General features: G+C 44.0%; 1 protein-coding gene and 1 pseudogene across 11 annotated transcripts; both read left to right on the top strand.

The window, feature by feature from the left end:
* The first annotated feature begins 436 nt into the window (after nucleotides 1-436).
* On the top strand, nucleotides 437-103,795 carry LOC132870983 (uncharacterized). Of its 11 annotated transcripts, XM_060905051.1 has the most exons (20): nucleotides 40,737-40,782; nucleotides 41,816-41,961; nucleotides 55,595-55,754; nucleotides 57,024-57,295; nucleotides 88,948-89,015; nucleotides 89,184-89,362; nucleotides 93,104-93,191; nucleotides 98,715-98,834; nucleotides 98,962-99,052; nucleotides 99,207-99,735; nucleotides 100,046-100,220; nucleotides 100,434-100,657; nucleotides 100,864-100,935; nucleotides 101,043-101,206; nucleotides 101,367-101,618; nucleotides 101,707-102,204; nucleotides 102,427-102,600; nucleotides 102,715-102,793; nucleotides 102,903-102,929; nucleotides 103,030-103,795. In XM_060905051.1, exons 3-20 carry the CDS (start codon nucleotides 55,727-55,729, stop codon nucleotides 103,224-103,226), a joined length of 3,237 nt encoding a protein of 1,078 aa, XP_060761034.1. In that variant the 5' UTR covers nucleotides 40,737-40,782; nucleotides 41,816-41,961; nucleotides 55,595-55,726; the 3' UTR covers nucleotides 103,227-103,795. The 11 variants fall into 11 exon arrangements, with proteins under 11 accessions (XP_060761033.1, XP_060761030.1, XP_060761037.1 ...); XM_060905050.1 differs by lacking the exons at nucleotides 40,737-40,782; nucleotides 41,816-41,961 and adding an exon at nucleotides 437-552; XM_060905047.1 differs by lacking the exons at nucleotides 41,816-41,961; nucleotides 55,595-55,754 and adding an exon at nucleotides 437-552 and having other exon boundaries at nucleotides 40,611-40,782.
* Nucleotides 103,796-107,673: 3,878 nt separating this feature from the next.
* On the top strand, nucleotides 107,674-109,626 carry LOC132871012 (zinc finger protein 420-like; annotated as a pseudogene).
* The last annotated feature ends 12,270 nt before the right edge of the window (nucleotides 109,627-121,896 follow it).

The raw sequence follows: 121,896 nt of genomic DNA, 5'->3' as shown, positions 1-121,896 counted from the left end.
AGGGGGTGTCAACTGCAAGGAACACTAGTCAAATGTCTTTGAGCTCATACATATGGAAGTAGGTAGACAGCAGGTGTGTTATGCTGTATGATAAGCAGTTCAAATAGATTCAGTCTGCTGGCTTTATGTACCTCAAAAGAGTCTTCTTTGTTATTCTGCCCACTTTGTGCGATGCACCAGTTCTACTGGAAGCAAACCAGTCCCAGAGAATTTTAGCTTTGAGCAGCCAAAAAAACAAACAAAACAAAAAACCAGCACAGACATGTTCAGAACAATCAAATGGGTCCAGGCATTTAACATTGCACTTTTAAAATGACATTATAATTGTTATTAGTAGAAGTGTGTGAGGGTTGGGTTGGGATAGGCGTCCTCCACCCTGAAACTCCACTCCAGTCCAGGTGGTGGCGGTGACGCGTCCAGTAGCTGCTTCTCCAACCGCCAGTAAACACTGGAGAAGAAAAAGCTGATGCTCGTCTGAACCGCTTTAGCCCCTCGATTTATAAAAATAAAAGCACATTATTGTGTCTGGCTCTGAGGATTTAAACCCCTGAGGTGAGTTAAACTGAAGGTGTGCGGTCGAATCCCAAACACATGTCCACTTTACTGTTTTAGTGAACTACGGTCAGTCTGAAAAAATGCCGTGTGCACTCTAGATAGTGCACTATTTATCCACTCAGGAGAGAGTTGTAGTTTGGCTAACCTTTTTAATTGTATGTTTAAAGTATTTAAATCTTCATTTCAAGTTAATTTCCACCGATTTATTTATTTATTTATTTATTTATTGCTAATTTGCGACTTCCTCGCAATTCCAACTTTTTATTTCTCGGAATTCCGGCTTCATTTCTCACAGACTTTTTTCTCCTCTGTGTGTGTGTTTGTTTATTAAGCCAGTCAGGCAGCGTTACCCCCTCTGCAGTATGTTAAGCCGAAAGCTTGAAACATTGAGAATGAAAATGAGTGAAATCTGAGGGGAGTATTTTAATCATGGTTTCCCGAACCGGGAGATCTTGTTACTGGAAGAACTTTTTTTTTTTTTTTAATCTTTATTAAAAATAACAGCAACAAAATACAAATACAGTTATTAATACACACACAAACAACAAAGCAAGAGCCAGGGGGAGTTTTCAAATCAAAACATTAAATAATCAGCACAAATGAGAATTTAGCAGCTTTGTTTTTAGAGTTGGAGATGATTTTGATATACTGTTCAGTTTCCTTTTCGAAGGCTATAAATGAAGGTTTTGAGCGACTAAACTTGGCTTTATGAATATGGTATTTTCCTCAAATGATCAACAAATTTATTATATATAATTCTTTCTGGGTTTTTTATTTAGTTGTTATGGAAACCAAACAGTACATATTTCCAACACAGAGAAAAATCAGAGTCAAGCTTGGCTGTAATGTACCGGGTTATTTCTGTCCAGAATGCGATGGTAAAGGGACGTTGCCAGAACAGGTGTGTTATTGTTTCCGGGTCCATCTCACACAATGAACAGTCCTCACAAATGTCTCTCTTTTAAGCATATAATGCTTGGCAGGATAGTATCTATGAATCAGTTTGAAAGACACCTCCCTTACTTTGTTTGTAAAGAAGTATCTGTATGGGAGGTTCCACACACTGCTCCAGTTCAGGTCACCAACAAGACCAGTCCAGTACTGAACCACATAGGGGATAGTGATGATATCTGTCTGGAATAATGCGTGGATATTGCAATTATTGTTCTTGGATGTGACAGAGAAGCATACATGATCCACTGAGGTCAATATGGGGTCCAGAGATGGTAAGCAAACTGTTTTTTCAGCCCCTCTTAGAAGGGTTAGGATACCGGAGGGAATGGCATCCATTATTGTTACTAGAAGAATCGCATGGTGTAGACCGCTACCGTGTGACGTCAGGGGTCACGTGATTTATGTTTGCACCGCCATATTGGACGACCAGAATGAGAGACGCACACAAACACTTCACAGGGCCTCTGGTGTTGACTGAATACTGGAAGTTGTAGTCAGTACAAATTGTACTTCAAAATATTCCACACATTTTTAAGGTTTTTATATTAGTATAATGTAAAAAGAAAGTGTTCATTATTAGCTGTGTGGAATATATTTTCACACAAGCCACAGTACTTGAAACTCTATTTTCAAATTATGTTAAAATTTAAACAGAGAAAATTAACGATATAGAATCAGCAACAACTTTATTTATAATAATATAGCAAATAATAAAGGCCTATTTTTGTTGAGCATTCTCATGCTGCTGCTGATAAAAATAATTTAATCTAGTTCCTATGGGAAATTTATTTTATCTATTCATTACTAATATAATGTATGTAGCCTTGAAAAATAAGTCGACTCAGTTAATTCCGTTACTTATTATTTACAGGCCCCCGGGGCCATATTCAGAGTTTCTTTCTGAATTTGCAGATTTTATCTCAGACCTGGTTATTTCCTTAGACAGAACTTTAGTTGTTGGAGATTTTAATATTCACTGCAATAACCCAGAAGACTCTTTGAAAACAGCGTTTGTTTCCATTTTGGTTTCAGTAGGGCTTAATCAGTGTCATAGGACCGACCCATAATGGTGGTCACACTCTCGATCTTATACTAACATTTGGGTTAAACATAGAAAATATAGGTCACACTTCCACAGTCTGAAGTTATTTCCAATCATTATCTCATCTCATTCAAAATATGTCCATGGTAGCTGCGGGGTCTTTAAAAGTCTTAAATTTAATATTCCAAAATTAAGGCTTTAAAAAGTCTTAAATTGCTTTGCCCAAGTCTTAATTTTTTAAACAAAGGTCTTAAATTTACTCATACTATTCTACAATGTGAAAATGTGGGTTTTGTGTAACAGTGAACTTCTTGGAGTATGCGCAAAGAAAGAAACAATATTGATACATTTTCGCGCCGGCACAATCGTCGGAGTCCGTGGTGGAGAGGAGACTCCACGAATCACAGCATGGGGAAGTGTCGTTTTAATCAGCAGTGGCTTTCAGATGAAGGATATCGTGATTGGGTGAGGGAGGTTCCTGGAAGCGACATTGAAGCAAGATGCTGTGTTTGTCAAAAGACCTTCAAGTTGTCCATTATAGGTCATTTCGCTTTAGAGTCTCACATGAAGAGCTCAAAGCACATTGCATCTGCCCTCCACCGCCACCAGCCCATCCCTCAGTTCTGCATAGTTCAACCTCCGAATGCACCTGGAGTTGGCACTAGCACCACTGTCGAACGTCAGCAGCATCAGCCAAGCCAGACGACATTGGCAAGGCTAGCAACAACACAAGGGCCAAGCAGTGGCATGATGGGTGTCAGTGGAATCCCGACACTTCGGGCAGAGGTGCTCTGGATTTTAAAAACAATTACGGAACACCACTTGTACAGCTCGAATGAGGGCATAAGCAAACTCTTTAAGGCTATGTTCCCAGACTCGGAAGTCGCTACAACATTCTCTTGTGGAAAAAACAAAACGTCTTGCATAACAAAATTCGGTCTTGCTCCTTATATGACGGAGTTGGTCAAAGATGTTAACGAGGTAAGTGGTGGATTCATCATAATGTTCGACAAAAGTCTTAACAAGATGACGAAAAGTAAACAAATGGACATCCACCTCCGGTACTGGAGTGGCGACCGTGTGAACTCCAGATATCTTGGCTCCCAGTTTATGGGTCACGCAAAAGCTGAAGACCTACTGAAACATTTTAAAGTCTGTATACCTCTTTCCTATCTATTTATCTCATTGTGTCTCTTATCTATCCACCTCCACATCTATGCCTTCCCTCCCTCCCTTGTTTACTAGGAGTATTTACATTTCTTTTTATTCTTCAAAATGTAAAATGGTTGAAGCAAGTTGAATGCTGGGAAACTAAAGCTGTGTTCACATATATACTGGTACGATAGTGGTATAACTGGATCGATACAAAGTATACTGGTACAGTTTAGTGCATCTGTTCACACTAGCCAGAAATGTTTGCGGTTTTCTTTCACGGTAGTTGAAATGCGCGTGCGCGAAATGTTTCCGTGGTTACCGAGTAACTTCCTTCTGAGAACATGGCGGATGAAACAACGTGTGTGCGCTTTTTGTCAATGTACAGTCTGTATTTCTGGTGGTCATTTATTCAGTCTAATCGTATAAAAGCGCGCGAGGTAGTTGAGAACGAAACAAAGAAAACGAATCTCCGTTCTTCACTATTTTATTCAGCGAAGACATTGAGGCGTGTGACTTTGCGCATGCGCGTTATATTTGTATCGACACAGAACCGCTTCATCTTTCCACACTACAGCGAAGCGCTACAGTACGGATACTGTACCGGTACGAAACCCATACATTTGTGGGTTTCGTACCGATACCGTTATACCGCTACAGTACCGGTATAGTTGCTAGTGTGGACAGGTGTTGCGGTACGAAAGTAGTATCGTATTGGTACAAAATCCCTAGTGTGGACAGGGTATGAGACAGAGTTTGTCTGTTTATCATCTCTGGGTGCATGGTCATAATTAGTTTATGGCCCTTTTCCACTACCCTTTTTCAGCTCGCTTCAGCTCACTTCAGCCCGACATGGCTCGCGTTTCGACTTCCAAAAAACAGCACGACTCAGCTCGTGTCAGCTCTGCTTAGCCCCTAAACTCGCATGGTTTTGGAGTAAGGCTGAAGCGAGCCAAAGCGAGCTGAGTGAGGCTGGGGGCGTGAGCAGACACTCCCCTGTGCACTGATTGGTGAGGAGGAGTGTCCTCACATGCCCACACACGCCCCGCGAGCACGCTGGGATCTGTAAACACCGCAAACCCGGAAGGAGAAGAATTACGAGAATTTCTGAAGCCTTATGCGCCTTGTCTCATCTATACGCTCTTGCCAGTATCTGTTGGCGTTGTCGGTGACAACAAGCCACAGAACCAAGACCAGCAACACTAACGACTCCATGTCCTCCATGTTTGTTTACTATTCGGGTCGTGAGACTACCGCTTAAAAGCTCACTGATGTCACTGTTTGCGCTGCTTAACGACATCACCTGACGTCCACCCACTTTCGCTAACTCCACCCAATGTGTCCACCCACTTCCAGCCAGCATGGTTCAGCGCAGTTGTAGTCGAAATGCAACTCCAACAGCCCAACTCAGCACGGCACGGCTCAGCCGCGTTTGTAGTGGAAAAGCGGCAATAGAGACAGTTCTTTAGGCCTTGAGTTGGGCCCTCAGTTTGGCTTTTTGACTGGTGAGCGCACACCATTGTACCAATGTATTGGTATGCCAATTGCATTTTTGTGCACCTTTAAGAGACTTTAGGCTTGCCTCTTTATCTATCTATCTATCTATCTATCTATCTATCTATCTATCTATCTATCTATCTATCTATCTATCTATCTATCTATCTATCTATCTATCTATCTATCCCCCTCGTCTCTTATCTATCTATGCCCCTCTGTATCTCTCTCCCTCTCTCGTTTACAAGGGTACAAAATGTAAAATGGTTGAAGCAAGTGCTGGGAAACTAAGACAAAGAGTTTGTCTGTTTAGAGTGTTGTGTATGTTTTGATATTTTAAAAAAATACACCCACATCACTTTTAAGTATCATCTCTGGGTGCATGGTCATAATTAGTTCAGAGACAGTTCTTTAGGCCTCGAGTTAGGCCCTCAGTTTGGCTTTTTGACTGGTGAGTGCACACCTTTTGGCATTAATGTGCTGGTATGCCTATTGCATTTTTGTGTACCTTTTAAGGCCATGACTTGGACCCTACGTTGTGCTCCTTTCTTCCAGGTTTAGACTTGGTTTTTTTGTCTTGAATGTGAAGATTTGACCAGCAATGCACATAATGACTTAAGTATATAACTTTTATAATAAAAGTAATTTTACTTGAAACATTTGTCATTATTGGGAATATAATCTGGTGTTCTACGACCACATAATGGGTGCGATGTGGGTCTTAATTCTCATTTAAGTGGTCTTAAAAAGGTCTTAAATTTATGGTAGTCAAACCTGGGGAAACACTGATGTCTGAGTAATAATATATGCACCTCACCACACTACTGTATTAAACGTACATTCACATCAACTACTGCACAGAGCTTTATAAATGATCTCCCAGAGTTATAAACTTTGATTGGGTCACTGTCAGCCCCTGCAGAACTTGATTAGGCAACTGAATGCTTAGAGGCAACATTCCGCCATACTTTAATGTAGCTCCTCTTAAAATAAAATAATTCAAGAGAAAAAGCTAGCACCCTGGTATCACGATGGCACTTGTACTTTAAACCTGACCACTTGAAAATTGGAAAGTAAATGGCATCAAACAAAATTGGTAGCATTCAAATTAGCTTATAAGGAGAGCTTCCTGCAGTATAGAAAAGCTCTTAGTGCTGCTAGATCAACATATCTCTTCTCCCAAATAGAAGATGATGATGATGATAATCCTAGATTCCTATTTAATACTGTAGCAAAATTAACCAGGAGTAAGACCACTATAGACACATGCACACCTGCAGTAGCAACGACTTCATGAATTTTTTTTTTTCAAGGACAAAATTGAAACTATCCGACAAAAAATTGAAACTACGAATTTAAGGTCAGACAACTGAAGTGACACTTTAAGTAACCCTGTAGTTAACAATATAACTATCAGATCAGCAATTAGAATGTTTTACTCCCCTTAGAGAAATCGAACTACTTTCATTAATATCATCAAAATCCTCAACTTGTGTACTAGATCCCTTACCTACACAACTATTCAAACAGATAATACCTGAAGTAATTGAACCACTTTTAAAAATAATAAATTCTTCTCTTAGGATTAGCTATGTACCCAAATCCTTTAAACTTTCAGTTATCAAACCCCTGATTAAAAAAACCTGACCTTAATCCATGTCAGCTGTTCAATTATCGGCCAATATCAAACCTCCCCTTTATCTCCGAGATCCTTGAAAAAGCTGTGGCACAGCAGTTATGCTCCTATTTACAAAGGAATAACATCCATGAAATGTATCAGTCAGGATTTAGACCTCATCATAGCACAGAGACAGCTCTGGTTAAAGTAGTAAACGACCTACTGTTGGCGTCTGATCAGGGCTGTGTCTCGTTGCTTGACCTTAGTGCAGCATTTGATACCATTGATCATTCCATTCTTCTGGATAGACTAGAAAATGTTGTGGGTGTTAAGGGAACGGCCCTCTCCTGGCTCAGCTCTTATTTAATTGATCATCAGTATGTTGATGTAAATAGTGATTTTTCTAGACATACTGAGGTAAAGTTTGATGTTCCACAAGATTCTGTCTCAGGCCCACTGTGTTTTTTTTTTTTTTTTTTTTTTTTTTTTTTTTTAAATGTAACCTCTGGGTGATTATTCATAAGCATGGTATTAGTTTCCACTGTTATGCTGATGACACACAGTTGTATGTTTTTGCATAACCAGATATGAGACACCATCTCAATCGAATTGAGGAATGTATAAAGGACAGACACTGGATGCTTATTAACTTCCTTCTGCTTAACTCGGACAAGACTGAAGTACTTGTACTAAGACCACATGCAGCAAGAAGTGGGTTTTCTGATCACACAGTAACTCTGGATGGCCTTTCTGTTTCTTCATGTGCAGCAGTAAAAGACCTCGGGGTGATTATTGATGCCAGTCTTTCATTTGAAACTCGTATCGATCACATTACCCGGATAGCTTTCTTTCATCTCGGAAATATTGCTAAGATAAGAAATTTAATGTCACGAGACAGAAAAACCACTTCATGCTTTTGTTACCTCCAGGTTGGATTGTTGTAATGCCTTACAGTCTGGATGTTCCAATAAGTGCATAAACAAGCTCCAGTTAGTTCAAAATGCAACAGCAAGAGTCCTTACTAGAGCTAGAAAATATGACCACCCCTGTCTTATCCTCACTGCATTGGCTCCCAGTCAGATTTTGTTTTATTTATAAAATACTGCAATTGACCTTGAAAGCACTGAGTGGTCTCGTACCTGAGCGAACTTCTGGTCCTTTATGACCTGCCACATCTACTTAGATCGAAAGGTGCAGGCTATCTGCTGGTACCTTGTATAGTGAAAGCTACATCGGGGGCAGAGCCTTTTCTTACAAAGCCCCACAATTATGGAACAGCCTTCCAAGTAGTGTTCGGGAATCAGACACAGTTTCAGAGTTTAAATCTAGGCTGAAAACATGCCTTTTGTTAATAGTGTTTATTAGGTAAAGGAGTAGATCTGGAGGGTCCTCAGGCATAGTGTTTGTTTGGTAAACTGGGATGTATGGATGCTGTCAGTCTCCCACTCGAGTTTGTTGACCGTGTAGTGGCTGGCTGCTTTATGTCCCGGGGTGCCCTCATGCCTCTGTTACCTTCTGGCTCTCCCTTTTAGTTATGCTGTCAGTTTTGCTGGAGTCCCTGCTTGCGCTCAGTGCAAAATGTATATGTGGCAGTTCTTGCGTATGGGCGGAGCACAGAAGACGGCAGGACAGAGCTCAGGTTCGTAAACCGTTTTTATCACACTTTTCAGTGGTCACTTCGTAAATTAAACACAGACACACGCAACCGGCGTCTGGTTTGGGGAAGAGCTCCCTCTGCTCTCGCTCTCCCTCCTTAAATAGGGCGCGGTCACTGGGGAAGACACACAAACACATTAACATCAGGTGCAGTGATTCTGCCACTTACCTTGCCTGACTCCCCTCCAGTCACAGACCGATGCTTGACCACGCCCCCGCTGCCACATACCCCCACCGCCCGACTCAGGCTGGGCGACTGTCCGGCCTGCAGCTGACTCCCCCCCCCGGATGGGAGAGGAAGTCCGCCACGACCATCTGCGCCCCCGGCCTGTGGATCACCTTGAAGTTAAAGGGCTGGAGTGCCAGATACCAACGGGTGATCTGCGCGTTGGCATCCTTCATGCGGTGGATCCACTGGAGGGGCGTGTGGTCCGAACAGAGGGTGAAAGGGCGTCCCAGCAGGTAGTAACGGAGGGCGAGGACCACCCACTTGTTTGCCAAGCACTCTTTTTCAATGGTGCTGTAGCGCCCGTCACACACCGACAGCTTTCTACTGATGTACAAGACTTGGCGGTCCTCCAACTCCTGGGACAAAACAGCCCCCAGCCCTCTGTCCAACGCATCTGTCTGTAACATAAAGGGGAGAGAAAAGTCAGGGGAGTGTAAAAGTGGCCCCCCACACAGTGCAGCCTTTACCTCAGAAAAAGCCCGCTGGCATTGCTCTGTCCACTGGACTGGATCTGGTGCCCCCTTTTTAGTCAGATCAGTCAGTGGGCTGGTGACGTCCGAATAATTAGGTATAAACCTACGATAATAGCCAGCCAGCCCCAGGAACTGTCTCATCCCCTTTGTGGTCTTTGGCCTGGGGCAGGCTGCAATTGCTGCGGTCTTGTTAATTTGGGGACGCACCTGCCCGGTGCCCAAGTGGAAGCCCAGATACCATACTTCCACCCGCCCAATCGCACACTTCTTCGGGATGGCTGTGAGACCCGCTCGCCTCAGTGACCTAACGACGGCCCTCAGATGTTGGAGGTGCCTCAGCCAGTCATTACTATAGAGAATGATGTCGTCGAGGTAGGCGGCCGCATAGGTGGGATAAGGGGATCTGCCAATAACCCTTTGTTAAATCCAGTGTCGAATAAAAGCGAGCCGTGCCTAGTCGATCGAGCAACTCAATACGAGGCATTGGGTATGCGTTGAATTTAGACACCGCGTTGACTTTTCTATAGTATACACAGAACCGGACCGACCCGTCGGCCTTGGGTACCAAGACCAGCGGGCTACTCCAATCACTGTGGGATTCCTCGACGATGCCCATTTCGAGCATGGCCTCAAGTTCTTCCCGAACCACTTTTTTTTTTTTTTCTTGTGTTCGGGTAGCCTGTAAGGGTGGCTACGCACTACCACCCCCGGGTGTGTCTGAATGTGGTGCTCTATGAGGTTGGTGCGGCTGGGCAGGGGCGAGAACATGTCCGAAAACTCAGTCTGCAACTGGGCAACCTCCGTGAGTTGGGTTGGGGAGAGGTGGTCTCCACAGGGGACTGGAGAGGTACGTGATGCCAATGTTCCTTTTTGAACCTCTGGTCCCAGCTCCGCCTTCTCCGGAACCACCGACACCAACGCCACAGGGACCTCCTCGTTCCAGAGTTTGAGCAGATTGAGGTGGTAAATCCATAGCGCCCCATCCCTGTCCATTCGCCTCACCTCATAGTCAACGTCCCCGACTCGCCGTGTGACCTCAAAGGGTCCTTGCCACTTGGCGACTAATTTGGAGCTCGATGTGGGCAACAGTACGAGTACTTTATCTCCCGGTGCGAAGTCTCTAAGGCACGTACCCTTGTCGTACAGGTGGGTTTGTCGTTCTTGGGTTTGTCGTTCTTGGGCCTGCCGCAAATTCTCCTGGGTTAGGTGGGTGTGTGGAGTTTTGCGCGCAGGTCAATAACGTATTGGATTTCATTTTTACTTGGTGAAGGTCCCTCCTCCCAATTTTCCTACAGCACATCTAGAATGCCGCGCGGCTTACGCCCGTATAATAATTCGAATGGGGAGAACCCCGTCGAGGCTTGGGGGACCTTTCGCACTGCAAACAAGGGTTTGAGCCATTTATCCCAATTACGTGCATCCTCACTTATGAATTTTTTAATTATATTTTTGAGGGTGCGATTGAACTGTTCAACTAAACCGTCCATTTGTGGGTGATACACGCTGGTGCAGATCGGCTTAATACCCAACAACCCATACAGTTCGCTCAGTGTACGTGACATAAACGAGGTGCCTTGGTCAGTCAGAATCTTTCGGGATTCCAACTCTGGAGATAACGTGGAAGAGTGCTTCCGCAATACTGCGTGCTGAGATATTGCAAAGAGGCATCACTTCTAGGTATTGCGTTGCATAGTCTACCAGAACTAATATAAAGCGGTACCCTCGTGTTGACCGATCTAGTGGCCCGACGAGATCCATCCCAATTCTTTCGAACGGGGTCTTGATTAATGGTAGAGGGCGCAAAGGCACTTTTGGAATGGCCGCTGGATTTACTAACTGGCATTCGTGGCACGCCGTACACCACCTACGAACATCGCCGCGAATCCCTGGCCAATAGAACCGGGCCATTATTCGGGCTGGTTATTTGGGCTATCTTGCCCTAAGTGTCCAGCCATGGGATTAAAGTGAGCCGTCTGGAATACCAATTCCCGGCGGCTCTTGGGAATCAAAAGGTGCGTGACTCGCTCTTTAAGGCCAATTTATGCTGACAACGCAGTCCTCACAGATGGCGTTGCAGATGGCGTCTGCGTAGCCCCCCCCTTCGCAAACGCTCTGTGCGCACCTCCCAAAAATTGTGACCACCGCAGAAGCCTCGCAGACAGCGTCGCAGACAAGAGGGCTCTGATTGGTCCACTCTACATCCGCTGTACATGCACTTCCGCTTCCCTACTTTCCCGGTTTTTGTTTTCACAACCGCCATTTTTAAAAACATGAGCGAAGATGGAGCAGCACGAAGAGCGGTTGATCGAGGAAGTGAGGAAGTATGTACATCTATACGTCTCCAGTTCTAGTCATTATAAGTAACTGGAGGATAAACACTCCACTAACCACACCCACCAACTACTCCTAGCGATTTCGCGACTTCACGCCCCCTTGCATTGTGGCGGAGAATAACATCGCGCACGCCTATTACTCCCCGCTCAACGATAATTTACAACTGTCTGCGAAAAGCTATCTGCGAAAGCTTTGTCGCAAGAGCATGCAGAGGCCCTTAGTCTGAGTGTCCTGCATCACTCAGTATAATCTATCCTTCATAATTGCGAAGTAAGGGAAGGACGGGGTGGCGTTTGGCTGGAGCATTTGCCCATTGATTACTCTCACTTGGTCAAACGCATGCTGCAGAGTCTCGTCTCGCGACTGCTCTAATGGAAAATCCACGAGGGATTCCCCAATAGAGAGAGGAGGAGCTGGCGGCTCCTCACTCTGACGCGGAGATGACGTAGACGGCTCTGTGACAGCTGCTCTCGCCAATGCGACACCGGGACCTCCCCCTATTAAACTACGGCAGGACCCACTCTTCACTAGATGACTCATTAATTCCCCAAATCCCGGCCAATCCGTCTCCAAAATTATCGAGTGGGTAAGGCAAGGATTAACCGCCGCCTTTACTATAAATTTTTCCCCTCGAAAAAAATGTGGACCGACACTAAAGGGTAGTTGTAAACATCCCCGTGTGCATACAACACTTTTACCAATTGTGCTCCCCCCAGTGCCCCATCTTGCACCAGGTTTTGGTGGATTGAGGTCTGATTACAACCAGAATCCACCAACGCCTGATCTGTATCCCCTTGAATACTCACCGGTATGCGATACGCTCCAGCCCGATCGAGGGCGGCTCCTGGCGCGTCAGGGATCCGAACCACCGCGCCCACCTCCATTACCGAGCACTGCTGGTGGAGGTGGCCCGGCTCCCTGCAGCGCCAGCAAACCAGTCCGGGCTTCCTCTCCGCACTGGTGTGCTGGGGCTCGCTCACCTGAGGGGGGGGAAGAGACAGACACAGAAGGGAGAAACGGGAGGGCACCGCGGGTGCGGCGGGCCGGCTGGGGTGGCGGCGGGCCGGCTGGGGTGGCGCCGGCCCCCGCGGTGGGGTATGGGGCGAGGATGAGACACAGGAGGAGAGGGAGAGGAGAGGAGAGAAGAGGTTGTCTGCTGTCCTGCTGTCGGGACAGCCACCAAATGGTCCTCCGCCAGCTCGATTGTCTGATCCAGCGACGCTGGGCGGTGGCACTGGACCCACTCTGTGGTTCCGGCTGGTAAGCGCGCGATGAATTGTTCCAGTACCACCTGGTCGATGATCCCCTTGGCGTCGCGGTTGTCGGCCCTCAACCACCACCAGCAGGCGTCCCGGAGTTGCTGGCCAAACGCGAACGGCGGGCCGACTTCCTCCAAGCGTAAAGCGCGGAAGTCCTGCCGTTGCTGCTCGGGGGTGCACCCCACACGCTGGATTACGGCGCGGCGAAGGTCCGTGTAGGCCAGCCGGCGGTTGGCGGGGAGCTGTAGCGCGGCCAGCTGGGCCTCTCCCGTTAGCAGGGGGAGGAGGCGCGCCGTGCGCTTTTCCACTGGCCACCCCGAGGTCTCTGCTACTTGCTCAAAGAGCATGAGGAATGCCTCGGGGTTGTCCTGCGGGCCCGTCTTCGTTAGGGTGAGGGGGGGACGGGCCCGCGGTGGTGGAGTTGGTGGACCCCGCCGACGCGAGGAGGTGCCGGAACGCCTGACGATCTTCCTGCTGAGCCAACACCAGGGCCTTGAACCGCTGTTCCTGCTCCTTCCGGAGGGTGACTAGCGCCTGGTGCTGGCTTTGCTGGGCCGTGGCGAGGGCGTGGACCAGGTCGGCGAACGGGGAGGACTCCATGGGGCTGTTCTGCTTTTGCATTCCAAATTCTCCCAGGTTTCAGCACCACTGTGGCAGTTCTTACGTATGGGCGGAGCACAGAAGATGGCAGGACAGAGCTCAGGTTGGTAAATCGTTTTTATCATCACACTTTTCAGTGGTCACTTACAACCCCAATTCCAAAAAAGTTGGGACAAAGTACAAATTGTAAATAAAAACAGAATGCAATGATGTGGAAGTTTCCAAATTCCATATTTTATTCAGAATAGAACATAGATGACATATCAAATGTTTAAACTGAGAAAATGTATCATTTAAAGAGAAATTAGGTGATTTTAAATTTCATGACAACACATCTCAAAGTTGGGACAAGGCCATGTTTCCCACTGTGAGACATCCCCTTTTCTCTTTACAACAGTCTGGGGACTGAGGAGACAAGTTGCTCAAGTTTAGGGATAGGAATGTTAACCCATTCTTGTCTAATGTAGGATTCTAGTTGCTCAACTGTCTTAGGTCTTTTTTGTCGTATCTTCCGTTTTATGATGCGCCAAATGTTTTCTATGAGTGAAAGATCTGGACTGCAGGCTGGCCAGTTCAGTACCCGGACCCTTCTACGCAGCCATGATGCTGTAATTGATGCAGTATGTGGTTTGGCATTGTCGTGTTGGAAAATGCAAGGTCTTCCTTGAAAGAGATGTCGTCTGGATGGGAGCATATGTTGCTCTAGAACCTGGATATACCTTTCAGCATTGATGGTGTCTTTCCAGATGTGTAAGCTGCCCATGCCACACGCACTAATGCAACCCCATACCATCAGAGATGCAGGCTTCTGAACTGAGCACTGATAACAACTTGGGTCGTCCTTCTCCTCTTTCATACGAATGACATGGTGTCCCTGATTTCCATAAAGAACTTCAAATGTTGATTCGTCTGACCACATAACAGTTTTCCACTTTGCTGCAGGCCATTTAAAATGAGCCTTGGCCCAGAGAAAATGTCTGCGCTTCTGGATCATGTTTAGATATGGCTTCTTTGAACTATAGAGTTTTAGCTGGCAACGGCAGATGGCACAGTGAATTGTGTTCACAGATAATGTTCTCTGGAAATATTCCTGAGCCCGTTTTGTGATTTCCAATACAGAAGCATGCCTGTATGTGATGCAGTACCGTCTAAGGGCCCGAAGATCACGGGCACCCAGTATGGTTTTCCGGCCTTGACCCTTATGCACAGAGATTTTTCCAGATTCTCTGAATCTTTTGATGATATTATGCACTGTAGATGATGATGATATGTTCAAACTCTTTGCAATTTTACACTGTCGAACTCCTTTCTGATATTGCTCCACTATTTGTCAGTGCAGAATTAGGGGGATTGGTGATCCTCTTCCCATCTTTACTTCTGAGAGCCACTGCCACTCCAAGATGCTCTTTTTATACCCAGTCATGTTAATGACCTATTGCCAATTGACCTAATGAGTGCAATTTGGTCCTCCAGCTGTTCCTTTTTTGTACCTTTAACTTTTCCAGCCTCTTATTGCCCCTGTCCCAACTTTTTTGAGATGTGTTGCTGTGATGAAATTTCAAATGAGCCAATATTTGGCATGAAATTTCAAAATGTCTCACTTTTGACATTTGATATGTTGTCCATGTTCTATTGTGAATCCAATATCAGTTTTTGAGATTTGTAAATTATTGCATTCCGTTTTTATTTACAATTTGTACTTTGTCCCAACTTTTTTGGAATCGGGGTTGTAGTAAATTAAAAACACACACACCCACACACACACAACCGGCATCTGGTTCGGGGAAGAGCTCCCTCTGCTCTCGCTCTCCCTCCTTAAATAGGGCGCGGTCACTGGGGAAGACACACAAACACATTAATTAACATCAGGTGCAGTGATTCTGCCACTTACCTTCCTTGACTCCGCGTTACAGACCGATGCTTGACCACGCCCCCGCTGCCACAGTATACTGTTCTTACTCATGAGGTGACATTGGGCATACCAAACAACTCGTGTTTTCTCTCTCTTCTCCCCCTCGTCTGTCCCTCTGAGTTACACATGTCAATTCTGAGATTGAGCTGCTGACTCCTCGCCCTGCCTGATCCATCCTGATGCCCCATGTCTGGTTGGAGTCTCATCACATCAATCCTGTGATGGACGGCACCATATGGACAGTTGAAAGTCACACTTGGAAGATGCTCTGGACACTTGTAGTAATGCTTTTATGGCTGAGGACTACAGTTGACTTGCTAACTTGAGGACTGCAGTTGTCATGAACAGTTTTGCACTCAAGTTTCCATCAGTGAAGAGTTGAACAGACTTCCTGTTAAAACTGTTAAAACTGTTATGTTGTCTATTATCACCCAAATGAGGATGGGTTCCCTTTTGAGTCTGGTTCCTCTCGGGGTTTCTTGCTCATGTCGTCTGAGGGAGTTTTTTCTTGTTGCTGTCATCACAGACTTGCTCATTGGGGATAGGTTAGGGACAAAATTAGCTCATGTTTAGAGTCATTAAAATTCTGTAAAACTGCTTTGTGACAATGATTATTGTTAAAAGTGCTATACAAATAAACTTTATTTTACTTTTTACTGATATTAATCTGAATAAAACATGAGAAAATTACCTTGCATTTTACAACATGATTTTTTTTTTCTTCATCATGACAGACGACGGACCCAACCACACACAAACTGATTATAAGCATCCAGGCTTTTGTAGGCTTTTAGACTGTGCATGGTGTAGGCACTTGGCGAGAGTGCCAGATAATTTACTATGTCTGGATAGGTCACATCTGGCAGGATGTCAGCATCTTGCTCCCACTCAGCCCCAGCATCACTGGAAGGGTCAAAACCATCTATCGGTCAGTTTTTCTACATATTGCTTCCTTTTAGCAGGCTTCAGGGTTTTGAAATAATCTGCCATGTCTCCAGACGAGCCACTGTATCGCTTCCCCCCCCCCCCCCAAAAAAAAATCTCTCACAGGTTTCTTTCAAGTCAACTGTTGTCAATAAATCATAAATAAAACACCTCAGATTTGTTTAAGTCGTTTGTCATTTCACTTAATTCCCGTGGGTTCCCTCCCCCCCAAACCATAAGTTTGTTGTATTTCCGATATGGCAAAGAGTGCTATTACTTCTGGTAGTGGTGACGTCAGTGGTAGTGGTCTATTGAGCTCCAAGCCTCTGATCCCTGGAGAGGGAGAACTCTGTCTAGCAATTAGCTCTGGCAGTAACGAAGCCGGTTACTTTAACTCAAGGCTAAAGGCCCAACTCGCAAAGCTCTGCATCCTGTTTTCGTTCTGGTTTTATTCTTAAAGTTGTGACCAGAAGTGATTTGTATCCCCACTGCTTTGATGCTTCTTTCAGGATGCTATTCTCGCTGCTATTCTTCATCCGTCATGCTGTGTACAAAGTACAACTGTGTATCCAGGAAATTCATTCTAGTTTTCATATGAAGTCTGTTTTGTTGAAGTTAGCAGCTGTTCACTGATGGAGACTTGAGTGTAAAACTATTCAGAACAACTGCAGTCTTAAAGTTATCATGATGATTGTAGTCCTTATCCATTAAAGAAGATGGCTCTGGACACTTACAGTTTTGCCAAGTGTGTCTCTTGACAGTCCATACAGGGTCATCCTCCACAAGGGCAATGCAATGAGCATCCAACCAGATGTAGGGCATCAGGATGGATCAGGCAGGTCTGAGGAGCAGGAGGAATACAGGCCATTTTGTCCAACGACCATTTCGTCCAATGCCTTTTCCTCCAATAGCTAAGACGTTTCGTCCAAAGCCTTTTTCATATGCACTATTATTTTATATTTCTTGTACTTGTTTGAAAAAAGGAGGAATTCTCAATGGAATTTGACCGATGCAAAACACATTTTTGCAGCGTGTAGTTTAACCATCTGCCACTCACCAACTGCGAGTTGTGAAATCTAAGGGCAAGTCAAGAGCATCCTAGGCTCGCCTTTCTTGGCAAGTGTGGTCAAAATGATGGGTTCTTATCTAGTATTCATGTAAAATCCAAGAAATATTTGACAAAAACTCTTTCCTTGTGTATGTTAGGGGCCACCATTGCAAAATGAAAAAAAACAGAAATGATGGGAATCAACGAGTGTCAACTTTGGGCATGTTCACCACATATAAAATAATCGATAGTGTGTATGAAAAAGGCTTTGGACAAAATGTCTCAACTATTGGATAAAATGGCATTGGATGAAATGTTCATTGGACCAAGGTGTCCTGATCCTGGCAGGAGAGGTCAGCATCTTAATGGTGTCTGAGGAGAGAGCAAGAGAGAGATCAGGTTGTTGGGTATGCCTGGTGTCACCTAATGAGTCGCAGTATACATTTTGCACTGAGTGCAAGCCGGGATCCTGGCAAGACTGACAGCATAATTAAAAGGGAGCCCTGGGACATAAAGCAGCCAGCCACTCCACCGTCAACAAACCTGAGTGAATGTGCGAGAGTGGGGGGTGACAGCATCCATACATCCCAGTTTACCAAAACACTCTATGCCTGAGGACCCTCCAGATCTACTCCTTTACCTCATAAAAAAACTTAACAAAAGGCTTGACTAAACAGAGATGTTTTCGGTGGAGACTTAAACACTGACACTGTGTCTGAGTCCTGAACGCTACTTGGAAGGCTGTTCCATATCTGTGGGGTTTTGTAAGAAAAATTTCTACCCCCTGATGTAGCCTTCACTATATGAGGTACCAGCAGATAGCTTGCACCTTTTGATCTAAGTAGGCATGGCGGGTCAAAAAGCACCAGAAGTTTGTTCAGGTACTGTGGTGTGAAACTATTCAGTGCTTTTAAAGATGAATAGTAGTATTTTATAAACAATACAAAATTTGATTGGTAGCCAATGCAGTTTGGATAAGACAGGGGTGATGGGGTCATATCTTCTAGTTCTAGTAAGGACTCTTTCTGCTGCATTTTGAACTGACTGGAGCCTGTTTTATGCACTTATTGGAATATCCAGACAGTAAGGCATTACAATAATCCAACCGAGAGGTAACAAAAGCATGAACTAGTTTTACTGCATCATGCAGTGATATTTCTTGACTTGGCAATATTTCTGAGATGAAAGAAAGCTAACATAATGTTATCAGAATGAGTTTCAAACAAAAGACTGGAGTCAATGATCACACCGAGGTCTTTTACTGCTGCATGTGAAGAAACAGAAAGGCCATTGAGAGTTACCCTGTAATCAGAAAACCGAGTTGTAGCTGCATGTGGTCCTCGTACAGGTACTTCCGTCTTGTCCGAGTTAATTAGAAGGAAATTCATAAGCATCCAGTGTCTGTCCTTTACACATTTCTCTATTTGATTAAGCTATTGTCTCATCTGGCTTTGCAGAGACATACAATTGTGTGTCATCGCATAACAGTAGAAGCTGATATCATGCTTACGAATAATCTCACCGATAGGTAGCAGGTATAAAGGGAAAAAAAAAGCAGTGGGCCTAAGACAGAACCTTGTGGAACATCAAACTTGACCATAGTATGCACAGAAAAATCACTATTTACATCAACAAACTGAGAATGATTGGTTTAAAGTGCTGATGACACGTTTTTGACATCTTTGGCGATGTTTTATAACATAAGTAATTCCCGATGATCCATATATTAATTCACGAAGGCGCCTATTTTACAAGTTATGATAAACGCGGCTATTTGGGCAAATTTGATGGGGCTGCAGCACCCAGGAGACGAAAGAGGAGGAGGAGCTATATGACGTCAGCGAAAGAACCTTCCTCCTAACTTACCCGTTTGTTGTTGATGCGACAGGTGTTCAGTTTGTCATTATTAGTATTCTTATACATTTTTTATATATAGCTGGATAGTACAGTGGTAATGCTCACTGACTATGATGTGGGAGATCGGGGTTCGAATCCTGGTCAGGGCAAAACATCATCCAGTAAGGGGCAAGACCCCTCATGATATATCAGCCTACCTCAGGAATGAGTGAAGACATAACTGATAGTCATACCGGCTCAGACGTCGCCCGGGTCAACAAGGTCTGTGTCAGTTGCTAGGGAACCAGGGCAAACTGATGAGAAATGGGCTACTGGAACAAGACATCGATGGACGAGGACAGAAAATACGGATTTGCTGGAATGCTACTATACAAGCAATCCCAGAGAGAGGGGATACTTCGAAACCCACAATCAAGGCTAACAAATAAACAGCTATTAGCCCAGTGTTGCAACATCCGTAATCAAAATCTACTCTCACAACTAGAGATTAATGATACAATACAACAACGATGCTAGGGCAAGGGGGAGCCAGGAAGACAGGTCAGCGGGGAGATATCATCATCCCCACAACCAGAGATTGGGTACAAAGCCCCAACAGCTAACAGCCTCAACACAAGAGCTGCTGACCTGAGAAGGAAGATCGTGACCCAACTGGAAACCTGGAGCCCCCGACGAATACCGAAGCTGAGTTGCCAAGTACCTTCAGAAGATCTACTAGTAGATGTGAATGCTGCTCTGAAGACAATCTCCACAAGAACAATCACTGAGACCAACAAGCTGATACACAGTACAGCAACAGTAATCATGGAGATGCTTGGACACAAGGTGGGCTCGGGACATAAACAGCGACTAACAGCTCTGGCCACCCGGTTGAAGAGATACACCAAGGAGGGAGAGGCCAGGAGAATAAACAAGCTGTTCTCCACTGAACCAGCCAAGGTGTACTGTCAGTGGCAGGGGAACAACAACCGGTCAGACCCACCAAGAGCTGAGGTGGAAAAATACTGGAAAGACATATGGTAAAGAAAGGCATCACACAACACCGATGCCCAATGGTTAGTGGACCTAAGAGCTGACCACAGCAACCTCCCAGAACAAGAACCAGTAACCATCTCCATGGCAGACGTCCAAGAAAGAGTGTCAAAGATGAAGAGCTGGACAGCACCAGGCCCCGATATGATCCATACGTACTGGCTGAAGAAGCTAATTGCACTCCATGAATGCCTAGCAGCACAGATGAACCAGCTGCTGAGGGATGAGACCCACCCAGAATGGCTAACCCAAGGCAGGACAGTCCTAATCATGAAGGACCCCCAGAAGGGACCCATCCCATCCAACTACCGGCCAATTACCTGCCTCTGCACAACATGGAAGGCCCCGTCAGGCATCAATGCGGCAAAAATGAGTAAGCATGTGGCTCAATACATGAGCGAGGCACAGAAAGGAATTGGTAGTAACACCAGAGGAGCCAAGCACCAGCTAATGGTCGATAGAACAGTCGCCCGAGACTGTAAGAAGAGACAGGCCAACCTGTGCACTGCCTGGATTGACTACAAGAAAGCCTACGACTCAATGCCACACACATGGATACTGGAATGTCTGGAACTGTATAAGATCAACAGGAACCTAAGGACCTTCATCCAGAACTCAATGGAAATGTGGAAGACAACCCTAGAGGCCAACTCAAAACCCATTGCCCAAGTCAACATCAAGTGCGGCATATACCAAGGAGATGCGCTATCACCACTGCTTTTCTGCATAGGCCTGAACCCCCTCAGTCAGATCATCACGAAGAGCGGCTACGGGTACCGATTCCGTAGTGGGGCAACAATCAGCCACCTGCTCTACATGGATGACATCAAGCTGTATGCCAGGAACGAGCAAGAAATAGACTCGCTGATCCACACCACCCGGATCTACAGCGATGACATAGGGATGTCATTCGGATTGGACAAGTGTGGCCGGATGGTCTCAAAGAGAGGCAAGATGGTCCGGACTGAGGGGATTGACCTACCAGAGGGCAACATAGGTGATATCCAAGACAGCTACAAGTACCTTGGCATCCCACAGGCTAATGGAAACTATGAAGAGGCCACAAGGAAGTCAACCACAGCCAAATACCTCCAGAGAGTAAGGCAGGTCCTGAAAAGCCAGCTGAATGGTAAGAACAAGGTCCGAGCCATCAACATGTACGCACTATCAGTCATCAGATACCCCGCTGGTATCATAAACTGGCCAAAGGAGGAGATAGAAGCCACAGATATCAAGACTAGAAAGCTCCTCACCATGCATGGAGGGTTCCACCCCAAGTCCAGTACCCAGAGACTATACACTAAGCGGAAAGAGGGAGGCCGAGGGCTAGTGAGCGTCAAGACCACGGTCCAGGATGAAACATCGAAAATCCGAGAATACATCAGAAAGATGGCCCCAAAGAATGAACTGTTAAGGGAATGTCTCAGGCAGCAGAACCCTGATGAGAGCGCAGAGGAGGAGGAGGAACAGACAACCTGGAGGGACAAACCCCTACATGGCATGTACCACCATCAGATAGAGGAAGTGGCTGATATCAAGAAATCCTACCAGTGGCTGGATAATGCAGGACTGACACACAGCACAGAGGCACTAATCATGGCAGCACAAGAACAGGCCATAAGCACAAGAGCCATAGAGGCCAGGATCTACCAGAGTAGATCAGACCCAAGATGCAGACTGTGCAAAGAAACCCCTGAAACAGTCCAGTACATAGTAGCAGGGTGTAAGATGCTAGCTGGATCAGCGTACATGGAGAGGCACAACCAAGTGGCTGGGATAGTATACAGGAACATCTGCAACCAGTAAGGAATAGAAGTACCCAAGTCCCAATGGGCCATACCACAGAAGGTGGCTGAGAACAACAGGGCCAAGGTTCTGTGGGACTTCAGCTTCCAGACTGACAAACAGATCCTGGCTAACCAACCGGACATAGTGGTGGTGGACAAAGAGCAGAAGAGGGTGGTGGTGATAGATGTGGTGATCCCAGCTGACGCCAACATCAGGAAGAAAGAACATGAGAAACTTGAGAAGTATCAAAGGTTGAAAGAGCAGCTGGAACGGATGTGGAAGGTCGAGGGCTGCGTGGTCCCCGTGGTAGTGGGGGCACTTGGGGCAGTAACCCCCAAACTGGGAGAGTGGCTCCAGCAAATCCCAGGAACAACATCTGAAGCCTCAGTCCAGAAGAGCGCAGTCCTAGGAACATCGAAGATACTGCGCAGAACCCTGAAACTCCCAGGCCTCTGGTAGAGGACCCGAGCTTGAGGATGACATGGATACCACCCCCCCCCCCCCCCCCCCCCCCCCCCCCCCCCGCCGGGGGTGAGAAGGATTTTATATATATATATATATATATATATATATATATAATTTTATTTATATTAGTTATTATGCCTTCGCGTTGTGTTGCCGGCTTTTGCTCCAAAACCTACAAGGATGGGGTAAGTTTATTCAAGTTTCTCAGAGATCCCGAGCTGCATGCGAAGTGGGTGAAGCAAGTCGGGCGCACTCGTGACAAGTGGGAGCCCTCACCAACATCCGTCCTGTGCTCTGAACACTTCGATTTGGATTGTTTTGACACCCTTCCCAGCTTAAAAGAATCTCTTGGGTTTTCAGTTCAGCACAAACGTCTGTTGCTACCATCAGCAGTGCCTACACAGTATTGCCAGATTGGGAGGTTTCCCATCCAGTTGAGTGGTTTCAAGTGCATTTTGGTGGGTTTTGAACATATTTTGGGCTGGATAACGTCAGCAATATCTGTTGCCAGATACTGCTGAAGTTTTCCAGCCCAAAATGTGTTCAAAACCCACCAAAATGCACTTGAAACCGCCCATTCTGGGCGGGATTCCTCCCAATCTGGCAACACTGCCAGTATTCCGGAGGGGTCTACTAGTAGCTATGCCGGATCCAAAGACAGTCCTCCTGTCAGAACATGTTGTGAAACGACATAAGATAAAGGTATGTAGAGCTATAGATTCTACATGATAATCATAAATGTAATCATGAAGTCGGCGTGATATCAGTCATGTATTTGCTTGTGAAAGCTTGCGGCTTTCATGTAACTGCCGCCTAGCAACGAGAGGCAAAGGGTAAAGAGGGTAGGCTATCATAGATTCTATTCGGAAGAGCTCAACACAATTCTAGACTCCCAGAAGAGGAAGAGCTAGCACTAGAGAGTTCACCGGTATTTTCATGCGCCATTTCCATTGAGTAGAACCAGAGTAGAACAGCCAGTGAACCGCAGCGTGTTCTCCCACTGACGTCACAACATGGCCGCGAGCCACGGACCCAGTTTTCTTGCGCTGTGCAATTAAAAGTTGGATATTCGCATAACAGCTTTTCACGTAATTATAACAGAAATCTAACATGTTTGCCATGTTGTATAGTTTATTTAAGAAATTGCATAGTCATGTTCGTGTCATCAGCCCTTTAATAAGAGCTGAGCCAGGAGAGGGCCGTTCCCTTAACTCCCACAACGTTTTCTAATCTATCCAGGAGAATGGAATGATCAGTGGTGTCAAAGGCTGCACTAAGGTCAAGCAATACAAGCAGGGAGACACAGCCCTGATCAGACGCCAACAGTCCAGGACTCAATGTTAACTTTTGACACCTTTTGCCCTGCAGGGAAAATTGCCTCAAAAAACTTTTGCCCACCTTGAATTTCCTTTTGCACTAAAATTTTGTGGTATTTGGGCAAGTTTTCAAGTACATGGTTCAAGGCAATACTGATATGTTTTCTAGGGGTATAACTGAGTTATTTTGACAAAAGTACATGTTTAAAGAAACTTTTTTACACACATTTATTTCTGCAACAGAAGAGTAAGACAAGCCCTGAAAACATGACGCATAAATGAATATCAAATATGTAAGACTTGTGTACTGTACTCTAGTACGCAATACCTCTTTTTATATAGGGTTTAGGACACAAAGCATACTTTGTTTTGCCTATAACAATAACTAGCAGTATTGCAAAGATGAATTATAAAACTAAAAACATGATAAAACAGGAGTCTGCACTGCAGTACTGTCTTATCATTCAGGTTCCCATTGCATTTAGGAGGCAATTAAACAACCTGCCCTCATCTTCACCTGCATGATGGGCCAATGTCAAATGATAAATGGGGTAAGATGTATTTATTTATGGGATAATTCACTATATAAATGTTATGCATTTTACTATTTGAGACACAAAGGCATGTCTTTCCATTCATTAAATGTATTTGCCACTATCTTTTTCACATTTTATTTATATATATATATATATATATATATATATATATATATGCATGCATGCATGCCTGCCTCTGGGCCAAGGCTCATTTAAAATGGGCTGTGGCAAAGTGGAAAACTGTTCTGTGGTCAGACGAATCAAAATTTGAAGTTCTTTATTGAAATCAGGGATGCCGTGTCATTCGGACTAAAGAGGAGCCGCGGGATGGCAGAAAGTGACAGGGAAAGAACGGAACCGAGGTACAACGAACCGAGCGAGAGGAAAACTACAAAACTATAAGTGGAAACTGTAAAGAGTGTTTTGCTTAAGAAAAGAGGTAACACCGAGGGTCAGAGAGAATACAGGTATGGACAAAGTACTAAGATAGGACAGAGGAAAAGATGTGAGGAAAACCCTTAATCACAGCAAACATTATTTGAATACATCTCTGCACATTGAACGGGACTTTGTCCACAGTGTGGGTTGAAATGACTGATTCAAAGACTTGCTTAATTTTAGTTAAGAACCGACTGGGAGAAGTCAGGTAATTTTAAGTTGGGCTTGTCTAGACACTAGGGACACCACAAGTTGGGTTAGCTCTGGGCCTAGGAAGGAGCCCTCTCCTAGAGATGAGGATTTCCTCTTCACCCACCAATGGGGACTTGGGGAGGGAGGAACATTCCCCCCCCCCACCACCACCACCTCTGGAAGTTCTCTTGTTTTCTGTTTCATGTTATGTTAAATGTTCACAGAATTGGGGGCATCGTGGCTCAGTTGGATAAAGCGCCATACCATAAATCCGGGGACCCGGGTTCGATTCCAACCTGAGGTCGTTTCCCGATCCCTCCCCGTCTCTCTCTCCCGCTCATTTCCTGTCTCGACACTGTCTTGTACAATAAAGGTGAAAAAAAGCCCCCAAAAATATCTTAAAAAAATGTTCAGAGAATTTAGTTCAGAGTTGTCTGGGAGCACATTTTCTGAAAATAACAAAACAGAATGATGGCTAATATTGTCAAATTCATGTCGCTGAAAGTCTCATCTCATTATCTCTAGCTGCTTTATCCTGTTCTACAGGGTCACAGGCAAGCTGGAGCCTATCCCAGCTGACTACGGGTGAAAGGCAGGGTACACCCTGGACAAGTCGCCAGGTCATCACAGGGCTGACACATAGACACGGACAACCATTCACACTCACATTCACACCTACGCTCAATTTAGAGTCACCAGTTAACCTAACCTGCATGTCTTTGGACTGTGGGAGAAACCGGAGCACCCGGAGGAAACCCACGCGCAGCGCTCGAAACTAACGGTGTCCCGATGTCCCGGGGACCATAAAAAATGTCATCGGGACACAAAATTATCATATCTGGGACAATCCCGGGACAATGGAAAAAAAATAGATCTAGAAAAAAAGTTCTACATTAAAGGTGCAGTACAAGATTTTGGAATAACGGTTCCCGCAAGCCATATTTTGAAAAGAAACACTCCCACCCCCCGCGTCTCCACCCCTCCTCCCCCTCCTAAAGCCTGAGAAAGTCCGGCTTTATAATGGGTGTCTATTGCGTTACACACTAGTGGAGCTCGTTAAGTTAGAGTGTAAAGAGCTTGGAAAAATAGCTCAAACTTTCTCATTTAAACTGTGTTTTCAGCCCCAATTTTCACTCCACACACATAATTTTCTCAAAAGTAGTAGCCACACTTGTCCTGATTCACACAATGTGTCTACCTGAGCGATAGGATTTACTGTTTTTGAATGAGAAGCCTGAAAGTAACGAGAGCACAGCCGCGCAGCCCCATAGACTCCCATTATAAACGTGGCAGAAAAGTCACTCGTTTTTAACTCGCTCTAGTGACCTCATTTTTTACACTACAGACAAAAAAAATTACATCCGTGTGTTCAGGAGAGCCTTGTGGCGCTCACTGTGAAAGAATTTTGTGAATATCTCCTTCCGTTTTCGTGTAAATCCCCGTTGTTTGGAAGGAGCGCACTGAGAGAATCCTGCGCTCTGTGTGACACTCTGCTCGCTCTCTCACACACACACAGAAGGGACGGGCTGGTCGCGGGCTTCAGTCTGATTGACGTGTCAGTATCCAATCATTTTGAGGTGGTACCTCGATATGATTGGATGGCGTTTTTCCTTTATTTTACACTGTAGACTGGATTAAAATATTTCGTTTTTTGGGTCAAACCTTCTATTGTACTGCTTGCAACATGGGTGTGCATTTCATCCATTGATGGTATGGCTGATGGCTTTCAAAACATCTCTGAATGGGGCAACAGGTATATTACATAAAAATGGATAACGGTAATGGTGAAAATGATAAGTTGGCCTTATATATGCCAACAGATATTCAAGGTATAAGTAGATGAAACAAACATAAAAGGGGTCTTATTTTCAGCTAGTGTACTGCAGATGTAGTGAGTTGAAACATTTTCTGAATGAGCTAGTTGGCCCCTTTTAAATAAACGGGTATCTATTCATACAGTGAGATCACCAAAGTTTAATAAACTGAAAATGCAATAACTGTAATTTTGAAGTAGATGATGTATTGGACATGTGTCACTTGTGTTTTGTGACTTATTGTAAAAATGATATAGAGGGTTCAAAATCGTATAGTTACAAATATAATAGAAACTTCATATGATAATATTAACCACTGGTTATTTCAGAGAGGAAAAAAATGAGGACACTATTGCTTCCATTCGGGACAATACAACACAGAATTCGGGACCACTGGGGGACACAAAGAAAAAAAGTTAATTTCGAGCCCTGCCCACGCGGACACGGGGAGAAGATGCAACCTCTGCACAGAAAGGCCCTCGCTGGCCACGGGGCTCGAACCCGGACCTTCTTGCTGTGAGGCAACAGCGCTAACCACTACACCACCGTGCCACCCGTCGCTGAACGTAAATGGTCTCAATATGCCAATGAAAAGAGAAAGGGTTATGACGAAACTGAAGAAAGAAAAAAGCACATCATATTCCTGCAAGAGACCCATTTATCCCAGTCAGAGCATGATAAATTAAAAAGATGGGCAATTCCATGTAAATGTCAACCTCACCATGCAAAAATAAAGCAACATGTAATACATCAAAACCACTCCCAGAGATATCACCTAGGCCTGTATTTTACAGATGTGAATAAGTTGAACCAATTTGTAACCAACCTAATGTCACTGTCAGTCTTTCTTTCTTATAATGTAAAACCCAAGCTAAAATCAACTTTGATCATGTACAATTCTATATTATTCCCAGAAGCCACAGAAATGTATGCTAAAATCCACAAAACAGCAAAACAATAGCCATCCTAAATATTATTTAAGAACTTTGATAGTTTTAGCTGATATTTAGAGAGTTTTTCAAAGGGTTATGGTGGTTAAATTGCTGATTTTCTAAACATATGCCATGTCTATTTCAGACGCGTCACATCCATAACGGAATTTCGTCACATCCATAACGCTGACTTTTCCTTCCGAAACTCTGCATGAAATACAAAATATTTTAAACAAAGATTTTTTTTAATATTCACCTTGGATCCCTCTATCAAATGGATATCTCAATTTCGACATTAGGTTTACAATTTCACAGTGTTTGATAAAAATGTACAGTCACCCAAGAAAAGTGATACTTTTTCTGTCACATCCATAACGCATCTTTTATTGGCATTTTCTGGCATGCCCTAGATGTACTATGGGAATTGTTCTTGTTCTATCACTTCTCCAGTATGGTACAGCCTTAAAATATGCAACACCTGTTTAAATACTGGGAGACAATAAAACATGCACTGGGTCATTTGTTGCCATTTTGAGTTCGTCACGTCCATAACGCTGGAATTGCTCAGATACGGCTATAGGAACTTGTATTACAGTGCATATTTTAAGAGGGACACAGAAGGGGAGTTCTAACATTAATATCAAATGCAATACAACTTGACTATGAAAAAGAACTCAAAGATAGAGAAGGGTCATTCCACGTCAATTTAACCGGGGCCCGCGCACTTGGTGCTCAAAAAATTCTGAAAAAAATCACCAGATGTACCCATGTTACCTAGGAGAAACACTGTAAATTTATTTGAATGTAAGATGTATACTTTCCATGTTACAGCCAGTTTTACTGGGGGAGGGGGGTGTCAATTTTGTTCACTTTTTTTTTTTTTTTTTTTTGTCAAAGTTCACAAGCCCATAGCTCAAGAACTAAACCATGTAGGAGGCTCAAATTTTGCATGCTGGTACAAAAATAGGAATAGTATGTAGCAAAACTGTCATTTTGGGTCTGGATGATCCTGCATGGTCATGGCACTCCCTCAAAGATGATCAAAATTTTATTGGAGTTTTTGGCTGTGCTCTGTTTAGGTCTTCAGAAGACATATTTTTACCCGACATAGGCTCTTGATTTTTTTCCCTTATTGAGATAAGTAGAAACACTCTCAAAGCAAGAAACAGAAAGGAAACTCTATCAGTGTTTGAACAGAAGACCTCACAAGTCTGACAAATCATTTTGGATGTCATTTTCAGAGCACCGTAACACCTTGTGGGAATGTGTGCAGATTCTTAAAATATTTTTTCTTTATTCTCCATGATCCCTTCTTTTTAAAAACACCAATTTGGCTTGTCTTACTCGAATCTTTCTTTTTTTTATTTTCCACCCTGAACATGGGCAAAATGCACCATTGAGAGCAATATGTTTTCTATAACATTAATGTAGAGTAAATAACCAAAGGCCAATTTTGCCCTGACATGATCACCTGAGAGTGCCTGTGCAGGGGTGGAGGGATCCTTTTCAATTTCAATGATTCAGTAATTTTAGGGGCACCTGTGGTAGAGTACTTGGAAGATGAATATTGAGAGTAACCACAGGTGCTCCTAAAATCACTGAATCACTGAAATTGAAAAGGATACCTTTTACGAGGCAATAATTACAGTCATTCACAAACAAGGGAAAGATAAAGAGAACTGTGAGAATTATAGACCTATCTCATTACTAAATGTAGATTATAAAATATATACAACAATCATCTCAAAACGATTGAACTCCTTCATAACAGAAATTATAGAGGAAGACCAAACAGGGTTTATAAAAGGGTGACAAGTGGAGGATAACGTCAAAAGAACCTTGCATATTATAGCTCAAGCTCAACATAAACAAAGCACTGTATTAGTAAGCATAGACGCTGAGAAAGCATTCGACTGTGTAAATTGGAAATACTTGTATCAAGTGTAAGAACGATTGGGATTTAATAGTAAATCAGTACAATGTATAAAGACACTATACCAACTGCCCACCGCTAGAATCAAGATAAATGGAAATCTGACTAACAAAATTAATTTACAGAGGTCAACCAGACAGGGATGTTGCCCGTCACCCACTTTATTCGCCGTTTCCATGGAACCTTTGGCACAGGCAGTCCGCCAGAATACAGAACTAGTGGGAGTTATGGTAAATGGAACAGAACATAAAATAGGACTTTTTGCTGACGACGTCATCACCGCCTTAGAGCAACCAACTAAATCACTCCCAGTACTGATGAAACTTTTAGAAATCTATAGACACCTCTCGGGATATAAAATTAATATCTCAAAAACACAAGTGTTATCGCTTAACTACACGCCACCGAGAGAGATACAGGAATCTTTTGATCTTAATTGGAATTTAAAGAAAATTAAATATCTGGGGGTCTCCATTACTAAAGGATTATCAAAACTATATAAAGAAAACTATGACAAAATATCACAAGAGATACAAAAAGATATTCAAAAATGGTCCACTCTGACACTAGATCTCAGTTCGAGGATTGAAATAATTAAAATTAATGTACTACCCAAGCTCTTTATCTGTTTCATTCTTTACCTATAGAGATCCCGCAAACCCAATTTGAGACCTGGGACAGGATGATATCAAGGTTTATATGGGCAGGCAAGAAACCCAGAATTAAGTATGGGACTCTCCAGCTGCCAAAAGACAGAGGGGGAATGGGTCTCCCAAAACTCAGGGAATATTTCTATGCAGCCCAGCTTAGATATTTGATATGCTGGTGTCAACCAGACGACACAGCTAAGTGGAAAGACATGGAAAAAGAGTTCAGAGGACACCCAATTCAGAATGTGATTGGAGATAAAGAAGTATACAACAAAATAAAGAAACAACTTGATCCAATTACATTGTTTACTTTGGAATTATGGTTTAGAATCGTTAAAAAACATGGGATAAAGAAGGATAGTAATCTGTTAAGGTGGGTTGCATTTGATAGTAACTTTAAACTGGCCACATACGACAAGGGATTTAAACAGTAGGAAACTAAAGGAATTACAGCATGGTGTACTCTAGAGAGAGATGGGGAGATGGAGAGTTTCCAGAATATGAGCGACAAATATGATCTGGGTAAACATGAATTCTATAGGTACTTACAAATAAGAGATTACTACAGGAAGGAAATCAGGACGGGTCCCTCCATGGTAGTGAATGGTGTGATACAAATCATAATCAATACGTATAAAGGCACAAAAGTCAGAATAATATCTTCACTGTACCAAAATTGACAATAAGCAAAAATTCAACTAATTATATAAAAGAAAAATGGGAATTGGAGCTCAACACAAAAATCTCAGACGATGAGTGGCAGAATATGGGGAAAATACATTAAACATTCCACCAATTCATGGATATGGAGGGAATTCTCCTGGAAAAATCTAATTAGATATTTTTTATCACACCCAAGGTCAAGAGTAAATATCTGAATGTAAACTTACCATGTTGGAGAGAATGTGGAATATTAAATGCAGACCATGCACATGTATTTTGGAAATGCCATGAGATACAGGTGTTTTGGAGAATTGTACATGTAACTCTGCAAGAGATACTGAGGTATGGCATTCCCATAAGCTGCACGGTACTCTATCTGTGTAATTTCACAGAGGGCAATGTACATGCAGGAGATAAGTACCTTACAAAAATACTGTTAATAGCTAGTAAAAAGGCAATAAGGAAATGTGGCAAAGTAGATCTTCTGACCAGGCAGGGCTCTACACTAACTTTTTTTTTTTTTTTTTTCAGGAGCACACGTGCTCCTAAGTTAAAAATTTTAGGAGCACAGGGGAAAAAATGGGGGCACAAGTAGGTTTTCAGTTTAAAGGTTTATTGCAGCGCAAACCTTAGACACACCAACACACAAAACGCAAAATTCAATTGAGAATGAATGAGCAAACAAATGAATAACGAACAACTGAATGAATGAACAAACAGTAGCTAAACAGAGAGCAGAGCTCAGCAGAGCTAACAACATCAAGGACAGCTTCCACCCTGACTCTGAGTTCTTTGACTTGCTGCCCTCAGGCAGGCGTTACAGGTGCATCAAAGCAAGGACCAACAGACTCAAAAGCAGTTTTTTTCCCCCACAGGCCATAACCACCTTGAACAATTAGCCTTTTTCACATTATGTCACTTGCAGGGGAACTCGTATCCGTTTTCAGCCTTTTGAGTGGAAGAAGAGGTATACGGCGGCAACATATGTTAACAAAACTGTGTCATTCACAGATAAGATTATTGATAATATTGCGCATTGTTGTTTATCATTACGTATTGTTAGCGACCATTCCAGTCACCTATCTGCCTTGTTTTGGAAAGGAAGTTTACTGACTTTCTATGGTTGCTACTTGTTAGCCAGCAGATTAGCATGCCACCTCTTCCATTCAGAAGGCTGAAAACAGATGTGAGGTTCTTCTGCAAGTGACGTAATGTGAAAAAGGCCAATTACATGCACTGACTGATGCCACTTCTGGCAGGTGCAACAATGCACCAACAAGGACCTAAAAGGACAGTAGTCTCACACTTGCCTGATACAGTGCAACCTCACAGAGCAACTTTTTAGTTTTTATAGCTTTTGTATATTTTATATTTATATTTCTACACTTTTACATCCATAGCCAATACAATGCAATACCAAATACAGTGCAATATCCTGAGTTTTGTAGCTGAACTGAGTTTCTATAACTAATGTGCAATTAACATCTGCAACTCAACACGCCCAGTTGTATATATGTGACGCCTCACCAAATCCAGGGACACATGTCGGCCGAAACGAATCTGAGATAATCGCAAAAGAAGCTTTTTTTTTTTCGAAATTTGTGATTTTCGTTTTTTTCCATCATGTGCAAGTTGAGATCTTGAAGAATGCAATCAGTATTTCAGATTATAGATTTTGTTGGAAAAGCATACATTTTTTGTTGCAAATTGTCTCGTTTTTGTCAGGACTGTAGCCTGCTGGGGGGTGTGGGTAAATTACCATATTGGCCATTCACATGATGATTTAAGTCTTTTTTTTTTTTCGCGAATCAGCTGTATGATATGAACTGAGCTCGTGGCTACTTAACCTGCATACAGGCATGTAATTTCACTATGGAATGAGCAAGTTAAACAGAGCGCAGAGGAGCTGAAACACCGCGAAGCAAACAGACACACAGTATTTACATCGGAGATAACCATTTCTAGCAAAAAAAACGCAACCAAAAGGAAGCTAGGATTACATTCCATCGGAGGCATTGGTGTGTGCAAGGCGCCGATTCTCTTTCTGATGGGGTAAGTTTATTAATCTAAGGCTGTGTGGTTATTTTTGCATGTAACGGAGTGTGTTGTGGTTTGGTTAAGCCTAGGTCACAACCGGACGTACGATTTTTTTGGCCGTGTGATTTTTGGCGTTTCCCAAATCACTGCGTTTTTTTTTTTGTTTTGTTTTTTTTTTGTTCACGGAGAAAGACGCACGTTGGCTGTAAGTTTGTCTTGCAACCTGAAAAAAAAAACGTAAGTGCCCGTAGAGTTTGTTTGACATGACAAAGAACCTCTGCGGCCGGTCTGCGGCTCGAAAATCAGCACATCACACGCGCGCTCTCGTGCGTTTCATGCGCGCTCTCGTGCGTTTCTTGCGTTTTTTGCATGTAGACCGGCCGTAGGAGCACGTACGGCCGGTTGTGACCAAGGCTTTACATGAAACTAGTGTTGTGTTAGTTGTGTTATGATCGTGCTTTCTTTCTTACGGTGTGAGTAATTTTTCAACCACAAAACGTTAAAGTATACTTCAGGACTTATTTTTGTACTTCATAATTGTTTTGGGCATACTTTGCATGGAAGGAAAATTGACGTGGTGATCTTTGTTTACATGAAGGTAGTATCGTGCTAGCTCATAGGGGGTAGGGCTTTCCTTAATGTCATGCAGATGAGCACCATTATGTGCCCGCCCTGCACCCAGAGTAGCTGAGATGGAAAACTTTGAGGGTGATTTTCTCCCTTTTCTGTTTTAAGAAGTATACACTTTCAAAAGGCCACACATTCTTCAAATATTGTCAGATCTCCACATGGAAGGCATCATTGGAAAGCTTAGAAACTGTACTTTCTGAATCTGTCAATAACTCAAAATGGCAGACACGTGTCCCTGGATTCTGGATTTGGGCACATATATTCTTTGTTTTTCTGCTGTGTTGTGACATGCACCATTTGTATATACTGTATATTATTTGTTTTTTCTGCTGTGTTGTATGTTCCCATCTAAATGTTTGCACTGGGGTGTGTGCTTTCCATCTCATTATATAATTTTCCCGCACCTTCTCCTGTCGTTCTAGCTTTCTTCACTACACTTTCTTCCTCGTCCGTTCTTTTATTCTTGTTTCCACCATCCTTGCTTTTAAAAACGCCGTTATTCTCTGCATAGCGAATATATTTCTCAGCTCGGTCTGAACCAGCTCTCAGTTCTCTCAGTTGAATGATCTGATGAATCCCTAAAAAGCACTTTTGCCACTAATGCCACACCCACAACATACAACCGTGGGAAAGAGGGGCAATCACAGAAAGTTGAGTAGAAAACGGGAAATGTTACGGGTGATATTTATTGTGATAGTAGGCTATTGTAGCGTCAGCACAAAAGCACCAGACTCAACTTTAACTGAAAGTGTTATTCAGTAGCCTAAACTTATTCAAGCTACAGACCGAGAATAATAAAAATGCTGAAATCTCATGTCCCGGTAAAACGCACTAGCATGGCAGAACGGCAAAAAAAATGTAACTTTTTCACTCCCCCCGGCTACCATGGGAACCACCGCAGTGCAAGACAGAGGCAATGCACGCAACTACAGACAGGGAGCAAGGCGCAGGCAGAACACGCACATACACAACACTGAACACACACACTTGCAACAATACAGGCCGTTACTCTGTTAGGTAGGCTATCCAGCGCTGGATTTACATACTTTTCAGTTTAACGTTTGATACATTTTAGAATGTTAAACTCGTCGCGTCTGTGCTCAGTGCTTTCCTAAATTGTCGGCCGCAAGAAGCCCTCGCACGAAAGCGCGTTTTTTTTTTTTTTTTGTCGTTCGCATGCCGAAAAATTCGCTCGCAAATGCGAGTGAAATGTGCGCACTGTAGAGCCCTGTGACCAGGAAACAATGGATAGAAATAATAGAGGAAATCTATACAATGGAAAAACTGACACACCGTCTGAGATTGCAAGAAACAGAGCTAGAAGACAAGTGGCTGAAGTGGACTAATTGGAGGACCTTGGATAGCGACAGACAAATGAAAAGACAATTGATATAGAGGACAAAACTGCGAGAATTGATGGATAAAGAAGAATGTAGCTCCCAACAGGACAATTAGTATTACTACTTTATTTTATTATTATTATATCCTTTTGTTGTTGATGCTCCTTGTTGGTCTGTTGTAAATGTTAAAATTGAATAAAAACTAAAGTGAAAAAAAAAAGTAACTAGCCAAACAGAAAATCAACTAGCCAAAATTTGTGCATGTATGAATTTTACTTCTGTCAAAAATAACACAAAAGAGAGTAGTTACCATTGTTCATGACCTAATGTGCATTTATTTCAAGACCCGAGTATTTTGATACTGTTGTTAAATACATAAATGAGAACAACACAGAGCACCATAATATAATCCAAAAAAATGCCGGATGACTGACCTCTTACTAGTTCTTTTAGGAACCAATTTGTCCGCTTCCATTTTTAATTTGTCGCTGAAATTGACAGAGCTTACACGGTAGCCTATGCAACACCAGCGATTGCACGAACTGAGTCAGCGCTGACTAGAAACCAGAAACCGAAACTAGAAAATCTTCCCGCAAGTACCTTTCAGCACCGAGATGTCACCCGGGATTGGTTGGCGAGTGCGTGATGTTATTGGGGTTTTTTTACCCTTAGGCAGCCTCTCACATTACTGCCTGAGGGACAGAGTGAAAACCACCGCAAAAGGTTTTAAACAAACGCAACAAACACGAAACAAACGCAAGTCGGCAGATGACCATAAATACTCGATAGTTACAATACAATAATTTTATGTATCTCGCACAGAATTTTTGGAGATGTATTGAGTATATTCGATATATCGCACAGCCCTAGTCTGAATCTTCGCTTCATTATATATTTTTATTTTCAACTAGCCGGCCGGGCTGGCTAGTGACAGGAATTACCCGCCAAATGACAAATTAAGTCGCCTCGGGCGACCGGACCACTGCGAATTTCGAGCCCTGAGTTGCATTTGGTCCTCCAGCTGTTCCTTTTTTGTACCTTTAACTTTTCCAGCCTCTGATTGCCCCTGTCCCAACTTTGAGATGTGTTGCTGTCATGAAATTTCAAATGAGCCAATATTTGGCATGAAATTTCAAATGTCTCACTTTCAACATTTGACATGTTGTCTATGTTCTATTGTGACTACAATATCAGTTTTTGAGATTTGTAAATTATTGCATTCCGTTTTTATTTTCAATTTCTACTTTGTCCCAACTTTTTTGGAATCAGGTTGTACTGGTGTATTTCGAGATGACTCTGCATCGTAAAACTCTTTCCCCACTGTGAGCAATGATGGATGTTGGAGCCAGTATTAACCCTTTGTGTTAGTGTGTGCGCACCCTCTACAGGCCTGGAGGATACTGTGTCCAGGGGGATGATACATACCTGGCCAAGAAAAGCTAGTATCTCACTGGGCTGCGACAGCTTGCGACAAATTGCAAACGTCATTTGCGAGAGAGCTTCAAAAGTGTCTTGAACATTTGCGGGGCTTCTCAGTTTCCTCGCATAAGTTGCAAAGTGTCACTCCTTCGTCGCTGAAATTTTGAACGTGTTCAAAAAATTCATGTGACAAAATTTCTCTCAAGATATGCGAATATCAATTCAGTGTGATTCCAAGTGAAAATTGTCGCTAATTCTCATATTTTATCGCAATTGTTGTGTCTCCAACTAGTTGCGGGCTGTCGCAGCCCAGTGAGATACTACCCAAAGGACTAGGAGCCTCATTTATAAACGATGCATACGCACAAAAGAATGCGTATGCCACGTTCTACGCAAGCTTCGGTATTTATAAAAAGTGAACTTGACGGTAAAATGTGCACACCTCCACGCAAGCTCTGATCCATGCGTACGCACAAAAAAAAAGGGAAACGCTGAAAGTGCGACCTCAGGAGGAAAAGGGGAGAACGACCAAAATTGGTTCAATATCGAAGTTTAACACAAACATAACATCGCGCGTCAAAGACGTGATTGACTGACTTAACATTTATAATCCTTAATTTTGTGCACTTGTCAAAAATAACATCTTATTTAAGGCAATAAAGACAAATTGATAGGCTATACATTGTATGTTTTTGCAACATAAGCAGTAGGCTAAGTTTTGTTAATTATCCACTTATGGCTTTCATGCATGTTGTCATTTTTCAATATTGATCATTAGGCTATCACACACGTTGCTTGTTAGGTTGCCTACTCTGTAAATAGTATATAAGAGGGATTTGCCGTGGTAGGTCTTATGATGCACTATGGTGTATTTGGCATTGCTGGAGGATGTGGCAAATGGAAGAATTAGGAGAGGGCGAGTCTTCAGAGACCAACAAGATTTGTTGGCCAATGACGATGAGTGGCTCATGAGCCGATTCAGATTGCCACGAGCTGTCCTTTTACACCTGATAGCCGAGTTGGGCCCAGCGTTGGAGAGAGGTACCCGCCGGAATCATGCCATTCCAGTCTCGCTGCAAGTGCTGACTTGCATCGGCTTTGCATCGGCCATTCTGGCACTTTTCAGCGAGAACTGGCTGACCGGTCTGGGATATCGCACAGCGAGAACTGGCTGACCGGTCTGGGATATCGCAGCCAACCTTCAGCTGCATTTTGCCAGAAGTGTTAGGAGGTGGAATTGGTTTATCACCAAACTACATCAAGTTTCCTTACACAGTGGGTGAACAGGCAAATAAAAAAGCGCAATTTGCAGCAAAGTCCGATTTCCCAAATGTGATCGGTGCTATTGACTGCACTCATATTGCTATAAGGGCACCGAGTGAAAATTAATTTGCCTTTGTTAACAGGAAGCATTTTCATTCCCTCAGTGTCCAAGTTATATGTGACGCGGACATGGTCCTCACAAATGTTGTCACCCGGTGGCCTGGTTCAACCCATGATTCATTTATATTGAGACATAGCAACGTTGGGCAGAGACTGGATGCTGGAGCTGTGCGCGATGGTTGGCTTCTGGGTGCGGGTGATTTTAATGCGTAAATCCTGAAAGTATTTGTAACCATTCTTAGACCATTTCTAAATATTCAACCCTTTACTCATTCAGTTATGTTGTATGTGACAGTGGGTATCCGCTGAAACGGTGGCTGCTCACGCCATTTATGAGCCCCCAAACGCCTGAGGAGACCACTTACAACCTGCGCCACAGCCAGGCGTGCGCTGTTGTGGAGCGCACCATCGGGCTCCTGAAGGGCAGATAGCATTGTCTGGATGCCACGGGGGGAGCGCTATGTTACAGACCCGAAAAGGTCTGTTGGATTGTTAGGGGCTGTGCTGTACAATTTGGCACAGCTACAAGACGTGCCTTTGCAAGCTGAAGAGGTCAACCTTGACCTCAACCCTGATCCCTATCCCCAGGCATTCCACCCAAACGCAGGAGCCATGCGCTAGCGCGAGGAGGTGATGCGCCGCTTGTAAATAATTAGGTATGGAAACAAATGATTACTTTTTTAAGAAATTCTTTAATGCTGGCATTTAATGCAGACAACTCATTTTTTATTTCTTTTAACTCCCGGACGACCTCGCGGACGGCATCCACATGTTCCCGCTGCACCTGCAGCACTGAATCTGTTAGGATACAGGCGCTGGTGGCGGCATGAATGCACATGTATCGGAGGCTGTGGATGTCCTTGGGACCTCCGCTGCTGCAGCTGACACACTGCTGGCCTCACTGGCACACCCAGCAAATGCAAGGGATTTTTTTTGTTAAATACTTTTTCTGGATGAAGACTCATTTCAATTAATTTCACACCCATTTTAATCAAGGGGGGCACATGTGCAATGTGAGGTGGTTCCTTGATGCACAACCAAAAAAAAAAATTACATACCCGAGTCCTCGGCTGGTTCATGTGGCCCAGCATTGGTGTCACCCTCCTCCTCACGCACAACTCCACTCAGGAGGGTTTCCCATATGCCAGCCAGTTTTTGATCCAGTGGGGTGAGCTCCGGCTCCTCCTTCCCCCCGCCCATTGCACGGACGCTTTGGAGGTGTGCCGCGATCCTCTTCTTGGCGTACACCTTTGTCAGACCATTTTTTTTTTTTTTTTAACCTCTGACATAGTACGGCCTTGTGAAGCTACGGAATTGACTGCATCAGCCACATGCTGCCATTCACATGTTTTTTTTTTTTTTTTCGCATTTGTAACTCCCGTACTATGGCCTCCAAACAAAGCAGCTCGACGCTGCTCCACTTCATCTACTAGCACTTCAACTTCACAGTCAGTGAAGTTGCGCTTCTTTGTCTTTCCTTCTGTTTTGGGCATGTTGTCCACAGATATCAATATTCATTAAGGGCGTTTCGCTGAATATTTATAGGCAATTGTGGGTGTGTCTTGAGGTACGCACAGGTGCCGCAAATTTAGAGTGGATTGTGATTTATAAAGGGAAATTGGCGTGGAACGTGCGTGCGCACGGTTTTATAAATCAGAATATTTCTGTGCGCACGCACATTCTGAGTTTCGTGCGCACGCCATCTTCTGGTGTAAATCCTGTGCAAAGTTTTATAAATGAGGCCCCAGGTGTGGCTGATTGGTGATAACAGCTTCTTATGTCTGCCTCTTGCTGTGAAAAGAAAAAGAAGAAAGAAAGCACAACTTTATTCATCACACAGTTGTAAAATTCCTCTCTGCATTTAACCCATCTGAAGCAGTGAACACACACCTGCACACACGTGAGTAATGAGCACACGCACATACCCAGAGCAGTGGGCAGCCATGCTAACAGCCCCCGGGGAGCAGTTGGGAGTTGGGTGCCTCGCTCAAGGGCACCTCAGCCCAAGGCTGTCCCATATTAACCTCTCCGCATGTCTTTGAACTGTGGGGGAAACCGGAGCACCCGGAGGAAACCCACCAGACACGGGGAGAACATGCAAACTCCGCACAGAAAGGCCGCCGCTGGACTCTAACCCAGAACCTTCTTGCTGTGAGACAGTGCTCACCACTTACACCACCGTGCTGCCCAATCTGTACTCCAGTTTACCATCTTGTAGGGGTGTGATGGTACACACATTTGTACCGGACGATTTGCGGTATGATGCAGATGTGTACCAAATGCAATCTTTAAACAGTAATTAAATTAATTTAACTGTAATACATAACATGAATTCAATATGTTTTGAAGTTCTTCATACTAACTGTCCAGATTGTTGTGTTATGCCGAGATAATCATTATAAATAACCGCGACACCGCCTCTTTTGCCAGTTAGGTGAGGGTGGTGTATATAGTAACTGTAACCAGGAGGACTAGTTTCATTTAATGCATGGTTTAATCCATGTTTCTCTTAAACACAGTACATTAAACTTCTGATCAGTAATAAGTTCATTAACAATTAGTGCTTTAAACGCAAGAGATCTCATATTTGGTAGTCCTACCTTTAGATCAAAGGTGCTGGCAGTGGCTGTACAGTCAGTATGATGCAATTTTATATTATCTAGATTACTAGAACAACCTCTGAGTATTACTACTAGTTTTTCGTTTAGCTTGGGAAACACAGTCTCTATATAGTGGACCCTGAGTGATGACTCTGTGCAGCTAGCAGACAGTCAGTTTAGCCTGTTCGTCTACTCCCTGGCCTTGGCTCTGGATTGTCACAGATTAACTAGGCCTCTACTGAGAATATGAGCTACGCTGTGAGAAATGAGAACAGCACCTTCCCGAGTGGGATGAATACCGTCCCGCCCTAACAGATTTGTTGTTTGATTTTTAGCTGTGTGAGGACATGAAAACCGAGATATCCACAGATGGAGGGACGTCAGAAATCCATGTGAAGAAAGAGGAGACACTGGAGCTGAAAATCTACAACCATGGAGATGACCTCGATAATCCACCTGAAGGTCTCTCTGTTAAAGTGGAAGATCCTGACAATAAAGACTACCTCTGTAAGACATCAGGCCACTCTGGTGCTCAGTAACACTCACTGTTTATTCTACCCTCCACACTATCTGGTGCACTAAAAGTGCAATACAGTACATTTGGGATGTAGCTTCAGTCTCTGATCATCAACAAATTGAACTTGATATTTTTATTGATAAAGTATGAACTTTGTAAAATATGGTAGCAAGGAATGAGAGAAACTAAACATTTTATTTGTTTGTTTATTTTATTTAGAATAGAATGCCTTTGTCACTGCACAAATGTACAACAAAATTTAGTTCGTCATAGGAGAGCAAAGCCACTGCGTACATGCGTGCCACCACTCTTGGGCACTTCAGCCCAAGGCCATCCCATGTTAACCTAACTGCATGTCTTTGAACCGTGAGGGAAGCCGGAGCACCTGGAGGAAACCCACGCAGACACGGGAGAACATACAAACTCCACACAGAAAGGTCCCCCGCCAGCCGCTGGGCTTGATCCCAGAACCTTCTTGCTGTGAGGTGACGGTGCTAACCACTACATCACCGTGCTGCCCATTTGTTTCCTTAAAATACATTAGTCATTATAAACCAATGATGTTAACCTGAACCAAATAAGTATGGAATATCACATGATGGGTCATGCTGTTAGATAAAAATCTATGCCGGGTGATTTATTTTCATATAACAGCACAGCCCAAAGCCCAAAGTATTCACCTCATACTGCACTGATTTGTCTACGATTATCATTTTTAATTTATTAATGAATGACACATTGCATGTTTTATTTGTTTCTGTTTACATTTAATGTTACAGAATGTCTGCCATTCTCTCCAGCCACTCGTGTGTTTTCTTCTGAGACAAAAAAAAAATGCAAGTGGTTGTGTGACTGAGAAACCAGAAAGCACAAACTCTTCTGTCCTGAAGACTTTCCCATCATGGGGAAATTTAATGACTGATAGCTGGATCTCCTTCCATAAACGTTAAATAAACATGTCCTTATGTCTTCACCACATTAGATTATAGTTGTTTTTTTTCTTCCACCCATTTTTCTCTCCAGTGTGGTCACCTGCTAGTATCCACCTATTTGCCAAGTCTCTCTAACCATGTGAGTGAAGGCTAACACGTGATTCCTCCAAGACATGTAAAGCCATCAAATGCCTTGTAACAAGTCCATGATGTGGATTGAGTACAGAAGCACGGCAGGTGGGAGATGATATTTACACACGTTTATTTTGGCTTTTCAGCTTCCCACTCACTCGATTTTAGGACACAGACATGTGTGCACACAGTTGTGTTCTGGTCCAGGGAGCTCTCTTCTCTTTGCTCTCGTCCTCCTTTTCTATCCTCCACTGTCACTGCAACACACACACAACATTAATCGACAATAGGTGTAATGACTTTGCCACTGACCTTCATCGGCCCCGCCCTCCATTCACAAACTGACACTTGGCCATGCCCTCACTGCCACATATCCCCGCCCAACTCACTGGAACCGTCCAGACTGCAGCGTACTCCCCCCCCCCCCCCCCCCCCCCCCCCCCCCCATGGGACAGGAATTCCGGCACCACCATCTGCGCCCCCGGCCTGTGGACCACCTCAAATTTAAACGGCTGGAGGGCGAGATACCGACAGGTGATCTGCGCATTGGCATCCTTCATATGGTGGAGCCACTGGAGGGGTATGTGGTCCGAACAGAGGGTGAGAGGGTGCCTCAGCAGGTAGTATCGGAGACTGAGGACCGCACACTTGATGGCCAAGCACTACTTTTCAATGGTGCTGGACTTAATTTCATGCATTGAGATTTTGCGGCTGATGTACAGCACGGGATGTTCCTCGCTCTCCACCTTCTGGGACAAAACGGCCCCCAGCCCTCTGTCCGACGCATCCATCTGTAAAATAAAGGGGAGAGAGAAGTTAGGGGAGTGTAGAAATGCCCCCCCCCTTTCCAAATACACACTGTGCAGCTTTTACCTTTAGTGAAAACCTGTTGACTGCTCTGTCCACTGGACTGGATCTGGTGCTCCATTTTTAGTGAGGTCAGTCAGCGGGCTGGTGACATCCGAATAATTAGGTATGAACTGACGATAGTAGCCAGCCATCCCCGGAACTGTCTCACCCCCTTTTTGGTCTTTGGGTTTCGGGCAGGCTGCAGTCTTGTCAATTTGGGGACGACTCTGCCCATGACCCAAGTGGAAACCCAGATACTGTACTTCCACCCACCCAATTACACACTTCTTTTTTTTTTTTTTTGGGTTAGCTGTGAGATCTGCACGCCTCAGTAACTCTCGGACGGCCCTAAGGTGTTTTGAGGTGCCACAGCCAATCGTTGCTATAAATATTGAGGTCACTGAGGGAAGCTGAAGTAGAGGGACCGTGGGAGCAGAGGATCTTGTCCATGAGTTGCTGGAATGTAGGGAGTGCCCCAAATAACCCAAAAGGAAACGTGACAAATTGGTGTAATCCAGACAGTGTAGAAAAGGCCGTTTTCTCTCAGGATAGAGGAGTCAAGTGGGTCTGCCAATATCCCTTTGTTAAATCCATCGGTGCAAGTTTTCTGGCATGTGCCGGAAGCTCCGTTTTTTTCGGTTCTGAAAGTCATTTTTCCAAATCGTGTAAATCCGTTAAGATTTTTGGAGGGGGGTGGTCCTCTCACTGTCTCGCTCTCATAGGGCCAATGATTTTCCGCGATCGCGGAAAACGGACAGAAATTACGGAATTTTTATCGTGAAGCATTGCTCGCGTGTCAGAGTGTAACTGCCGCTAACGGCCAAGGAGACATGCCTTTCCAGTCGAGGCAGCTTTGTCGTTGATTGTGATTGGCTTGTGGCACACTTAGCCAGCCAACGAGCTGCTTGTTTACAGATTCACTCCCCGCGTCGCAACCAGAATGGCGACCGCTAAAAAGAAACGAATGCATCTGGTGGCCAAGGACACCATATGGTTACCAGTGGCGAGTGTGGATGTTGAGCGCTCCTTTTCCATGTATAAACCTCTTCTAAATGACGGAAGATTCAGTCTCACGGAGACCAACACTAAACAACTTATGATGCTCTATCATAATGGCGATATCGAGCAGCGTTTCTAGGTACTCAGAGTGCTCAATGATTGCATAGCTGCCAACTACTACGAATAAATTTGTATTTATTACGATTTGTCGTTTTGATTACGAAAATACAAATTTACTACAATAAAATACGATTTTGCCAATTTTCATAGTCTATCACCGGTGGGATTCATATTTGAACCCGACAGTGACTGTGACGTAGTCAGAGCGACAGAAAGCAGTGGGGGAGGGTAAACCATAGACATAGATGCCGCATTCTGCATAGAATCATACGTCATCCTCGCCGCCATATTGGATGTGGCAAAGTGGAGATTCTTCAACCGTCTCTGGTATAGCGTCTAGACAGTAACCGAGAGAGTGCTCCAAGATGATGCTAAAAATAGTAACACTGCGGTCTGCGAGGCCATCTTGGAAGTCACTCGTTCCAGAGCGCTCATAGAGTACACATCAGCTATTTACATTCACAGATTCGTTTCCGCGTTAGAGGGCTTAGAAGCTTGGATTTTTTAAGAATTTAGACATCTGAAGTGATGGAGCACTATTGTGATAGTTTAGATAAGCAGGCACGGGAGCGTTATGCTGAGAAGTTACGTTTCATTGGGAATGTAGATCCATACACTGTTAGTGAGAAGGAATGGAAAGCTGACCCCAGCTGGTTGCCACATGTGACATACATCGATCTTGTGAACTATCTAGTGTTTCACCCAAGTCCATTTTGTGAACTAAAGGATTTCCAGAACTACAAGAGTATGGAAGCATACGATAGATTTTAATGCCATTTGATGCAACAATGCACTGCAGTAGACATAAGCTACCTAATGTGACACATATCCATTAATCATTGCTGAAAGTACATAGAAAAGATAATAGTTTGTATCACATTTATTTTAGTAACTATGAAATTCAAGACAATATTAACCTACCTGTCACAAAGTGATCAGAACAAATCCGGATACAGTCAAGTTGTCCTAAATTTGATCGGTTGATGGCAGCCAGCCACTGTCGTCTCCTCTGTTCGCTTTTCTCTTGTGCTGCAATTCCCTGGTTAGTCACGACTTTAGGGAGTCTGTAGAAGCTTTTGCCACCCTTTTCCCCCCGGCTACTACAGCCAACAATGACACACGTATTCGGCATTGTCACCCCTTTTTGCTTCGCTGAACAACAACAATGCACTGACACAACCTGACCCAGGTGACCTTTGACTTCCAATATGGCCGCTGCTGGGTTTGCGCTGACCTCGAAGCACTCTGTAAAGATGCCTCATTCATGTGCTGCGTTTAACTGTACCAACAGGTTTACCGTCCAAACGAGATCACATTAGGGCTGGGCGATATGAGAAATTATATCACGATATATTTTTTCAAAAATTTCGATAACGATATATATATCACGATATAAATCAAATCACCATTTTTGTATTTTCTTTAATTTTCTGCTCAAAATATGAACATTACAAATTAGTAGTTCCTTCCTAATTAACAAAAATAGCTTAACAAGCCTTCAAGTTTCACAGAACCAAAACAAACTGGATGCACTTTTTTTTTTTTAGATTTTTTTTTGGGCTTTTTGCACCTTTATTGGATAGGACAGTGTAGAGACAGGAAACGAGCAGGAGAGAGAGACGGGGAAGGGACCGAGAAACGACCTCAGGCCGGAATCGAACCTGGGTCCCCGGACCCATGGCACGGCGCCTTATCCACCCGAGCCACGACGCCCCTGGATGCACATTCTTTTGTTCTTTTTGTTCAAATGAATAAACTGAAACTGAAAAATAAAAACTATATACCATTGTTAATCATTTGTGCAAATTCTAGCAGCTTTCAAATAAACATAAAAGACATATTGACATGTAAACCTTATGCTGCAAGGAGAAAAAAAGTGCAATCCTGTACGTCAGTGTTTAAGGTTTTGTGTAACACTTTGTTGTATGTCCGATTTAAAATATCCAAAATACCTCCACACAACCAAAGATCTCTGGCCCTTCTTTTCAACGATGTCCTTCAGGGCAGTGCTCTGACTTTCCTGTTCAGAACTCCGGTCAGTCGGCTTCTCGCTCATTTTTATAATCACTTTGTTTCACGCGCTCCTGCAAACTTCACCACAGCCATGCTGTGCGTTGCTGCTACACGTGTGTGTTTGTGTGTGCACGCAACCTAACTTGACGTGGCTCTCTTCCAACTGATTGGTTACGTGCGGTACTGTTTAATTATGATTGGCTATTCGCGTGTCTGTCAAAACTTCGGATGAAGTAATTTTATTGAAAGCGTAGGCTTATCGTAGGCATATCGTACGTGTCTAATTTCTAATCGTAGAGATTTTATATCATGAATAACATCGTAATCGTAAAATCGCCCAGCCCTAGATCACATGGGATTACTTTTCACAGGTGAGACTGGAAAAATACTGATCCTTCAGTCTTCAGTTTCCCAGCTGATCTCCACCGGGGAGGTGTATAGTTATAAGCAGTGAGAATTAGATAATACAGTGCCACACTATGATGAACGTTTTTGAACGCATGATGAATGTTTTTAACCTTTCTGAATGTGAAGGAATCAGTGATTTGTTTTGGTGTGACGTTAGAACCTGGCCGAACTCAGTTTGGCGGTCATTCAGCTCACTTTATTCAGTGAGAGCAGGTCTGTGTGGTGACTCAATAAATAAAACAGTACATTTTTATTTTCATTCACTATTTCCAGTTTTTCCACTATTTCCATCATTTATCATATTCAGTCTTGTAGGTTGGTTATTGTGGCCTCAGGTTTTGGTAGCTTGCTACGGTATGCTGACTGATTAGCTTACCTGAGCTATCTATCGCGTATCTGTCGCTAGTTTGCAGTGTACAGGGTATTTCGTACACTATTTATAACCATCACATTAAAAGTTATATGTGTTGTTTTGATGCCTGTTTGTTTCCCAAATATATACGTGTGTGTCTTAATGGGTGAATAAAAGGCATTGAGTTAAATATTATTGTAGAAAGGGGCTTTATGAAGTTCAGTCCATTTACTTGCATTGGTTTACGGGGAAGATTTGCCACATCAAATGTGGCGGACACTCTGACGTATCCCAGCAACGGGGCCACCAGCTCAATGCGGCGTCTATGTTTATATGTCTATGGGGTAAACAAACAGCATGTGGAGAGGGACACCATTGGAGCGTCGAGTGTTTTGGTGAAGATTCAGTGATCATGGAATGAGCGGAGAGCCTCTTCCTGCTCATGTTTCAACGAAATCTCCTAATTCTTCTAAAACTGATTCCAAAGCGGAGTCAAACGAGCGCTGTTCAATAGCGCTTTCTCCAGCGTCGCGCAGCCTTGTCATCACTCCTGCAAAAGCCCGCCCAAAGAATCCAAACAAAAACCTTGCGTTGTGATTGGCGGGCACGATTTGATTCCTGGGGTGTGTTGTTGATTCTGTTCTGTTTGATTTGTAGTCATGTGAAGAAGCAAGTTGAAATTGACACTTTTTTGAGCTGTTTCACTTTGTGCCAAGCATGTTTTGAGACATTTTTATGTTTGGTGTTGATTACAAGAGGTTCCTTTTATGTTTGATCTGTGCCAAATTGTTTTGATGATATATGTATTCTAGTTCCAGGTAAATTTGTTTCCATTGTTGAAAAGAACTTTGCAAATTAATGTAAGATGATAGTTTAGTTTGTAGAATAAATTTTGTCAAACTATTTTGTTTTGGTGTGATTTTTCAGGGTAGTTTTGCTAGAAAGCTTTGGCGGCGGGGGGGTGGCCCCCCACCAAGACTCGGTACCCAACCTTGTATTACTATTTACAATTTCAGAATGTTGGCAGCTATGTGATTGATCTGCAAGGAATATTCAGGACTGTCATTACTATCAAAGTTAAACTATTCTAGTCTGTTTGAGAGTGTGTTCTGTTAGGAAACATTGTTTCATGAGTTTGTGGTGTACTAAAAAAGATGGGTATAGAGTATTTTTAAACAGGCAGTTATGAGTATTGTCCTTACAGGCTCAGTAAGTATTACTGAATATGAATTTATCCCTATTAATTTATCAGTACTCTCAATATTATATTGAGATATTATATATGCTATTATATTGCATATATATGAGATGGGTTTTTAGTTAACGGTGATCCTTGTTTCTTGATTTATGTTATCAGTATGTCAAGTAAAATATTTTGTCTCAATCTGTGATCCCACTTTAATTTTTTTTATTAATGCAATTTATCAGTTTACTGTCAGTGTAATTGTTTTATATATTTTTTTTCATGAATGACTTCATCATGCAAAGGACCATTTGTGTCTAGAGATGCAATACTTTGAAACCCAAGTAAAATTATGCCAGCCAGAATTACTAAATTGGAGCCAAACAGAACAATTTTGAACTGAAATTGTGAAACGGAATTGAAAAGGAATTTTTCATTGTCTGAAACGGAAATAGCCAGATTTTGAAACAGAAAATCATTGGCTCTACTCTCAGTGTATTATTGGGTTATCGCGGTACAGTCTCTGCAGGAGACAAATCTTTTCATCTCGTCTTTGCCACAAACCTCATTCAATTTATACGCCGCTCACCGATGAGCGGTCCTGACTAGCCCGTTGTTTCACGGTGTTATACATGTGTGATATGTTTCACGCATGTAGCACGTTGTTCGACCAAATCAACACAGCTATTCCAGTGTATATATTGTAAAAAAGGTATCACAGCAAAAGCATGTTAAAAATGGTTGTTTCAACATTTAAATTAGTAGTTGCGAGATGTTCTGAAATATCAAGCCTTGTACTTGAAAGATTATTTCAGATGAATTGATGAAATGTATTAAACAGTCCCCCCAGGATTTCGTGGGCCTTTTTTGTGATTGTTGTGGGCTAAAGTGTCTGATGTTGCGGGGGGGTCTCGTCTTGTCGTCTTCCACTTATCCGGGACCGGGTCGCGGAGGCAGCAGTCTAAGCATGGAAGCCCAAACTTCCCTTTCCCCAGACACCTCGGCCAGCTCCTCGGGAAGAACATCGAGGCGTTCCCAGGCCAGCCGAGAGACATAGTCCCTCCAGCGTGTCCTGGGTCTTCCCTGGGGCCTCCTCCCGGGGGGACATGCCTGGAACACCTCCCCAGGGAGGCGTCCAGGAGGCATCCGAAAAAGATGCCCGAGCCACCTCAGCTGATTCCTCTTGATGTGGAGGAGCAGCGGCTCTACTCCGAGCTCCTCCCGAGTGACTGTGCTTCTCACCCTATCTCTAAGGGAGCGCCCAGCCACCCTGCGAAGGAAACTCATTTTGGCCGCTTGTATCCGCGATCTTGTTCTTTCAGTCATTACCCAAAGCTCATGACCATAGGTGAGAGTCGGAACGTAGATCGACCAGTAAATTGAGAGCTTCGCCTTTTGGCTCAGCTCCTTCTTCACCACGACGGACCAGTAAAGCGACCGCATCACTGCGGAGGCTGCACCGATCCGCCTGTCGATCTCGCGCTCCATCCTTCCCTCACTCGTGAACAAGATCCCGAGATACTTAAACTCCTCCACTTGAGGCAGGACTTCTCCACCAACCTGGAGAGGGCAAGCCACCCTTTTCCGGTCGAGAACCCTGGCCTCGGACTTGGAGGTGCTGATTCTCATCCCAGCCGCTTCACACTTGACTGCAAACTGCCCCAGTGCATGCTGAAGGTCCTGGTTTGAAGAAGCCAACAGGACATCATCATCCGCAAAAAGCAGAGATGAAATCCTGTGGTTCCCAAACAGGATTCCTTCCGGCCCCGGCTGCGCCTAGAAATTCTGTCCATAAAAATTATGAACAGAACCGGTGACAAAGGGCAGCCCTGTCTGAGTCCAACATGCACTGGGAACAGGTCTGACTTACTGCCGGCAATGCGAACCAGACTCCTGCTCCGTTTGTACATGGACTGGACAGCCCTTAGCAAAGAGCCCCCAACCCCATACTCCCGAAGCACCCCCCACAGAATACCATGGGGGACACGGTCGAATGCCTTCTCCAGATCCACAAAGCACATGTGGACTGGTTGGGCAAACTCCCATGAACCCTCGAGCACCCTGTGAAGGGTATAGAGCTGGTCCAGTGTTCCACGACCAGGATGAAAACCGCATTGTTCCTCCTGGATCCGAGGTTCGACTATTGGTCGAATTCTCCTCTCCAGTACCCTGGAGTAAACCTTCCCTGGGAGGCTGAGAAGTGTGATTCCCCTATAATTGGAGCACATTCTCCGGTCCCCTTTCTTAAAAAGAGGGACCACCACCCCAGTCTGCCACTCCAGAGGCACTGTCCCCGACCGCCACACGATGTTGCAGAGGCGTGTCAACCAAGACAGCCCCACAACATCCAGAGACTTGAGATACCGGGGGTGGATGAGATCCACCCTGAGTGCCTTGCCACCGAGGAGCTTGCAAACCACCTCAGTGACTTTGGCTTGGGTAATGGATGAGTCCACCTCTGAGTCATCAGCCTCAGTCTCCTCAGTGGAAGACATGACGGTGGGATTGAGGAGATTCTCAAAGTATTCCTTCCACCGCCTGACAATGTCCTCAGTCGAGGTCAACAGCTCCCCACCTGCACTGTAAACAGTGTTGGCAGAGTACTGCTTCCCCCTCCTGAGGCGCCGGACGGTTTGCCAGAATTTCTTCGAGGCCGACCGATAGTCCTTCTCCATGGCCTCCTCGAACTCCTCCCAGTTCCGAGTTTTTGCCTCCGCAACTGCCCGAGCTGCAGCACACCTGGCCTGCCGATACCCGTCAGCTGCGTCAGGAGTCCCGGAGGTCAACATGGCCCAATAGGACTCCTTCAGCTTGATGGCATCCCTTACTTCCGGTGTCCACCACTGGGTTCGGAGATTGCCACCACGACAGGCACCGGAGACCTTGCAGCCACAGCTCCGAACAGCTGCGTCCACAATGGAGGTAGAGAACATGGTCCACTCAGACTCAATATCCCCTGCCTCCCTCGGAAGCTGGGAAAAGCTCTCCCGGAGGTGGGAGTTAAAGACCTCCCCAACAGAGTGCTCGGCCAGATGTTCCCAGCAGACCCTCACCATACGTTTGGGCCTGCCAGGTCTGTCCAGCTTCCTCCTCTGCCAGCAGATCCAACTCACCACCAGGTGGTGATCAGTTGACAGCTCAGCCCCTCTCTTCACCCGAGTGTCCAAGACATAGGGCCGGAGATCAGATGAAATGACTACAAAGTCGATTATCGACCTCCGACCTAAGGTGTCCTGGTGCCACGTGCACTTATGGACACCCCTATGCTCGAACATGGTGTTTGTTATGGACAAACCGCGACTAGCACAGAAGTCCAATAACAAAACACCAACCAGGTTCAGATCGGGGAGGCCGTTCCTCCCAACCACGCCCCTCCAGGTGTCACTGTCGTCGCCCACGTGAGCATTGAAGTCCCCCAGTAGCACAATGGAGTCCCCAGTCTGAGCACCCCTCAGTACCTCTCCCAGGGACTCCAAGAAGGCCGGATACTCTATACTGCTATTTGGCCCGTAGGCACAAACGGCAAGAGCCCTCTCCCCAATCCGAAGGCGCAGAGAGGCGACCCTCTCGTTCACTGGGGTAAACTCCAACACATGGTGGCTGAGCTGGGGAGCTATAAGTAAGCCCACACCAACCTGCCGCCGCTCACCACGGGCAGCTCCAGAGAAGTGGAGAGTCCAGCCCCTCTCGAGGAGCTGGGTTCCAGAGCCCAAGCTGTGCGTGGAGATGAGCCTGACTATCTCTAGCCGGTACCTCTCAACCTCCCTCACAAGCTCAGGCTCTTTCCCCCCCAGCGAAGTGACATTCCATGTCCCAACAGCCAGCCGCTGTGTCCGGGGATCAGGTCGTCGAGGCCCCTGCCTTCGACTGCCACCCAATTCACACTGCACCAATCCCCTACTGCTTCCTCTGTGGGTGGTGAACCCACAGGAGGTCGGGCCCACATCACCTCTTCGGGCTGAGCCCGGCCGGGCCCCATGGGCAAAGGCCCAGCCACCAAGCGCTCGCATACGAGCCCCAACCCCGGGCCTGGCTCCAGGGTGGGGCCCCGGCTGCGTCATACCGGGCGACGTCACGGTCCTTGATTTTTTTTTTTTTCCTCCATAGGGGTTTTGTGGGGGGGTTCCAAAAAAATTGCAATGAAAGTTGCGGTGTTTTTTAGGTTTTTGTTGCAATTACATTGCGGGAGGAAGTGAAAGTTGCGAGAAATTGTTGCGATTTTCTCTTTTTGTGATTAAAATTGAGTATGTTAAATATTAAGCTATTACTGAAAAACTATTGATTTAAAAGCAAAGACACTGAGAAATGGTCCTATAAACAACTTTACCAATATAAAAGATAACCAGGACTACAAAAATGTAGAAAAATAGGCTTTACTTATCCAAATGCACCTGTTGGTTCAAAAGTTAAAGTGCATAGAACCTCACAGCACAACATGAAGTTACCTTAAAATATAAATGCCTCAGCTTTCATGTAAGAAAAAAAAAACTATTAATACTAGTACTGTGTGCAGGCAGTCTCTCCTGAAGACTAAATTAAACAATAATTATAAACTAATAAAATAAATGGCTCAGGCTTCATCGAGGGGGGGAAAAAAACAATTTGAACATAGTATGATGCTGAAGCTGCCTAAACAATGGAAAATAAAATACCATTTTGGCAAAAATGTTGGCATCCATTAATTTCTTGTATTAAGTAAAAAAAAAATAATGTAAAGTGCACGCAGTCCTTCACTGTAAACATAACGCACTTTCAGTAACATAATTTAAGCCTATATAAACACTGACTCGCACATGCTGCTTCTCTTGAACATGTACACGGAAGTAAGGCGAAAGGTAGTTTGTCGACGTCACCTCAAGACGACGCCAACGATTGGTCAAATTTGTGGGAAAGTTGCGGTGATTGGATATAATTGCAACACCGCCCTGAATTCACAGGAATTGGTTGAATTTGCAAATCGCAACATCGCGAAATCCTGGAGGGTCTGATTAAACATTTGATGTGAATATGCAAATCATACAACTATTAATATTATAAATGTTTGTATGAGATTGCATGAGAGACAACCATTTTAACTTGTAATTTAAATTTTTTTTTCGAGCCCTAAGGGGGGCTCCCTTTGCTCACCTTTCTTCTGTGCTTTTCTCCCCTAAATAGAATGTGGACGGACACTAATGAGTAGTTGTGAATATCACTATCTGTACTCACTCTAGGACCCAAATTGTTTTAGCAAAAAGTGCTAAAGACTCCAAATTTTTCTTTAGCAATTTGCAATTTCGCTTAGCAAGAAATGCTAAAAGAAGAATTTTTTCTTTTTAGCAAAGTAATTTTTTTTTAGCAAGATATGTTATACTTCTAAATGTTTCTTGCACTGACGTAATATTGAAAAATGAATTGCTATTGTAGTTTGTTGGTGTTTCAATGGTTTTTGTAAGCTTGTTTCCTGCCTTTGTCTTTCCATGTTCTTGATTTATGTTCATAGCATTCTTATTTATTCTTGAATCCTCTTATTTTGATCATTTCATCAACTATATATGTAATGAAATTGTGTGTTTAATTTAACCCGCTTAATCTGGTTTACGGAGTCCATATTTTTCATTATAATTATATCTAACATCTGGTGTGATGTGCTTTGCTTTCTTTGCTATCTATACACCTTTTAGCCCTTAGTCACCCTCTGTAGTATGCTGTCTGGCTGTGTAACATAACTGCATGGTGAGTGGCTTCCAACTCTATCAGGGATTTATCACATTTCATATTAACTGCTCATACAAACTTAAGCTTCATCTGCCATGGTTTGGGAGTTAGAGGCCATTTAGAGGTCCATGGTAACCCAAGGTCATGTATAAATTTGAACTGGCCAAGTTGGCCTGGCCAACATCAGTGGCTGGCCTTGCTAATATATAAATTTTAATTTTTTTTTTCAAAATTCTATTTTAACATCTCAACCACAGGTATTGCCTCGTGTGTGTGTTTTCATTATTGAGATGTGTGTATGTGTGTGGTTGGGATTGTGTGTGTGTGTGTATAATTGGGATTGTGTGTGTGTTCATGATTGAGATGTGTGACTGGGATTGTGTGGGTATGTGTGTGTGTATATAATTGGGATCCGTGTGTGTGTTTAGGGGTAGGGGGGTGTCTTTATGGGTAGGATGAAGGGAGCTTAGGGAGTTAAAATCAATGGTTGTTTCTTATAAATTAATCTCATAACCCAAATATAATGATATTCACCATTAATTTCTCAAATGAAACACTTGCAGTCAAAACTTTGAACCATGTACGTCAAAACGCTCTGAAAACAAGGTACACTTGGTTGATGTATCCTGGTTCATCTGTGAGTTCTTCCAAAGTTCTGTCAGGGTTGATATTATGTAGAAAATACGTCTTTAGAATGGTTATATCGTGTTTTTATCCCTAACTGAGAAAGCTAACAGAATATTCTAATATGTTATCTCACTTTTTAGATAAGTTTTTGTCATACGTAAAGTTGGATAATTTATTTTAAACAAACCTCGCTATAATCTTGTTCACTAATGAGTGAGAATTGCTGACATTATCAGTGCAACTCGGAAATTGATCATTTTATATGTAAGGTCCGATGCTATTGGAAGACGTAATTTGCGGTCAACCAATAAGAAGCTTCAAAACTCGGGGCCTTGGTTATAAATGAAAACATCGAAGATGGACACGAAAGGTACTGTTTATCTTGAAAAATTGCAATTGTTTGATGGCTTTTGCTTAAACTTTAAATGACTTTTGCATAAAATGTGAATACAGATGATTTTCTTTTCGCAAATTGAAATAAGACTTCGCAATTTGCGGACGTGCGAGCGGCTAGCGTGAGCCCAGCCTGTGCACACAGAAACTTCACCACTTGCCCAATGCCTCACCTTGCATCAGCCTTTGTTTGATTGAGGTCTGATTACTGTCGGAATCCACCTACGTGTGATATGTACTGTATCCCCTTGAACACTTGCCGGTATACGATGTGCTCCAGCCCGATGGTGTCTGGCGTGTCGGGGATCCGGACCACAGCTCCCACCTCCATTGTGGAACACTGACTCTGGAGATGTCTGGGCTCCCCGCAGTGCCAGCACACTAGTCCAGGCTTCCCCTCTGCACCGGCGTGATAGGCATCACTCACTTTGGGGGGGGGGATCCGACATAAGGGGAAGATGGGCCTCCACCTCCTTGTTGGGGGAAGGGGAGAGGAGAGAGAAAAAGGGAAGAGGTGACTCATCCGCCTGCCGTCGGAACTGCCTCCAGATGGTCCTTCGCCAGCTTGATGGCTTGATCCAGCAACGCCGGGTGATGACACTGGACCCACTCCGCCATTCCTTTCAGAAGTTGCACAATGAACTGTTCCAGTGTCACCAGATCGATGATCCCCTCCGCGTTGCAGTCGTCTGCCCTCTGCCATCACCGGCAGGCATCCCGGAGCTGTTGGCCAAATGCAAATGGCTGGCCGACCTCCTCCCATGTCAGTGTCCGGAAGCACTGGCAATGTTCCGGGGAGCGGCCAACATACCGCATGTTGGCTTATACGAGTAGGCTGTCAGTGCCGAGCTGTGCCTCTCCAATCAGTAGCAGCAGTAGGCACGCCGTGCGCTACTTGACCGGCCACCCTCATGCTTTGGCCGCTTGCTCAAAGAGTGCTATAAAGGCTTCCAGATTGTCGTGAGCGTGATGTAGGTAGGGTCTGCTGTGGTGGCGGTCGAGGACCCCGCCGATGCGAGCAAGTGCCAGAACGTCTGGCGATCTTCCTGCTGGGTCAGCATCAAGACTTTGAAGCATTGTTCTTGCTTTTTCCGTAGAGCGATCACTGCTTGATGCTTGTTCTGTTGGGCAGTAGCGAGGGCATGGATGAGATCTTTGAATGGTGAGGACTCCATGTGGTGGTTCCCTTCCATACTCCTGGGTTTCAGCACCACTGTAACAAGTCCCTGATGTGGGTGGAGGACAGAAACACGGCAGGTGGGAGATATACACACACATTTATTTTTGGCTTTTTTGCTTCATACTCGCTCAATTTTAGGACACACACACACACACACACACACACACACACACACACACACACAGTTGTGTTCTGGTCCAGGGAGCTTTCTTCTCTTTGCTCTTCCCCTCCTTTTCTATCCTCCATCATCACTGCAGCACGCACGCGCACACACAGAAAACATTATTTGACAACAGGTATATTGACTTTGCCACAAACCTTCCCCAGCCCCGCCCTCCATTCACAAACTGACACTTGGCCACACCCCCACTGCCATACTCCTCTTTTCCAAATGCAGCCCATGCTGCATCACAGGATAGCAAAACACACCTGGAGGAAAGTGCTATGTGCTCTCTTCCCCACATGCATGAGCTCGCAGAAGACCCCAACCAGCTGTGATTTAATAGGGGCCAAAGAGTATGCCCTTCAGCATGACCCTGGAATGGGATGTTCAATAAGCACGTATGGGTGTGAGAGACAGGAGTCCAGATATTTGTATATGGATTTAGGGGCGTCAGTGGCTCAACTCCAGGGTCTTGGATTCAATTCTAAGCTCAGGTTGCTGTCTGTGTGAAGTTTTACAAGTTCTCACCCATGCTGACGGGAGTTCCTCTGGGTCCACTGGTTTCTTCTTCAGCAAATAGGTTATGCTTAAATTGCCATCAAGTGATTTTTTTTTTTTTTCTTTTAATTAAATCTGAATCCGAGATGTATGGCATTGGGGAAAAATGCCTAGATCGAGAACTGCCAAAATTGTTAGCAAGCTCAAATAGAGAGGTGCGTTGGACTACTTACTTACTGTGTGGACAGTTAATTTTGTTTGTACCTGCATGTGATTTCATAACAAATTTGGGATATTCTGTTTCCCAGAAGATAAGCAAACAAGTAACCGAATTTAAAATGAGCATGAGCCTGACCAGGCAAGTCTTAAGAATACTGCAAATACATCATACAGTGCCACAGTCATGTAAATGAACATTGTTTGTTTTATTTTGCCCTGCAAGCTTCATACCTGACCTCTTGTTTACTCCCACAAGGAAGTAAAAAAAAAAATTCGTACTCGTGTACCTTGTTATCCTGTGTGATCTCAGTCCTGATGGACACCTCTCATCTCAACTGTTCAGTAAACCTTACTGGCAAGCTTTCTTTGAATAATCTTTATACAGTACTAACATACTGTATATGGTCTTAGATATACACACACATTTGGGTCTCATTTCTTCCTGTTGTTTTTTCTCTACTCCCAGACTGCGAAGTTTGCAAATCCTTCTTCCTCAACAAATGTGAGATTCATGGACCGCCCCTCTTCATCCCAGATACTCTTGTTCCCATGGGAGTCCCTGACCGAGCCAGACAAACTCTTCCTCCTGGGCTAGAAATCCAGAAGTCTAGTATCCCTGATGCAGGCCTGGGAGTGTTTAATAAGGGAGGTACTGTTCCAGTAGGTGCACACTTCGGACCCTACCAGGGAGAGTTGGTAAATGGAGAGGAAGCCGGGAACAGTGGAGACTCCTTGGTTGTGAGTTTGTCATCAATTTATTATAAAGATTGTATATATTTAAGTAAAAAAATATGATGACTAGATGAAGGTATCTCCAATTAATATCAGTTTCTTTTTGTCAGTGATATGTGGAATAGTGGTGTAAATCACAAATTTGATCACAATGTGATCCTACATCAGTTCTTTTAGCCAGTGTGGTGGAAATTCACCTGTTAATAATAGAAATACTAGTAACACCTGAATAATGGTCAAGCAAATATTTCTTTATTGTATAATTTATCTCTCTGGGGTTGAGAGCTTCGTCGGCAAAGCTCCACAGGTTTAGAATGACTAGGTCATGTATTTAGATAAATATTTTAGAATTTTTTTATCATACAAGCATGACAAACAGATTGACAGACTTGTTAAGTATAAAGAAGAAAAGTGACAAACTTGCATCAAAAAAACCTCGAGGCTCACCTTCAAGCAATCCACATGGACAGCTGGCATTGCGAACAGATCATCCCCCCACCCGACATGCCACCAGTACCTTCCCCTAGACATCAGCCCTCCCAAGTGGAGTGAGATAGTAACAACTGTACGTCGGTCAAGAGCTGCATCGTCCCCTGGGCCCAACGGAGTACTATACAGGCTTTACAAGAATGCTCCAAGATGTTTTAGGGTCATTCCGTGCCAACTCACCTAAGGGTCCCCACATCACCGTCTCAGATTTTGCTCAAAAAATTCTATAATCAAGAATCATATGTTTGTACCACACATGCAAAATATTAGCTCCCAATTCATTGTAGTTTTGGAACTACTGGCCTTTGAAATTTTGATGTCAAAATACCACATGACGAAATGGCTCTTTCCCCAACTTCAGAGACCCATAACTTTTTATTGCAGCTATCTAGACAGTTGTGTTTGCAGATTCTTACTGAATGATACCCACGCTTTTCAAATCTGTTGTCAGAAAGCCTCTGAAGGACATACGTTTTGCATAATGGGAAGCCAAAAATGACGTTTTGGCCAAAATCACATAAAATTCATTAAAACTCTAGGGGGCATAGTAGAAATATGAAGCTAGTTAGATTTTTTTCCTCACTACATAGTATTTGTAGGGTTGTTATCTGTTCACAGAAACATATTTTGCCATGAAATTTCAATTCCTGAATTTACAAAAAAAATTTTAACATCTTATGTCCTTTCCGAGGGGGCTAAAATAGGGCATTTTCGCCATCTTATTTGGTCATGTGGCTAGGGGTTTAGGATCTTCAAATTTTTTGTGAAGATGCTCTCATATAAGATGTAACTACTCCCTGATTTTTTTTAACAAACGCCCCTTGCTTCATATTTTAATAATTTTTTTTGTACATGGACAGTCATCATTTTTCACTTTTTTCCACATTCAGAACTCTGTAACTCTAAATTGGAAGATTCCTACTAGCAGCTATTTCAGATTTACATACACTGACACACAAATTTTCATATTTTAGTAGTAGTATGCCCAAGAAATTCATATTTTTCTTTCTATTGGGACCTAAAAACAGCTATTTGGCCAAAAATGACAAAAACGCTGGGCAGCTTTTAATAAACAAGGGAATAATAAAGGGGTGTTTTGCACACAAATTAAGGCTTATAAGAACCTAATCTAGGCATACACATTTCCTGAACAACTTTTTCTGTATTGTATATTATTTTTTGCAATTAGAAAATTTTAGGTATAATTGCAATTTTTGTTGAATATCCTTGGAAAATATAGAAAAATAACAACAAAATTCTGGAGTAGTATTTTTTATATACTTCAAGGTTGTGTAAGCACAAAACATTTAGCAATGAGGTTTTATTTACATATTAACACATTCAATGATCCATGATCATGATGTTGAAAAACATCACAAGATTTGTACATAATTTAAAGTCAAATATGGGCATCCGTGATAATGGGTAATTCATTCACAGGCAGTACAGTTTCATGTGATGTGCTAAGACACTCATAAACTGTCATCTAGTAGTACATAAGTTAAAACTTAAGTCTTTCACAAGTTTGAAGTCATCCTCTGTTAGTTGGTAATGGCGTCCCCCACTTTTTATGTTTGGGGCCTCTACCACACAAAGGACATGAAGCAAAGGCACCCAACATTCATCTTTCCTGCTTTGTGGTGCCCATGAGAATGTGTTGCCTCGTCCTTGTCTCATGAAATTGACATACACATCATTTTCTTCTTCATTTCTGGTGACAATATTTCCAATGTACCATTTTCTGTCATAAACACAGGCAATATATTTGCCTGGCTGGTACATATTTGGTGCAGATTGGGACATTTGGCTTGGGGCCTGTAACTGGGACTGTAAAACTGGTGTGGTTTCAGGTCCTATGTCCACTACCGATGATGGTACCACATCAGAAGAAACCCTTCTCATCTCCAGCTGAGTGGGTGCAATTGGGCAGAAGCTGTGATGAGATCTTGTTCCAGGATAGAAAAAGTCACCACATCTTTAATTTATGAGGAAAATAGCCCATTCCCTCCAGAACTTGAAAAATATCGAGTCAACATTTTTGTCATTTTTGGCCAAATAGCTGTTTTTAGGTCCCAATAGAAAGAAAAATATGAATTTCTTGGGCAGACTACTACTAAAATATGAAAATTTGTATGTCAGTGTATGTAAATCTGAAATAGCTGCTAGTAGGAATTTTCCAATGTAGAGTTACAGAGTTCTGAATGTGGAAAAAAGTGAAAAATGATGAAACTGTCCATGTACAAAAAAAATTATTAAAATATGAAGCAAGGGGCGTTTGTTAAAAAAAATCAGGGAGTAGTTACATCTTATATGAGAGCATCTTCACAAAAAACTAGAAGATCCTAAACCCCTAGCCACATTAACAAATAAGATGGCAAAAATGCCCTATTTTAGCCCCCTCGGAAAGGACGTAAGATGTTAAAAAAAATTTTAAAAATTCAGGAATATAATTTTCATCGCAAAATATGTTTCTGTGAACAGATAACAACCCTACAATTACTATGTAATGAGGAAAAAAATCTAACTAGTTTCATATTTCTACTAGGCCCCTTTGAGTTTTAATGAATTTTAAGCGATTTTGGCCAAAATGCCATTTTTGGCTTCCTATTATGCAAAAAGTATGTCCTTCAGAGGCTTTCTGGCAACAGATTTGAAAAGAGTGGGTATCATTCAGTAAGAATCTGCACACACAACTTTCTAGATAGCTGCAATAAAAAGTTATGGGTCTCTGAAGTTGGGGAAAGAGCCAATTTCGACGTGGTGTTTTGACATCAATATTTCAAAGGCCTGTAGTTCCAAAACTACAACATAATTGGGGGCTAATATTTTGCATGTGTGGTACAAACATATGATTCTTGATTAGAGAATTTTTTGAGTAAAATCTGAGACAGTGATGTGGGGGAGTTCCTGAAATTTAGGTGAGTTGGCACGGAATGACCCTTTATGGTTCCTGTAGAGACTGATGACGGTGGTTGTGGCAGAAACGAGCAATACCCACAGCCTGGAGGAGGGCAGGGGGTGTCCTAATTCCAAAGCAAAAGGATTCTGCTATTATCAACCAGTTTTGCCACATCAGTCTTTTGAACATTTGAAGGGAAGGTTTTCTTCAGCATTTTGGCTCACAGGCTGACAGCCTACCTCGAGAAGAACTACTACATTGACATGTCTGTTTAGAAGGTGGGGATCCCAGGCTTCTCTGGGTGTTTTGGAGCATGCAAACATGATCTGGCATCAAATCCAAGCCGCCAAAAAAGATGGAAGAGACCTCCATGTTGTATTCTTGGACCTCATCACTGCCTTAGGCTTAGTCCCTCACAATCTCCTTTTGTCTGCTTTCAGTTACTTCAGTGTCCCAGAGCCCATCACAGCCCTAGTCAAATCCTATTTCCAGGACATACAGCTTTGCCTTACAACTGATGAATTTACTACAGCATGGCAGTGTCTGGAAATTGGCCTCATGGCAGGATGCACCATCTCCTTGCTAGCTTTCACCGTGGCCATGGAGGTCATCATCCGGGCCTCCCGGTGGGTGGTAGGAGGAGAGCAGCTCAAACCTGGTCTCCGACTCCCTCCTATCAGGGCATACATGGATGATATGACCATACTTACAACAAGCAAGCCCTGCACTAGGCGACTACTGAAGAAGCTCCAAGAGAACATTGAGTGGGCTAGAATGAAAATAAATCCAAGCAAGTCCAGGAGCATATCGGTCGTCAGAGGGAAGCTGTTCGAGCAACGCTTTTACATTGGTGAGGAGCCCATACCAACGTCTTGGAGTCTTGGACACTGGTACAATGCAACCTTCAAAGATATAGATCAAGCAGACTAGATTAGGAAGGATACCATCAGTGGCCTGGAGAGCACTGACGGGTCCTTCCTACTGGGCAGGTTGAAGCTCTGGTGCTTTCAGTTCTGTCTCCTCACCTGGCTGTTGTGGCCCTTGACCATCTATGAGATCCCACTCTCCAAGGTTGAAAAACTGGAGAGGCTGGTTAGTTCATTTGCGAAAAAATGGCTTGGTCTCCCTAGGTGCATTACCAGTACAGGCCTGTATGGGAAAGGTATTCTAGAACTTCCAGTATCCACTCTAACAGAGGAATACAAGTGCTCCAAAGTTAGGCTGGAAATGACAGACAGAATCCCACGATCCTTATGTTGTCTGAACAGCTCCCATTCTGGAAACTGGAAGAAAGTGGACCCCTTCACTAGCTACGCAGCAGGCAAAGTCATCCCTTAAGCATCAGGACATCATTGTTCATGTGCAGCAAGGGAGAGGAGGCCTTGAGCTTGGAGAAAGTAATGTATTCTGGCACAAAGCAACACCATCACAGCACCGAGGTCTTGTAGTTGAGGAGGTATGCTACCAAGAACAGGCAATGAGGTGCGCAAAGGCCGCTTCTCAAGCAACGCAGGGGCAGTGGATGCGATGGGAGGGGTTGAGAAAAGAAAATTCTCTTGGAGGGATCTGTGGAACATGGAAGCACATCAAAGCAGCTTCGTCATACAAGCCACCTATGATGTCTTGCCATCTCCAATCAACCTCAACCAGTGATACGGAGAAGACCCTACATGCCTCCTCTGTCAGTCTCCGGCCAACCTGAAGCACATCCTGGTGTGATGCAAAACAAGCCTGAAACAAGGCCGTTACACCTGGTGACACGACCAGGTGCTGAAGTGCCTTGCTTCAATGCTGGAGACCAGGCGGACATCCATCAATGCCCTACCTCCTCCTTCATCAGCCTATCGCTTATCTGCGATTAAAATTTGTCAGTGCAGAAGCAAAACATGACGAAGCCCATACATCCAAGCCACACATTGGCCAGTCATGTGTGGCCGATGTGTGGCTTTTTAACTTTGTTTTGATCCAGCCAAAAATCAACTGGAGTAAGTGTAAATATTTCTTCCATTTCTGATGAGCAGATCGGTTGATATGCATGTGCTGTAGTGCATACACAGGAAAAATGATGGAGTTATTTTTCCAGAGTCAAAAGGATTTTCCTCAGTAATAGTTAATTTTGCTCTATTTTTAGTTTAGAAAGTAAAATTTGGAGCTAGAGTGGGAGCAAAATTACAGAGTAATTGTATAACATAGTAACAGAGTTGTTTGTGGTTCTGAACTGAGTAAATTAGCACAAGAGCTAATTTCAAGACGTACTAGTCAAATACCAAAATAAAGGCAAATAACCAATAAATGAAGCTGTTGTAAAAAACAGTTTTAGAACTGTGTTGGAATGTGTGAAAAAACATTGCCTTACCCATTGTGATTTAACCTGATGGGATTAAGAGTTGCTCTAATGGGATTAAGAATTGGCAGTGGGAGGGTTTTTCACTCTTCTCATTGAATGGAATGGAAATTTTTACACTACTCATTGAATACCTCTCCCACTATCAACTCGTTATCCCCAAACAATAAGACGTATACATTTTTTGATGGCCAGTTAATTGCCCAAATCAATGGAGCAGATTTAATTTTTTGTGCTTGATACTGTACATTCCTGAGACTCAACAGAATCACCTCAAGTGACCAAAATAGTTTGTCACAATGGGTAGGTTTTTTTTCCACACAGTTCAACACAGTTCTAAAACTACTTTTTACAACAGTCTCATTTATCAAAATGAAATAAGGGCAAATAACTGATAAATTAAACTGTTGTAAAAAGTAGTTTTAGAACTGTATTGACCTGTGTGTGTGTGTGGGGGGGGAAACTACCCATTGTGACAAACTATTTTAGTCACTTGAGGTGATTCTGTTGAGTCTTAGGAATGTACCAAGCACAAAAACTTAAATCTGCTCCATTGATTTGGGCAATTAACTGGCCATCAAAAAAATGAAGTCTTATTGTTTTGGGACTCCTGCAGTAATTGATCACCTCTGGCCAGTATTGCTGATGGGCATTCATCTTGGAGTAAAATAAAACATCTCCTCGAACCGTGTTATGTACAAGACCATAGGGTATCACATGAGAAGTCAACCAGTCCCTGTCCCAGTCCACCATCCCACCCTGCCTGACGTCCTCTCCCATAGTTGCACCGCTAAAAAAAGACCAGCAGCAGCAACCTGAATGACCACTGTCCAGTGGCACTTACTCCTGTCATCATGAAGTGCTTTGAAAAACTGGTCCGGACTCGCGTCATCACAAACCTCCCACCCATGTTAGACAGACACCAGTATGCTTACAGAGCTAACAGGTCCAGAGGGTGCCATAGCCACAACTCTCCACACTGCCCTCACTCACCTTGAGAAGCAGGTGAGCTATGCTTGGCTGCTCTTTGTGAATTTTAGTTCAGCATTCAACACCATTCTCCCTCACAGACTGGTGTCCAAGCTGACAAACCTAGGACTGTCTCAATCTATCTGCCTCTGGATAATGGACTTCCTGTCTGATCGCTCCCAGAGGGTGAGAGTAGGGCCCCCCACATCTCCTCAGCCTCAGCACTGGCTCCCCACAGGGCTGTGTGCTGAGCCCCCTACCTCCCTACTCTTCACCCTCTACACTTACGACTGCACCCCACCCACTCCAGTAATGGCATCATCAAATTTGTTGATGACACTACCATAGTGGGGCTCACCTCTGGGGTGAATGAGTCCAATTATCGGGAGAAGATAGAGCAGCTGTCTGGTGGTGCAGAGACAATAACCTGGTCCTCAACACCACCAAAACCAAGGAGGTGATCATAGACTTCAGGAAAAAGAAAACCGACATTCAGCCTATTCTCATCAGCGGGGAATGTGTGGAGAGGGTCTCATACTTCCAGTTCCTGAGGATGACCTGACCTGGAACACTAACACCACACAAGTGATAAAGAAGGCACAACAGAGACTTTACTTCCTGAGGATCCTCTGGAAGGGCCACCTCACTAAAAAACTGCTTGTGTCCTTCTACTGTTACTCCACAGAGAGCATACTTGCATACTGCATCAGTGTGTGGTTTTGCCAGCTGCATAGCAGCAGAGAGGAAAGTGCTTCAGAGGGTCGTCACCACTGCCCAGATCATCATCGGATGCCTTCTGTCCTCTGGAAGAGCCTTACAGTTCCTGCTGCCTCAAAAGACCCCAGGGTATATTAAAATATCCAGCCCACCCCAGACATTCTCTGAACTGCTGTCCTTGGGCAGACAGTGCAGGTCAATTAAGAGATGGGTAAATAGACTCCTTGCAGTTAACACTACCTTTTGTTTTTGGTTGTTCAAATCATGAAAATAAAGAAATAGATAAGTATTACCATCTATCCGCCATCAACAAAACTGTTAACAAAGAGAAGCAAATGCTTCAAGAACAACAAAGAAATGCGTGGTTAAAGAGAATACGAAAAGAGGCGCTAAGCCTGAGAACTCTAGAGAAATTCGTGATTGAATTTAAAATGTATTTTAAAAAGGTAGAAAGTCGGAAGTGAGTATGGAAGAGTTTGCTTCAGAATCTCGTTTTATTTTTTTCTGCTCGCATTTGATTTAGCTTTTTCATGAAAGTGTCTGATTTATCAATAATAAGTATCAATGTATAAATTATGGAGTGCAGATAGCTCTGTAACTAGATGTCCTTGGGGTTGTTGAGACATGGAGGGCCAGGAATATCATCTAGCCCACAGTTCAGGGAGGAGTCCACTGAGAGTCAATACTTTGGCTTTTGCAACATTCTGTTCCCAAAAGCTGATGTCGGAAAAACTTTCTTTTCACAAAGGTGGTTTTCTTGCTTTTGTAGTTATTTTAACTGTTCTTGCATGTCGGGACTCTTTGTGGGGGAAAAGGAAGTATGATCCAACATGTAGCTAATGCTAGGCTACAAATCTACACAGTCACTCCAGTTGTTTCGAGGAATTTTATATGGATCATACCGACTAATAAACTCTAATTTCCATAGATATCAATCCTTTGCTTCTTTCTGACCAAGATTATCTAAGTAATTTGGTAGTAGAGCTTTTTAGCTGTAGTTTTCTTTGGACAACAGCAACAGATGCCAGACATCTTTGCTTGGCTTTAGTATGTGAACAGTATGTAAACAAAATTCGATTGTCCCCCAGGTATAGGGTAGCGATGGTTGCTAGCGTAAATGTGACATCAGTGCAAGGGGGGACATCTGTAGACTGAAAAACAGCTTCTACCCAAGAGCCAGAACTGCACTAAATGCTTCTTGTTTTAAAGGGACTGTGCAATGCAGGGAGTATGAAGGTCTTGTTTGTGTGTATGTCTTTTTAAAGTTTGAGTTCTTATCTAATATAAGCAGATATTGCACTGGTTGGTAGGATGGCATCCAATTTCATTGTACAATGTGCAGTGACAAATATATATTCATATTCAAAAGTGGAGATCTCAGTCTCATGATTCCTCCTTCCACAAACACTCGCTACATTAGTTCACTACCCATCAACATGCTCCTAGGATATGTCGCACAGTCACCTACTTTTACATTTTGAGTTGAGAGGGATTTCTTTCATAGCTACCCTAACTTGCAAAAGAACAGGTAGATGTTCCACTGAAAGTCTCATCTCATTATCTCTAAGCCGCTTTATCCTGTTCTACAGGGTCGCAGGCAAGCTGGAGCCTATCCCAGCTGACTACGGGCGAAAGGTGGGGTACACCCTGGACAAGTCGCCAGGTCATCACAGGGCTGACACATGGACACAGACAACCATTCACACTCATATTCACACCTACGGTCAGTTTGGAGTCGCCAGTTAACCTAACCTGCATGTCTTTGGACTATGGGAGAAACCGGAGCACCCGGAGGAAACCCACACGGACACGGGGAGAACATGTGAACTCCGCATAGAAAGGCCCTCACTGGCCATGGGGCTCGAACCCGGATCTTCTTGCTGTGAGGCGACAGTGCTAACCACTACACCACCGTGCCACCCCTACACTGAAAGTATTTATAAAAAAAAGACAGTTATACAGTGTTTCCCTCAGGATTTTGTGAAACTATGGTCTGTGGCCCTCGCTCTGGGGGCTATGCTCCCCTGAGAGACAATTTTGTTTATTTTAAAGTTAAATGTATCAAACTGGTGCACTTTGAGAGCAAAATTAAGAGGTTAGATCTATAAAGAACTTGCTCAAAACAATTTTGTGCTTTAGTAATTTAAGCATCAACACACTGGTTGTATCGGTATGAATGGTGATGCCTCAGCAAAAAGGTCACACCTGCAATGCATAGGGCCAATGATTTTCCGCAATCGCGGAAAATGGATAGAAATTTTGGAATTTTTATAGTGAAACGGATTTTTGACTGCCAAACGGAATTTTTGGAAATAATGGTTTTTTAGTACATCTGCGCTTGTATTCATTTTTTCAGCATTGCTCGCATGTCAAAGTGTAACTGCTGCAGAAGGCTTCTGCGTAACTGCTGCTAACACCCAAGCAGATGTGCCCTTCCGGTCAAGGCAGCTTTGTCGCTGATTGTGATTGGCTTGTGGCACACCTAGCCAGCTAATGAGCTCCTCGTTTATGGATTCGCTCCCCGCATCGCAACCAGAATGGCGACCACGAAAAAGAAACAAATGCATCTTATCAGTCGAGTTACGGCTTCTGAGTGTGGGAAGCAATTTCCAGATGATTTCTACGCTGGCAGTGACATTTTATTTTGTCAGTTTTGTGACCACAGCATTGATTTCGTCAGGGTTGACACGTGCAAGAACCACCTGAAATCCAAAAAACACATGCTTCATAAACATCATCTAAATGATGGAAGATTCAGTCTCACGGAGACCAACACTTATGATGCTCTATCATAATGGTGATATTGAGCAGCGTTTCGAGGTACTCTGAGAGTGCTCAATGATGAATCTGCAAGGAATGTTCAGGACTGTCATTGCAATCAAAGTTGGGCTATTCTACTCTTTTTGAGAGTGTGTTGTGTTTTGTTAGGAAACATTGTTTCATGAGTTTATGGTGTACTAAAAAAGATGGATATAGAGTAATATTTTTAAGCAGTCAGTTATGAGTATTGTCATTACAGGCTCAGTAAGTATTACTGAATATTAATTTATCCCTATTAATCTATCAGTACTCTCAATATTTTTGAGATAATATTATATTGTATTATATACAATATAATACTATTGTATTGCATATATTATATATGAGACGGGTTTTTAGTTAACTGTGATCCTAGTTTCTTGATTTGTTATCAGTATGTCAAGTATTTTGAGTTCTCAATCTGTGATCCCACTTTAATTTTTTTAATGTAATTTATCAGCCTACTGTCAGTGTGATTGTTTTATTTTATATATATATATATATATATATATATATATATATATATATATATATATATAAATAATTTTTTTTTTTTTTTTAAATGAATGACTTCATCATGCAAAGGACCATTTGTGTCTAGAGATGCAATACTTTGAAACCCAAGTAAAATTATGCCAGCCAGAATTACTCAATTGGAGTCAAACGGAACAATTTTGAGCTGAAATTGTGAAACGGAATTTTTCATTGTCTGAAACGGAAAAAGCCAGATTTTGAAACGGAAAATCATTGGCTCTAAATGCATGGTTAAAGCCTCGGTCACAACCGGCCATACGTGCTCCTACGGCCGGTCTACGTGCAAGAAACGCACGGAGGGCGCGCGTGTGCCGTGCTGATTTTCGAGCCGTAGACTGGCCGCAGACCGGCCGCAGAGGTTCTTTGTCATGTCAAACAAACTCTACGGGCACTTATGTTTTTTTCAGGTTGCAAGACAAACTTACGGCCAACATGCGTCTTTCTCCATTAACAAAAAAACCCGCAGCTATTTGGGAAACGCCAAAAATTGCACGGCCAAAAAAATCGTACGTCCGGTTGTGACCTAGGCTTAAGGAGTTTAACAGTTCAACTGTTTAAAAAAAAAGACTAAGAGCATACATTTCAGCCCTCAAAGAAATGAAGCAGAAGTGGTTACCTGTGCTCAAATGGTTCATATTTTTTTTTATAAAATATTAGAGAACATGCAGAATAATTTCATTTTAGCCAAAAATATACCTATTTTGAACTCTGGTTAGAGCATGTGCTTGTATTTTGAATGACTGATACATGCTACTGGATGTGTTAGCAGCTTTTCTGATTCAAACAAGCTAAAACTCTACAAATTCAACAGCGCACTGTTTTAAAGCAAGGAGTTAGTTGGACACGCTGATGTTAATGTTCCCTAACTAAGCTAAAAAAAAGTTCAAAATGGCGGCACGTACACATGCAGGGGCTCCTCTCCATCCCGACAGAATGGTGTTTTCGTGTTTTTTGTGTTTTAAAACAGTGTGTATCTGTTTGTTTTTGTCGCGTCCATCAGTCTTAAGGCGCACATACTCCCGTGAGTTTCTGCTTGACATCCGCAGAACCATATTCACGGATATAAAACCAGCGGATGCAGAAGTGCTATGTGACTACGGTTTGCTCCGGAGGCCTGCTCAACCACCGACCCCCACTCCTGCATCCAGCCCACAGTGGAGGCACCAGAGGCGGAACATGCGGAAGCAGAAGAGGGGCAAGCACGGAGGTATCCAGGCTAGGCTAGCGGCTAGCCTTCACCGGCCGGCTATCCTTACCATCACTCTGGCCAACGTATGCTCACTGGACAACAAGCTGGATTATGTCCGCCTACGCCGCTCATCTTCTAAGTCTGTGAGTAAGCGTTGCGTCCTTGTGTTTGTGGAAACATGCCTTAACAGCTTCCTGGACTGTGCCATTCAGCCAGCCTGGCTAACATGCTACCGGTCAGACAGAGCACTAGTCGAGGGGGGGAAGACTCGCGGCAGAGGACTGTGTTTACATCAGTGATGCCTGGTGCCGTGATGCTGTTGTGGTCTGCAAACACTGCTCACCACTGGTGGAGTTTATAATTATTAAGTGCTGGCCATTCTATCTGCCGAGGGAATTTACAGCCATATTGCTAGTAGCAATATACATCCTTCCCGGCTCCAATAACAACAGGAGTGAAACGCTGAATGAACTCTATCAGCTCATCGGTGAGCAGCAGACAGCCCACCCAGATGCTTTCCTCATCCTGGCTGGGGATTTCAACCATGCAAACCCCAAGAGCGTGTTTCCAAAACTCTATGGACATGTCAACTTTCCCCACACGTGGAAACAATACTCTGGACAATGTTTACACCATGCATAAAGGCCCCTACAAAGCCCTCCCCCACCTTGGGGCCTCAGATCACTCCACTGTTATGGCCCTTTTCCACTACCCTTTTTCAGCTCACTTCAGCCCGACACAGCTCGCGTTTCGACTATCTACGAACAGCACGACTCAGCTCGCTTCAGCCCTGCTCAGCCCCCAAAACTCGCACGGTTTTGGAGTAGGGCTGAAGCGAGCCAAACCGAGCCGAGTGGGGCTGGGGCGTGAGGAGACACTCCCCTGTGCACTGATTGGTGAGGAGGAGTGTCCTCACATGCCCACACACGGCCCGCGAGCACGCTGGGATCTGTAAACACCGTAAACCCGGAAGAAGAATAATTACAAATTATGAGAATTTCTGAAGCCTTATGCGCCTCGCCTCATCTATACGCTCTTGCCAGTATCTGTTGGCGTTGTCGGTGACAACAAGCCACAGCACCAAGACCAGCAACACTAACGACTCCATGTCCTCCATGTTTATTGTTTACTATCCGGGTTGGGAGACTACCGCTTAAAAGGTCACTGATGTCACTGTTTGCGCCGCCTAACGACATCACGTAACGTCCACCCACTTTTGCTAACTCCACCCAATGTGTCCACCCACTTCCAGCCAGCATGGTTCAGCGCGGTTGTAGTCGAAATGCAACTCCAACAGCCCCGCTCAGCTCGACTCAGCACGGCACGGCTCAGCCGCGTTGGTAGTGGAAAAGCGGCATTATGCTAATGCTAGCATACAGGCTGCTTGTTAAAGTCACCAAACCAGCTAAAAAGCAGGTACATGTGTGGCCAGAGGGGTCCTCAGAGGCACTCCAGGACTGTTTTTCCACCACTGACTGGAGCATGTTCAGACAGGCGGCCACCTACAACACAGATCTCCAGGAGTACACGAAGACCAATAAATATATTACGTTCATTATGTCTTCTTAAATCAAAATAATTAGTTTTCTTTTGTTTCAGACATGTAAAAGCTTTTTACCTTTACCTGACATGTTTCGACGGTGTAACTTCCGTCTTCATCAGAGGGTCACCCGGATGTTGGTGTGTGACGTGCCTTTATAATCAGCTGATGTTATGGAGGTGTGACCTCCCTGTCAATATTGACAGTTCGGTCACACCTCCCGCTGTCAGTGTTGCCCCCTCAGGACGGCGCTCCAGGTGTGGGAGAGCATGTATGCCCCCTCATTCCTGTTTATTGTTCTTGGGCTACGCTTTCTGATTTCTATTGACTCCTTGATCCAACAGTGGTATCTGTTGTTCTCTTGCTGTATGATCTGAGCATTGTCCCAGTCCATTATATGATTTTCCCTTCTGCAATGGTCCGTTATTGCTGATTTCAGGTTCTCTTGCATAGCTTTTTCTTTTATTGCTCTTGTTTGTCTCTGTTCTGTTTCTTTTTCACATTCCTATTTATGTTCCTTTTTTGTGTACTAAAACTCCTTCCTGTCTCCCCAATGTAGGTTTTATTGCATGACAGGCATCTGGTATGGAGAGTGAGTTTGGGCTTGTTCAGCTTGTTGGTCTCAGTGATGGTTCTTGTGGAGATTGTCTTCAGACAATCACAGCATTCTGTCCTCGTCCATCGATGTCTTGTTCCAGTAGCCCATTTCTCATCAGTTTGCCCTGGTTCCCTAGCAACTGACGCAGACCTTGTTGACCCAGGCGACGTCTGAGCCGGTATGACTCTATCAGTTATGTTTTCACTCATTCCTGAGGTAGGCTGATATATCATGAGGGGTTTTGCCTAAGGACCCTTACTGGATGATGTTTTGCCCCGACCGGGATTCGAACCCCAATCTCCTGCGTCGTAGTCAGTGAGCGTTACCACTGTACTATCCAGCTGATATATATATATATATATATACACACGACATTTTATATACACACTATATATGTATGTGTATATAAAATGTCGTGTGTGTGTAATATATATATATATATATATATATATATATATATATATATATATATATATATATAAAAATAAATGCATGTGTATATTTATATACACACACACTTTATATATGTATGTGTGTATATAAAATGTCGTGTGTGTGTATATATATAATATATATTAATTATATATATTAATTATATATACGTGTGTGTGTGTAAAAAAATCTCCTTCTCACCCCCGGTGGGGGGGTGGTATCCATGTCATCCTCAAGCTCGGGTCCTCTACTAGAGTATCTGCGCAGTATCTTCGATGTTCCTAGGACTGCGCTCTTCTGGACTGAGGCTTCAGATGTTGTTCCTGGGATTTGCTGGAGCCACTCTCCCAGTTTGGGGGTTACTGCCCCAAGTGCCCCCACTACCACGGGGACCACGCAACCCTTGACCTTCCACATCTGTTCCAGCTGCTCTTTCAACCTTTGATACTTCTCAAGTTTCTCATGTTCCTTCGTCCTGATGTTGGCGTCAGCTGGGATCGCCACATCTATCACCACCACCCTCTTCTGCTCTTTGTCCACCACCACTATGTCCGGTTGGTTAGCCAGGATCTGTTTGTCAGTCTGGAAGCTGAAGTCCCACAGAACCTTGGCCCTGTTGTTCTCAGCCACCTTCTGTGGTATGGCCCATTGGGACTTGGGTACTTCTATTCCATACTGGTTGCAGATGTTCCTGTATACTATCCCAGCCACTTGGTTGTGCCTCTCCATGTACGCTGATCCAGCTAGCATCTTACACCCTGCTACTATGTGCTTGACTGTTTCAGGGGCTTCTTTGCACAGTCTGCATCTTGGGTCTGATCTACTCTGGTAGATCCTGGCCTCTATGGCTCTTGTGCTTATGGCCTGTTCTTGTGCTGCCATGATTAGTGCCTCTGTGCTGTGTGTCAGTCCTGCATTATCCAGCCACTGGTAGGATTTCTTGATATCAGCCACTTCCTCTATCTGATGGTGGTACATGCCATGTAGGGGTTTGTCCCTCCAGGTTGTCTGTTCCTCCTCCTCCTCTGCGCTCTCATCAGGGTTCTGCTGCCTGAGACATTCCCTTAACAGTTCATCCTTTGGGGCCATCTTTCTGATGTATTCTCGGATTTTTGATGTTTCATCCTGGACCGTGGTCTTGACGCTCACTAGCCCTCGGCCTCCCTCTTTCCGCTTAGTGTATAGTCTCAGGGTGCTGGACTTGGGGTGGAACCCTCCATGCATGGTGAGGAGCTTTCTAGTCTTGATATCTGTGGCTTCTATCTCCTCCTTTGGCCAGTTTATGATACCAGCGGGGTATCTGATGACTGGTAGTGCGTACATGTTGATGGCTCGGACCTTGTTCTTACCATTCAGCTGACTTTTCAGGACCTGCCTTACTCTCTGGAAGTATTTGGCTGTGGTTGACTTCCTTGTGGCCTCTTCATGGTTTCCATTAGCCTGTGGGATGCCAAGGTATTTGTACCTGTCTTGGATATCACCTATGTTGCCCTCTGGTAGGTCAGTGCCCTCATTCCGGATCATCTTGCCTCTCTTTGAGACCATCCGGCCACACTTGTCCAATCCGAATGACATCCCTATGTCATCGCTGTAGATCCGGGTGGTGTGGATCAGCGAATCTATTTCTTGCTCGTTCCTGGCATACAGCTTGATGTCATCCATTTAGAGCAGGTGGCTGATTGTTGCCCCACTACGGAATCGGTACCCATAGCCGCTCTTCGTGATGATCCGACTGAGGGGGTTCAGGCCTATGCAGAACAGCAGTGGTGATAGCACATCTCCTTGGTATATGCAGCAATGGGTTTTGAGTTGGCCTCTAGGGTTGTCTTCCACATTTCCATTGAGTTCTGGATGAAGGTCCTTAGGTTCCTGTTGATCTTATACAGTTCCAGACATTCCAGTATCCATGTGTGTGGCATTGAGTCGTAGGCTTTCTTGTAGTCAATCCAGGCAGTGCACAGGTTGGCCTGTCTCTTCTTACAGTCTCGGGCGACTGTTCTATCGACCAGTAGCTGGTGCTTGGCTCCTCTGGTGTTACTGCCAATTCCTTTCTGTGCCTCGCTCATGTATTGAGCCACATGCTTACTCATTTTTGCCGCAATGATGCCTGACCGGGCCTTCCATGTTGTGCAGAGACAGGTAATTGGCCGGTAGTTGGATGGGATGGGTCCCTTCTGGGGGTCCTTCATGATTAGGACTGGTCCTGCCTTGGGTTAGCCATTCTGGGTGGGTCCCATCCCTCAGCAGCTGGTTCATCTGTGCGTCCCATCCCTCAGCAGCTGGTTCATCTGTGCTGCTAGGCGTTCATGGAGTGCAGTTAGCTTCTTCAGCCAGTATGTATGGATCATATCGGGGCCTGGTGCTGTCCAGCTCTTCATCTTTGACACTCTTTTTTGGACGTCTGCCATTGAGATGGTTACTGGTTCTTGTTCTGGGAGGTTGCTGTGGTCAGCTCTTAGGTCCACTAACCATTGGGCATCGGTGTTGTGTGATGCCTTTCTTTCCCATATGTCTTTCCAGTATTTTTCCACCTCAGCTCTTGGTGGGTCTGACCGGTTGTTGTTTCCCTGCCACTGACAGTACACCTTGGCTGGTTCAGTGGAGAACAGCTTGTTTGTTCTCCTGGCCTCTCCCTCCTTGGTGTATCTCTTCAACCGGGTGGCCAGAGCTGTTAGTCGCTGTTTGGCAGTTTCGAGTGCCTCTGGTATGGAAGAGTGTGTGTGTGTGTGTGTGTGTGTGTGTGTATATATATATATATATATATATATATATATATATATATATATCATGGGCGATTGCTCTAAGACAACGAGGGAGGCTGCCTCCTCTAACATCGTGTAGGATGAATTGCGCTCGGCTTATGTTATAGCCGACCTTATAACATTGCTATTTCAGATCCAGAATCATAGAAATATATGTGCTCAACCCACTACTGTGCGAAATCATTCCGTTATAACTTTCCCCAGTTCACCTAATGTGTGCGTGAGTTTTTCCCCCTCGTGACAGCGCGATGCAGTCCAGCCTCAGTGGATTGGGAGCTATGTGCTTGTCAATCTCAAAATGCAAGACGATTATTGGACAAATACTGCGAAAATGCCCGCCCACAGACTCCGAGCCTCACATGGGAGGGACATGGCAGTTTCCGCAAGGAGACTGGTGATTGGTGAAAGCCGCCGGATATTTTCTTTGATTGACAGCTCGTTTCAACTATAGACAGGCAGCGGTACAGTGTTGCCAGATTGAGCGGTTTTAAGTGCATTTTGGCGGGTTTTGAACATATTTTGGGCTGGATAACGTCAGCAGTATCTGGCAACATCAGTTCAGTCCCATGCGGATTCGCAAGTGCTGTGGTGTATTGTAAGAGATCAGCTTACATTTCGGTTTCATTCATTAAATGCGGTTTCTACCAGCTTTTTTTAGTTTGTATATATTTTCATTGTAAATAAAGTGTAAATATAGTGTTGTCAAGTTTGCTATCTTAGTTCCAGAAATTTCGTTTATTTGAGTGACTGAACTTGAACTTGAGGGGGCTAGTCAGCTAGCAAGAAAGCTGCGCACGGATGCCAAGCATTGCTGATTTAATTTTGGCGAAGCCATTTGCCAGTCTTCTTTTCGAGGAAAAAAATTAAAATTAAAGAGGAGGGTAGAGCAACACCTCAAATTGACTTGGTGAAAAAGGTAGGGAATAATACTCGTTCCTTTCAGCTCTCCTGGTACGAGAAAGTGAATTGGCTAACAGCAAGTGACCCACATCAACAACGGTAAATAGGCTACTTTAGTAATATGTCATGGATGGACCAAAAATATAGAATCTATTTAAAATGTTTATGCTGAGTATATTATATTGGAATATATATTTTTCTGGATATGAATTAAACACAGCTACAATTTGGAAAACATTTTTAAACGAAAACACAGCCGAGGTCAATTTTTAAACAACATGCCACAATTTTAAAATATAAAATGTTAAAATATACCCCCCCCAACACCACCATCATGTATATTGGACAGTAGGCTAATGGGCCAAAAGAACCTGTTATTTCACAGTTTGTATCCCTGCCAACAATCAGCCAGATCAGAGACAAGAGTATGGACAAAACTGATGTTTTTTTTCTTTTAAAATCTGGAAATATCGTAACCGACCAGCCTCCCCTGTTTGAAAGACTGTGTGTGTGTGTGTATATATATATATATATATATATATATATATATGTGTGTGTGTGTATATATATAAAAAAAAAATCTCCTTCTCACCCCCGGCGGGGGGGTGGTATCCATGTCATCCTCAAGCTCGGGTCCTCTACCAGAGGCCTGGGAGTTTGAGGGTTCTGCGCAGTATCTTCGATGTTCCTAGTACTGCACTCTTCTGGACTGAGGCTTCAGATGTTGTTCCTGGGATTTGCTGGAGCCACTCTCCCAGTTTGGGGGTTACTGCCCCAAGTGCCCCCACTACCACGGGGACTACGCAACCCTTGACCTTCCACATCCGTTCCAGCTGTTCTTTCAACCCTTGATACTTCTCAAGTTTCTCATGTTCCTTCTTCTTGATGTTGGCGTCAGCTGGGATCGCCACATCTATCACCACCACCCTCTTCTGCTCTTTGTCCACCACCACTATGTCCGGTTGGTTAGCCAGGATCTGTTTGTCAGTCTGGAAGCTGAAGTCCCACAGAACCTTGGCCCTGTTGTTCTCAGCCACCTTCTGTGGTATGGCCCATTGGGACTTGGGTACTTCTATTCCATACTGGTTGCAGATGTTCCTGTATACTATCCCAGCCACTTGGTTGTGCCTCTCCATGTACGCTGATCCAGCTAGCATCTTACACCCTGCTACTATGTGCTGGACTGTTTCAGGGGCTTCTTTGCACAGTCTGCATCTTGGGTCTGATCTACTCTGGTAGATCCTGGCCTCTATGGCTCTTGTGCTTATGGCCTGTTCTTGTGCTGCCATGATTAGTGCCTCTGTGCTGTCTGTCAGTCCTGCATTATCCAGCCACTGGTAGGATTTCTTGATATCAGCCACTTCCTCTATCTGACGGTGGTACATGCCATGTAGGGGTTTGTCTCTCCAGGTTGTCTGTTCCTCCTCCTCCTCTGCACTCTCATCAGGGTTCTGCTGCCTGAGACATTCACTTAGCAGTTCATCCTTTGGGGCCATCTTTCTGATGTATTCTCGGATTTTCGATGTTTCATCCTGGACCGTGGTCTTGACGCTCACTAGCCCTCGGCCTCCCTCTTTCCGCTTAGTGTATAGTCTCAGGGTGCTGGACTTGGGGTGGAACCCTCCATGCATGGTGAGGAGCTTTCTAGTCTTGATATCTGTGGCTTCTATCTCCTCCTTTGGCCAGTTTATGATACCAGCGGGGTATCTGATGACTGGTAGTGCGTACATGTTGATGGCTCGGACCTTGTTCTTACCATTCAGCTGACTTTTCAGGACCTGCCTTACTCTCTGGAGGTATTTGGCTGTGGTTGACTTCCTTGTGGCCTCTTCATGGTTTCCATTAGCCTGTGGAATGCCAAGGTACTTGTAGCTGTCTTGGATATCACCTATGTTGCCCTCTGGTAGGTCAGTCCCCTCAGTCCGGATGATCTTGCCTCTCTTTGAGACCATCCGGCCACACTTGTCCAATCCGAATGACATCCCTATGTCATCGCTGTAGATCCGGGTGGTGTGGATCAGCGAGTCTATTTCTCGCTCGTTCCTGGCATACAGCTTGATGTCATCCATGTAGAGCAGGTGGCTGATTGTTGTCCCACTACGGAATCGGTACCCGTAGCCGCTCTTCGTGATGATCTGACTGAGGGGGTTCAGGCCTATGCAGAACAGCAGTGGTGATAGCGCATCTCCTTGGTATATGCCGCACTTGATGTTGACTTGGGCAATGGGTTTTGAGTTGGCCTCTAGGGTTGTCTTCCACATTTCCATTGAGTTCTGGATGAAGGTCCTTAGGTTCCTGTTGATCTTATACAGTTCCAGACATTCCAGTATCCATGTGTGTGGCATTGAGTCGTAGGCTTTCTTGTAGTCAATCCAGGCAGTGCACAGGTTGGTCTGTCTCTTCTTACAGTCTCGGGCGACTGTTCTATCGACCAGTAGCTGGTGCTTGGCTCCTCTGGTGTTACTGCCAATTCCTTTCTGTACCTCGCTCATGTATTGAGCCACATGCTTACTCATTTTTGCTGCAATGATGCCTGACAGGCCCTTCCATGTTGTGCAGAGACAGGTAATTGGCCGGTAGTTGGATGGGATGGGTCCCTTCTGGGGGTCCTTCATGATTAGGACTGTCCTGCCTTGGGTTAGCCATTCTGGGTGGGTCCCATCCCTCAGCAGCTGGTTCATCTGTGCTGCTAGGCGTTCATGGAGTGCAGTTAGCTTCTTCAGCCAGTACGTATGGATCATATCGGGGCCTGGTGCTGTCCAGCTCTTCATCTTTGACACTCTTTCTTGGACGTCTGCCATTGAGATGGTTACTGGTTCTTGTTCTGGGAGGTTGCTGTGGTCAGCTCTTAGGTCCACTAACCATTGGGCATCGGTGTTGTGTGATGCCTTTCTTTCCCATATGTCTCTCCAGTATTTTTCCACCTCAGCTCTTGGTGGGTCTGACTGGTTGTTGTTCCCCTGCCACTGAGAGTACACCTTGGCTGGTTCAGTGGAGAACAGCTTGTTTATTCTCCTGGCCTCTCCCTCCTTGGTGTATCTCTTCAACCGGGTGGCCAGAGCTGTTAGTCGCTGTTTGGCAGTTTCGAGTGCCTCTGGTATGGAGAGTGAGTTGTACTTCCTGGGTGCCCCTTTATTCACCATGTTCCCTTTCTGTAGTTCAGCTAGCTGGCTAACTTCTCTCCGTGCTGCCTTTATCTTGGCCTCTAATCGTCTCTTCCATGGTGGATACTGTTTGTTATGTCCCAAGCCCACCTTGTGTCCAAGCATCTCCATGATTACTGTTGCTGTACTGTGTATCAGCTTGTTGGTCTCAGTGATGGTTCTTGTGGAGATTGTCTTCAGAGCAGCATTCACATCTACTAGTAGATCTTCTGAAGGTACTTGGCAACTCAGCTTCGGTATTCGTCGGGGGCTCCAGGTTTCCAGTTGGGTCACGATCTTCCTTCTCAGGTCAGCAGCTGTTGTGTTGAGGCTGTTAGTTTTTGGGGCTTGGTACCCAATCTCTGGTTGTGGGGATGATGACATCTCCCCGCTGACCTGTCTTCCTGGCTCCCCCTTGCCGTAGCATCGTTGTTGTATTTCATTAATCTCTAGTTGTGATAGTAGATTTCGATTACGGATGTTGGAACACTGGGCTAATAGCTGTTTCTTTGTTAGCCTTGATTGTGGGTTTCGAAGTATCCAATGGTCCCACATTCTCTGCATGTATCCCCTCTCTCTGGGATTGCTTGTATAGTAGCATTCCAGCAAATCCGTATTTTCTGTCCTCGTCCATCGATGTCTTGTTCCAGTAGCCCATTTCTCATCAGTTTGCCCTGGTTCCCTAGCAACTGACGCAGACCTTGTTGACCCGGGCGACGTCTGAGCCGGTATGACTCTATCAGTTATGTCTTCACTCATTCCTGAGGTAGGCTGATATATCATGAGGGGTTTTTGCCTAAGAACCCTTACTGGATGATGTTTTGCCCCGACCGGGATTCGAACCCCGATCTCCTGCGTCGTAGTCAGTGAGTGTTACCACTGTACTATCCAGCTGACAATATATATATATATATATATATATATATATATTAGGGCTGGGAATATTAACGCGTTAATCGCGATTAGATTAATGTAAATTGTGATCGCAAATATTTTTTTTAATCGCGATCAGAGTTTACCAGCATTTTCCGCACTTCTACCATCCACATGCAGCTCCTCTGGTTGTATTAATTAAACTCATTTTCGGTTAAACGCGCTATTTTGAGTTTGCTAGTCTTTTGTTCCTTCTACGCATCCGTAGGCAACTCGAGCGGAAGCGTGTGGTTTCCATCGAGTCGTTGGCATTGGCATGGAAGGACACGCTGTTGTCTTCAGTTTAGTCCTCTTTTGTGATGGATAAGCAACGGTTTTGTGGACCTCTGAATGGTTTGTTTGAATTTAAAAAACATCCAGACGGACAAGTCGACAAGACGAGAGTAAAATGCACCCTGTGTCAAGCAGAGTTTCAATACCACAGGAGCACTTCTAGTCTGAGCTACCATGTCCAGGCTAAACACCCAGGTGCATCGACTGGTCACATTATCCAAAAGAAGAGAGCAGCCCTGTCCACTGATAACGTCACTAGATTGGTCTGTGTTAGTAATTGGCTCAAAGAAAAGAAGTAGGGCCTTGTCCTTGGCAGTCCACCCCCCCCCCCCCCCCCCCCCGCCAAAAAAAAAAAAAAGGAGTGTAAACTTCACAGTCAGGCAGTTCTGAAAAAAAAAATCCAATGACAATTACATTTGTTACGACTTTGGACAGAATTAGTTTGTTTGACAGTAATTTTAAGTTATGAAGTGCTTTGTATGGTTATTTATTTTTTTATGGTGACATTTTATTTTTGAAGAAGAGAGTGGCCTGACATTACATTGTTCATAGTCAAATCTGAAGTAGAGACAAGTGGGTCTACATGGCACTTTTTCTGATTTTTTTCTTGTGTTCATTTATTTACAATTTCTCCAAAGTAGCCAGTCATTCATTCTTAATACTTGTTTTTCCTTTCTCTACACTCTTTTTGAAATAAAAAAGGCCAAAAGATAAATTCTGCTTTTGTCTCTGTCTTCATTTTATTCCAATTTAAGACACAATGGTCAGAAATACTTTGCATTGTGGGTTTAACTTTAGATTCGAACGGTCTTACTGCAAAATATCAATTTTACACATGCAAAGTAAATCAAGATTAATCGCGATTAACTATGAAATTTCTGAGATTAGTTGCGATCAAGAAAATTAATCTTTTGACAGCCCTAAAAAAAAAAAAAATATATATATATATATATATATATATATATATATACACACACACACACACACACACACACTTTTATTTATTTTATATATATATATATATATATATATATATATATATATATATATATAGTAGTATATACAGGTTTAGGTGGTATTCCCTGCTTGGCATTTTGCCTGTCGCACCTCCTCCAGTGCACTTTGGGTCAGATGCAGGATCGTCAGCTGGTGCCACCCTTCTCTGATGTTTCGCCCCGTAACCAGTACATCTCCAGGTGGGGGGGCAAGTGGCATCTTGGGACGTCTCCCTACCACTCCCTGCATCTGACCCTACTGGGGTGTCTGACCCCATCTACTGTCCTTCCTCCTTAACCACAACCAGTAGCTTGCTTTTTCCGCCTCTTCTGCTAGCTCCTTGATTGCTCACTGCAATCTTGCCCCTGTTGTTCCTAGAGTGCGGAGAAGCTGGATCGCCGACCTGGCAACGAAACCCCTGCACCCGACCTCCGCTGGGTGGATGGATGCTGCCCACCCTGCCTCTTTGCACTCTGCTGCCAGCTCGGTGTACTTGAGCCGCTTGATCTCGTGTGCAGATGGTATTCCCTCTTCCTACGGCACGGTTAACTCGATGATGAGGACACGCTTGACAGCCGTTGACCACATCACGATGTCTGGTCTTAGGATTGATTGCACAATCTCACTCGGGAAGGTGAGCTGCCTGTCCAGGTCGACACGCATCTCCCACGCCTTCCCAGGGGTTAGCAATGATCTTGCCTGACTGCCTTGTGGCTTTTTCTGGATCTCCCCTGGTCGTACAAAGGAGATGCTAGTCTTTTGGCTGCTTGCTGAGGAGTTAGCAGCTGTTCTTCTCATCTCCAGGTACTCAGCCAACTTTCTAAGCACTTGATTGTGCCACCATCTAAGATGTCCTTGTGACAGTGCCACTCTGCATGATGCCAGGATGTGTTGAAGGCCTGCTTTGTCACTTTCACACAGAGGGCATCTGTCCTCACTTCCGAGCCATGTGGAGAGGTTCTGAGGGCACGGGAGGGTGTCATACGTTGCCCTAACCATGAAGCTGAGCCGTGCCTGTGGGGCTTTCCAGATGTCCTGCCAGGTTACGACCCTGTGGATAATATCCTCCCACCGGGTCCACGCCCCTTGCTTGCCCTGGGACACAGCTTTGCTGAAGTACTGCTCTTGCTCCACACGGGCCACTTCTTCCACGATCATGGCCTTTCTCTGCTGTCTTGAGGCTTTTGACCAGAATCTTACTGGTTCCCCGAAGCCGACTCCAGCCCGGCCTTCCTGCACTCTCCCGGTGATCTCTCTGTGCTGCAGCCTACTGACAGCCTGATTCACTTCTGATTGGGCCCTCCATTGCGCCCCGTTCTAACGGCTACTGCCACGGCTCTTACTGCAGGGTCCCTGGACTCCTTGATTTCAAACACCAGGCGGGCCTTTTCCTGTTTGTACCCCAGACACACTGACTTCAGTGGAAGCTGAAGTGCATTTCTTCCAAAGAGTCCTGCATTGGAGAAGCAGCACGGGAGACCCAACCATTTCCTTATGAAGGTGTTTGCAATGCTGTCTAGCCTGCTGACCGTGGTGTATGGAATTTCACAGACTTTAAGTGGCCACATCACGCGCTGGAATAATGTGAACTGGTAGCACCACAATTTAAACTTCCCAGGGAGTTGGCTGCTATCAATCCTGGCCAGGCCACGCCCCAGCTGTTGTTGCACCAGCTTGCCCACCTGCCTGTCAGAGAGATCAGCGGTGTATTCTCTTCCAAGGCTTCTAATAGGCTGTTCTGACAGCAGGGGTATCCTCTCCCCCCCTGCCCTGAACACCGTCCCATCAGACCTTACTCCTCTCCTGATTGACAGGCTCCGGGACTTAGCTGGCTTTATCCTCATTCTTGCCCATTGCGTAAGCTCATCCAGGCATTTGAGGACCCTTGCTGTACACGGAGCAGTCTGTAAAATACTCGTCACATCATCCATGTACCCTCTCAGGGCTGGAAGTCTTTCTCCAGACGGCAGCCTCATGCCTCCAACCACTTGTCTTGCTCAATGGTCAATGTCAACATACTGCCCTGTTACTTAAATTATTTCTTAGATCATACTTGTTTATTTTAAAAATACAGATTTTTGGTAAATTACTAGAATGTGCCAAGTGCGGTCATGCTATTAGCAATGACGCCATGTGGCTTAATTCCATGTATTAGCTAATCCTAGGCTAAAAACTCAGTCCTGTTACTTTCAGAGTTTTGCTAACAGGACTGAAAAAATGCAGCCATCTTTGACTTCCAAACCTTGTAACGTAGCCTGAGGTTGACCAATACATGTTTTGAATAGTTAAATATGTGTGGTGTTATAATCAGTGTTGAAAAGATAAAGCAAATTAAGTTTAATTTGGGAGTGGTACAACAAGCAAATGGCACCCATTCGGTGGAATGTCCCATATGCCTGCTGTAAGTTGTCCATGTCTCACAGCCGTACAGCATGGTTGTTAACACATGCATGATACAGATTGACTTTTGTTGCTGCTTTGATGTCTGATTGTGACCAGAGCCTTGATTCCAGTTTACCAAATGCATCGCATGCCTTCGAGAGTCTATAAGACTACATTCAGACTGCACCCTGAAACGACCCATATCCGATTTTTTTTGCCCATATGCGACCTGTATCCGATTTGTTATTGACAAACTGAACGACACAGATCCGATTTTTTTCACATGCGATCCAGGCCGCTTGGATATGTGGTCCTAATTCCGATGCATATCCGTTATTTTCACATGTGACTGCAGTCTGACCGGACAGGTCGCATTCATGCGACCTACACGTCATCAACAAGAGACAAACGTCACTGTTCTGCGTTGGCTAATCCCGCCTCTTTGGTGGAAAACAACATTTGTACAGTTTTCAGAATTTAAATAGACTTTTATAGAATTGATCAAGCTAATGGTGGATTTGGTAGGGACCTGGATGTTGATCTGTTAGCCTGATTAAATAAAACAGTTTCTATAACTGATTTATAACTTAAACCATCCTGTATTATAAGATTGTTCTGGAAATTTCCAGTAATTTGACACCTTCGGTCTCATTAGTCTGCTGCCCACATTAATCAGATTATTGTGTGAGTTCTGCCGCCGCCACAAAAACCACATCGCCAGGTCTCGCCTCATCTCCATGCTTTACTTGCAAACTTGAAGAGTGCGCTTTTTTTTGTTTACGTATTACGTAGATGTGCTTATTGCGTGTCAATTTGCGCATGCGGGACACTTTTGAGTCGTTTTCCGTTCATATTGGAGATCGCATACAAGTCTCATATAATTGGTAATGTGAACGGCCTAACAAAAAAATCGGATTTCACACCAAATCGGATATGGGTCGTTTCAGGTTGCAGTCTGAACGTAGTGTAAGAGAACTCTTCGTCAAGTGTGTTGGATCTAGATAATGTGCTACCGAGGTACACAAACGTGTCCACGACTTCTAGTTGTTTACCCTTGACGAATATCGATGGCGGGGTGTATGGCTTGCCTGGTGCTGGACACAGCATGGTGACTGTTTTCTTGAGACTGATAGTAAGTCTGAGTTCATCACAGGTGGTTGAAAAGCAGTCCATAAGGAGCTGTAAAGCTCTCTCATTGTCGGTAACAAGGTCACAGTCGTCAGCCTAAAAATGAACACAAATCAGAGCCACGGACGTCTTAGTTACAGCAGCAAATCGACGGATGTTGAAAAGCCTTCCTGTTGTGCGATATCGAGTGTGTATGCCAGCATCGCTTTGTGAAAAAGCCTGCATAATCACGATGGCAAAAAAGATAGCAAATGGCGTACGTGCCAGAATATCACCTTGTTTCACTCCAGATTCGACTGGGATAGGTTCTAAGAGCTCACTTTTGACACAGAACCACACTTTCATATTGTCATGAAGAGATTGAATGAGCCCAGTGAACTTCTCTGGACACCCAAGCTTAAGAAGAATACCCCAAAGAGTTGGCCTATGCACGGTGTCAAAAGCCTTTGTGAGGTTGATGAAACACTGATACAAATCCAGTTGTTGCTGTCTACACTTCTCTTGAACCTGTCGGGGTGTGAAGATCATGTCAGTTGTTCCTCGATTCGGCCTGAAGCCACATTGCGACTCAGGCAGAATGTTTGGCGCAACATGATCCAGCAACCGATGCAGCAGTACCCTGGCAAACACTTTTCCAACAACTGACAGTGAGAGATCCCATGATACTTGTCACATATATATCTTTGGGTCCCTTCTTATAAAGTGAAATGAGAATGGTGTCTCTCCATAGCTGTGGAGTTGCACCTCTCACCCACATATCGTGAAATGACTAGAGATTACGTCGCCACCTTGCTGAAGTAGTTCAGCAGGTAATTCCATCATTCCCAGGTGCTTTTCTGGAATCCATTAACTTTACAGTGGCCATTATTTCATCATTTGTGGGTGGATCATCAAGCTGGTGGATGATAGGTGCTTGTGCAAGTTTCTCAATGATAGCAGGATTGACAACAGACTCACGATTTAAGACATCACTGAAGTGCTTTCTTCATCTTGCCTTGATTTCGTCTGGCTTATGCAGCAGCACATTTCCAGTCTTCGCACGAAGAGGTACAAACACTGATGATGGTGGGCCATAGACTGCACGCAGTTGATGGTGCAAAGACTTCGAGTCCCATTTGTCAGCAGATGCCTGCATTTCGTGAGCTTTATCCCGCCACCATGTATCCTTCGCTGTTCTCAGCTCTCGTTGGACCTTGGCCTTGCATTCCTTAAAATCCTTCTCAAGCTTATCCCGTTCACGCTCTGGCGCATGACAAGACAAAAGCTCGTCATACGCCACTTTCTTTTCTTCAAGTAACCTTGATGCTAACCCAATGTTTTCTTGGAACCAGTCCTCTTGTTTCCTTTTAACAAATCCCAACAGTGAAGAACCGGCATCATAGAGCTGTTTGCTAAAACTCGCACATGCGTCATCCTTGTTTAGGTTAATTGATCGCACTGTTTCTTGGTATTCTATGAGCTTCCCAGGGATCTTTTAGTTTGGATATGTCGATGTGCTTAAGTGACTTTGCACAATGACACCTTTGGATCTTATGGACTGTGATAGCCATACAGGCACGCACGAGTCTGTGGTCTGTCCAGCATTCAGCCCCTCGCATGCATCGAGTAGATGTTACATCACATATGTCTTTTCTGCAAACAATTATGTAGTCGAGAACGTTTCCAAGTAGCTTTATATTTGTCTTTCTGCCCGAACCAAGTATTGGTTATCACTAAATCAAACTCCTGGCAAAGCTGCAAAAAGAGTAGGCCATTTGCATTATACATTCCCATTCCATGTCTACCTATGCTACTCCAAAGTTCATGGTCACGTCCAACACGGGCATTAAAGTCCCCCAGAAGTGCAAGTTTGTCATTCTTAACATTTCTCAGAACTGTTCTCAAATCATCGTAAAAGGTGTTTATTTCATCTTGGGAACTAACTAGAGTCGGTGCGTATACACTAACTACTGTCAAGAATTGTTTTGACTTAACTTGCAACCTCAGAGTCGTGATGCAGTCAGAAAAACCATATGGAAGGTCCGCAAGATTTGCCACTAGATGTGTCCTTACAGCGAACCCCACACCGGATTCCTGGCACAAATTAGCCGGCTGGCCTTTGTAGAAGATGGTATAGCCTGACTCTGGTTCAACTATTTGGCCATCATCAGAGAATCTTGTTTCTGAGAGTGCAACTATGTCTAAACCATATCGAGACAATTCCTTACATATAAGTGCAGTGCGACGCTCAGGATGATGAGATCCCGGTAAGTTCAACAGGGTACGTACATTCCAACATGCTATCCATAGATTTGATCGCTTCCATTTTTGTAGTTGTCCATGATTTAACTCAGTGATTTGTTCATTGCTTGTATTTCACCCACACAGTGAACAACCGCCAGCCCTGGCAAGCTTTTTTTAGAATCACCTTTTCTAGGTCCCCTCCTGACCAGCAGGTGAGCAGGCTATCCCTAAAGAGGGCTGCTAAGTCGCTTGAGGTGCTGCTGAATCACGCCATTGCCATGAGTTGGCGACAAAGCGACCAATATCCCAAGCCGTCTATGTGTAGGTTAACAATTACATACTCCCAGCTTGTTTAGGCCTGTATGCTTCACTGTGCTCCTATCGCCGCAGGGCTTAATCGTGAGTCCATATAATGTTCCAAGAGTCCAAGAAATTCCTGTGCGTGAGTTTGTTTTGAGTGGATAAAGTGTTGCACATCACTAAACCCACTTCTGAGTACAGTCAGTTTGACACCAGTAGCACAACAGAGGTTGAGACGACCAGCAACCAACTGAACCTCAGGTTTTATCTACGAGTTTCCCTCTCCGAGAAGAATGTTCTGACGAGAACTAGGGGTCCTTCACTCCCAGTGGGGTTACCGCGTGCTCGGACACCATCCCAAGTATTTCTACGTCCTCGCGCATTCCATTGGTTATTATTTAACCCATAGTTGGGGCCCTCACAGGTACTACCACTCCGGGCCAGAGTGGACCTGGGAGTAGTGGTGATTAAGATGACTGTCCGAAGAAGACTGATAAGGCCAATTCGAGCATGAAAGTATCAACTACATGTTGTGATTGATAGATATATTCTGCATTTTATAAAACTGTATACTTGTGCACATACATCCACCTCCCTTGCATACATGACATGGAGATTATTCCATACGACTTTGAACCAACTGAGAAGAGTTGGAAAGATGACAGGATAAGGACTAGTCTGTTGTGCTGGTAGTTACGCCATTACTGTCACATAATTGATGTTCGTCCATTGCCAATGCGAAGATGACCATTACATCGGAGTACTTGATTAGGTTCTGTGTGTCCGAAGATGACTAAGGCCAATTTGAGCACGAAAGTATCGACCACATGTTGGGCACAAATGTTCAGTGATGGCTAATGAGGTGCCTGCTGCTTTCGTCTTATGGACTTGATGTTTCCTCCTACACTCTGCCAAGCGTGAAGATGGAAATGAATTTTAATGGAAATTAAAACGTGCCAGATCAGGCGGCTGGTGGGTTTTCAAAATAATAAATGCATGTATTTTTGTGATAAATACATATTATACTGAGTGTATTTCCCACGTAATCCTCACTAAGGTTTCGGACAGCACTACAAAATGGCGTCCCCACTGTATAGTGCCATGTATAGTGAGTAGGGAGCGATTTCAGACACAGGGAAAACTTCTGGCTTGATTACTTCAGCATTCGAAGGAGGGCGCGCATGTCTTTTGACAACATTGGCAGATGTTGGTCACTTTGATTTCCGCTGTATGTTTTACTTCCGTCCTATGAAGTCTCGCACAGGTCTCTGCGAATCTCGTTTACGGCCATTGTTTTGACATATGGACTGATTATTACATAGCATATTTCACACACTCATAACTTGCTATAGCAGTGACAAAATAGCTGTCAGAAATGCATTCCTACATTTTATAAAATATGAGAGAATTTTGATGATAAATTTGCTTTCAGTTCTCCTTTAAAACTACAGGGCACATTTTACAAATACCATGCAACTATCTGAAAAAATTATGACTAAACTAGAATTAGACTAAAACTGAGTTCCACTAATTAAATCTTGATGAAAAAAAAAGATTAAAATATAATTGCAATTTTCAGTCCACAACTAAGACTAAAAGTAAATTTAAAATTCTTTAAACTAAAAATGAACACTGCTACACTGAACTAAACCAACAATAGCTCCCAAACACTTATGGCAAATAAATATTACTTGTACAAATCCAAAATATTTTATGTAAAACCCATTTAGTGACAGAACTGACTTTAAAGTTGCGCATTTTTGTAACTTTCTGTTTAGAGACCAAAAAACAAGGGATGGATATTTATCAGAGAGGTCTGATTCACAGCACGGCTTTGCCATGTCGGACATAAAGTCTTTCATGACGAACCTTTCCTTTGCCTAAATTCTGATAAAGCTTTGCCTGCATTTTTCTACAGTTACTAAATTCATCTTGGAGCTTGTCAGCTGTTTTGTAAATCTTAAGATACAGTCGAGAACCTTTTACTTCAGCCTTCATGAGGCTTAATATAATATTGGCATGAGCCATTGCTCTCATTTCTGTATACCTCATTTAAAGCAACAGATTGATTTAGTGAAGAAGAATGTAAATGTGGTATTTTTCTACAGGTATACAGGAGCATGCAGTGTGAACAATACATTGATGCCAAAAGAGAGATGGATGTGAATTGGATGAGGTGAGGAATGCACCAGTTGTTGGGTCGTTTTAGTGATTTGATTTTACAGCTCCTCATTTGTTGGAAGAACTTTATCTTCATGTCACTGATATCTCTGCCTTGCTTTCTCCAAGTCTGTGACTCTGATCTGATTTTTACCTTTTCTGGAATGTTGCCTCACTCTTTTAGGTATGTGAATTGTGCCCGTAATGAAGAAGAACAGAATCTTGTGGCATTTCGGTATCGAGGGGGAATTCTGTACCGTTGCTGTCGACCCATTAACCCAGGACATGAGCTCTTGGTGTGGTATGAAGAGGAGTACACCAAAGAACTCAGTCCTGCACCTATAGGAACAACCAGCCAGCAAGGTGTTACTTTTGTTTAAGAGGTTATAGAGGTTATTTTCTGTATCATCTAGTGACACATTTCTGAGCCAAACAGTGTTTCTGGGATGAAAGCTGTTGCACAGTGCAGTCTACAATAACCAGAACACACTCCCAGAGAACTCATTTTGGCCTGTTCCACCAACCAGGTAGGTCTTCTCTATCATGTGACAATGACCAACCAGAGAGGGTGAAGTCTATTGGCTTCCTTTGTGACATGAAGTCAGCCCACTGCATATCTTATTGCGAAACTGACTGTATAGTAAACCACAAAATACTGTTGCAGTTTTATTCATCATGCACCAGAAGTAGTGTAAAATGCATGCCCTGTGGATCCCGAGTGGCACAGCAGGAAAGTGTTGTCCCCATCATCCTCCCCGTCATCCAGATATTGCCACTTTTGAATCTTGATGATGTCACAGTCATCTGTGGTTGGGCGCTTAAGAGAGCAGAATTGTCTGGGCTCTCTGGGAGGGAGAGATGGCATGCTCTCTCTTCCCTGCTCGGTCAATTACACTAGCCAGTCATGGGTATGTGAGAGCACTGCAGTGGAAAAGCGTAATAATTCAACACCTCGAGACTGTTATGAAAAAGCAGACAGAAATATGAGTTTATTATACTCTTGCAAGAGCTGGCTTCTCCACAATGAAAATCACAAAGCATTTCACCCAGAGAAGCGCCCTTTTGATATCATGCGCACTCTTTATACAGCTTAACATGACTGACACATCAGGTGTTCCCTTTTTTATCTCCTTTCACAGTCAGGGGCATATTTTCTGCTATCTTGCATATACACATGCTTCAGATAATCTTGCAGAATAGAATAATGTGTCACAAAAACATTATCTTATATCAACATGAGAGACAATGTCTCTGAAGCTTACCTTTCTAAAGATCACTGCTCTCTAAAATGACCAATTCTCTAAAAATTATATTTTCCTCTACAGCACATTAATAGGACATGAATGGATTGGGCTTTCCTCTGAGTGTGCTTTGCCACCCCCTGACATTGCATGAAAGATAATAAAAGCTGCATCATAAAAGATGCAGTCAACTGATGTTACTTGTCTCGGAGGAAGCACGTGATAGCCGTCCCTGGTTGGTAGCTGTTATGTGATATTGGAGAGCAGTCTGATGGGTGGGATTTGGCCATAACTAAATTAGGGAGAAACCATGAGGGGGACACGCATTGTAATACCTTCAGTGCAATACAGCCAGCTGGCTGGAGAGAAGTTAGTTGAACACACACATGCAGCGTGTCTCAACCAAGCAAAGTTGTTAATTGGCAAATGCAGATGTCAGTCAAAACCATCAACCATTGTACAAGTCAATTGGAACACATTTGCTTTATTTCAGCAGTATATGTGATGATGGTTATATTATCAAGAAATTTAACAAGCAAGAACTTTTTTAGTATTTTTATGGAATTCAATAATTCCACAAGTCATGCTGTGGAGAAATAATCTTTTTAATTATGTTTATTTTTAACTCCTTAAAGCAGATATGCAGAACCTTTATTTTTAAATAAATTTCTGAGTGGATAATATCTCCATCCTTGACTCTTGTGTGCTGCATAAATGGGAATAAAAAAATATATTTTTGAGAGTTAAAATCGACCGCACAGTTGGCATTTGAGCTGCCCCGCTGAGCCAGCCAGCCCTGAGCGCGTGATGTCACAGCAGGAACCGGTTTTAAGGCCGAGGCCTTTTACAGCTATATACCAAAGTCATATAAATAAACATTTATGGTGAAAGTAAGAAATACCATTACTGACTTGCTCAACTAAGACTGATTTGACTTCATTCATTGTGGGTTGACTCTCATTAAACAGGATAGGTGTTATAACTTATGCAACATACATGTACATGCATGCATTTTCACTGATAAAATGTAAAAGACTAATTAAATAATCAGATGAACTGAGACAATCACATTCTATAGCAAATTAAATAATCTTGTACCTGTAAATTAAGCACACAATACAAGTTACATGTATTAATCTAAATGCAGGTAAACAACGTGTTGTTTTTGTTGTTTTTTTTTATCCAAATGAGAGTCAGAGCTTACCCGTCTATGTTCTCACTTCTTGAAGGCCGATCGTTTTGAAACAACCTGACTTTTTCAGTTGTTCGTTCAATTCTCTGTTCATTCACTTCTTCCACATAAGGTCGAGATGGCAGCAATATCCAGTTTAGAAATAAGACGACTGCGCCACTCTTTCTCCATTCCTGAGTATTCCGCCATTACTGCTCGGCTCAGGCGATTACTAAAACCTGGGACGGAACGGGATGTCACCGGTTTTAGCAACAACCATGGGGAGGTCACTGCCCGAGCGATATGTCTTGTTCCATCCCGGGTTTTAGCAACAACCCTCACCTCACGCTACATGAGGACTGGTGCAACTGAACTCACTTTTTAAAAAAATAAATCCTTTGCTTGTTTTATTTTTCTTTAATTGTTGGGACTGCACCCTCTTTCAAAACGGACTTATCGCCAATGCTTCTCAACAGATCAGAGGTCTCGTACGAGTCTTCAGTAAAATGTGCAGAGCAAAGGAGAGACCACTTCATAGCCGCCCAATGTGTCCATGAAGTTCTCGCAAAATGCGTCCAAATCTTTGCAGTTTGAACATTCTTGGGCCATGAATGCAACATAAATCCACCTTCTGTTACGTTGCTGCACCGGCCAAAAACACATCTACGTAGCATGGTGATGAATTAGCTCAAAATGGAGGATCGGAGTTGAAGTCAGCTGTGTTTTAGTTTAGTGGAAATGGTGATGAGACCGATAGACTTCCTGTTGTGATGTTACGGACGTCAAGGTCATTCACTCAAACCGCTACCTATATGAATCACTTTAATCGTAAAAATTACTATATTAGATTTATTGGTAGCGCTTAAAACTATTCCTGTGCCATTCTTGAGGTCTCAAGGCGTTTATAAACGAAAGTGAGGCCATGGCTCTGTGTATATGCTTTAAACTCTTGCAACTGAAGAACTTCAGCATGTTAAGGGACAAGTAGCATCCAGTGAATGAACAATTAAACACATGGATATTTGGTTTGCTTTATCACATTCTTCAAACACTGCATTAAGGAAATTCCTATATTGCTGCAGACCTACTTGAATGCCATCTGAACCGTTGCAGTGTGTCCCTTTTTTATATGCTGACATTTATTTTTAAATTGAATGACTATTCTTATATGTCTTAATTTCTGGATGTTGGCTTGTTTTCATCAATTACATTAATATGAATCCACTGGGTTTCACAAAATCCCATAAAATTTAATTTCATTAAATTTGTGTGTAACTGAAATTAATGTGTTTTAACCCTTTGGTGACTGACCCCTTGAAAATGGTTCCTCCAGGAACGATGACATTTCAGTTGTCAAGACAACGGAAAAACTAAAATACAAGAGCATTTTGTTTTGTGCACAAGAGCATTGTGACGTATCTTTCTGTTTTTGTATTTTAGTTTTTCCGTTGTCTTGACAACTGAAACGTCATCGTTCCTGGAGGAACCATTTTCAAGGGGTCAGTCACCAAAGGGTTAAACTTGACAACCATATTTAAAATTCGTATGAAAAAATACAGATTTGCTTGTATAAATGCTACTAGAAACTATTTGCAAACAAATCTGTTCATACCCAGCTTGATAAATAAGGCCCATTGTTGTATCTTTCAGAACCTTGAATGCTAGGGCTGAGTTTCCTTTTCAATCCCGTAGGTGGCGTGGGGGCGGAGGACCCTATCCATGAGCCGCTGGAACGTAGCAGGCGCCCCAAACAGCCCAAAAGGAAGTGTGACAAACTGGTGTAAGCCAAACAGTGTGGAAAAGGCTGTTTTCTCTCATGATAGCGGAGTCAAGGGGATCTGCCAATATCCCTTTGTCAAATCCAGTGTCGAATAAAAATGAGCCGTGCCTAGTCGATCGAGCAACTCATCAATACGAGGCATTGGGTACGCGTCAAATTTAGACACCGCGTTGACTTTTCTATAGTCCACACAGAACCAGACGGACCCGTCGGCCTTGGGAACCAAGACCACCGGGCTGCTCCAGTCGCTGTGGGACTCCTCGACGATGCCCATTTCGAGCATGGCCTCGAGTTTTTCCCGAACCACCTTTTTTTGTGTTTGGGCAGTCTGTAAGGGTGGCTGCGCACTACTACTCCTGGGGGCATCTCAATGTGGTATTCTGTGAGGTGGGTGCGGCCGGGCAGCGGTGAGAACACGTCAGAAAATTCTATTTGCAACTGGGTGACCTCCGTGACCTGAGTCGGGGAGAGGTGGTCTCCACAGGGGACCGGAGCGGTGGGTGATGGCAATTTTCTTTTTTGAACCTCCGGCCCCAGCTCCGCCTTCTCGGGAACCACTGACACCAACACCACGGGGACCTCCTTGTTCCAAAGTTTTAGTAGATTGAGGTGGTATATCTGTAATTCCCCACCCCTGTCTGTTTGCCTCACCTCATAGTCGACGTCCCCGACTCGCCGTGTGACCTCAAAGGATCCTTGCCACCTGGCGATCAATTTGGAGCTCGACGTGGGCAACAACACGAGTACTTTATCTCCCCGTGTGAATTCCCTAAGGTGTGTGCCCATCATACAGACGGACTTGATGTTCTTGGGCCTGCCGCAAATTCTCCTGGGTTAGGTGCGTGAGGGTGTGGAGTTTGGCGTGCAGGTCGATAACGTATTGAATTTCGTTTTTACTGGTCGAAGGTCCCTCCTCCCAGTTTTCCCATAGCACATCCAGAATGCCACGCGGCTTATGCCCGTAGAATAATTCAAACAGGAAGAACCCTGTGGAGGCTTGCGGGACCTCTCGCACTGCAAATAACAGGGGCTCAAGCCATTAATCCCAGTTGCGTGCATCTTCCCTTACAAATTTTCTAATTACGTTTTTGAGGGTACGATTAAACTGTTCGACGAAGCCATCCGTTTGTGGGTGATGAACGCTGGTGCGGATAGGCTTAATTCCCAGTAACCCATACAGTTCGCGCAGTGTGCGTGACATAAACGTTGTGCCTTGATCAGTCAGAATCTCTTTGGGGATTCCGACTCGGGAGGTGACGCGGAAGAGCGCTTCTGCAATACTATGTGCTGAGATATTGCGAAGAGGCACTGCTTCCGGATATCACTTTGCATAGTCCACCAGAACTAAAACAAAGCGATATCCTTGTATTGACCGATCTAATGGCCCGACGAGATCCATCCCAATTCTTTCGAACGGGGTCTCAATTAATGGCAGAGGGTGCAAAGGCGCTTTTGGAATGGCCGTGGGATTTACAAACTGGCATTTGCAGCACGCCGTACATCACCTACGGACATCGCCGTGAATCCCTGGCCAATAGAGCCGGGCCATTATTTGGGTTAGGGTTAGGCCAATAGACTTGATTTGTGGAACCGACCCTATTGCGGGGACTGGTGACTTGGAACCGATCCGTTGCAAGCGATCACAACAGATTACCACCATTGTTAAGCCTATGTAACTTGGAATTCCACAAACCGCTTTGTGGAATTGGGATAGCTTAGCATAGTCGGCTAGGCCGGGGGTATATTGGCCTGTCGGTGGCCCTCTAACACCAGAGACATGTTTTCTGGGCTCCAGACTACTTTTTTGGAACTTGCCCCAAACTCAATTCTGATTGGCTGGGGCCCACCCCTGGACCCTCAGGCCATGCCCCCAGACTCGATTTTTGGATTTGGGACCACTTTTTTGGAACTTGCTCAAAACTTAATTCTGATAGGCTGGGACACACCCCTGGACCCTAGGCCACACCCCCCAGACTCGATTTCCGGATCTGAGACTACTTTTTTGGAACTTGCTCAAAACTTAATTCTGATATGCTGGGACATGCCCCCGGACCCCAGGCCACTCCCCCAAAGTGTTTTTTTTGGGAAACCGGACACCTTTATCGGGGAAAAAGCCTATAACTCGGTCCCCGAAAGACATCGGAGAAAACTTTTACCACAGGGTCGTACAGACCCGGCTCCTCTACCAAAATCTAGGGTCAAAGGTAATTCCAGAAATCAAGTCCCAATTCCGGATATCAAGTCCAAGGTTTTTTGGTAGAGGAGCCCGGTTTGTACGAGCCTGCAGTAAAACTTTTCTCCCATGTTTTTCGGGGGCCGAGTTATAGGCTTTTTTCCCGATAAAGTTGTCCGGTTTCCCAAAAAAAAGAGTACTGGGACGTGGCCTATGGCCCAGGGGCCCGTCCCAGGTAATCAGAATTCAGTTTGAACCAAGTTCCAAAAAAGTAGTCTGAAGTCCAAAAATCCAGTCCGGGGCCTTGTCAAAGTAAAAAAAAAAAGCTCTTAGAAGAAGCTTTCTGCTGCTACTGCCCATCTCCCACACACTTCTTTCACAAACAATAAAAATAGGTTAGGAGATTGAACTTCAGTTGAGGCCTCCATTGCTTAGACATTACCTGTTGGAATTTTGATTTTGTCCAATCACGGCCTGCCTTTTCGGGCTAGGGTCTCACGCCCCTATCAGTAGATAGCCCTAAGCGAGATGAAACGGGGGATACTTGTCTGACGTCTGTACGACCTTCCTGTCCGGAACAGCGGCCCAAAACGCACTCGGCCAAAGGCCTCATAAAAATAGTTGAAAATATTCACAAAAAAATCAGGAAAAGGTGCTATTGACTCGGAATCAAGTCTACCCCCCCCCCCAAATCGAGGGCGCTGAGCGCGCCTGACTTGGAACCGAGTCTCTAGCACCTTCCTGTCCCGAGATACACCCAAAGGTCAGAAAAAAAGTGTAAAAATATTTGTGAAAAATTACCCGAATGTCCCCGCGGCTTCAAAATCGTCGCACACCCTAATTTGGGGTCCCCGATCGTGGCTGAGGCGTCTGCGAAGCTGTAGGACCTTTAGTTTCAGAGTTATTCAAAAACAAACCCTAACCCATTCATTTCAATGGAAGGCCCCGCCTTTTCAGGCTAGGGTCTCGCGCCGCTGGATTTTGGTACAGTAGGCCGGGCTGTACGAACCTGTGGCGAAACTTTCCTCCCACGTTTTTCGGGGGCCGAACCGCAGGGGCGTGGCCTACCGTCTCGCACCTAAAACGCGGTCAAATCATAACAAATGTGGTATCAGTAGATAGCCCTAAGCGAGACGAAACGGGGGATACTTGTCTGACGTCTGTACGACCTTCCTGTCTGGAACAGCGGCCCAAAACGCACTCGGCCAAAGGCCTCATAAAAATAGTTGAAAATATTCACAAAAAAATCAGGAAAAGGTGCTATTGACTTGGAATCAAGTCTACCCCCCCCCCCCCCCAAATCGAGGGCGCTGAGCGCGCCTGACTTGGAGCCGAGTCTCTAGCACCTTCATGTCCAGAGCAGCGGCCCAAAAAGCACTCGGCAAAAGGCGTCATAAAAATAGTTGAAAATATTCACAAGAAAATCAGGAAAAGGTGCTATTGACTCGGAATCAAGTCTACTCCCCCTAAATCGAGGGCGCTGAGCGCGCCTGACTTGGAACCGAGTCTCTAGCACCTTCCTGTCCCGAGATACGCCCAAAGGTCAGAAAAAAAAGTGTAAAAATATTTGTGAAAAATTACCTGAATGTCCCCGCGGCTTCAAAATCGTCGCACACCCTAATTTGGGGTCCCCGATCGTGGCTGAGGCGTCCGCGAAGCCGTAGGACCTTTAGTTTCAGAGTTATTCAAAAACAAACCCTAACCCATTCATTTCAATGGATGGCCGGTAGTGAAAATTTCCCAAGTCCCACTTGCCAAAAAACTTCCCGGGGGAAGGTGTTAGGAGCACGTTTCAGCCCATTTGGAGTCTACCTATTTTGGAGACATGATTTTTTAAAATGTTTTTGAAAGGTTAGGCCTCGTTCCAGGTATAGGATACTGTCAATAGGCCTAATTCCGGAATTGAAGTCCAATGTCCTAACCTGGTCCAAACTCAATTTTGACATGCTGGGACATGCCCTCGGACCCTAAGCCACGCCCCCAAGGTGTTTTTTTGGGAAACTGGACAACTTTATTTGGAAAAAGGCCCATAACTCGGTCCATGAAAGACACCCGAGAAAACTTTTACCATAGGGCCGGACAGACCCGGCTCCTCTACCAAAACCCAAAGACGCGAAACCTAGGCCCAAAAAAATTGACCATTTTTGGAGGGAAAATGAAATTCCAACCTGCAAGTCTAAGCAATGAGTTAGGTTAGGATTCGTTCTGGAAATGAAGTCTATTTCCCTAACCCGATATTTGGCTACTTCAGAGCGAGCCCTTTTGCAGGCTGAAAGTTGTATGTGTACAAAAAAGGATGCATGGGGCTCAGGGTAACCATATTTAACGGATTTTTGAAAAAAAAAATTGGCCTCGTTGCCAGCCCCTACGGATGGGTCAAAGGCCTAATACCCTTACTCGACACCGTGGGCCTAAAATCATCCAAAAAAAAAAAATTTTTCTCCACTCCCAGGGCTTATATGGGATGCTGAAACACAATATCCCATCAGAAATGACTTTTCTGACTTTCAAGTGGGTGAAATGACTCTGGAAATCACTCAAAATGACGGGTTAGGACTTTAGACTTGATATCCGGATATCCAGTCCATCCAGATACCAAGTCTCAGACTAGACATCTGGAATCCAAAAATCAAGTCTACACCCGGATATCAAGTCCGAATTCCAGATATCAAGTCCAGGGTTCCAGATATCAAGTCCAAGGTTTTTGGAGCCAAAGTCAGGTGACACTGGATTTTGGTAGAGGAGCCCAGTTTGTATGAGCCTGCGGTAAAACTTTTCTCCCATGTTTTTCGGGGGCCGAGTTATAGTTATACTACAATGTTATACTTTTTTCCCGATAAAGTTGTCTGGTTTCCCAAAAAAAAGAGTACGGGGCCGTGGCCTATGGCCCAGGGGCCCGTCCCAGGTAATCAGAATTCAGTTTGGACCAAGTTCCAAAAAAGTAGTCTGAAGTCCAAAAATCCAGTCTGGAGGGTGTGTCCTAGAGTCGGGGGATGTGTCCCAGCCAATCAGAATTCAGTTTGGACCAAGTTACAAAAAAGTAGTCTGAAGTCCAAAAATCCAGTCCGGGGCCTTGTCAAAGTCAAAGAAAAGCTCTTAGAAGAAGCTCTCTGCTGCTACTGCCCATCCCCCACACACTTCTTTCACAAACAAAGGAGAGGTAAGTCAAACACAGGGTCTCTTATGTAGACAATATTTTTGGACTGTTTAGTCAGTTAGGAGATTAATCTTGAAGTAAGGAACATAATCTATTGTGTACACATCTTTTCTGGAATGGAATATTTGTTGGACTTCAAGACTAGGGAATCGTATGTTATCACATGTGTAACTACTTTTTATTCATATTTTAGCATGCCGCTGTGTCCATTATGCGATGTGGACCACAAATACCTCCGCCAACACCTCAGGAAAGGCCATCATGTGGTAAACAATGATGAGCTGGACCTATTAATGTTGTACGCGAGCGGGCGGTGAGGTTTTTTTTTTTTTTTTTAAAACAATATTGTATCAACTCAATGTCTGATATAATAGCATTTGATGTTTTTATATGTTTTTATGAGTTTAAGTTTAAGTTATATTTCTCTTTATTTACTTCAGAGGAGTGAAAGGAAGACTCTATTGTATGGAGTGCCAGATAAAATGTGTCCGGCTGGACAAACATTTCCTCCAGTCACACAAGAACTGGACGGTGAGCTTTTTGCACAGATATTTGCGCACACATAAGAAACATGACATTGAGACATTGAGCTTTTTAAAAATATAATTGTACACAAAAGAATTCTGACAAGATGAGACAACAATTCTGTTTAAATCACTACACACTTATTACCATTCTTTATTAGGCTGAACAACGGAAGGACATGTACAACCAGGGGATACAAAAAAAAGCACTTGATGGCCTCAGGGCTCTGAGGTTGACTTTCCCGGTTCTTCCAATGGTCAGCCAGCTGGACATCACAGAAGAAGATCTCAGGGAGGTGCCAGCTGACCCAATCCTGCCCGCCTCCCCCGATGCCCCCGCCGGTCCTGCCGCCTCCCCCGATGCCCCCGCCGGTCCTGCCGCCTCCCCCAATGCCCCCACCGGTCCTGCTGCCTCCTGTGATGCCCCCGCCGGTCCTGCTGCCTCCCGTGATGCCCCTGCCGGTCCTGCTGCCACCTCCTCTGCTGCACCGGCACCCGCAAAAGGACGCTCCATCCTCTCATGCCCCGGGTGTCGGGCAAGGGAAGAGGCAAACCGGCGCCTCCGCCATAACAACATTCTGCTTCGGGGCAAAATCAAGCTCCTTATGGGGAAAAAAGAAAAAAAGAGGGTGAAGTTTCAGAAGAGGAGGGAAGCTGCCACTGAAGATGACAGTGGAGAGCCTGGATATGGTTTGTATATTTTTTAAATGCTTTTTTCCCCACAGCTCTCCAAAGATTCATTTCCTTGCTAAACGGAGGCAGCTGTGACCTAATGGTTAGGGAGGTGGAGTTAAGATCAGAGAGTTGCAGGTTCAAACCCCACCCCTACTTCTCCCTACACCTCGATCCATGGCTGAAGTGCCCTTGAGCAAGACACCCAACCCCACATTGCTCCAGGGACTGTAACCAATATACTGTACATAACTGTAAATCGCATTGGAAAAAACTGTCAGCAAAGGGTAATGTAATTTATTGTTAACTTCCTGCTGCATTTTTGTAGAAATACTCCTCTCAAAATATAAGGGACGCATCACCACCGAGAATGCCACATGCAAAGAGCAGAGCAACACACAGCAGCGCGTGCAGTCGGTGCGCCAGTTCCTTATTAACAGTGCGGTGGGCGGCGTGCCACATGCTGACCTGTTATATCTGCGCGACCACAGCAGGATCCGGGAGTAAGTACTGTTTTGTTAAATGTGCAGTAAACAGTATTTCATTGCCCTGTATTTATACTGAGCAATCACAAGGTTGAATCTATTCTGATAAAAAAAAAAAAAGTGTAATGTCAATGTAATGAATGTTGTGATGATCACTTATGTGGTCATGTGTGTCAAAGAAGTTGTCATTTGTGTCAAATCCCAAAAAATTGTCTTTTTTAACTTTTTTAGAGCTGTGAGAACATGGGTTGCATCCGGCCTGAAGCCCACCACGGTCAAAAAGAAAATTATTGATACCATGGATTTTCTTAAGTGGGTGGGAAGGGCGTGGCCAGGGGGTGTCCGGCTCTCACAGAGATCCATAGAGGGTCTCAAAGATGAGCTCTCTAGAGAGCTACGAAGTCTGAGGGGCAGCGTGACGTCGCACGTGGTATCTGTCAGGCGCAACAAATCCGGTAAGGTCATTACTGTGTCAGGGCCCAATCTGTAGACTGCAAACATAGATTAATTTCATTTAATATTTAATAGATATATTTCCCATATAGTCCTATTCATGTGTGCACTGTACCGTGAAGCTTTTGAAATCTCAATATACTTTTGAAATGATGTTAAAGGTTGTCTATTTCTATTCTATTCTGTTCTATTCTATTCTGCATTCCAGAAAATGTCCTCCCCTTGGCTGTACACCGCAACTTCATTAAAAAGGCCAACAAGCTCCTGCCCCAATTTTTCAGTAAGTCTATACATACATTTACATATCCAAAATTATAAGGGTGTTAATGACTTACAATTGTTTATGCATATATTTTTTCCTGTAATATTTTATTTACGTTTTCTTAGAGAAAGCTGTGACAACCAAAAAAAGGCCCCAAATTCAGAGATTTCTTGCCCTGCTGGCGGGGCTGATAATTAGTGAGACTGGCCACAGGATCACGGTGTTGAAAAACATGAGGGGGACTGATGTCCTAGAGGCTCGGGAAGCGGGGCAGTGCCACGTGATATACGTATGTTTTCATCTCCATTCATGTGTTTAGTAAAGCTCTTTCATATATTTTAAAAACAATATATTTCATATATTGGACATATGGGGCAGCCGTGGCTTAACCGCCCCTTTGGATAAGTGTAATGTAATATGTCTGTTTTACTCATCGTGTCCTCATACAGGTGAAGGAGCACAAGACACGCCGCACATTTGGCGATGCCAGGGTGCCTGTGCACGCCAATGTCTACCGCATGATGAAGACCTGGATGAAAAGGAGGGAGGACCTGCAGGGCTGGGAAGGCCCCTTTTTTTCCAGTAGTGCTGGGGGGAGGGCGCCACTCCTCTTGGAGGATTTTAAGAGAACCTGGCTGGACCTGGGCTTCCCCGCACCCCCACCAACGTTTAACGCTCTAAGGAGCTCATTGGCCACTCATGTGAGTACAAGAACAGTCCCTGTCACAGTATGTATGTATGTTTGTATTATATGTATGCATGTATGTGTGTGTGTATGTATGTTCTTAGGCCGTCAAGACAGCTGGCGAGAGGGAGGCGGCACAGATCGCCCAGCTTATGTGCCACGACCTCGAGACGTCTAAAAAGTTTTATAAGGCGCACCCGCCCCCCAAAGCCACTGCCCAGGTCCGGAGTGCGATCCTGAGGACCATGATGACAGGCGACGAGGAGGACAATGACTCAGAAGGGGAGGAGGATAATGACTCGCAGGGTGAGGAGCCAGGAGAGGAGCAGGGCGAGGAGCTAGGAGAGGAGAAGGGCGAGGAGTCAGGAGAGGAGCGGGCAGAAGAGGAGGACGAAGACTCTGACGAAGAAGAGGAGGATGAAGACTCTGATGCCAGTGAGGAGGAGGGGATCCAAATGACAGAGGAGACAGAGGATGAGAGTGAGGTGGAGCAGGTGGGCGGCTGTAAACGGAAGGCCAGGGCCCAAATTATTGGGGACTCCAGTGAGGAGGAAAAGGAGGAGGAAAGAAGTAGGAAGAGAACAAGGAGGGCCCTCTTCACTGTAAGTCTGAGTTCCTATTTCAAACACACAAAAAATGTTCCAAGAGACCAATTCAAGTCAATTTTATTGTCAATTCTTCACATGTACTAGACATACAATGCATCACAATTACTTTTCTTACTATCCCTGCATAGAATCTTCTAACTCTACCGTCCACACACAAAGACCAGACATTACACTTTGTACATCACTGTGACATTTGTGTCTGACTTCTTGCATCAGGGAGGCGATCCAGATGAGGGAACCTCGAAGTCCTCACACTGGCGCTCAGCTTCTAGGCCGCGCACTCCTTCCAGAAAGCAGGGGACGCGCAGTCCTTCCACACCGCAGGGGGCGCGCAGTCCTTCCACACCGCAGGGGGCGCACACCCCTTCCAGGCGGCTTCATATGTTGAAGGTAGTTATCATTTACCTATTTCCTAGATAGACAGATAGACAGACAGACCGAAAGACAGAGATAAGGAAATACTAACTTCAAACTTTAACACGTCTCACTTTGTATTTCCCAAAGAAAAAAATATTGGCAACAAAAAGACGCTTGGGGGTCCTCATATCCCCCCTCACCCCAAGGCGGATTGGTCGATGGACAGGTAAGGAACTGTACTTTATATGCCAATGCCAATACTTTAAAGAAATCGCTGTACATAATGCACATTTACAAATAATTTTAAAATTGATATTACCCTTTTGTCAAAATAGGCCTGAGAACGCCATCTAAAAGAAGAGGTGAGATATATATCAAAGAATATAAAGAAATGTTTCCAAAATGTAGACATCCTATTATTATTGCTTATTGTGGTTTTTTTTTTTCACTCTCTCAACACAGCCCAGGGCTTCAACCTCCTCCCCCTCAGGAGGAAGGGGCTCATGACGCCCTCCCCAAAAAAAATAAGACCGCTTTTGTCCCCATCCCTTATTGAGTCCCCCCCCACTCAAACCTCCCCTCCACCCAGAAGCTCCACCCTGAGTGTCTCCAGCTTAATCTGCACAAAGGAGATGAACCCCTCTCAATATTCAGTTTAATTTTTTTTATTGTACTTTCTTTCCTTATAGTTACTGATGTTCTTAATGTTCTTAATTTTTTAATGTTTTAACAGTTCCAACAGAAAAAAAAAAACCATCCATGATGTAGGATTGTGTGGGGAAAAAAAAACAAACAAAAAAAACACATTGTGTTAACAAAAAAAGTGTGTGTTGTGTGGCAAAAAAACCCCAAAAATCACCAAAAAAAAAAAAAAAAACACCTTAAGTGGACCAAAAAAAACAACCCCAACGTGAACTCTACTTTGACATGGTGTTGGGGCTTATGAGCCTAGGCTCAAACTAAGAGTTCAATATCAAATTTAATTGGTCATGTCTCCAAAACAGGTACCAATACACTCCAAATGGCCTGAAACATGCTCCTAACAACTTTCCCCAGGAGGATTTAGGGCTGTGGGAGAACAAGCCCGAAGTGTCCCCATGACCTTCTGTTCCATACTGTTCTATTAAAAGTGTGTTTTGAAATGTTTGATGTTATTGTATTTCTTTAAAGTTTTTTTTGGCTTATTAAAGATATGGAAGTGCATTAAAGTTATTGAATTGCAATAAAATGTTTTTTGGTGTCCAGGTTCCAGATATCAAGTCACAACCCTATTTTGTTCCAGATATCAAGTCTCAATTCCAGATATCAAGTGTGATCCCTAATGGGTTCCAGATATTAAGTCTGAATTCCAGATATCAAGTCTAGAGTTCCAGATATCAAGTCGCAACCCTAATTTGCTCCAGATATCAAGTCTGAATTCCAGATATCAAGTCTCGATATCTGGAATTGAGACTTGATATCTGGAATTGAGACTTGATTCCAGATATCAAGTCTGAATTCCAGATATCAAGTCTCAATTCCAGATATCGAGTCTAGTGTAATAGCACTGGCATTTGATAGAGGAGCCCAGTCTGTACGACCCTGTGGTGAAAGTTTCCTCCAATGTCTTTCAGGGAGCGAGATATAAGGGTTTTTCCTGATAAAGTTCTGTTTTCCAAAGAAAAGAGTGTGGTGAAGTGTCTTATGGTCTGGTGGCACATGTCAGCACATCAGAATTGAGTTTGGTGCAAGTTCCAAAAAACTAGTCTGGAACCCAGAAACCGAGTCTGGGGGGTGTGGCTTAGGGCCAGGGTTGGTGCTCCAGCCTGTCAGAATTGAGTTTGGAGCAAGTTCCAAAAAAGCAGTCTGAAATTCCACAAAATAGGTTCTTGGAATTTGAGTTTGATGTTATTGTATTTCTTTAAAGTTTTTTTGGCTTATTAAAGATATGGAAGTGTATTAAAGTTATTGAATTGCAATAAAATGTTTTTTGGTGTCCAGGTTCCAGATATCAAGTCACAACCCTATTTTGTTCCAGATATCAAGTCTCAATTCCAGATATCAAGTGTGAACCCTAATGGGTTCCAGATATTAAGTCTGAATTCCAGATATCAAGTCTAGAGTTCCAGATATCAAGTCACAACCCTAATTTGCTCCAGATATCAAGTTTGAATCCAGATATCAAGTCTAGAGTTCCAGATATCAAGTCGCAACCCTAATTTGCTCCGGATATCAAGTCTGAATTCCAGATATCAAGTCTAGTGTAATAGCACTGGCATTTGATAGAGGAGCCCAGTCTGTACGACCCTGTGGTGAAAGTTTCCTCCAATGTCTTTCAGGGAGCGAGATATAAGGGTTTTTCCTGATAAAGTTCTGTTTTCCAAAGAAAAGAGTGTGGTGAAGTGTCTTATGGTCTGGTGGCACATGTCAGCACATCAGAATTGAGTTTGGAGCAAGTTCCAAAAAACTAGTCTGAAACCCAGAAACCGAGTCTGGGGGGTGTGGCTTAGGGCCAGGGTTGGTGCCCCAGCCTATCAGAATTGAGTTTGGAGCAAGTTCCAAAAAACTAGTCTGGAACCCAGAAACCGAGTCTGGGGGGTGTGGCTTAGGGCCAGGGTGGGTGCCCCAGCCTATCAGAATTGAGTTTGGAGCAAGTTCCAAAAAAGCAGTCTGAAATTCCACAAACTAGGTTCTTGGAATATTCCAGGAACCTAGTCTGTGACAATGGCCACCCGGTGGTAGGGTACTATATTGCAACAAAATTAGTGGAAATTAGGCTTAAGGGGTTTTATTGCGGTATAAAATCGTAGGAAGGTCGAAAATTTATTTCAAAGGTGTCAAAAAATTTGTAATAACCTTCTACACAATCTCCAAAAGTGACCTATGCCACAGGATTATTATTTAATAGCTTTTTTAAATTTGGGACTTGATTTGTGGAATCGAATTCCACCTAGACAGTATATTCCCCTACATTTTCCTAATTAGGGCTAGTGTCTTATCCTGCCCCAAGTGTCCGGCCATGGGATTAAAGTGAGCCACCGGGAATATAAATTCCCGGTGGCTCTTTAGGATTAAAAGCTGTTTTATTTGTTCCTTAGTCTGAGTGTCTTGTGTCACTCGGTGTAATCTCTCCTTAATAACGGAAAAATAGGGGAAGGATGGTGTGGCGTTTGGCTGGAGAGTTTGACCATCGATTACTCTCACTTGGTCAAACACATGCCGCAGAATCTCGTCTCGCGACTGCACTAATGGGAAATCCGTGAGGGAATCCCCGAGAGGGGGAGGAGCATGCTGCTCCTCACTCTGACGCGGTGATGACGTAGCCGTCTCTGTGACAGCTGCTCCCACCAATGCCACACCGGGACCTCCCCCCGCTGAACTATGGGAGACCCCACTCTTCACTAAATGCGTCATTAATCCCAAAATCCCAATCAGTTCCCAAAATTGAGTGGGTAAGGCGAGGGTTAACCGTCGTCTTTACTTTAAATTTTTCCCCTCGAAATAGAATGTGGACTGACACTAAAGGGTAGTTGTGAACGTCCCCGTGCACACACAACACCTTCACCAATTGTGCTCTTCCCAATACCTCGTCTTGCGCCAGGCTTTGGTGGATTGAGGTCTGATTACAGCCGAAGTCCACCAAAGCCTGATACGTATTCCCTTGGATACTCGCTGGTATGCGATACGCTCTAGCCCGATCGAGGGCGGTCCCTGGAACGTTGGGGATCCGGACCATCACGCCCACCTCCATCGCCGAGCACTGATACTGGAGGTGTCCCAGCTCCCCGCAGCGCCAGCATACCGGCCCAGGCTCTCTCTCTGCACCGGTGTTCCAGAGATCGCTCACCTGAGGGGTGGATAACACAGACAAGGAAGTAGGAAACGGTAGGGCACCACAGGTACGGTGGGCTGGCTGGGGTGGAGCCGGCCCCCGCCTCCACGGTAGGGGAATTGGGCGAGGACAAGGAACAGAGGGAGAAGAGAGGGAAGAAGGGGAGACATGCTGTCCTGCCATTGGAACGGCCGCCATGTGGTCCTCCGCTAGCTCGATGGCCTGATCCAGCGACGCTGGGTGATGGCACTGGACCCACTCCACTGTTCCTTCCGGAAGTCGGGTGACAAATTGTTCCAGCGCCACCAGATCGATTCCCTTGGCGTCGTGGTTGTCGGCCCTCAGCCACCGCTGGCAGGCATCCCGGAGTTGCTGGCCAAGCGCGAACGGCTTGCCGACCTTCTCCAGGCACAGCGCGCGGAAGCGCTGCCATTGTTGTTCCGAGGTGCGACCCACGCGTTGGAGGACGGCCCTGGCGAGGTCCATATAGACCAGCCGGCTGTCGGCGGGGAGCTGTAGCGCGGCCAGCTCCGCCTTGCCCATTAACAGGGGGAGGAGGCATGCCACGCGCTGTTCCACCGGCCAACCCCACGCCTCTGCTGCCTGCTCAAAAAGAGTGAGGAAGGCTTCGGGGTCGTCATGCGGACCATCTTGGTTAGCGTGAGGTGGGGAGAGTCCGCGGCGGTGGTGGACCCCGCTAACGCAAGCAGGTGCCGGAACGCCTGGTGATCTTCCTGTTGCGCCAGCACCAGGGCTTCGAACCGTTGTTCCTGCTCCTTCCGGAGGGCGATCAGTGCCTGGTGCTGGCTCTGTTGGGCCGTGGTGAGGGCATGGACCAGGTCCTTGAAGGGGGAGGACTCCATGTGGCCGTTCCCTTCTGCACTCGTTCCTGGGTTTCGGCACCACTGTTGCATCAGACCAGGTGAGTGGAGCACAGAAGCACGGCAGGCTAGAATTGAGTTCACAAAAACTTTTTAGCTTTTCAGCTTTCCACACTCCCAGCCGCACACGCACAAGTTTTCTGGTTGTTGAAAGAGCTCCCTTTCTCTGCTCTCTCTCTCCTTTTAAAGGGCATGGTCACTGGGGAAGACACACAAACACAGGTTAATTCCCATCAGGTGCAATGATTCCACCACTTACCTTCCCTGACTCCGCCCGCCATTCACAGACCAACGCTTGGCTATGCCCCTGCTGCCACAGTCCTCAAACTTTTTTTTTTGGTCTCAGTCTTTATTCATGTAGAATCTTGAATGTTTGAGGTTCAGTAAAAATGCTACCTTACATTGGGTTCATGTTGTTACAGTTTATAATCTTGTTGCATTTCATGTTCAATTTCTGCTATTTTTGTCCTTTCGTTTCTCCAGAAGTAAAGAACACTGAAGTAAAGAACGCACTGCTGCAAGTCTTTTCCTGCTCCACATGTCCTCGTTCCTATACATCTCAAATTTACCTCGACAAACACATCCAGAGATGCCACTATAAAGAGCATGTGGGCCTACGGGAATCAGGAGAGATTAAATATGAGCTTCAGATCCCCTCCAGATGTCAGGCAACATCAACTAATACTCAGTTCTGACACTTCTCCTAATGGCATACAGAAGGAAATTCACCACTGCTCAGACTGTGGAAAGAGTTTTGGTTATCAGGATGCATTCAAAACGCACCAGTCCATTCACACAGGAGGAAAGCCACATCACTGCTCACAGTGTGGGAAGAGTTTTACTGGACAGAGTGATCTCCAATGACACCAACGCATTCACACAGAAGAGAAGCTGTATCACTGCACACAGTGTGGGAAGAGTTTTACTGGACAGAGTGATCTCCAACGACACCAGCGCATTCACACAGGAGAGAAGCCGTATCACTGCACACAGTGTGGGAAGAGTTTTACTGGACAGAGTGATCTCCAATGACACCAACGCATTCACACAGAAGAGAAGCCATATCACTGCACACAGTGTGGGAAGAGTTTTACTGGACAGAGTGATCTCCAACGACACCAGCGCATTCACACAGGAGAGAAACCGTATCACTGCTCACAGTGTGGGAAGAGTTTTACTGGACAGAGTGCTCTCCAACAACACCAGCGCATTCACACAGGAGTGAAGCCGTATCACTGCTCACAGTGTGGGAAGAGTTTTACTCGGCAAGGTCATCTCCAACAGCACCAGCACATTCACACAGGAGAGAAGCCGTATAACTGCTCACGGTGTGGGAAGAGTTTTAGTGAACGGAGTGCTCTCCGACGACACCAGCGCATTCACACAGGAGAGAAACCGTATCACTGCTCACAGTGTGGGAAGAGTTTTACTCAGAATAGTGCTCTCCAACAACACCAGCGCATTCACACAGGAGAGAAACCGTATCACTGCTCACAGTGTGGGAAGAGTTTTACTCGGCAAGGTCATCTCCAACAGCACCAGCACATTCACACAGGAGAGAAGCCATATCACTGCTCACAATGTGGGAATGGTTTTACTTATCGAAGTGCTCTCCAACAACACCAGCGCATTCACACAGGAGAGAAGCCGTATCACTGCTCACAGTGTGGGAAGAGTTTTACGCGGCAGAGTTATCTCCAACAACACCAGCTCATTCATACAGGAGAGAAGCCATATCACTGCTCACAGTGTGGGAAGAGTTTTACTTATCGAAGTACTCTCCAACAACACCAGCGCATTCATACAGGAGAGAAGCCGTATCACTGCTCACAGTGTGGGAAGAGTTTTACTCGGCAGAGTTTTCTCCAACAACACCAGCTCATTCACACAGGAGAGAAGCCGTATCACTGCTCACAGTGTGGGAAGAGTTTTACTTATCGAAGTGCTCTCCAAATACACCAGCGTGTTCACACAGGAGAGAAGCCATATCACTGTACACAGTGTGGGAAGAGTTTTACTCAGCGGAGTTATCTCCAACGACACCAGCGCATTCACACAGGAGAGAAGCCGTATCACTGCTCACAGTGTGGGAAGAGTTTTACTCATCAGAGTAATCTCCAGCAACACCAGCGCATTCACACAGGAGAGAAGCCGTATCACTGCTCACAGTGTGGGAAGAGTTTTACTCATCAGAGTACTCTCCAACAACACCAGCGCATTCATACAGGAGAGAAGCTGCATCACTGATCATCGGGTGGAAAGATGTTTACTTATTCAGTTACATTTAAGACCTACAAGTACACTAACTCAGAGACATTGCATGATTTAAAGTAGTCACATTAAATATGGTTGTTATTATGATTGTTTTGGCTGAAAATGACCTGTAATTTGAAATTTATTGTTCATGTTACATGACTGTTTTAAAATATGTACTTTTTATAGTGATGTTTAAAACAAGATTATTAATGTTTTCTTTTGACCTTAAGTAATCATTAATTACCAATATACAAGTAACAATTAAACTGCAATTCTCGTCAGTGTAGTGCTGCAGCATGAGACTAATTGTTAATGGAATTTTTACTGAACAGGAGTTTAACATTACTATGTTTAACAGAAATGTGGATCAAACCAAATGACTATGGAGCAGTGAAATGATGCTCGTCCAGCTATATGCATCCGCCTCGTTTCACTGGTAGAGGAGAAGGCATCGGTTATTTATAATCATAATCCAGGAGTCGTACAAAAACCTGAACAAAAATTCAGTATGTTTGAAGTTCTTTATCCAAACATATGTAGCCAAAAAAAGTCTATGCACTTGATTCAGCTAATTATTATTTATAGACCCGTGGTCTATATTCTGAAGTTCTTTCTGAATTTGCGGATTTCTTTCGAAAACGAATTAATTGTTAGACATTATTTGTTTTGATCACCTGGAAGACTCTGAGAACAGCATTCGTGTCCATTCTAGATTCAGTAGGGGTTAATCAGGATGTCATAGGACCTAACCCTATTTTTGTTCAGGTTTTTGTATGATTCCTAGTGGTCACACTCTCAATCTAATACTTGTATTTATATTAAACATAGGAAATATCGTCACTTCCACAGTCTGAAGCTCCCTCAGATCATTATCTCCTCTCTTTTGAAATGTCTTGGCAATACTATGTGTACCTTGCACACCATCGTGTCAAAAGAACATTCACGTCAATGACTGCATAAAGTTTTATCAGTAGTCTTCCAAGTTATCAACTTTGATTGGCTCATAGTCAGACCCCACAGAACTTGATCAGCTAACTGAATGCTGAGAGTCAACATTCTGCTTTACTTTAGATAATGTAGCTCAACTTAAAAGAAAATAATTCAGGAAGAAAAAAAAACCTAGCACCCTGGTATAACAATCACACATGCGCCTTAAAACGTAAAATTAGAAAATGGCATCAAACAAAATTGATAGTTTTCCAATTTGCTTGGAAGGAGAGCCTCTGGAACTACATGGACAAGCTTTTAATGCTGCTTGATCAACAATTTTCTCCACCCTAATAGATGATAAAAATAATCTTAAATTATGGAATACCACAGAAACATACCTTCAATATGTAGTGTTGATGACGAAGTTTTTTCGATGGCAAAATTGAAAATATCAGGCAAAAATAAACTATTAATTTAAAACTAGACAATTTGATAAGTACCCCTGAGAGAACAGTATAACTACATCACAGCAACAATTTGTTTTACACCCCTTAGAGAGACTGAACTAATTTCACTTATTTCCTCATCAAAATCTTCAACCTAACAGATAACACCAGAAGCAATCAAACCTCTTTGAAAAACAATCACTTATTCTTTTAGCAATGGCTGTGTACCTAAATCCTTTAACCTAGCAGTTGTCAGACCCTTGATTAAAGAACCTCACCTCAGCCCTTGTCAGCTGTCTCAGTATAGGCCAATATCAAACCTCCCATTTATCTCCAAGATCCTCGAGAAAACTGTGGAATAACAGTTATGCTCATATCTACATGGAAGTAACATCCCTGAAAGGTATCAATCAGGATTTTGACCTCATCATAGCACAGCGACAGCACTGGTTAAAGTAGTAAATGACCGACTACTGGCTCCTGATCAGGGTTGTGTCTCCTTGCTTGTGCTGCTTGACCTTAGTGCAGCTTTTGATACCACTGATCATACTATTCTCCTTGATGGACTACTAGAAAATGTCATTGGTGTTAAAGGAACGGTCCTCTGGTGTCTCAGGTCTTATTTAACTGATCATTGTCAGTTTCTATATGAAAATGGTGACTAGCATGCATACAGAAAAGTTTGTTGTTCCACAAGGTGCTGTCTTTGGCCCATTGCTTTTTTTCTTAAAATATGCTACCTCTGGGTAATATTTGTAAGCATGGTATTACTTTCCACTGTTATGCTGGGGGCACAGTTGTATGTTTCAGCAACGCCAGATGAGACACCAGCTTAATAAAATTAAGGAATGTGTAAAGGACATTAGACACTGGATGTTTATTAACTTCCTTCTACTTAATTCTGGCAAGACATTACTAGTACTTGTACTAGGACCACATGCAGCTAGAAGTAAATTTTCTGATTAAATAGTAACTCTAGATGGCCCTTCTATTTCTTCGTGGGCAGCAGTAAAAGACACGTGTGATTATTGGCTCCAGTCTTTCATTTGAAGCCCATGTAGATAATATTGCTTGGATAGCCACCTTTCAGCTCAGAAATATTGCAAAAAAAAAGTAATACTGTAACTACATGATGCAGGAAAACTAGTTCATGCTTTTATTACTTCTAGGTTGGATTGTTGTAATGCCTTACTGTCTGGATGTTCCAGTAGGTGCATAAACGTGCTCCAGTTAGTTCAAAATGCAACAGCAAGAGTCCTTACAAGAACTAGAAGATATGACCACATCAACCCTGTCTTATCCATATTGCCCTGGCTCCCAATCTAATTTCATATTGATTATAAAATACTACTATTGGCCTTTAAAGCACTGAATGGTTTCGAGCCACAGTACCTGAGTGAATACCTGCCATGCCTCCTAAGATCAATAGGTATAGGCTATTTTTTGGCATCTCAGGTACAGTGGTGCTTGAAAGTTTGTGAACCCTTTAGAATTTTCTATATTTCTGCATAAATATGACCTAAAACATCATCAGATTTTCACACAAGTCCTAAAAGTAAAGAGAACCCAGTTAAACAAATGAGACAAAAATATTGTACCTGGTCATTTATTTATTGAGGAAAATGATCCAATATTACATATCTGTGAGTGGCAAAAGTATGTGAACCTTTGCTTTCAGTATCTGGTGTGAGCCCCTTGTGCAGCAATAACTGCAACTAAACGTTTCCGGTAACTGTTGATCAGTCCTGCACACCGGCTTGGAGGAATTTTAGCCCGTTCCTCCGTACAGAACAGCTTCAACTCTGGGATGTTGGTGGGTTTCCTCACATGAACTGCTCACTTCAGGTCCTTCCACAACATTTCGATTGGATTAAGGTCAGGACTTTGACTTGGCCATTCCAAAACATTAACTTTATTCTTCTTTAACCATTCTTTGGTAGAACGACTTGTCTGCTTAGGGTCATTGTCTTGCTGCATGGCCCACCTTCTTGAGATTTAGTTCATGGACAGATGTCCTGACATTTTGCTTTAGAATTCTCTGGTATAATTCAGAATGCATTGTTCCATCGATGATGGCAAGCCGTCCTGGCCCAGATGCACCAAAACAGGCCCAAACCATGATACTACCACCACCATGTTTCACAGATGGGATAAAGTTCTTATGCTGGAATACAGTATTTTCCTTTCTCCAAACATAACGCTTCTCATTTAAACCAAAATGTTCTATTTTGGTTTCATCCATCCACAAAACATTTTTCCAATAGCCTTCTGGCTTGTCCACGTGATCTTTAGCGAACTGCAGATGAGCAGCAATGTTCTTTTTGGAGAGCAGTGGCTTTCTCCTTGCAACCCTGCCATGCACACCATTGTTGTTCAGTGTTCTCCTGATGGTGGACTCATGAACATTAACATTAGCCAATGTGAGAGAGGCCTTCAGTTGCTTAGAAGTTACCCTGGGGTCCTTTGTGACCTTGCCAACTATTACATGCCTTGCTCTCAGAGTGATCTTTGTTGGTCAACCACTCCTGGGGAGGGTAACAATGGTCTTGAATTCCCTCCATTTGTACACAATCTGTCTGACTGTGGATTGGTGGAGTCCAAACTCTTTAGAGATGGTTTTGTAACCTTTTCCAGCCTGATGAGCATCAACAACGCTTTTTCTGAGGTCCTCGGAAATCTCCTTTGTTTGTGCCATGATACACTTCCACAAACATGTGTTGTGAAGGTCAGACTTTGATAGATCCCTGTTCTTTAAATAAAACAGGGTGCCCACTCACACCTGATTGTCATCCCATTGATTGAAAACACCTGACTCTAATTTCACCTTCAAATTAACTGCTAATCCTAGAGGTTCACATAGTTTTGCCACTCACAGATATGTAATATTGGATCATTTTGCTCAATAAATAAATGACCAAGTATAATATTTTTGTCTCATTTGTTTAACTGGGTTCTCTTTATCTACTTTTAGGACTTGTGTGAAAATCTGATAATGTTTTAGGTCATATTTATGCAGAAATATAGAAAATTCTAAAGGGTTCACAAACTTTCAAGCACCACTGTAGTAAAGACTAAATCAGGGGCAGAGCTTTTACTTACAAAGCCCCATATTTATGAATCAGCCTTCCAAGTAGTGTTCATGACTCAGACATAGTTTAAGTCTAGGGTTAAGGGGTTAGGATTCGGTTTCATGGAGGCCGCGTTGTGCACTGTCCCTCCTAGGGCTTCTCCTTGATGGTCCACCAATGCCATGCAGTCATCCCCATGTTGCATTTGGGTTTTTCTTGGGGGAGGGTTTATTTTAAGATTGTGAGTAGGGAAGAGGGAAACAATGAAGGTGAGGTGATGGGTTATGGTAAGGTTTTAGGGGTTAGGGTTGGGTTTTAGGGTGAGGGTTAATTTTGGGGTAAGGTATAGTGTTAGTCGAGGGTAGGGGTTGTGGAATAACTGCTATGCGCAGTCCTATTGGAGTTTGCGGGGGGGTGGAAAGAGAGGGCCTGGTGAGGCGAAAGCCTGTAATCCACAAAAAAGTAGAAGTATTCAGCGAATTTGTTCCAGTTGCCTAATCAATATAAAATTAGATCATACTGACTGTACAGCTGCTGCCAGCCCCTTTAATCTAAAGGTGGGGCTGTTAAATATTAGATCTCTTACATCTAAAGCACTAATGGTTAATGCACTAATGGTTAATGAACTCATTACTGATCAGGAGTTTAATGTACTTTGTTTAACTGAAACATGGATTAAGCCAAATGAATATATAGCATTAAATGAAGTGAGCCCTCCTGGATACAGTTATATACACCAACCTCGTCTAACTGGCAGAGGAGGAGGCGTCGCAGTTATTTATAATGATTATCTAGGTGTAACACATAAACCTGGTTATAAATTTAATACATTTGAAGTTCTTCATACTCATATAATGTATGTAGCCTTGAAAAATAAGTCTACTCAGTTAATTCCATTACTTATTATTTACAGGGGGCGGCACGGTGGTGTAGTGGTTAGCGCTGTCGCCTCACAGCAAGAAGGTCCTGGGTTCGAGCCCCGGGGCCAGCGAGGGCCTTTCTGTGTGGAGTTTGCATGTTCTCCCTGTGTCCGCGTGGGTTTCCTCCGGGTGCTCCGGTTTCCCCCACAGTCCAAAGACATGCAGGTTAGGTTAATTGGTGACTCTAAATTGACCGTAGGTGTGAATGTGAGTGTGAATGGTTGTCTGTGTCTATGTGTCAGCCCTGTGATGACCTGGCGACTTGTCCAGGGTGTACCCCGCCTTTCGCCCGTAGTCAGCTGGGATAGGCTCCAGCTTGCCTGCGACCCTGTAGAAGGATAAAGCGGCTAGAGATAATGAGATGAGATGAGATTATTTACAGGCCCCCAGGGCCATATTTGGAGTTTCTTACTGAATTTGCAGATTTTATCTCAGATCTGGTTATTTCCTTAGACAAAGCTTTAGTTGTCGGAGATTTTAATATTCACTTCGATAACCCAGAAGACTCTTTGAAAACAGCGTTTGTGTCCATTTTAGATTCAGTAGGGATTAATCAGAATAGGACCAACCCATAATAGGACCAACCCATAATGGTGGTCACACCCTCAATCTAATACTAACATTCGGGTTAAACGTAGAAAATATAGTCATACTTCCACAGTCTGAAGTTATCTCAGATCATTATCTCATCTCATTCAAAATACACTACCGTTCAAAAGTTTGGGGTCACCCAGACAAGTTTGCGTTTTCCATGAAAAGTCACACTTTTACCAACATAAGTTGTAAAATGAATAGAAAATATAGTCAAGACCTTTTTCTGGCCATTTTGAGCATTTAATCGACCCCACAAATGTGATGCTCCAGAAACTCAATCTGCTCAAAGGAAGGTCAGTTTTATAGCTTCTCTAAAAAGCTAAACTGTTTTCGGCTGTGCTAACATGATTGTACAAGGGTTTTCTAATCATCCATTAGCCTTCTGAGGCAATGAGCAAACACATTGTACCATTAGAACACTGGATTGATAGTTGCTGGAAATGGGCCTCTATACACCTATGTAGATATTGCACCAAAAACCAGACATTTGCAGTTAGAATAGTCATTTACCACATTAGCAATGTATAGAGTGTATTTCTGATTAGTTTAAAGTGATCTTCATTGAAAAGAACAGTACTTTTCTTTCAAAAATAAGGAAATTTCAAAGTGACCCCAAACTTTTGAACGGTAGTGTATGTCTGAGTAATAATATATGCACCTCACCACGCTACTGTATTAAACGTACATTCACGTCAACTACTGCAGAGAGCTTTATAAATGATCTACCAGAGTTATCAACTTTGACTGGGTCACTGTCCGCCCCTGCAGAACTTGATCAGGCAACTGAATGCTTAGAGTCAACATTCCGCCATACTTTAGATAATGTAGCTCCTCTTAAAAAGAAAATGGTCAGAGACAAAAAATTAGCACCCTGGTATAATGATGACACTCACACTTTTAAAACAGACCACTCGAAAATTGGAACGTAAATGGCGTCAAACAAAATTGTTAGTGTTTCAAATTAGCATGGAAGGAGAGCTTCCTGAAGTATAGAAAAGCTCTTAGTGCTGCGAGATCAACATATCTCTCCTCCCTAATAGAAGATAACAAAAACAATCCTAGAGTCCTCTTTAATACTGTAGCAAAATTAACCAGGAATAAGTCCACTATAGACACATGCACACCTGCAGTATGGAGTAGCAACGATTTCATGAATTTTTTTAATGACAAAATTGAGAATATCCAACAAAAAATTCAAACTATTAATTTAAGGTCAGATAATGTAAGTGACCCTGTCGTTAACAATATAACTGTATCAGATCAGCAATTAGAATGTTTTACTCCCCTTAGAGAAATTGAATTACTTTCATGACTCTCGGCATCAAAAGCATCAACTTGTGTACTATATCCCTTACCTACATGTCTATTCAAGCAGATAATACCTGAAGTAATTGAACCGCTTCTAAAAATAATAAATTCTTCTCTTATGATTGGCTATGTACCCAAATCCTTTAAACTAGCAGTTATCAAACCCCTGATTAAAAAAACCTAACCTTGATCCCTGTCAGCTATCCAATTACTGGCCAATATCAAACCTCCCCTTTATCTCCAAGATCCCTGAAAAAGCTGTGGCACAGCAGTTATGCTCATATTTACATCAGAATTACATCCATGAAATGTATCAGTCAGGATTTAGACCTCATCATAGCACAGAGACAGCTCTGGTTAAAATAGTAAACGACCTACTGTTGGTGTCTGATCATTGCTGTGTCTCGCTGCTTGTGTTGCTTGACCTTAGTGCAGCATTTGATACCATTGATCATTCCATTCTTCTGAATAGACTAGAAAATGTTGTGGGAGTTAAGGGAACGGCCCTCTCTTGGCTCAGGTCTCATTTAACTGATCGCTATCAGTATGTTGATGTAAATGGTGATTTTTCTAGACATACTGAGGTAAAGTTTGATGTTCCACAAGGTTCTGTCTTGGGTCCACTGCTTTTTTCTTTTATTTATATATATATATATATATATATATATATATATATATATATGTATGTGTATGTATGTTACCTCTGGGTGATATTATTCGTAAATATTGTAGTAGTTTCCACTGTTATGCTGATGACACACAGTTGTATGTTTCTGCAAAACCTGATGAGAGACACCAGCTTAATAGAATTGAGGTATGTTTGAAGGAGATTAGACACTGGATGCTTATTAACTTCCTTCTGCTTAACTCTGACAAGACTGAAGTACTTGTATTCGGACTGCGTGCAGCTAGAAGTAAATTTTCTGATTAAATAGTAATTCTGGATGGCCTTTCTGTTTCTTCACTTGCAGCAGTAAAAGACCTCAGAGTGATTATTGACCCCAGTCTTTCATTCGAAACTCACATTGATAACATCACCCTGATAGAGTTCTTTCATCTCAGAAATATTGCTAAGATAAGAAATTTAATGTCACTACATGATGCAGAAAAACTAGTTCATGCTTTCGTTACCTCCAGGTTGGATTATTGTAATGCCTTACTGTCTGGATGTTCCAGTAAGTGCATAAACAAGCTCCAGTTAGTTCAAAATGCAGCAGCAAGAGTCCTTACTAGAACTAGAAAATATGACCCCATCACTCCTGTCTTATCCACACTGCATTGGCTCCCAATCAAATTTCGTATTGATTATAAAATACTACTATTGACCTTTAAAGCACTGAATGGTCTCACACCACAGTACCTGAGTGAACTTCTGGTCCTCTATGACCTGCCACGCCTACTTAGATCAAAAAGGTGCAGGCTATGTGCTGGTACCTCGTATCGTGAAGGCTACATCAGGGGGCAGAGCCTTTTCATACAAAGCCCCACAGTTATGGAACAGCCTTCCAAGTAATGTTCGGGAATCAGACACAGTCTCCGCGTTTAAGTCTACGCTGAAAACATCTCTGTTTAGTCAAGCCTTTTATTAATGGTGTTTATGAGGTAAAGGTGTAGATCTGGAGGGTCCTCAGACCTGGAGTGTTTTGGTAAACTGGGATGTATGGATGTTGTCAGTCCCCCACTCGCTTGCTCACTCGAGTTTGTTGATGGAGTAGTGGCTGGCTGCTTTATGTCCTGGGGTTCCCTCATGCCTGTGTTACCTTCTGGCTCTCCCTTTTAGTTATGCTGTCATAGTTAGTTGCCAGAGTCCCTGCTTGTACTCAATGCAATATGTATACTGTTCCTACTTATTCAGGTGACATTGGGCATACCTAACAACCTGTGTTTTTTCTCTCTCTCTTCCCCCCCCCCCCCCCCAATCTGTCCCTCTGAGTTACATGTCGGTCCTAGAATTGAGATGCTGACCTGTTCTGCTCCTCGGACCTGCATGATCCATCCTGGTGCCTTGTGTCTGGTTGGAGTCTCATCTCATTGCATCGCTCCTGTGGAGGACGGCCCCATGTGGACAGTTGGGGGTCATGCCTGGAGGACACTCTGGACTCTTTCAGTGGTGCTTTTGTGGCTGGGGACTGCAGCTGACTTGCTGACTTTGGGACTGCAGTTGTCATGAACAGTTTTGCGCTCGGGTTTCCGTCGGTGGGGGGTTTATAGCATCAACGAAGCTGACTTTATGTTAGGACTGTTAATGTTATAGTCATGTTGTCTGTTGTTGCCCAAATGAGGATGGGTTCCCTTTTGAGTCTGGTTACTCTCAAGGTTTCTTCTTCATGTCGTCTGAGGGAGTTTTCCTTGCCACCATTGCCACAGGCTTGCTCATTGGGGATAGATTAGGGATAAAATTAGCTCATGTTTTAAGTCGTTCAAATTCTGTGAAGTGATGCATGCTGACTAAGTGATAAAAGAGAGGGGATTGGGTTCGGGTTATGGGTGGGGAAAGGGGAGAAAAACAAACCCTGGTTTGGGTAGAGGATGGGCGGGATTAGGAATAAGGTTTGAAATGGTTAGGGTTAGGAATTGGGGTGAGAGAGGTTAGGGAGTGGGAGATGATAGGGTTGGGGATTAAGGGTTTGGAGAGGTGAGGGTAAGGGATGGGGTTGTGGATGATTGGGGTTAGGAATTAGGAATGGGAGAGGTTGAGTTACAGATAAAGAGTTTAGAAAGGTAAGGGATTGGGGGAGGGAATGGTTGTGGAGGGATTCGGTATTGAGTTAGTGTAGGGTAGGGGTAGAGGAATAACTCTGCTATGTGCAGGTCTAATGGAATTTGGGGGTGGAAAGCGAGGACCTGGTGAGGTGAAGGCCTGGCATCAAACCCATGACCTGGTCGATGAGCTACCATTTAACCTGTTGAGCTAAAGATCCTCTCATGAGATACAGAAATGCTTGAAAGTTTGTTAACCCATTAGAATTTTCTATATTTCTGCATAAACATGACCTAAAACTTTATCAGATTTTCATACAAGTCCTAAAAGTAGATAAAGAGAACCCAGTTAAACAAATGAGACAAAAGTATTATACTTGGTCATTTATTCATTGAGTAAAATTATCCAATATTGCATATCTGTGAGTGGCAAAAGTATGTGACCCTCTAGAATTAGCAGTTAATTTGAGGGTGAAATTAGAGTCAGGTGTTTTCAATCAATGGGATGACAATCAGGTGTGAGTGGGCACCCTGTTTTATTTAAAGAACAGGGATCTATCAAAGTCTGGTCTTTACAACACATGTTTGTGGAAGTGTATCATGGCATGAACAAAGGAGATTTCTGAGGACCTCAGAAAAAGCATTGTTGATGCTCATCAGGCTGGAAAAGGTTACAAAACCATCTCTAAAGAGTTTGGACTCCACCAATCCACAGTCAGACAGATTGTGTACAAATGGAGGAAATTCAAGACCATTGTTACCCTCCCCAGGAGTGGTCGACCAACAAAGATCACTACAAGAGCAAGGTGTGTAATAGTCGGCTAGGTCACAAAGGACCCCAGGGTAACTTCTAAGCAACTGAAGGCCTCTCTCACATTGGCTAATGTTCATGAATCCACCATCAGGTGAACACTGAACAACAATAGTGTGCATGGCAGGGTTGCAAGGAGAAAGCCACTGCTCTCCAAAAAGAACATTGCTGCTCGTCTGCAATTTGCTAAAGATCACGTGGACAAGCCAGAAGGCTATTGGAAAAATGTTTTGTGGACAGATGAAACCAAAATAGGCGGCAAGGTGGTGTAGTGGTTAGCGCTGTCGCCTCACAGCAAGAAGGTCCGGGTTCAAGCCCCGTGGCCGGCGAGGGCCTTTCTGTGCAGAGTTTGCATGTTCTCCCCGTGTCTGTGTGGGTTTCCTCCAGGTGCTCCAGTTTCCCCCACAGTCCAAAGACATGCAGGTTAGGTTAACTGGTGACTCTAAATTGACCGTAGGTGTGAATGTGAATGGTTGTCTGTGTCTATGTATCAGCCCTGTGATGACCTGGCGACTTGTCCAGGGTGTACCCCACCTTTCGCCCGTAGTCAGCTGGGATAGGCTCCAGCTTGCCTGCGACCCTGTAGAACAGGATAAAGTGGCTAGAGATAATGAGATGAGATGAAACCAAAATAGATCCTTTTGGTTTACATGAGAAGCATTATGTTTGGAGAAAGGAAAACACTGCATTCCAGCATAAGAACCTTATCCCATCTGTGAACCATGGTGGTAGTATCATGGTTTGGGCCTGTTTTGCTGCATCTGGGCCAGGACGGCTTGCCATCATTGATGGAACAATGAATTCTGAATTATACCAGTGAATTCTAAAGGAAATTGTCAGGACATCTGTCCATGAACTGAATCTCAAGAGAAGGTGGGTCATGCAGCAAGACAACGACCCTAAGTACACAAGTCATTCTACCAAAGAATGGTTAAAGTAGAATAAATTTAATGTTTGGGAATGGCCAAGTCAAAGTCCTGACCTTAATCCAATCAAAATGTTGTGGAAGGACCTGAAGCGAGCAATTCATGTGAGGAAATCCACCAACATCCCAGAGTTGAAGCTGTTCTGTACGGAGGAATGGGCTAAAATTCCTCCAAGCTGGTGTGCAGGACTGATCAACAGTTACCGCAAACGTTTAGTTGCAGTTATTGCTGCACAAGGGGGTCACACCAGATACAAAAAGCAAAGGTTCACATACTTTTGCCACTCAGAGATATGTAACATTGGATCATTTTCCTCAATAAATAAATGACCAAGTATAATATTTTTGTCTAATTTGTTTAACTGGGTTCTCTTTATCTACTTTTAGGACCTGTGTGAAAATCTGATGATGTTTTAGGTCATATTTATTCAGAAATATAGAAAATTCTAAAGGGTTCACAAACTTTCAAGCACCACTATACATGCTTACTAATTGATGAGAGGGGATTGGGTTAGGGTTATGGGGGCGGGGTTGAATGCAAGCCCTGGTTTGTGGAGGGGATGGGGTTAGGATTAAGGATTTGGAGAGGTTAGGCTTGGGGATTGGGAGAAGGGGGAAGGTAGGGTTAGGGATAAAGACTGGAAAGGTTAAGGTAAGGGATTGGGGAGGTTGTGGAGTG

The sequence above is a fragment of the Neoarius graeffei genome, chromosome 22 (assembly GCF_027579695.1).
Source record: "Neoarius graeffei isolate fNeoGra1 chromosome 22, fNeoGra1.pri, whole genome shotgun sequence".
Taxonomy (NCBI): Eukaryota; Metazoa; Chordata; class Actinopteri; order Siluriformes; family Ariidae; genus Neoarius; species Neoarius graeffei.
This window is presented reverse-complemented; position numbering and strand designations above follow the sequence as displayed.

What these genes read in the sequence shown, in the direction of transcription:
- LOC132870983 (XM_060905047.1), top strand. Translation starts at nt 40,623, where the DNA reads ATGAAAACCGAGATATCCACAGATGGAGGGACGTCAGAAATCCATGTG. An exon ending in GACCACAGCAGGATCCGGGA is followed by an intron (nt 100,221 to 100,433) that starts GTAAGTACTGTT and finishes TAACTTTTTTAG; the next exon opens with AGCTGTGAGAACATGGGTTG. An exon ending in TGTCAGGCGCAACAAATCCG is followed by an intron (nt 100,658 to 100,863) that starts GTAAGGTCATTA and finishes TCTGCATTCCAG; the next exon opens with AAAATGTCCTCCCCTTGGCT.